Source organism: Plectrocnemia conspersa, unplaced genomic scaffold (genome assembly GCF_051122295.1).
Source record: "Plectrocnemia conspersa isolate PC_06_02 unplaced genomic scaffold, ASM5112229v1 ptg000012l, whole genome shotgun sequence".
Classification (NCBI taxonomy): Eukaryota; Metazoa; Arthropoda; class Insecta; order Trichoptera; family Polycentropodidae; genus Plectrocnemia; species Plectrocnemia conspersa.
The window spans coordinates 13,934,914-14,059,014 of NW_028277176.1; the positions used below are offsets into that span (position 1 = coordinate 13,934,914).

General features: G+C 32.1%; 8 protein-coding genes and 2 long non-coding RNA genes across 10 annotated transcripts; 4 read left to right on the forward strand and 6 right to left on the reverse strand.

The window, feature by feature from the left end:
* Positions 1 to 602: 602 nt before the first annotated feature.
* LOC148228303 (uncharacterized) lies at positions 603 to 2,283 on the reverse strand. The gene is made up of 6 exons (XM_088201021.1): positions 2,069 to 2,283; positions 1,810 to 1,995; positions 1,591 to 1,729; positions 1,357 to 1,521; positions 1,155 to 1,280; positions 603 to 1,085 (listed from the first exon to the last, which is right to left on the reverse strand). Exons 1-6 carry the CDS (start codon positions 2,229 to 2,231, stop codon positions 845 to 847), a joined length of 1,020 nt encoding a protein of 339 aa, XP_088057147.1. The 5' UTR covers positions 2,232 to 2,283; the 3' UTR covers positions 603 to 844.
* A 1,817-nt stretch (positions 2,284 to 4,100) lies between these two features.
* Positions 4,101 to 7,423, forward strand: Strip (striatin interacting protein). The gene has a single exon (XM_088201020.1). The coding sequence runs from the start codon at positions 4,189 to 4,191 to the stop codon at positions 6,652 to 6,654; it is 2,466 nt and encodes an 821-aa protein (XP_088057146.1). The 5' UTR covers positions 4,101 to 4,188; the 3' UTR covers positions 6,655 to 7,423.
* Positions 7,424 to 9,709: 2,286 nt separating this feature from the next.
* twr (signal peptidase complex catalytic subunit SEC11 homolog C twr) lies at positions 9,710 to 11,406 on the forward strand. The gene is made up of 4 exons (XM_088199813.1): positions 9,710 to 9,803; positions 10,014 to 10,273; positions 10,585 to 10,759; positions 10,835 to 11,406. The coding sequence occupies exons 1-4, from the start codon at positions 9,759 to 9,761 to the stop codon at positions 10,883 to 10,885; spliced, it is 531 nt and encodes a 176-aa protein (XP_088055939.1). The 5' UTR covers positions 9,710 to 9,758; the 3' UTR covers positions 10,886 to 11,406.
* A 2,315-nt stretch (positions 11,407 to 13,721) lies between these two features.
* On the reverse strand, positions 13,722 to 15,074 carry LOC148228306 (J domain-containing protein CG6693). Its single transcript, XM_088199477.1, has 5 exons — positions 14,863 to 15,074; positions 14,505 to 14,771; positions 14,314 to 14,441; positions 14,097 to 14,253; positions 13,722 to 14,030 (listed from the first exon to the last, which is right to left on the reverse strand). Exons 1-5 carry the CDS (start codon positions 14,954 to 14,956, stop codon positions 13,849 to 13,851), a joined length of 828 nt encoding a protein of 275 aa, XP_088055603.1. The 5' UTR covers positions 14,957 to 15,074; the 3' UTR covers positions 13,722 to 13,848.
* A 13,924-nt stretch (positions 15,075 to 28,998) lies between these two features.
* LOC148228307 (uncharacterized) lies at positions 28,999 to 34,042 on the reverse strand. The gene is made up of 3 exons (XR_015811660.1): positions 33,918 to 34,042; positions 29,758 to 29,840; positions 28,999 to 29,685 (listed from the first exon to the last, which is right to left on the reverse strand). It is a non-coding gene; the product is annotated as an uncharacterized LOC148228307 (long non-coding RNA).
* On the forward strand, positions 34,032 to 89,826 carry hh (hedgehog signaling protein). Its single transcript, XM_088199996.1, has 3 exons — positions 34,032 to 34,461; positions 76,457 to 76,721; positions 88,927 to 89,826. The coding sequence occupies exons 1-3, from the start codon at positions 34,171 to 34,173 to the stop codon at positions 89,544 to 89,546; spliced, it is 1,176 nt and encodes a 391-aa protein (XP_088056122.1). The 5' UTR covers positions 34,032 to 34,170; the 3' UTR covers positions 89,547 to 89,826.
* Positions 89,827 to 94,524: 4,698 nt separating this feature from the next.
* Positions 94,525 to 98,230, forward strand: LOC148228309 (uncharacterized). Its single transcript, XR_015811597.1, has 2 exons — positions 94,525 to 94,685; positions 97,913 to 98,230. It is a non-coding gene; the product is annotated as an uncharacterized LOC148228309 (long non-coding RNA).
* Positions 98,220 to 99,579, reverse strand: bigmax (helix-loop-helix-leucine zipper transcription factor bigmax). Its single transcript, XM_088199582.1, has 6 exons — positions 99,470 to 99,579; positions 99,258 to 99,383; positions 99,118 to 99,194; positions 98,949 to 99,059; positions 98,677 to 98,871; positions 98,220 to 98,580 (listed from the first exon to the last, which is right to left on the reverse strand). The coding sequence occupies exons 1-6, from the start codon at positions 99,504 to 99,506 to the stop codon at positions 98,419 to 98,421; spliced, it is 708 nt and encodes a 235-aa protein (XP_088055708.1). The 5' UTR covers positions 99,507 to 99,579; the 3' UTR covers positions 98,220 to 98,418.
* Positions 99,580 to 101,744: 2,165 nt separating this feature from the next.
* Positions 101,745 to 111,296, reverse strand: dmpd (F-box protein dampened). Its single transcript, XM_088199963.1, has 6 exons — positions 111,031 to 111,296; positions 107,353 to 107,601; positions 107,086 to 107,281; positions 105,548 to 105,743; positions 105,162 to 105,483; positions 101,745 to 104,825 (listed from the first exon to the last, which is right to left on the reverse strand). The coding sequence occupies exons 1-6, from the start codon at positions 111,244 to 111,246 to the stop codon at positions 104,481 to 104,483; spliced, it is 1,524 nt and encodes a 507-aa protein (XP_088056089.1). The 5' UTR covers positions 111,247 to 111,296; the 3' UTR covers positions 101,745 to 104,480.
* A 4,561-nt stretch (positions 111,297 to 115,857) lies between these two features.
* On the reverse strand, positions 115,858 to 119,884 carry LOC148228312 (putative pyridoxal-dependent decarboxylase domain-containing protein 2). Its single transcript, XM_088199537.1, has 13 exons — positions 119,746 to 119,884; positions 119,307 to 119,665; positions 119,128 to 119,234; positions 118,928 to 119,062; positions 118,576 to 118,802; positions 118,432 to 118,503; positions 118,111 to 118,344; positions 117,945 to 118,016; positions 117,731 to 117,874; positions 117,418 to 117,664; positions 117,175 to 117,337; positions 116,797 to 117,108; positions 115,858 to 116,734 (listed from the first exon to the last, which is right to left on the reverse strand). Exons 1-13 carry the CDS (start codon positions 119,821 to 119,823, stop codon positions 116,476 to 116,478), a joined length of 2,409 nt encoding a protein of 802 aa, XP_088055663.1. The 5' UTR covers positions 119,824 to 119,884; the 3' UTR covers positions 115,858 to 116,475.
* Positions 119,885 to 124,101: the final 4,217 nt, after the last annotated feature.

A 124,101-nucleotide genomic window follows, 5' to 3' on the forward strand; every position in this document is an offset into this window, starting at 1 on the left:
TGTTGCAAACTAACATTTGATACTTTAAACATGAGTGATTATTAACAGCTGTCTGATTTACAGTGCTGGCAACCATAGGAAATCCGAATTAGATAAGCCTGTTAATTATTATGTGTAATATAATTTTATATTCAATAGATGTTACTGCAGCTAGGGCTGGTTTTTAATAATAGCGCATCTTTTATAAATGAAAATTTGAGTGGCACTGCGAGCTCGAACCCACATCAGAGTTACTAGTCTCGTTCTTTTATGATAATCACTAATTCCACTCTCTAAGACGCGATAGAAATTGAGTCCTTATGGTTTTGAATTCAGTTCTTTCAGGTATTAAGTGACATACTTATACCACTGGTTTTCCAAAAAACTTGTACGCCTTGGTATTTTATTCACATTTTCGTTGAACGAGACAAAGGATTATAACCAACCCTTTGTAATTGTGAGGAATCAAACCAGGAGCGAAGTTAAAGAATCTTCCTCTCTGCTTAGCGAAAATTCTTGATATTTTCCTTTTAGCATTTATGATAATCTTACAAATTATAATGACTTCTACATTAAAAATATATATAGAAAGTAAAATCTCAAAATACAATAAAACATGAAAAGCGTTTTTTACTGGAATGTATTTAAAAACAATACAATAAAAAATCATCACAAAAATATCAAAATTTACCTTATAGCTTAATGAATTATCAAATATTATTGCAAAAGTTTGAGTATGTGATTTATTAAGTCCATCTTTTTCTTGTTTTAAGAATTTCTATTAAAAAACATACTTTAAATAAATTATTTTAATATGTTAATATTTAACAACCCTGTGCTTTTATTGGATAAAATGCATATACAGTTAAGTCTGTTTATTCTTTTTACTGTGCTTTTTGATTGGCGTAGGTTTCACAGCAGTAGTGCTCGATTCCGCAGTCGGGTTAGATTTTCCTGCTTTGACGACAGCGATTACCGAAGTGACGGCGACCAGCCCGAAACCGACCACGCTTATTTGCCATATCCAAGGATGATCAGTCAATATCGCAAGTGCAAACTCGACCACATCGCGAATCATATACACGCACCAAGCTACCAAATCATCACTGAAAATAAATAAATAAATCAATAAGATTCCAAATAACAATCATCATATCAACACGAAGAATACTAACAATGGTGATTTTGGTAATGGTACTTTTTCACTCTTTGCGTTTCTATACCAATCTTGTGCGAACGATAAGAATGATTTTATATCATACTTGGGCAAATCGTACCAATACATCTTGCCTTTACGGAATCTATAACAAACATCGATGTTAATAATTAGTATTATATTGTATTTAAATTGCATGACATTTAAAGCGTAAGGTTTACAATATGAAAGTGGGGTCTTTAGTGACGCCGAAGCGACGGGCCGTGGCGGCCGCGCCACCTCCGCGATCGGCCCTAGCTATGACGACTCCTCGAGCTCGAGAAGCTGCACTCACGGCTTCTAGCCTAGCACCTAACCGTTGACAATCCAAACATCCTGCGGAATAGCTAGAAAGCGATAAAATATCTATAATGGATAGTCAAATTCAATTCATATATAGCAAATTAAGCACTCACAACATGACGAACCAATCTCCGGTGGTAGCGCCGGAAGATGCTTGCGTCAAATGCTCAAAATTGTCATCGGACAATTCTCTCACGTTTGGTTCTTTGTTGTCGATGAAAGTTTGAGTGATATGTTCTTCGTCAACCGGTCCTGATATAAATTGAAAATATAAAGAATAAAAAATATTTTTACTACAGAGATAAGATAATAAAATTGATATAAAAAATTACCATCATATAACAAAGGAATTCCATGCCTGAAGAACACCAACGCCGGTTCTGTGGACGGACTGTACAACCTCATCAACTGAGACTGCGACGTTCGCACGACCCACGCCCCCAGCGAGTCGACCAGTTCATCGCGAGCGTCCAATAGTGCGTTTTCCAATTCGGAACATTGAGGGCAGTCAGGTTTGGCTGAAAAAATCGCGTAATTTATATATCGCAAAGAACAAACAAGACGATAAATGACATTCAATCGAAATCTCACTAAAAAGAGCGACCACGTATTTTTCGTTCCTGACGAGACCCAGCAGATCGTCGTCCGATATGAGCTCCAAGGAGGCGGAGTGTACCGTCAGAAGTCCCGCGAACAGCAACAGAGTCCTCAGAACGACGCTCGCTCGGCGAAAATTCCACGCCCCCTCGACCATCCTGATTCCCGCTGCCGGCCGGCCGGCAACGGAGGTGCCAACGAGCGATAATGTTGCCCCGTGAAAAAACGCTTCGTGACGTTTCATTTTTTTATTTTTAATTATATATTTTGGATCGAATTACCGAAATCAAAATTTTAATTTTTAAATCAATACTACCGTAATTTTTTTTATCTATTTCTTCAACTTAAGATCATCGTGACCTGACAGATACTACCGATTGCGTCATGATGGCCAAAATAAAGTATAATAAAATTTAAAAATACATACAAATAGATATACGCGCACACACATACATACACAACTAAAAACATGAAAACAAGATAGACATAAATCACCTCAACAGGTGTGCATTGTTCCATACGAACTGAACTAAATTCCCATATATTATATGTACGAGCAAATGTCAATATCTCGATGCACAGTATTGAACAGACGGACGGATTTTACCAGAGAAGAATCCTAGACTTCGCAAGCGAGAATAGTGAACGTGCCCGAGAACTATAACCACTTTCCGGAGCCCAAATTAAGAGTAGCTCGAGCACCGAAAGGCTGTCTACTATACCTTTGAGCAGTTTTCAAAAGTGTTTGATTATATAAACACTTTTGCGAGTTGCCAACGAAACTTATCCCAGCGCTTCCAAAATGAAAGCACTCAGAAACAGAAACTGATAGTACCCGTATTCCTTCAAGTATAAATATCGAAGGAATTTACGCTGTACTTTTTCTAGCCTCAATTTATTACATTGACTTATTACGCCTGGAGTCCATATAATAGAGCCAGCTTCTAATACGGTGTGGACTAGAAAATCAAAAAGAGTGCACAATAATACAAAACGCATTTCTAAAGATAAAATCGAGCATTTTTAACGTTCTGCTGTGAGTCTCTGCAATGTGCAGGCTGAATTTCCAGTGTTTTTCGAAAGTCACACGTAGACCCTTAATAAAAGAAGACATGTTAGAATATATCCACCGAGATGGTAGGAATATTCCACCGGCATTAACGACCTTGAAAATAAAATTGTGTGACATTTCTTTACACTGAAAACCAATCGGTAATAGCAAGCCGACTACCATAAATAATTGAGATCCTGCTGCAGGTTGAGAAAATTCGAAATGGACTGCACTCTCTTGAAAATTTTCAAGTCATCCACATATAATAAAAAAAACGAACGATTTATTGCTGTTTCCATGTCATTAATGAACAATGGAAACAGCAATGGACGCAAATTGGATCCTTGAGGTACTCTAGTAGAGGTTTTATATCGTTCTGAAAATGAGTTTTCATACTTGACGAACTGATCTATTGGTCATGTAATTTGAGAATAGATAATTTTTAACGAGTAAATCATGATTAATTAAATTGAACGCCTTTTTAAAATTCATGTATATAACATCCACTTGTAAACTCTTAGAGAAAATAATAAAATTTAATTGTCGGCGCTGCGCGAAAACAGGCTTTTTAATAAAATAAAATATGAACTCTAATTATTTACCTGTTACAGGGTAATTATTTGTTTGCGTGTTAAATCATAAAAAATATCAGTTTAAAAATTTCGAAGCAAGAAACAAAATTTTAACAAATCAATTTATTTTTCATCTAATATGTATACGATTCCAAATTGGTAATAATTTCGTCGATATGATTGGAATTCATTTTCGAATTTAATTAATCGAGTGGACGTCATAAACAATGCCACAAAAGCATAGCATGGTCTCGTTCTAAGCTCGATTAAAAATATTTCGGTCTCTCGACACTTAATTAAAAAATTGTATATTTAAAGCTTTTGAATCTAAATTATTTGAAATAATTCATTTGATTTATAGGGGGTTAATTTGTGCAAGAACGGTATAGATAATTTTTGCCGCAGGCAACACTGCGGCGGGTGACAGATCGGTTCGTCGGGCGGTCGGTGGCCCGGAGCCGACAGCCGACAGCCGACAGCCTTCCGGCGTCATGCAGAAGCGCCAGCAAGATGAGCCGGGCGGGGGCGAGGACGAGCCCGACAGCCCCGTGCTCAACTTCGCGTACGGCGATTGCGACGCGCACGCCAACGAGGTGGCCGAGCTATACACGTACACCGAGGTGGGGGAGTTTCCTCTGAACGAGCGCGCCTGGACGACGGCGATGCGCGAAGCCGACATGCCTTCGTCTTGGCTGCGCCAGAGTCCGCGCCAGCATCGAGCCGCCGTCGCGCTTCTGCTCGACCGCCTCGAGTGCGCCTCCGCCGAGCGCCGGTTGCCCGCGGCGCGCGCCCTGCTCTACCTGGCGCAGGGCTGCTGGGCGGAGGCGCAGTCCGACCGCGAGCAGCAGCGCTGGGCCCGCGAGAACGTCATGCTGCTGTATGAGCTAGGTGCCTTCTCGGCCTTCGTGCAGCTGCTAGACTTGCAGATGCACGCCGAGGCGGCCGCCCCCGCCAGGGCCGAGCCTTCCGTCGCCGACTCGGCCGACCTGCGCGTCGTGCTCTCCGTACTGTACATCGTCACCGAGGTGATGCGCAACGAGCGCGACGTGGCGGAGTCGGAGGGCGACGGCGAAGGTGAGGGTGAGGGTGAGGGCGAGAGCGGTAGCGGTAGCGGTAGCGGAAGCGAGTGCGACCCGCTCGCCGCCTCCTTCAGGGAGGACCTGTGCGCGCCCTTCGGCGACGAGCTGCTCGCCGTCAAGCTGCTCGACATGGTGATGCTGTTTTGCGCCGGCGGCCACCCCTACATTCCCATGAAGAAGGTGCTGCTGCTTCTGTGGAAGGTGCTACTTGTGCAGTTGGGAGGCGCCGCTGAGCTCAAACGGCGCAAGGCCGAGCTGCGCGCGCGTCGAGGCCTCGCCCCCATGACGGAGGACACGGTCGAGATCGCGCGCGCCATGCGACCGAGCACTCCGCCGCCGAGCGCCAACGACCTGATCGACGCTCAGAACCAGAAACGCCGCCCCCTGCGCCGCCAACCCGTCGTCAAACAGGCCTCGCTGGACGAGACCGAGAGGGAGCAGGCGGCGGACCGCGACCAGGGCCAGGCGGACCGGGGCGACTACGACCGGGTCTGCGGCGCCGACGAAGACTACGAATACGACGACAACGGTTCTTACGAGACGAGCTCCGGCGACTTGAGCTCGGGCCAGGACTGCTCGTCCCGCGCGCTCGTCGCCGCCAAGTCCTGCCGCGCCCCCAGGATCCTCCCCTGGGCGCCTAAAGTCAGACAGGTGGATCTGGACGCTTTCCTGAACAACGCTCGCCTCAAGTTTTTAGGCTACTCGTTGCCCGGCGACGGCGTCACGCTGGCGGGCCTGCCGCCTCCTATAGCCGAGGCAGTTTCCGTGCTGCGCGAGAACGTCTACGTCAGCCTCGCCGAGCTGCAGGTGGACAGGGAGGCCGAGATAGCTCGCAGCCCCCTCACGAGGGGGGAGAGAGACGTCGAGGAGACCGAAGCCGAGGTCCTCTACCGGGCCATCCTGCACAACCTGCCCCAGCATATGATCGCGCTGCTCAAGATTCTCCTGGCGGCAGCCCCCGCATCCACCGGCAAGACCGACACGATAAACATTATGGGCGACGTCCAGGAGCCGACTACGCCCGCCACCAACCTCCAGACCATGAAGCAGACCATCGACTCTTACCGACACAAGGAGATAATAATAAAGGCGGTCTCAGCCATCCTGCTGCTGCTCCTCAAGCACTTCAAACTGAACCACGTGTACCAGTTCGAGTACATGTCGCAGCACTTGGTCTTCGCCAATTGCATCCCGCTGGTGCTCAAGTTTTTCAACCAGTACATCATCTCGTTCATCAGAGGCAAAAACGTGATTCCGATAATCGAGTTCCCCGCCTGCGTCATCGGCGAGCAGCCCGAGCTGACGCTCGAGAGCCTCTGCATAGGCGACCTGTCCTTCGTCTACTCGTGGAGAAACCTCTTCTCGTGCATCAACCTCCTCAGAATCCTCAACAAGCTGACCAAGTGGAAGCAGTCTCGCATCATGCTGCTCGTCGTGTTCAAGAGCGCGCCCATACTGAAGAGGACCCTCAAAGTCAGACAGGCCATGATGCAAGTGTACGTCTTGAAGCTGCTCAAGATGCAGACCAAGTACCTCGGCCGGCAATGGAGGAAGTCCAACATGAAGACGATCAGCGCCATCTACGCCAAGGTGAGACACCGTCTCAACGACGACTGGGCGTTCGCCAACGACGTCGAGGCGCGGCCGTGGAACTTCCAAGCGGAAGAGTGCACTCTGAGAAATCACGTCGACCGATTCAACAAGCGCAGATATTTGGATCCGCCGACGGACGCGACCTCCGATCCGTGCTTGGCGACCGCACTCGCCGTCTGCGTCCATCTGGGAGACGACTTCAAAAACAACTACGAGCTCTGGTTGGAGCAAGAGGTCTTCAGATCTAGCATAAATTGGGACATTTTATTGCAGAATTGTTATTGAGTGTGAAAATTTTCAGAGGATATATTCGCGTTATCCGAGAATCGAGACGTCGGCGAGCGGTCAAATCTTATTTATTTACTATAATAATTATCGGCGCGCTTTCTCGAGATTACAATTAATTTAAAACGAATATTACACTCGATCGTTTTTCATTTCTATCTACAGAATCTTGCAGAAATATATAAAGCGTATTTATCTGTATATATCAAATATTACTATAGCGATGTACATATATTGAATATTCTATTTTTTGCGTATTTCTCGATCGAGTTTATTGTTTTTCGATTACTATTATGCGTTTCGTTGGTAATAAGAAATATTGTATTTTTAGAATATTGTTAAGGTTTTTTTAATTTGTCCCATAGAGTTTATCGAAATTTCAGGCGCGCCTGCGACGTTTCGCACTCGACGCGTACGTTCTGAGATGCGGTAACGACAAAAGCTGTGTTCATATTTCATAACGGGAGTAATAAACGCTCGACTAGCGAAAAGAACGTTATACTCGTAATAAGCGTATCGATAAGCTTTAAAATTTTTTAGTTCATCGTTCGATTCGAAACTGTCTTATGAGTTGAACGCGAAGCAATAATTGCAGCAGATAATTATCATATGCAATTTTCGAGTATGATAAAACATGTGTTTATATATTATAAATGATGATGTTTTGTTTTTGTGCATCGATGGACTCTGATTCTTAAAAAGTTTATAGTTTTACTTTTATTTATAATAAATTTCTACTGAATAAAAAAATATTCATTGCGAAACAAAAGCAGTTTTTATTTTCTATAAAAAGTATTATTTTTATAAAATTTAAAATTTTTTAAATTTAAGATATATGAAGTGCAGTTTTATTTGAGAAATCTTTCTGAGCATTTTTAATACTGTGAACAATTTTACTCTATTTAGGGATGTCAAACTTTTAAATATAAAGATATTTTTAAGGTTTCCAACCCTAGGCGGTGTGACTTCGCAGCCGGAAAGACGCCCATGGAAACTGGTAATAATTTATTGTATAATATCACATATATTGCGACAAACTATGGTGGCGATTATTGTTATTTTCTAAGCAGTGATGAAGAAGCTGGCGTAGGGATGACGTCCAGTGGATAGTCCTCAAAGATATCGTAGTTGTGATGTTCCTATTGCTGACTGCCGACGTTGGTTCTTCTCTCGCTTCTCACTGTTCGTCTTCTCCTCATTGGAGACCAGCCTTGACTATCAAGGGTTGCAAAGCTCGCTGACGAATCACAACCATGCAGCGACCATCCAACCAATTCTTGCACTCGTTTCTTCGACCAACTAAATATGTCTTCACCTCTAGAAAGTGAAATTTGCTTGATGGACATCTTTCAGAGGTCGAATGGTGCAACGAGAATATTGTAGGTTTACGGTGCTTTTTTTGTCTGGTGATATATTGTTTCCGTGCCAGTTACGCAACAAAGAAACATTCTTTCTATGCATTGGAGAGTAATTACGTGTTATTTATGTGTTAACCCTTTTTTCTGGATGTGACGAATGCTTTTATGTGGTCCGTTCCTTTACACTTTTGTCACGTTCGTCCTTATTATATTGTGGTTACGGTTATATGTTAATTTTTTGTTTATTTTTAAATAAATACTTTGTTCTATAAAACAAATTGTTTGTGGATTTATGTAAAGTTAGTTATTCATAAGCTGTTCTGACCGGAACCAGTACGAGGGTGAGACGAACGAGGCACTTGCCTCAGGTAAACGATGGGAAGGACGCCGAATTGGTAGTTAGTGATTTGAAAAAGTCAAAATCGAAAAACTTGATGTAAAAAAAGACTACATTGATCTCTAATCAAGTATATGACAATAGGGCAAACATGTCTGGACGTACAAGCCATATTTAATCAGAAAAAATAATAAGCTACGTGTGTTTCCTGTGTGGCTCACAGTCTTAATTTGTTTTGTAAAAATGCCGTTTCTTCAAATCCCAGCAAGATTAAATTTTTTCAGAATATTTCAGAGAATCTATACGTTTCTTGTGAATTCGACAACTTTGGGATAAACTAATGTCTGTAAAACAAATTTGAAAGGTCATGTAGACATATAATGGGCCTCAATAGAAAATACCATCAAGAAATTGAATCTGCAAATTCCATTAATATATAACGTGTTAATGGATTTTTAAAATAAACAATCCTTGTGTCGAAATTCAAACTATTCCTATTGAAAAATAAATTGTGTCCACTATCTGCATGGAATTTAATATAATGATTAGTTAATAGAATAAACTTTGCTTTGCAGTCAAAAACTATGACTATAATTAAAGCTTTACGTTTAATACGAGGATTATCTAATTCCTTGCAGCAAATGAGAAATAATATATGGAAAAATATTTTTTCTAAAAGTGAGAAATTGGCTTCAGAAATAGAAAACAAAGGATGTAAAACTTTCAAATTACACGATCGATCTCAATAATTTGTTCCTTACGTTAATACAATTTTATTTACAGTAGAAATGAACTGAGTGATAGTAGATATTTTGATATATATTAAGAATAATGCATGAATTTAATCTAATACTTTAATGTACGAATTTGGATATTGCGTTAAGGATAATTTTTACATTACCTATCATTGTAGCCTGTGTTGAAAGAGGCTTCAGTAAATTAAAAATTATAAAAAATGGAATATGGCAATTTTATCTATATAATTTAAAAATTTGCTTTAAAAAAAAGTACGAAAAATAAAACTAATGGTAAAGGATAAGAGATAATATTTTGTATATATTGTAATATTTGATGTTATTTTTGAGCAAGTAAGTTTGTTTGATATGTTTTTATAATTTATTTGAAAAAAATATACTTTATTAACTATTATATATAAAATAAGTTAAAAAATACTATTTATTTAATTTTGTTGTTAATACTATTTATTTAATTAATTTGTTTGTAAATTTAAAAGATTTTCTTTTAAAAGTAGAGCCTAGAGTGAGTGTCCACTAAGAAGCGCTGTAAGAATATATTTTGCTAATACGCTCGTTATTACCCCAAACGAATACGGTTGACGTACAAGCGTTCATCTGGCAACATTTACTAATACACTGTCATCACCGGCTCCAACGTGTGTTTTCGCCGCAATGGATTCAGCTATAGATGGACTCAAACGGATGAATAAGCGACAGGTAAACGATCGACACGTTCGAATCTATAAGACGGCTCTGTTGAAACCCGTCGGCGTCGATTCAAACGTGCCGCCATTTAACGTTTATGTCGGTATGTTATGGGACACGTATCACTTATTCAAAGCAACATATATGAGATAAAAATGCACTTTGCCGCACATTAATCGGTTTGTATGAGTGTACAATTTGACATCGTGATGCGTTTTTCAGCTTATTTATCAGATATTGAGCGTGGGCATGATAGTGTCTTCGGCTCTGATGATATGGAAAGGTCTGATGGTAGTCACCGGCAGCGAGAGCCCGATTGTCGTCGTGCTGTCGGGCAGTATGGAGCCCGCTTTCCATCGCGGCGATTTGCTCTTCCTCACCAACTATCCCGAAGAACCTGTGCGCGTTGGCGAGATTGTCGTGTTCAAAGTGGAAGGCAGAGATATTCCCATCGTTCACAGAGTATTGAAGCTGCATGAAAAGTAAGCGTAAGCGCAACACAAACATATAATATGTGCAATTGTAACATTACTTGATTGCTATTTAATGACTAATTCACAAAAAATATTAATTAAATCATTAATTAAACTACTTGAGAATATTTTCTGGCTCAAAAAACTCATTGTTGCTGTCTAATCAACCTTGATATATTTTTAATTTGGCCTTTTTCAATTTCTTTCAACTTTTTCAATTAATAGTTTTGTGTTTGTTATATAAAAGTCAAATCCATTGCACATTATTGTATATAAGAATGTTGAAATTATTTATAAATAATGTTCTCGTGTGTTTTTAGCAATGGAACTGTTAAATTTTTAACCAAAGGCGATAACAACAGTGTAGACGATCGGGGATTATATGCACAAGGACAGTTATGGTTACACGCTAAAGACGTAGTGGGGCGAGCGAGAGGTTTTCTGCCATTTGTGGGAATGGTCACAATATTTATGAACGAATATCCTAAATTAAAAGTATATGCTCAATTTTTTAACATAATAAATTTACAACATCAAACAATTTTCTAATATTAATCTCACTTGTTTCAGTACATCGTCTTAGCATGTTTAGCAGTCTACGTACTCGTGCATCGTGAATGATAATTTTTTATCAACAAGCTCATATTTATTAGGAACAAAACACTAAACGAACATTATGTAAATTGATTTAAAACAAACTATTTCGAAATATATCGAGTGTATAAAGTGCAGTAATTCCAATACATTTTGAATTATCTATAAATTTACTTGACCACGCTAGGATTATATTCGATCGTAAACATAATTCAATAGAACGTCTCAAAAGTCACGTTGTTAATATAAATGATAAATTAATATATTTAGGCGATCTTTTGGAAGGTTGCATTAGCGCAAAATAGCACTTGTGATATTTTATTTCTTCACGGTAATGTTTTATTTTAATGTGACAGTCTTCCAAAATTTTATAACTATTGCTGTGGATATACATATTTTTTGGTTGATTGTTGCTTTTGTACTTCATTTGAATTTTTTAATTTGGTAAATGAATGTTAAAACATTGTTAATTAAATCTACTGTCTAAGAGCATAATAAATTATATACATGAAACTTTGATAAATTAAAAAATAAAATGCAAAAACAAATATTTTTTTTAAAACATTCTTATATTTAATTACCACCCAGTTACAGATAACAAAACAAAAAAATAATATTACCACTCAGTTACAGATTCCACTAAGAACTGATTATTAGTTGACTCCACACAGAGCAGGGAACTACCAGACCCATCCTGTGGTTGTCTAGTCTATAATAGGCTGGGCGAGATCCTTGACATCTATGATGCTCCTCGCAAGCATCGTAGGCTATGGCAGGATGCAGATTCCTCAACGTCCCTCTGTGGAACAGACAAGCACAGCCTTGTCTAGCTCTTTCAAGCTGAATATCCGGCTTTGGCAGACTTGTAAATTATGACACTTATATTTGTTTCTTCTTTGACTCAATTTTGAGCTGGCGAATCCGTTTGACACTGATTTTATATTTGGAGCTCAACGTAGCAATTATCATTATCGCGGCTTTAATTTTCTTTATTTTCAAATCTGACAAAAAGAATTTTTTCACATTAAAGTTTCCCTCTTCTGAGCACCGGATTTTGTAATTTGATTCAGACATAGTAATCGAAATTTAATTTTTAATCTGAAAGAAAAAACGATAATTCACAACAATAGTTAACAAAAAATACTAACGGAAAAATTTCGTTTCCACTGCATTTTAAATAGATTTTATTTGACAAATCATATCTTGATCGATATATTGCATTTGCATTTCATGCAAATGCAATATATCGATCGTGTGAAATTATTAATTATTTAATCAACTCATAATATAAGCGACCCGTGATTATGGACTGTTAAGCGCCCGCTGATTGCATCTTTAGTTTAATCCGCTATTGTGAATATAATAAACTTCAGTGAGGGAATCAACCTGCATAAATATGATTATATTCTTAATGTATGTTTTAATTGTTTAAAAATATATAAGAGAATAATGAGAAGAAACAATAAAAATATTGATTTAAATAAAATTTACTTACCGTGAATAAAATTTGTTGTGATGTAGACTTAAATTTTGAAATTTGAACAAATAGCATTGCTTTTATTCCAAATTTTAATTTTCCTTTATTACCTACTTATTAATTCATGATAATGTGGAAAAATACGTTTATTTTTTAAATAAAATAAACTTGGTCTAGCATAATAAAATCAGCTTAAGTATACAATTTAATAAAAACTCGCTACTCAAAACAATAAAAAAGATCTTCATAGAAATGGGATTGCATATCTGTTATTAATAACAAAGATCTTTCTGAGATTGCGACAAACGAATTCTACGAACTTCGGTCATAGCAGGTACCCTGACAAGTACGAAGACAAACGAATAAAGCTAATCAATCTCGTAATAAATAAATAAATTTAAGATAATAACCTCGACAACAGTACACTGAGAACAACAAGTCAATACCGCCCTGTATACTTTCACATACTGGAACATCCCATAAGGTGACCGACCAATTTATTTTTTAGTTAATAAATGTGTTATTTTATTATATACATAATACAATATATATGATATATTTCGGACAAGAAAAAATTAAGGTAAATATTTGGATTGTGTCAATTTTTAACTACCGAGTTTAATATAACAATAAACTTGAATTAAATTTAATGAATCAATATTTTTACTTTTTTTTTTAATACATTAAAAATATTTTTTTGTGTTGAATAATCTGAGCATCGATATTGTCTATGAGATAATTTTATAATATATACCTAATATGTATAGCCTAGCTCGATTTAAATTAATATTATTAATATCATCCATGACAAAGAAAACCAAATCTGCGGTGTTCGATGGGAATTATAATTATATATCGAATTGGATGGTTGAAGTGAAACCTGCTGCTTTTCCTGGCTTTGAAGTTTGTTGTTGAATGTTTGTGTTGACTCCGTGAAAGCTCCACTTGGGTGAGTTCGGGCTAAAAGTAGTAGTCCAAGTGAAAGTTCAAACAGAATTTCTGTGACAGCGTCACGACTTATATATGATCGGGAAAAGAGAAAAAGATCAATGTCCCTCATTTCCTTGACCAATCTAAATGGTTTGAGGCAGAATTGAAAGCTTTGTTTTTATTTAATAAATATCTTATTCAACTATTTTAAGTTTGGCAAAAATGAAATTTTTACACGCTCTAATCGAAGACAGTTTTTGGCTGATTATTATTTTGTCAACTTGATATATAAAAGATGCATGCTGTTCTATTGTCTTTCCATAGTCTATAAAAATCCATTAAAACTGCATTTCTTTGCATATTCAAGAGACAAAAATCCATTAGTTTGAGTTCTTTAGCAGACTATTGACTATAGACTAATTTTAATGAATATTTTTTCATATTAAATAATAAATGTATAGAAATATTTTTTTATTTTTTTTTAAATATGGTAAAGTTTAAATAAAAATACACAAATTACAATATCATAAATAAAAGTACTTAGTAACGTTGATTTATCACAAAGAACGCTTAGAGAATAAGTTCATTTATTGCTTTTCCTTCTGCTTGATGATCGAGTGCCGATGCTGCTTGTGCTTTTCCTTCCTTTCGGAGACTTAGTGTTGGGCATGCCTCCATACTTTTCAGCGAGTTTATCAAAAAAAGATTCCATTTGTACGCCTCTCCCCTCTTGACGTTTTCGAATCGCCAACATTAGATCGTTTTCTAAAACAAATGGAAATAAAATTAGCATATCAACTTAAACACCCCAAGCGAACAATATAAACATACCTTTTTCTTTATCCCCCTTCTCAATATCTATCATTTTGTTCAGATTCTCGACTTCCTTTGCTTCTCTAGCTGCCTTCTTATGTCTTAGATTTTTCTTCTTAATGGGTTCATTTAGGAAAATTTCATATTCAGGTACTTCACCGCTTTTAATCATTTCCTACAAATAAAATGTCAATAAGTATAATATAATATATTTGCACAAATATAAATAACGTACTTTAATTATCTCAATAAGTCTAGGTTCATCTTCGACGTGAGCGAACGGCGTAGAATCCATCAAATGGTCCATGTTGCCTTTACCTTCCAAATACGCTTTCTTCACATCTCTTATCTCTAAATCGGATCCTAAAACACGATAATATAATATTTAAATTAAATAAAGGAACATTATGATCGATTTAGTTATACCTTTATAGTTCTTTTCATATTCTACGATATCTTCTTCGGTAATCGGTTTGAAAAGCATCCTCCAATAGTCGTTCCAGTTGCGCTCTGAGAGTTCGTCCTCTTCGTCAAAAGTTCCGGTCTCATCGTACGTTGCTTTTTTCGCTCTGTCGCTCAATATCGAATGTATTTTACCGAGCACTTTGAACTTCTCGGTGGCTTCCAATTTCTCGCTCTCTTCCACTCGATCGGGGTGGACCTTCAGCGATAGTCGGTGATACGCTTTTTTGACTGTAAATTATAAATATAAAGTTACATGTAAATTTATTTATATACATTTATAAAGAAACAATAACCAAGATTAAGTATGAAAATATCTTACTCTCTTTCTCGGACGCATCTTTCTTAACCTCCAAAACTTCGTATAAATCCTTTGTATCGAAGTATTTGATACACATACTCAACAAGCCCGGCATGATCGAGCTTTTAATGTGAGCTATTGACCGACAGAGATGAAACCAGAATATAATGGCGGGGAATCTGGCAGGCAGGTTGGGCAACTATAACGACTCAATAGTGATGCATTTAGTAACTGCTAGAAAAAATTGTTACTATTTACAAATGAAATCATGTTACTACGTAAAAATACACATAATAAACAGTAAATATTTTATTCGTTCATCAAAAAATATACTAACCCTTACCGCTTATTTTGTTTATTTCTAGAGCTACAAAAAACAAAGAAATTATAAGTCAATGGGGGAAAGGGTCAGCTCCCCCACTGACTTATAAATATAAAGTCTGTATATAGGAGGTGGCGTATGGGCGATGGGGGATCTTACATAATGTGAATGTGTACTTTTTTAGAAAAATTCGTTTCGGTATTTTTCATAAATTCAATAAAATTATTTTATATATAAAAAGAAACATTTTATTTTTTGAAACTGGAAGAAGAATTATTACAATCTTTTTAAAAATATATTTGATTTATATAATAAAAATATTGTTTTTTCTTCAAAAATATCGCATATTACAATAATAAAAAGCAAATATTGCACCAGAAAAATTCTGTAATATAATACTGAAATGTTAAAAAAAACACCCTTATATTGTCTAATACATATACGTTTTTTTGATTCTCACTAAAACATTGCAAAAATAAAATTGTCTTGAAATATCAATATTGCCTAACTTTAAAAAATACACGAAAAACATTGTGGTGGTAGAGGTGTAAGTTCAGTGCTCCGGAACTTGTTTTTAACACTACACCACTGATTGTGGGATTTCACAGAAAACCTGTAGCAACAATATATGTATTTATAGCTTTGAATTACAAAAACGACGATTCCCATATTGCTTGAAATCAGAAGCGTAGAATAAAATAACGCTCATTGTATGGGTTCAACCTAATTAGTGTTATCGGTGTAGGATAGTAATATATAATAATATTATGCACTATTTAGGTATTCTATATTATTCACACAAACATTTATAGCTTAAATTTATTTATGTTACTTTTAATGTGAGCAGAAATATATAAGTATACGAGACATATCTTTCAAAAATAAAAATTACTGAGATATCTAAAATAAATATTAAACGTGCAATAATTAAAATAAGATTTTTAAATAAATCACACCTCAATCACATAAATCTGTTTTTGTCGCATTTAATAAGTCGCATTTTATACAAACAGATTTACAATTTTCTACGTACTCCTTTCTCATAAAGTTTTGTCAGAAAATCGTAACAGGCAAAAATAATGAGTAGTATAAAATATATATTTTTTTAGAATAAATTGGCGAGTGGTGCTTTGGTACATGGTATAAAAATTTTGGAGGCAACCAGAAGCGATCAATCGACTTATTTTTTCAAAAGAATGATTTAACGGTCGTATTTTCAAAAATATGTTTTCTGACAATATAGTAAATGGACGAAAGTAAAGAAATAAATGGGATAAAAGGGTTTTTATACACAGTCGTCTTATTGATTTTTATTAATACTCGTAAACAACACAATAAAGGTTAAGCGTATATTTTTAGAAGTACCTGAATGTAGGGAAGATTGTTTACAGGATTCTTATTGTTTAAAACACGAAATATACATAAACAGGCAGACGGATAATTAGTTATAAATGTCGGCAGATAACGTCAAAATTTGACCTGCTTGCTTATTATATTCCAAAAATAAAAAATAAAAATAAAGACGTCATAGTTACTACATCTTCATTTAATATCTTAAAAGAAAATGTTCCGACTCTTGAATCCTTGATTTTTTTCGCAAAATTCGCAAGCATGTATCAACATTCAACAATATATTACAGCAATAAAGCATTCAGTTAAACTTTGAATAAATAGACATTATTTTTCGGTCTTTTTTATTACCAATTAATAAAAGAAATAATAACAATGTTAATACCGGTATTGCCTATTTCTTATCTCTTGATAAATAAACTTACAATAATAATGATTTAACTAAGTCGGCAGCATCTGACGATATGTAATGTATAGTCATCGATAATTAAACGCACCTCATTTGAATCTTCTTAAGTTAATTCGTATTTAATTTTTTAAATAAAATTGGTTTCCTTATATTATTTTTTTAAAGTTGATATATATTCTTTCGGATGTCACTGAATATAGAACAGTAATAAAAAAATACTTTTGTTAACGCATATAACGGTCGATATTAATCCTGTCTACTGCGTGAGAATATTTAGAGTATCTTGAATTACTATACACATTTTGTATAAAACCTTTATACTGATTTATTTGGGATATGCTCAGCAAAGCGATGCTTGGACCAACTCAATAGGGAGTTTTTGATATTTACTATACCGCTGGTTTTAGTGCAGAAGCAGGGGTAAGCACACGCAATGTAATTTGCAATTTACTTAAGGAACAAACCAAATGAACGAATAAAATAGCAGGGAACGTGTTTCGCTGGTCCTTCGACACGCAATTAGACGGCCTATTGCCGACGGTCAAGATCGCATGCGAAAGAAGAAAACCCTTGACATTGAGGGGGTCTTTTAAAATACCTTAAAATATTATTAACATACTTAAATATGCTTTCGTCGATAATACTATTCCATAAAAGTATTGAAAGTTTTAGCGCAAATGCCTTTACTCCTATTTTTTTTTATATATTGCATAAAAAATCATAGTGATTTACAAGCAAGTTAATGATATTAATAACGGCATTAACTTCATTATGTCTTCTAATAATAAATTAAATGCATATTCTGCGGAACTGATTGCATTACAATATACACATATAAAACAAATACACAATTCAATGATTCCATGTTATAATCACTTGTTTTTTTTTAATTTTTCGTTAATTCTTTTATTTAAACATATTAAAGTGCATTTATTTATCACAATAAAATACACGCTTTATAATAATATGTACAAAACACAGACTTTTCATATGTACTCACAGTACGAGTAAATGTTCTATTTCCAGTATTGATTTACTTGCCATTCGAGTGATAGAGGACATTCATATAAAAATCTATTTACAAATCGTCGATATGTGAATATATGGAGTGCAGGTTTACAACCGCTGGCCACAGAGACCACCCAAGTGTGGCACGCGCGGGATCGCCACCTTCTCGGAGCGCAGGTAAACTCGCCGCGCGGCCCCTCGCTTTTTATATCTTTCTAATAAGATTCCAATTTGTCAATTAGCGGGCAACACTGAACGGGTGGTCCTTCGGCTTCCACTTTTGTTCTTTACGATCGCTCTCTTTTGTTGCTGCGAGGCGTTCTTTAATTACGCGGGCGTTTATTGGCAAACGTAAATTATTTTGTAATCAATATTACAATAACTTTTTTAATACCTATATTAAAAATAAAACTATACATATAATAGGTTGTTATTTGGATCAGTTCATAATATTTGGAAATTATTTAGCATGCACCGTTTTATTGTGATTAGCATTGGTATATAATCGTTTTTTTTTTTAAATTTTACATAATTTATTAGTTCTAATTGAGTTGCAAAAAAATTCCCACAATTATCATTTTACATATGCGTCATCGTATCATCATTATCTATGTACGCTGATGACACGATGACGCCCCAGGGAAGGTGTAAAGAAATTCTGAAACGCAATTATAAACTAACATTGCTGCACAACTTGAGAATAATCGATTGTTCTCAACTTATGCAGCAATGTTAGTTTAAAGTGTTTCAAAACAGAATAAATACGAAAACTTGTCATAATTTTCACAAAAATTAAATGTAAATACACCTGTTTTGATATAAGCAGTGGAAATATAAAAAATATTCCAAATGCCGTATTTTTTAGTTCTTGCAGGGTCGCTAAATGAATAAAAATTTCGGAGATGACCTTATTTTTTTAGCGTTCTCCTTTGAAATTTAAAAAATCTGGTCACCTGAAAAATACGTTGAAGTTAAATTATATTGAATTATATTATATTGAAAAATCTATTTTCGATGTGTTTAATTAAAATATATTTTGGTTTTAGATGGGGGTTGTGACCCAAAATACGCTGAGAACTAGTGCTTTAAGTTGATAGGGAGCGTAAAATCCCCAGTGATCACATGGACTCCAAACCTTAATTTACTAAGTAACTGAACTTTGCTCTAAATGGCTTGCCGCTATTGCGATCATAAAAACGATTGTTTTTTAAACGCATTAGCTATGACTCAGTATTTTTCAAACTAACTACAGAGACACATTTACGGATATTAATGACATTATGAAAAAAATACAAGGAAAAAATTCCAAGAAACACTAAAAGCCCTGATTCACGTAATTTAAAATAATTACAAATGAAATTAAATAAAAAATATTATTAACACTATATTGAAAATTTGGCAAAATTTATTTAACAGCAAAGTCTACCTTTAGAATATCTTGAAACAGGAAAAATAACAATTAATGCTTCCAAATAAGCAAAATAAAATATGTAAATATTAAAAGTCACTTCGCACTTTTAAAATTTACATATTTTCACTAAAAATAATTACTTTTTTTCTTTTGATTAACACAGTTAAGGGAAATGCATTAAATGGTGTGATTTTTTTGTTTCATGTTTCATGTTAGTCTAAATATTCCCTTCTGGGAAACATTAATTTAAGGATGTGGCTATTTGCACCTACTATAGGTATGAAATATTGGCTATTTCACTTTATTTTAAGTGTTAGTACGAATTGCTGGCTTTTTGAATATTAGATGTTTAACTTCAAGGGTTAAAAAACTGAATAAGTTATTAAACTTACAAATGAAAAAGAAAAAGTTTAGTCTCAAATTTAGAAAAAAGTCTACGCATATTAACGTAATAAATACACATCCGGTTAAAGCGCATGAAGTTATCCGCGAGTAAAATAATTTGGTTATAATGGTTTTAAACTTTGGGTAGACTAAATTTATTTATTAACTACAGTAATATTTATTTTTAATCATAGATGTCTTAACATATATAAAAATAATAGATTAATTAAATTTTATATGAATACTAAAACTGCATAAATAATAAAATACTATCTGATTTTATTTAATATTATTCTTATTTGTTATCTATAGGGTGTTTAAAAAATATATAATAATATACATCTACACATATCGTTGCAAATAGTTGTTTTTAAATTCTTATTTTTAAAATTGAAATATGTTTTATTAAAAAATAGATATACAAACTTTATATTATTATACTTTAATGTATATTATACTCTCTATTATTTTTAAACGGGTATCATACTAGCGTTGAAATATAATTAACTTATACATATGTATTTATTCATAGCAATGGACTTATATATTATTTTATGTATTAAATTATTATTATAATTTTTTCCACGAGTTTGGAAACATTTTGAGAATTCGTCCTTTTAGACACCTTCGGTATGGAGGGATTTTGGGTCCGTTTTTTTCGAAAGGACCTTAGAATATTTGCGAAGTTGTTTATTTTTCATCTTGGAATGCCTTTCGTCGGCAACATTTGACAACGTATAATCGGTTAACAATATTTTAGAACTGACGTTTAGTTTTCTTTTGCGTTCTTGTATCTATTGTTGCTAAAGCCGTCGATTTTTTTCTCTATTACAGAATAAAATACGGCGCATAAGCACGCGTTTAGTATATTGTTTATATTATACGTTAATCGGTTCGTTAAATGACATGAAACATTGTTAAGGAGAAGAGCTCGTTTATTTCTGAGAAGAAAAAATATAACTCTTCACCCACGCGAAATTTCCAAGCAATCGCAAGAAAAATATACAAATCCAATTTTGCCAGACATTATAAATAAAGCTAAATATATAAACTGTGAAGAGATAGGAATTGTGCAATGAATCACACAATTTTCCGGCATTGGTGTTATATCAACGTAATATAAGTGAATTGATTATGTGTAATTCCAAGTAAAACTGTTTTTCAGAAAATGCGTCACGCTTAGAGCTTAGTCTATTTTTTGAACATTGGTTTGAAATTGCTTATCAAATTTCTAGAAAATATATTATATCTTAAATCTTGATTTTTCAACCTAGTTAGTATCAAGAAAAAATAATTAAACGATCCCATCGCGAATATGCCGCCCCCAATCAAGTGCCGCCCGGGGCGGCCCGCCTCTCTCGCCCCCTCCCCATAGCTACGCCACTGGACTGAGGCAATTTGGAATTTCATTGCCTCTTAACGCTTTATCTTTTTGCTTTGAGTGACTTAAATTCGCAATTCGCATTGTGTTTGCCATGATAATAAATAATCTAAGACGAATTTGTATATGCAATCAAAAAAAAGCAAGGCATCAAAAATGTTTACATATGCTAGTAAACAATTTATAAACTATTTATTTTTTATTTTTTAGCTGCAGCCGTATTTTTCGAACGCCAACGGTGTAAAAGCGAGTGAGAAAGTCGTGCTTAGATTGGTCCAAGTATCTTGGCCATAACAAAAGTTTTGGTGAGCATGTCACAAATTAATTTAAACAGTAGTTTTAATTATATCCCAGACCGAATATTTATACAAAATTGCGTTTTTTTTTAATTTATTACATATTTGGAATAACCATTAAGGTTATAATTTTTTTCTCTTGAGAGAAAAATCTTTAGAAGCTCAATATCAAATTAATCACGAAATCAGTCATATTTTTAAGCATATCATTTCCTCTTCTAATTTATAAGATTCAAAAACAAATTTATCAATTTAACTAAATTAATTTATATACATATAACACTTTATCATGCCATGTATATGTTTCACAACTCAAAATTGTTCATCTGAAAAAAAAAATATTATTTAGGTTTTCAAATATTTTACCAAGCACCTTACATGTTTTGATAAATTTACAAGACACGAACAGCCAATGCCAACAAAATCTGGTGGTAGTGTGAGATTCTTACCCACTAAAAACCCCACCTCAGTATCCGTTTTAACGCATTTATTCAAGTTGCAGCTGTACTTGCTCGTGTCTTTGTCTTCTGCGCCGCTCTTTCGCTTCATTCGTTATTACGAACGACATATTTTCAGCATCGACGGGATCATGCTTACCGACAACACTTCTTCATTGACTGATGTTTGTTAAAGCATGGTTATATTTTCTGTACATGTTGTACGCCTGAAGATGTGTGGTCAGTTTTTCCAGAAAAGTGATTTTTGGGGGCCGCTTCTTTACCTATCCTTTTGAGATAAGATCCGTAGTCATGTTCCGTGAGTACCTGTGTTAGGTGGTAGTTTAGCTCACCATGTTTTTCTATTCATTGGACTTCATCATATTTCGCCTGCCTCTCAAAAACGATTAGATCAATGGGTCAAATAGAGCCTCGTTATTTCCACCCAGAGTCTACACAGGAGTAAATTTTCAGAGTGATAACTAGAAGGAGCGTAGGGTCTGTATCCGGTTGACGAAGAACTATTACGCTAGTTTGCTTCTATGCATATATAAAATAAAAAAACATGTAACAAGCTAATAATGCTTAAATTAAAATCAGGAAAATGTAAAATAAAAGGGAAATAAGGACCAAATAATATAATTAGTAAAGCATATGCTCTAGCAATTCTTTAGAGCTGTTCTTCATTTCGACATGCCATCACTGAGTGCAATGATATTTTATTTCGTCTCTCGGTCAGATTGTTCTGAAGGATGTTTCCTAGTCGTCACAGTTGTCAGCCGGTAAGCCGGTAAATATATTATAGAGCAGTTGATGTATTGTGTTTTATGGATGGTCCTCGAGTGTGGAGCTGCGCATTTGGGAATTTCACATTATTTATTTGTTTTCCCGAGTCATTGTTTGGACAGTGTCCGAGAGCCGTGGGCCGAGCAAACCCATTCAGAGCTTTATGGAAAGGTAAACAGTTTAAAACACTATCGGCGTTGAGGTGTTGAGTTAACACTTATCGGCATGGGGGCCATTAGCCGACCCTGGTGGCGCAGAGGATCGATTTTGGTGGCGGAGGGAATTGATTTCGATCGATTTTGGAGAGAGCTGTGTCGCAAAATTATACAATAGGTGATGTGTTTACTGTGATCGTTTTGGTGTGAGAATATTTGAGATGGTGAAATTTGAGATGCTTCGGTGGACATCGATTAAAAGTATTCGCGTTGATCAAAGCGAATTTTGACGTCTTGTAAGTTGATATTGCGAATGAAAGTGAGATTAGGAAATTGGGAAAAAAGTGTATATAATATAAATAATTATAATTTAATAAATACAGCCTTATATCAATATGTATATACTGAGAAACGTATACGATTAGAATATGCCGTACGACCTTGGTAGATGGCTTATTTTACAGACTGGTTGTTTTTTTTCTGGGAATGAAAATAATTCATTACGATATTAAAACGGTGTATGTTCCTATATTACATATTATATTAAATTGCTTTTAAAAGAATTACGTAAAATTATATAAATATATATACCTGTATTACATAATAAACACAACCAACACAAAAAATTAAGTAATGAGACACTAGAGTGCAAAAATGTAAATCAGTGACATCTATAACATATTATTAATTATAAAACTATTATTTTAGCTTAAAATCAATAGATGTCATTAGTTCAATTTTAATTATTAAACAGAGAGATTATGAAAATCTAGGAAAACCATATCTGTCACGATTGATCGAAATTAAAGATACGATTTCACAAAGTTTTTATTAAACCACGCAATCTATACACTTTCTAAGAAAAAAATCACTGTATAATAATCATCTCAAATGTTTATGCTTCGTAGATTGTGTTAATTAATTGCATCAACATATATTCTTTACAAAAAACGTTAATGTTAAATATCCAAAAATATCTTGCTGCGAAACAAAATGGCGCTTTTTCTTTCATTGTTTTTCATTTAAATACTTCATTTTCTTATTTATTTTAAGTATATCATTTATATGAAATAAAACTATATTATCTCTACAGATGATTACCTACAACACATATAATTACAATAGAAACATTTTCACAGTAACCAAACTAGAGAATGGATTAAATAATCTGATTTCCATTTGCCTTATACAAAGATAATAGTGCATAAAGGATTTTACAGAACATTAAAATATGAATAATCAAAAGTTAGATAGTAAGAAATATTCATTTTATTTTACTGTAAGCAATATATTAGTTTGACAGAAAAATTTTCAACGTTCAAGTTCAGATATCAGTTAATAATTAGTCTACTAATCGAAATAAGCATAATTTTGTCCCAAGAATTGCAAGATTATTTATTATAATTGCAGGTTCTGGTATAAAATCTCGAAATGGTTATTTAAAATGTGCTCTGTACGTTCAGGGGGATGGCTTGACCCCAGATCTGTTACTCGTTTTTGGCTACGGTCTTTTATCTTCCATTCAGGATTTCTGAAAGACAAAAAATAAAAACATTTAAAATGCCATATTTTTTGACCCTACATCTTTGGATAATTTTATTGCCTTTGTTCGATGGTAATATAAAACTACTATTGTCCTTTTCCTTTAGTCTTCTTCTCACATTATAGCTATGAAATTGTTTTAAAGACAACTTTATATGTATTTGTTAGGACATATTATACAAAATAAGATTTTCTGTTTCTTCTTTAATAGCAAAAGATTCGACTAAAATCAGCTACAACATATTTATAATATTTTAATAAAAAATAGCATGTAATATTATTATTACAAAGACAAAATCAATCATTATTTTTCCAGGGCCCGGATTCGCTCTCGACGGCCCTGTTTATAAGTATTTACATTTGTCATAAGTCATACTTATTATTATCATGGATAATAAAACACGATAAAATAGGTTTATGATCTCTTTGTTGAGCTTAATGAAATGTATTTTATTTACTAAGAATCTTACCATTTCAAAACAACATTACTAACAATTAAAAATATTACTTCTCAGAAGTTTTATGACATAATACGTAAAATCTGCTGTTTACATAGGAAAATAAATCAAATAATCTTCGCAATAAACTTGTATTTGCGTCGATTTTCACATAAATAATGTTTCATAAGCCGCACAAAAGAGGAAGAGCAAATATTATAGCTGGCGGCGTGGAACGCAAACAATTCTTACTATTTAGCGCCACAGCGATATATTTGCTGAATTCATTCTAAAAACCAATGTTTTTCAGCACCGGATGTTTGCCTAGTATCCGCCATGGTTTCATATGTGTCAGTTTACCTGTCTTTTTTGCCGAAGGGAAGCGTTCTTCGTCGGTGGTTGCAAGATTTTACCTGTTAAATGGTGATGCGTTTGACATTTTGTTAAATGGTGTTATTTTTACTCTTGAGAAATTGGCTTAAGATAAACGAATTATATCGATATACGTCCATTACAAATCGTGATGATGCGGATTGATTCTGAACAGTATTAAAAGCGTTACGAATAGTTTATGTACGATGGAATCGGTGATTGATACATGCAATGCATTTCAAATTTAAGACATTTATGCATTATACAAGGTGGTTTATAGTACGCTTCACCATTGTAAAATTAAATAACTCTTTGCTTGGTAATATTTGAAAGGCTTAGAAAAATTATGTAAATATATAGTTTTTTTTAAATTAAATATTAAAAAAAAACGATTCCATTAAAATACTTATTTTATGACTTCGTTTCTCTTGTTTAAGTGATTATATTTATTTATTCGTCAGTTGAAGCCAAAGAAAATAAATAGTGCTTTAAAATTTGTATCATCTTACTGCAGCTATGTTTCAATATTGTTCTACTATAATTTTTCTAGTATTTAAGATTCGAAGTTATTGTTTTTTTAAATGAGTTTTTTCCCAGCAGATGTTTTGCTTATTTCTGTACAATTCTGCTTCTTGCAAATAATATTTTTATAAATGCATAAAAAATAACTAACAAATGTATTCAATTAAAACAATTGTTACGCTGGTTTCTGCAAATAAAATTTTATGATTTTTATGCATTACTTCTATGTGAATTTTTCCATAAAATTTCAGAAAAAAACTCAATTTGATAGTTGCGAAACGTCCATTTGCTGTTCAAACCCAAACCTTACCCAATGAAAGTTCTAAAACTAATTTTAGTTTTAGCACTTTCATTAGGTCAAGTCCAAAATACTCATCTCTTAGGGGAAAATAAGCGGATGAATAAATATAGATAGACATCGCATCTTACATATTGCTCCACAGTTTATCTACATTTCGATATTACACTATGTTTTAGAAATATTATAGCTATCCTTATGGACTTCTAATATAAGAGGGCTGATCAAAGTATTTTCAAACCGAATTTTGGTCAATAGGAGAGCGCAAAAAACAATTATCACTTCTCAGAAGCCAAAAATTTACGTCAAAAGCAATAAAATCGTGTCGGCGTCGCCGCAGTGGGAACGCTCGGTAACGAGCGTTCCCAGTGCGACGACGGCGGCACGATTTTATTGCTTTTGACGTGAATTTTTGACTTCTGAGAAGTGATAATTGTTTTTTGCGCTCTCCTATTGACCAAAATTCGGTTTAGATGTGTTTTAATATTGATATAAAAAAATTAAATATAAACACTTGATAATCGAGCATTTTTAACGCGATGGCACGATTTTATTGCTTTTGACTTGGACTAGAAATTCACGATATGGCAACACTGAGCAGCAAATAAAACACGACTAATTATCAAGTAAATATTATTGGTAGATATTTTTAATATTTTTTACTGCCTAATTAAAATTTTTCGCATAAAATATGATTTCAAAAAATATGTTGCAGCCGTGTCTAATTTAAGTAGTTATATTATGATGTTAAAAAATATAAAAAATGTTATGAGGCCCGGAATCATTGTTTTCCTAGGGCCCGTGTTCACTCTCAACGGCCCTACGTATAACATGACTATTTAAAAAGCAATAACATTAAACCAGCACGATATACCGGTGGTATAAGTCGATGGCTAATTCTTGAAAGACCTGGGTTTCAATCCCATATGAACACTAGAACATTTTAATTTCTATTGTGTTTGGAAAATCGGAATTAGTGATTATTATAAAATTTTAATATTGATCCATTATCATAGATTAGGTTTTTAATTACATTAAAGATAGTAATATAGTATATATCATCATTGTGGACTTTCCTTTTCCTTATTATATATTATGATAACGATATTTAAAGTATTAGAAATAAATATTTATTTACGTTACTATTCAATATTTTCCAGATCAAAAATATGTGATAGCTATCTGTCTAAGGTAATGATTTCAATGATTCCGAAATACACAATCTTATACCTACGATATGAAACGAATGTGAGAAAAGCCCTCTGTCCTTGGCGTTCATTGATTAAGTGTCAGATAATTTATTGTGCCTACCCCATCGTTCATTCTCAAAAAAGAGAAGGCACTCGACGGCGCCTCGTCTTCTGGCGTCTCTCTCGAGTGCGATATTTTACTCAATGAAACTGTTACCCAACACCGAAAGACTCATTGACGCGCCTTACAAATTGACACCATTACGCGGATAGTAAAAGTCATCTCGAGCCAGTCAGTCTCGAAGGGTTGCCATAAAAGCCAGACGGCGTCATGCTTTATGGCCCGGTGAAATGGCACCTTTGCTTTGTCGAGTTCTCACCTCACGTCGGCCGTGAAAATCTTCATAATTATTTTATTGCACTTTGTAGTGCGACTAACAGGTGATAAGGACTTAGCAGCTTTTAGCGCCGGCGTTTCCGCTCTTAATTTTTTTCCGCCCAGAACGGATCTCTTTATGTTGCGCACGCGCGTCTTTGTTCTTCCACGGAAAACTGATAATCAAACACAATGTTTGCTTTACCGAAATAAAAATGAGCCTTTACTGCGAACGTATTGCTCAAGACACGTCACTTTGGTTTATCCAGGTCTTTGTTGTACCTGAGATATCTAGGTATTTGTAGATCGCGGTGATAAATCGCGGTGAAACTTCGTGACGTCACACGCTTCCGAGAAGCCATCGATAATATAGGTTTTATTAGACCACAAAAGCTAAAAATACAGAGCATATATTGTTATTTAATTTTATTAAGAATTTTATTATTAATTTGTAATTCAGTTATAAATTTATTTTTTATAAATCATGGAGTGATATTTATTTTATACTTATACATATAAAAGTACAAGATAATAAAATACTGTTTAAACACAGGTATTTCATTGGCTGTTGGCTAAGGATACAAACAAAATCATTGGAGCAGTTTTCTTGGATTTTAAGAGAGCCTTCGAAACAATAGACAGAGTATAGGTATAAGTGATATAGTTTTAAGATGTTTTAATAATTACTTATATAAAAGAAAACAAAAAGTTAAAATAAATAATGTATATTCTGAAGAGAAATTAGTGTCTTATGGAGTACCACAAGGGTCTAAATTGGGACCATTGTTATTTGTTTTGTATATTAATGATATAGTTAATAACGTGAAAAAATGTAAAATTCATCTATTTGCGGATGACACATTAATGTATTGCATAGGTGATAATATTAAAGAAATTGTAAATAATTTAAATAATGAATTAAGTATATTAGAAATATGGTTAAAGAATAATGTACTTAAATTAAATGAGAATAAAACTAAATGTATGCTTATTAATTATAAAAAGGTGTTAGATAATAGTACCAAAATAGTAATAAATAACTCTAGTATAGAAATAGTGGATAATATAAAATATTTAGGAGTAATTATTGATACAAAATTAAATTTTAAAGAACATTGTAATTACATATTAAAAAAAATTAGTAGAAAAATAGGTTTATTATCTAGATTAAGAAATACATTAAGTATAAATACAAAAAAAAAAATTTACAATAGTATAATATTGCCCCATTTTAATTATTGTGCAACACTATTAAATATGTTAAATAAATTAGATGAACAAATGTTGCAAAAATTACAAAATAGGGCAATGAGAGTAATATTAAATAAAAATAGATTAACTAATTGTAAAAGTATGATTGATAGATTAGAATGGTTGAATGTTAAAGAAATATTGAGTATGAAAGTTTTAGTATTTATATATAAGTTAGAAAATAATATGTTACCAGAATATTTTAATAAGTATTTAATAAGAAATAAAGATGTACATAAATATAATACTAGAAATAGAGAAAATTTAAAGATAATTAAGTATAAGAAAACGAGTACGGCTAGGGGAATTATGTACGGAGGTTTTGATTTATATAATAGTCTTCCAAGAGAAATCCGAAACAGCAAAAATATAACGGGTTTCATAAATGGAATAAAAAAACACCTTCGTACATATAGAAATAAATTATAATATTAAGTCTTTATTATTGTATATTTTTATTTTTTCTTTCTGTTATGTATTTTTTATATATTTTTATATATGTTTACTAAATTTGTTAGATGTAAAGATTAGCTATTAAGCTAAATAAATTAATAAAATAAAAGAAAATAATAATAAATAAATGTCATAGCACCTTTATAATGGGAAAGACAGCTGATTTAAACATATACAAGATGACTCTTTAACTGATGATGTTACAAGAGAACGATACACATTAAAATAATGCTAATTTCAATAATCGATATGCTTTTTAATGTTATGCTTAATTAGACAAAGTAGTCAATATGCATCAAAATGTTAAATATCCTTATTTATTAACAATCTTTCATTATCTTATTAGGTAAACAAGTTTTAAAACAACATTATCTTTAAAAAAACATATTTTTTGATTAATCTGTCTTCGCATTATTAAACATATTTTTAACACCATTCCGTCTTTCAAAAATCGATGATAGATTCTGCGAAGTGAAATAAAAAAATAATGGGTCTTAGCAGATGAAATCTGATTTCAAATTACAATTTTCTCTTACCGAAGTTTCGATTTCCGATGTTGGGTGAAATCTTAATCTTGATAGTTCTAGACTTTTTCAACTTAATATTGTCATAGTACAGGCTGAAAACAACATAATTAATAAATATGCGTCAGCAGATGTTAGATCATGTGCATGACATGATTCAACATCAGAGGCTGAAACGTCAGTAAAAGAGATGATAGAAAGATAAGGCGCAATACGCAACCGATTGCGACTTAATTGTACTCTATATTTCGGCAGCGATGTTCTTGCCATGTTCATAACTTTCAACTACTGCCTTCGTCCTTGATCTAGTAGCATTATGATTCACTTGCGGTATGGTAATACTGAACCCACTCACCACACACAAATTGATCGATTAATTAATATTTATTTTAATAAAAAAAATAATTGCTAAAAAAAACGAATTTATTTTTTAATCGTTCAACAGCCATTTTTCGTTTTTTGATAAGCAATATAGTTTTTTTTAGTAAAAATTTAGTTCTAAAATTAAACAGATGTAACTATAGAATCAATAACAATGAAAATAAAGTTATTAAACAAAAAAAAATATTAATTAAAATGTCTAGAAAAATTTAATAGTAAAAAATATTTTTCATTATATATACTTATATAAGCTGAAATATATTTTTCATAAAACGTTTTAGCATCTTTAATTTGTTTACAATGCTGTTGGCGCACACCATGATTTTCAAAGAAAGTTATTAAAACCGTTGATTCACTTATATAAACGAGATAAGAAGTTTTACGTTCCAGTAAAGATATATGTTCGCAGCGAAGATGACACATTATTTACATTGAAATATACAATTTGCTTAGCTAAAAAAATCTGTAATTTTGTAATCTGTTACCAAGTAATGTAAGCTAAATAGAAAAACTACTCATACTATTATTTATTGCTTTGTGAAGTCTTAAGTCTTAAACTAGAAGTGTCATTGACTCATTTGTACACAAATTCAAATACACACATTCTTAAAAATTATTTTAGTATGTCTAGCTTTTAGTCTAGTCTTTACGGTCTATGACCTCTAAATTACGTCACTACAACAATACTCAAAAAATGACGTAATTTTAAATTATGTATAAACATACTCTTCTCAATGTCAATATTTATGTCAGTTTAAGATTCGGATCAATTAGGTAAAACGCGATGTTTATTTACTTTACTGTATTAGAGCATAGACTTCAACGATTTTTTTCAATCAATTAATATTAACAATATTTTGGATATAGACAGTAGTTTTAGGCGTTTTAACTGAGACAATCAGCCGGCTGTATTAATCCGTCAGGTAAGTGATTCCTTAGAATTGTATGAAAGGACAGGAATGTAAATGTTCAACCTGTCATTTAAGTAAACATAATTTTACCAACGCACCTTGAAGATTTGTTTATCAAAATTTATTTTTAAACATCATTTCAAATGTGTATATCTAACGGGAGATGTTCTTTAAGATCAATCGTGATACTGTTAAATAACAAGTGGGCGATGAAAAGATTGTGTCTAGATCTTCTTAATCTTAAACACATACACATGCTAATAATAACTTTAATTGAAAAGTTAATACTATAAAATAACAATTATTCACACAATGGCATTATGCAACACAACACAGGCTAACAATAGCACAATATCGCCAAACAATTACACCTGAACAGTGTCGATATAATGGCGATTTCTTAAATGGCATGAATGGTGGTGGCCCTTTGTGTCGTTCCTATCGTTGGATTACTGTTAAAAACCAAAGCGTTTAAGTGTGCGTTGTTCTTTTTTTCATGTTGTCGTTCTATGCACACCTTACCTTTGCTTTGCAGTCTTCGAATTGTTACTTAACGGTTGCCGAGCAAATACCTGTAAAAGTTGCGGATTATCGTCCATGAGAGGGCGTTTATCCATTTTGCAGAAACACGATCAACCCGTTCCCACACTTTTCGAATCTTAATCTCAAAAATTATAAACAAAAAGCACCTTTGTCTAGGGCTATGTGTCCATTGTGAGGGATCGCCCACTTATCCGCTTACTGAAAGTAGGATGAGTAATTTTGCAAAATTGCATTACGAAAAAAACCTGTCACTCCTCAGCTTGATTGACTGGCGACAGTTGATATGAAACTGATTTAATTCACGGTTATAAATTGTATGAATTGAGAGTAGATTGTAGTTTGATTTATTATTTAAAAAAAACATATAAAGGAACTGAAGTGCAATTTGTCATTGAGGTTCGAAACAGAAATAAACAAAAACACACTACTGGAACGGCTTTCAGATTCGTTCCAGTTCGTTTTTCTGACACGAACGTATCCTTCATGGTCTGCAAAGGTAAATTCTCATATAGCAAAAATATCTTTAAACTACCTGAGCCATTTATTGACGCTCATTGTTGACTGATGAGTTTACGGAAATTTGTGGCACAATGAGAGTGAGAAAGTTTGTCTTGCAATATTTATGTCCAAGCACCACGTGAGACTTTACAATGCTTTTTATAGGCAAGAACTCTAGCGTATTGTTTGTATTTAAAATATGTATGCACATTAAAACAGATTCTTGGTTAGCTAAAATATAATAATGATTTTGGTAGAATCTAATAGAGCAACCGGAGATTTATCCCTAACCCAAATAAACAATTGCTCAATTGTGGGTTTAACATATGTTAAGAAATCCTCATAAATAAGAAAGTTATATAATCGAAATAAACCGCTAATTACCTCACAAAAGACAAACATACATCTCAAAACATGCAGAATATATACATTAACCAGAAACATAGATTTAAATGAATAAAAATTTAGTTAAAGTAAACTGAGTAGGAATAGAGAACAGGGGAGTCGTAGTTATTTGGATTATATAGCTGTGAAACTGCAATAATGCCTTAACGATCTTTAGATGCAAGAAGGACTTTTTATATGATATTTTTAGTGTAGTTTTTTTTCTATTTAGGCTAATCTGGTTTAAGAAATGTTAACTATTTTATTTAAAAAAATCAAAACTAGGTAGATATTGAGAATAAATAAGACCTTTAATTAGGTATAACTAATTTCCAAAAACTTCTTAGACTCATAGCTTTCATTAAATTAATAAATATTTTTTTATTGAAATCCTTCATTTCTGATATTTTATAACACTAACATTTTTTGTAAAGTTTGTCTTAAAGTATATTTTTTTATTATTAAATTGATATTCTGATTTTTTGTTGACATACGTCAAATCTGATGAACGGAGAAACTAAGTGAAATCAAAACTTCTTGAAGTGATTCACAGCGAAAGATTATAATTGATTGTCGGACGCAAAAAAATCTATATAGAACCCTGGAAGACACTACTCATTTTTAATAAATATAGACCAATGCATTGATGCTGATTCTCAGCCAATTACTAAATTAAAAAGAGCTTAAACGTTCAGTTAAACCACACATGCTTGATGCAACTTGTCTGGAATGTTATAGTGCATCCATCAAATAGTCAAGACTTTACCAATTTAATCTTATGCTTAAACCACTTGGTTCAAGTTCAAAAATTTTTTTTACAGAGAAATCTATTAGATATAATTTTTAGATCTCATGTTGGTTTGCTCACCATGATCTAGAACATTATATAATAACTTTAATTTGTCTTTTCCACTTTATGTCCCAGAATGAAATATTTTCAAAAAATGGGAAAATAAGCAGAAGAAGTACAGACAGACGTCGCATCTCGAATATTGCTCCATAGTTAGTCTGCATTTCGATATTACACTATGTTTTTAAAATATGATAGCTATCCTTACCGATATTACTATGAACTTCTATATAAGAGGGGTGATCAAAGTAAATTCAAACCTAATTTTGGTCAATAGCAGAGTGCAAAAACAATTATTATTTTTCAGAAGGTAAAAATTCACGTCAAAAGCAATAAATCGTGTCGACGCCGATGCAGTGGGAACGCTCGGTAACGAGCTTCATTCGATTCTCACTTACTGTAAGTCACGATATTGTTATAAAAAGTCTTTATATTAATGTTTCCACTGCTATGGCGACGGCACGAATTTATTACTTTTGACGTGGATTCTAAACAGGGTATTTTTATAAATGCATGTCATTTATTGAAATACTATAAATCTTAATGAAATGTAAATATTAAAAAAATGACCATTGATTGGTCAAAAAATTGAGCTGAAAACTTACCCCCACTTCGCGTAGCGACCGAATACCCAACCCCGCCTTTTCGAATCGTAGGCGCTTCAGCCACTCCCTCATGAAGATCTACCCCCACTGGTCGGAAAAGCCGTACCTTTCAGCCTCAGGTGCCCCCACCCCGTAGATTCGGGCTCTCGCTGTCGGCACTCGATCGCCTGTATCGCCAGTGTACCGTCGGTCGCGGAGCGGATCGCAGCGAGCGGCCGATGCCGACCGCTGCGAGCTGCGCGTGCGCGTGCGGATGCGTGCGGCCGTGTGGCTGGTGTGGCTGGCGGCGTGGGGCTGGCCGGCGGCGCAGGGCTGCGGGCCCGGCCGGGGTGCAGGCCGAAGGCGCGACCCCCGCAAGCTGACGCCGCTCGTCTTCTCTCAGCACGAGCCCAACGTCTACGAGCAGCACGACTCGGCTGCGGGCAAATCCGAGGGCCGCGTCGCCAGGAACGACTCCAGATTCCAGGATCTCCAGCCCAACTACAACCCGGACATACTCTTCAGAGACGAGGAAGGCACAGGCGCCGACAGGTTCATGACTCAGGTGACAATAACCATCAGCATCCATCCGCCATTTTGATCTCGGCGAAAGATCTTTCCGGGATTTTCCATCGTTCTGAAACATTGCATCGAGAAAAGCTAGAAAATTAATAAACACTTATACCGACCCATTAGAAGCAGCATTTTAACGTTTTATACAGAATCAATCAATTTTCAGCTGAATTCACGGTCACTATGAATCAGTTTATCGGCGCAAATAGTACATGTTTGATTTATCAATCAATGTAAAATATTTATTTAGTGTTCATAATTGTGGAAACATAAGCAATGACCCTATAAATAGTGCAAAGTGTTAATTTCAATAACAACACATATTATTTCGGTTATATTTTGAATCTTAGTATTCATTTATTTTATGTAAATGTTATTTAAAAAAATTAATTTTTTTGTTCATATTTGAAACATTTTAATACTTTTTTATCGCAAGCTTTCATAGTAAATACAAATTGTAAAAAAATTCAGTAAATACAACTTCATTGCGTTTAATAAAAAATATATTTTTATTAGGCTCCGTTAATCAAAATAGCTCAAAAATATACACATTTATTAGAGCCTACTTGATACTTGCGACTTTTGCCGATAGGGATTATTTTATTAGGACGATCTGTTTTTTCTAAAATTAACTATACAATTTACGTTGCAAATTCTGAAAAATTAAAATTTCAGTTTCTTTGCATATTATGCGGAACCGTGACAATAGCTATCTATGTATGGAGTATAACTATAACTGTCGTAATTTTTATCGAATTTCCATCAAACTTTTATAGAGAATTATATTAAATTATTGAAAAATCGTTACTTCGTTAATAAAATTCCTAGAGTTCTATAACATATTTATTAACTGTATATGTTTTAACACACATATATCTACGTGTTTCTGTGATACAACGGTAGCTTTGGCAGCTGTGCAAAAATTGAAAAAAAAATCTAACAAACACTATTAAAATTTCAAGAGTTTAAAGATGTTCTAAAACATATTTGTTAACTAAGAAAATATATTGCTTTTATTCGCCTCTTTCGTTTTTGCACAGATGATCCGTATTATATATTTTTTTTTTTTAGTTAATATTTGATGAAAATCTAACTTAAAAAACTGTATTGATCTTTATGTCACCTACAAATATAGATAGTATATATGTACATGCACATGTAGGTCGCAAATTAAAAAAAAAACAATGTAGTTTCTCAAGTCAGATTTTCATCAAACTTTTCTCAAAAATTAACTGTATAAATTTCTAGACTATACTCAGCTTGATCCGCCAACATGTATAAAAATGGCGGCTGATAATTTGTTTGAAAAATCGTAGCATCGTAAAAAAAATTCTAGATGACAAAAATGTTCTAAATCATATTTATTCACTAAAAAAAATATCTGTTTTTGTGCTTTGCCAGTATGAATTTGTTTATGTACAGATAATCCGCAACCATTATTAAATCCTATTTTTATGAAACTTTTATAGAAAATTATTAATTAATTACATATTGTTTTATAAATCAGTTCTTAAAAAAAACTCCAACATTTCAAAAATGTTTTATAACACATTTATTATCTAAAAAATCTTGCGACCTTGCTGTTAAAAAAATATTTTATTTTGCCAATTTAATAATGCACAAATAATCCACAACCATATTATGAAACATTATTGAATTTACAATATTTAGATCTAAAATTCCAAAAAATCAATGCATTTTTAAAATCCTATTTTCATGAAACTTTTCTAGGAAATTACCCTTATTATAGGCCTGATCATCTTGTCTTAAAATGTTTTAAAACTGTTACTCTGTCAATAAAACTCATAGAATTCAAACAAGTTTTACAACACATTTTTTTTATTCTCGCGACCTTTGCTGATAGAAATTTTATTTAATTTCACAGATAATCCATTACTGGATAAATTAAACTGTAATCTATTATCTAAATTTAAGTTTTAAAATCGGAAACATTAATGCAGTTTCTAAAATCCATTTTCCATCGAGCTTTTATTGAAAATTTACCATTTTAAAGTACTTTACTAAGCTTAATCTGATCTGCAATTTTGTTTCATAATGAAATATTTAATAACTAAAAGATTAAATACACACTATATATTTTTACACACAGAAATCTATATTATTCTTGCGATCTTTTTCGCTTAAATATCAAATTGTTTATTAACAGATCCTCAGCAAACGGATAATATAAAGTTTAGAGTATAAATTCTATATATATATCAAACTTTTCTAGAAAATGAACCTTGTAAATCTCTTGAATATACTCAGCCTGATCTGCTATTTTGATTCAAAATGGCAGCTGTTCTAAAAAAAATCTTTGACATATTGCATAACTAAAAGAATAAAATTCTTGCGACATTTTTATTAGATCAATCTGTTCATGCACAAGTAATTCTCAATTAGTTAATCAAGAGTTTACTGAATTAATTTTTAAATTGATTATTCTTAAAAAATCAATGCAGTTTCATAGACTATCAACTGAAGATCACTAAACTACCCTTTGTCGAAATATGTATATATAAATTTTACTCGACGGAACTCGAAGCCAGAAAATTAATGTTTTTACTACAAAAATATTGCTTGTTTTCTAAAACATTTTAATGTATAGTGTAGTTTATTTTTTTATTCAAAATTAATGCTTAATACTGTTTACATATTTGTGTTCAATATTTGTCATTCGAATAGTTACAGTAATAAATCCCAAAATCACGCTTTATCAAAACAATAATGTATATGGGCCATATCAATAATTGTCGTGAACTTAATCTGATTTTTAAGTACTTGATCTGATCCGCCATCTTGTTTCAAAATGGCAGCTTTTAAAAAAATAAACAATTTGTAAGTCCGCTAAAAAATTTATAGAGCAATATGTAAAAAGTGAAAAAAAATCCAACAATATATTTATTAACTAAATAAATACATAAAAAATATCATATTTATATTTATGAAACGCATATTGCAGATTTAAGTTATTGTACTATATTTTATGCGTAACAAAATAATGTTTTTCCAATAATGAAGTCGGACCAATTTTATATTTTTTTTTTTGGGGAGTATGTTCTGTTTTATCACATATATTGTATAACCGTTGCTGAAAATAATTCTGTAAAGACACTTACCGGTCGTTTTGAGAGACCATTTTCTAATGCGATTATCCTCCGTAACGATAAATCCGCATATTTATGCGCGCTACTCAGGAATTTCATCATGCGGTCGGCGGATCCCGTCCGGGAATTGAATCCCCGCTCGCACACGCACACTTATTCACCGGGATTCGAACGACCGTCGCAACCTCTCGTTGAAAAGGCGTTTTCCGCGGAGGGTTAAGCCCGACGATAACCGGTTTGCCCGACTCGGGCTTCCTTCCACTTTCCCACGGATAGATGGCGTCCGGAGGATCTCACGAGCGGCCATTATCGTGTGGGCATGCGCGTTCGCGCGCGAGAGCGCGCATGTGCGCGTGCGCCTGCGCACCTGATTAATTCGAGCGGATTATGCAAATGGCGGGCGATCGTGATGATGCGCCCGGTCGTGTCGAATTGAGAAAATCGCCGCGACGCCATCTTGGAGGAAAGCCGTCAGATTTTTATGTTAATGCGTGTATTGTGAGAAGAGAAACACAGGTACCGCTCGTTGTTTGTTGGCACAGGTGGTTGCGCGCGCACCTGTCTGATCAAATTAAATTTATTTCATTTCTCGACTGGTCGAGACTCGCTTTAATAATTTATTTGTACGTTATTTCAATTATATATGTGCAATTTTGCTCGATTTTTCTTTTGTCTTTCTTCCATGGACATTTACAACCCTCTCTTGGACTATTCTTTGGACTAGCTGAACCAAGCAGTTTTGTTATAAATGAAAATATAGTACATTTACACCAAAGCTCTAAACAAGCGATAGTCTTAAGGGACACTGTACAGATTATGTGGTAGATCGTATCTTTCAGCTTAAATTGTGTGCAGCACTTAGTGGAATTGATAGTTAGGTTTGGCGGCAGTAACTCGTAGTACTGTACATTCTTATCACGCTAGTAATCTATGGTGAATCTGTTTTAACTAACAAGAAAGTGATCGTTTACATTACATTAAAGTGAATTAAAAATAAAACGAAAATCAACATATTATATACGACTAATATCTAAAAGACCTGGTCTTTTTTTAGAATCAATCATCACAGATTAGTTTTTTAGATTTTCTTATGAATAATCTTACGGATAAATAAATAAAATGTATTCAAGCTAGGTCATGATATATATTAATTTTAAGCTGTAATAATATTATTAATTGATGAAATAATCGCTAATTTACTGAGTGATTTCAGTCTGCTGTTTTACAATAAATAAAATATATCTATATCAAGAACTTTTCAGTAGTAAAAAAATAATAATTTAACAAAACTAACTGATCATAACACAGTTTAAACAATCCTTACACCGTATTCAAATTTATTTTAGACTATTTGGACATTTATTGATCTATGTATAAACCAGGTGTCGGTGTAGCAGATATTTATAACTTGTCAGACACTAAAATTTTGGTAAACAATAATTGCATTTTAATATTACAGAACAGGTTCATATTTGACATATTTATTCTTATCAAAAATAAACAAACCTAACCTCGCTTGTGTTTATACACGTGATAGCTAAGTATTTTAATATAATTGCGAATTTCACAATATTGTTTGCCACGTGTTTTAATAATGATTTACCAAAGTCTTTAGAACAAAGAGTAGGTGAAAAAACTGATAACATAATGCTTACGCAAAGAGACAACGAATGCACTGTTTCTCGGTTAAATATGACAATAACTCGTCACGTTTAACCTGCTGGCGGTCTCTTGAACTAGATCTGGGAGGAATAATAACGTCCTTTCTTGTATCTCGATTTGCATATCACTCGAGCAATCGATTGACAATAATATAAGTCAACAAGCTGAATTAAATTGTCATTAATAGGTTAATATTGCTAAAGATAATTATCGTAATATATTATATTTATTTTATAAATGTTTATATTACGTTATAAAAATGTAACTGTGATGTTAGTTAGTAATTAATCATATATAATATATGATTTATTGTTCCGTTATATTTTCGATACAGATAGTGTTCATGCGACAATACTAATGAATAAATAAGATAATGAATTTGATTGAAAATTAATTTCTGCATCTTCCTGCGTTATCGTCGTATTTGCTTTTTGATACTGACAGATAAGACTCGTTACTTTAATATAAACAGACTGTCACTATCGTTCACCATTAAAAACACCTTACAACGTGTTTACTTTTTGCATAAACACTTCTCGCGTAATAAAATGTAATTTTAACGCGCTTCCATCATACAATGTAATGAAAACGTTACTTCTGCAGCGAAGCATGTGGAAAATTGTCTTCGAGTATGCGATCGAACGACGATAACGTAAATAGTAAATTATCCCATTTGGACACATGTTTATAATGTAAACTCGTCGAGAGAGTGTACAAGCGTACAAAAATACAATATAACATGCACATACGAATGCATTTGCGAATAATGTCCTAGAGAGCACGAGTTCATGCGAGACAATGGTCAACGTTGCGCCGTAAATGGCAACAATTCGAGTTATGATTTTTCATTGTCGGAATATTTTAATATTAATCGTTATGTAAGACGCGCATTCTGTATGTCAGAACTTCCCAAAGGTCGAGGCCCGATCTCGCAGATAGCGCTGGGTCGCATTGGCGAAAGCCAAGACAAATTTTCGTTTTGTTTATATGCTCTTTATCGTAAATTTGTTATTTAAATTGATCGGTGGCTTATGTATGGTAAACGCGCAGCATCCCTGACCTCATTCGAGAGCTATAAAAAATGCAAAATAATATTTATCGTGAGAAGTAGGTATCCCTCGAAACGTACGGTAAATGCTTACCTTAAGAAATATTGCACTCACTGTATAAATAAATAATTTGCGATTAACTAAATATATCATTACGCATATATTGTTTCTAACGGCGTTTTAACTTATCTATTAAATACTCTCCTATCTGGCAATTAATATCATCTTTGCGCAATTTCATTCATCTCGCCGAATTTTTACGATGTTTGCACAGCGCGGCATTTTAATGACTGCAATCAAACGAAACCGCATCATATCGGCGGGGTGGTAGAAGAGTAGAGTAAAAAAATCAAAGCTTCGGTCCTAATTGACCATGATTAAAATGTGTTTTTTATGCCCTTTTCGTCATATTTATCCGTGAGCTCCGCAGTCCCGGCAGGTTGTAAAATTAGAGTAAAGTGTCATAAACCACGATTGCCTTTATATAAAAAGGTTCCGAGACGCCGACCAGTTATTGTTTTGTTATTATGTATACGCTCGCATTAGCTGACATTGTTTCGATCAATAAAATTAACAAGATCCGTGAGGAGAAATCTGAAATTCCTATTTCCTGATATATATGTATGTATGTATGATATAAGTAAATCAGTTAAGGATGTGAAACGTTTTTAATCTCACCCTCGATCGTGTGATCGCGCCATTAAAATCGGACGAATTCCGTCGATTCGCTCATCGTCTGCTTAGCGACCGTCTGAGATTTATCTGTCCGCTGCCGAAGGTCCTTCACTATCCTCCGCCGTTTCCTTATCTGTGGCTCGCGTCGGCATTTTGTGGTCCGAAAACAAACACGGCGGCCAATAAATATAAACGTGGTCGCGCACACATACTCCCGGGTCGGTTCCCTTTGACTCCTCAATAAAACCATATAAATATTAGTGGCCGCGACCTGATAATCAGATGGCCGTAAAACAATTAGCCGAGCATCGTCTATCTACAGATAGAACAAACAAATCGTTATAAGGCAAGCTTTACGATATTACGAAACGCATAATGACGCTTAATAAATTATTTAATACATATATTTTATGTAATATTAAATAAAAATTTTACTACATAAATCTATGTTTATAACAAAGATCCGCATGAATCATTTCCTAATTTAAATTATATTATAAATTTAATAAACGATACACGCAGTTTATACATGTATATAAAAAATACGCTGTAATCTTTGTCATATTTGCTCTCAGTTTTAAAGATGTATAAGTTATAAAATCAAACGAGATTTTCTTCAAATTTGTTTAACTTATAGTTCAATTTGATAAAATCGTTTCATTAAAACATTGATGCAACAACAGCTGTGAATAAACTGTGTGAGATTTATGGTTCAGATTCTATAAGTGTGGTCCAATAAATAACACAGATGATTTCAGCGTTTTCGTTTGCGTAGTACAGAAAAAGCCGATCCATACAATTGTCCATCTGCAAAATATTTGTAAGGTGTCTAAACTGGGTCAATGTGTGACATCTGCACTTTTCAGATCTGTAGATTTAAAAAATACACAATCAATCAAATAATTAAAAACTATTAATACAGATTACAATCAATATAGACGTCACTATCTACTACCTAGTTAAATTTTATTTAAAATATTCATCATGATATTAGGCAGTAGCGTAGCTAGGGTATGTGCCGCCCAGGGCGATCCTTAAAATTGCCGCCCCCCCCCCCCTATACATTTTTTTCAGGGTCATAATGTATTGCATAGGTGATAACATTAAAGAAATTGTAAATAATTTAAATAATGAATTAAGTATATTAGAAATATGGTTAAAGAATAATGTACTTAAATTAAATGAGAATAAAACTAAATGTATGTTTATTAATTATAAAAATGTGTTAGATGATAGTACCAAAATAGTAATAAATAACTCTAGTATAGAAATAGTGGATAATATAAAATATTTAGGAGTAATTGTTGATACAAAATTAAATTTTAAAGAACATTGTAATTACATATTAAAAAAAATTAGTAGAAAAATAGGTTTATTATCTAGATTAAGAAATATATTAAGTATAAATACAAAAAAAATAATTTACAATATTATAATATTGCCCCATTTTAATTATTGTGCAACACTATTAAATATGCTAAATAAATTAGACAAACAAATGTTGCAAAAATTACAAAATAGGGCAATGAGAGTAATCTTAAATAAAAATAGATTAACTAATTGTAAAAGTATGATTGATTGATTAGAATGGTTGAATGTTCAAGAAATATTGAGTATGAATGTTTTAGTATTTATATATAAGTTAGAAAATAATATGTTACCAGAATATTTTAATAAGTATTTAATAAGAAATAAAGATGTACATAAATATAATACTAGAAATAGAGAAAATTTAAAGATAATTAAGTATAAGAAAACGAGTACGGCTAGGGGAGTTATGTACGGAGGTTTTGATTTATATAATAGTCTTCCAAGAGAAATCCGAAACAGCAAAAATATAACGGGTTTCCTAAATGGAATAAAAAAACACCTTCGTACATATAGAAATAAATTATAATATTAAGTCTTTATTATTGTATATTTTTATTTTTTCTTTCTGTTATTTTTTTTATATATTTTTTATATATGTTTACTAAATTTGTTAGATGTAAAGATTAGCTATTAAGCTAAATAAATTAATAAAATAAATAATAAATAAAATCAGCATTTCTTAAAATAATAAATTAGTTATTATTAAGCTCTTGTTATTCGTGGATTTATCATCGTGGCGCATTGGGGTAACCAGTTAGGCCACGATGGTCTTAATTTAATCTAAAATAAATATGTTTTAGTGCATTCAGGGTTAAGAACCACACCGCGAAAATGCCGCCCCCAAGCAAGTGCCGCCTGGGGCGGCCCGCCTCCTCCGCCCTCCCATAGCTACGCCACTGATATATACTTGATGTATATCGGAATTATACTTATATAATAATTCATATGTTTTAATAAACACTGGGTTACATCATATAACATTTGATGTAACCCAGTTTGGTGGGATATAGAGAGAGCTTTATGAGCTGTTACTAAAAAACTAACCAATCATTAATGAACTGTATTTTCAATCAATTGAAGAAAGAATGCCAGCATTGATTTTAAGCAGACATTTAAATGGGTCACGTCGCCATATTCTCACAGTCAGATTATCATCTTTTCCGCAGTCTCCAAAACTACATAATGGGAAACGGTTTAATAAATGATGGCTGAAGGGAGCTTGATTTATTCTTCAGCTCAAAACCGATCGCCAGGGAATTTTAAATTTTTATATATACAAAAAAAATTATTTCTCAAGATTGTAACAATAAGAAACTAAGCTTTAAATATTTCATTATTGACGAGATGGGTCTTAAACGGCGAATTAAATTTAGTTGATTGTCTATTGAAACCGGTCTCGTACTCATGCTAAATATTGTCATGCGAAAATGACGAAAAAAAGCGAAAATTCCGCAGACCACCGCCCTTGAAATATATGTATGTATATATACATAAATGCATATACAAAAAAAATCATAGCGGCCCCGTCGCAAAACCGCAACAAAGGTCGATTTATTAAATAGAAGATGATTTTTGACTTGCGTTTCATAATATTTGTAATGGATAGGTGAATGAGGGGCGGCTTGTTTTCTGCTATGTTATATATAGGATGCGAGAGAAGAAAAGGAGGAATTGAAAAAACATGACAAACGAGTGAGGTGTGACGTAAATATTTGTGGCGGCAGGGCCGCCCGCTGAGAGACAGGGACCCATTGGTGTGTCGGAGGCCCAACAATGGGCACATTTCACCCCACGGGCACCGGCTCTTAACACGGATCTATCCCCGTGGTGATAAAATCGAACCACTAAATGGAAGCCTCCTTCCTGTTCGGTGCGGTGACAAAAGACCTCTCGTGTAATAGCGAGCGTTTAATACTCGTTATCTATACGGAGACCCTGCGGGAGATTTATCTTGTTTCTATATATATATATATATATATATATATATATATATATATATATATATATATATATATATATATATATATATATATATATATATATATATATATATATATATATATATATATATATATATATATATATATATATATATATAAAAATATTTATCAAAATCAAATTAGATTCCACGTACATTCCGATAAGAACGATTTTCACAATAAGAATGAGTTTATGTATATGGTTTTGTAAAAAGGAATGGAAAGTCTTTAATAAGCGTCCGACGGTGGAGCTTTGTCTTCGTTATATCCGATTGTTGCGAGCTTTTTTCACAATCGGCGACTCCGATACACAGTCGGCACCGCGAGCTTTTGCACATTTTTGTGCAGCGCGCGACGCTTCACAAACTGTGTGACGCGCGCAGATTTTTTATCATTAAATATCTATGCCAGTAAACCTTTTATAGAAATAATTTTTTTATTATTTTTTAAATGTAATAAAAAATTGTTATAATAAAATTTTATGCAACAAATAATAAACTATTTTGGATTTTGTGTTTCTTTATATTCCTATATATATATAATATATGGAAATAAAGTAACACAATAAATATATGCTTTTTTTAGTATCAAAACTATGTATGCTTCTAGTTTTTAATTAATTGTGTTAATTAATTCCATAACATCCAGTCTTATCAATCGTTTATGAATTGAAAAGTTATTTTTATTAAATACTATTTTTTTCAATTGGTGTTGAAAAAGCTTATATTTAAAGAATTTTTAATGTCTAATATATATGGGAAAGCTTTTAATTATTATGCAACATAATGTAGCACAACAATTAAAATTCTGTTTTATTATTAATTTTTTTTTGTATTAACACATATTTTTCTTCTAGACAATATACCTTTTTTCTACCATTTTTTCTTATTTTATAGTGTATTTTAATTTTAATATTCATAATATATGTATAACAGGGAAGAAAGTGAAAGAATATGTATTTGAGGAAACGTTATTATATAATTCATTTTACTTACCGAAAATTAAGTCTTTTAAAAAGATTTATTAAATAAATTGACAAAATTGTCAAAAAAATGTTTAATAACGATAATTTTTTTTTGGAAAACAACGAATTAAAAACGTTACATTTTTTATATTAAATAAAATTGCCAACTCTAGTTTTTTTATATTTTGAGTAAGTTGGTTGAAATCGCAGAATCACTCATATAACGTTATTAAATCAAAATCTTAACTTACAACGTTATTCGTGTCTCATATTCAATTGATCGAACGTCTTCACGCATGCACCACCTCGCGTTTCAAAACTTGGTCATGAGTCATGAATTAAAAATGTTTGTTTTAAGATAAGTGTAGAACTGAAGTAAACAAACGATCGTTTCGTTTATAAATATTTTACAAATACTTTAAAATTGTCAAATACAGATAGTAATAGACCGTTCCATTCATAACATTTGCACCATTTATTAGGAAAAAAAAGTGATTTTTGTATCGCATAGAAATGACGCTATTTTATTTATTAAACATGTTTAAAATCTAATGATGCTATAAACTAGAATGGCATCCAGAAAGTTCTTACTTTCTTTTATGCCTGATTATAATCAATAGTTGAAGTAGATTAGGAAGTCAACGGTTGAATTTTTAATAAAAAAGGTGCCGCAACCAATTTCTTGTCAAGCATTTTGCTAAAGAAAATTATATTCAAATATCATTTAAATTAAATTTAGAGAAGCTCATAAAAAAATAAATAAAATTTATTGATATGAGAGTATTGGTCAAAGTGTATTCAAACCAAATTTTGAGCAATTGGAGGGCGCAAAAACAATTATTACTTCTCAGAAGGCAAAAATTCACGTCAAAAGCAATAAAATCGTGTCGGCGCCGTTGCAGTGGGAACGCTTTTTAATGAAATATTAAATAAAACGATTCCACTAAAATATTTATATTATGAATTCGTTTTTCTTGTTTAAGTGATTATATTTATTTATTCGTCAGTTGAAGCCAAAGAAAATAAATAGTGCTTTAAAATTTGTTTCATCTTACTGCCGCTATGTTTCAATATTGTTCTACTATAATTTTTCTAGTATTTAAGATTCATAGTTATTGTTTTTTTAAATGAGTTTTTTCCCAGCAGATGTTTTGCTTATTTCTGTACAATTCTGCTTCCTGCAAATAATATTTTTATAAATGCATAAAAAATAACTAACAAATGTATTAAATTAAAACAATTGTTACGCTGGTTTCTGCAAATAAAATTTCATGATTTTTAGGCATTACTTCTATGTGAATTTTTCCATAAAATTTCAGAAAAAAACTCAATTTGCTAGTTGCGAAACGTCCATTTGCTGTTCAAACCCAAATCTTACCCAATGAAAGTTCTAAAACTAATTATAGTTTTAGCACTTTCATTAGGTCAAGTCCAAAATACTCATCTCTTAGGGGAAAATAAGCGGAAGAATAAGTACAGATAGACATCGCATCTTACATATTGCTCCACAGTTTATCTACATTTCGATATTACACCATGTTTTAGAAATATGATAGCTATCCTTATGAACTTCTAATATAAGGGGGCTGATCAAAGTATTTTCAAACCAAATTTTGGTCAATAGGAGAGCGCAAAAACAATTATCACTTCTCAGAAGGCAAAAATTCACGGCAAAAGCAATATTATCGTGTCGGCGCCGTCGCAGTGGGAACGCTCGGTAACGAGCGTTCCCACTGCGACGGCGACGGCACGATTTTATTGCTTTTGACGTGGATTTTTGACTTCTGAGAAGAGATAATTGTTTTTTGCGCTCTCCTATTGGGCAAAATTTGGTTTAGATGTGCTTTATTCGATACTCAATTGTAATATTACAATTGAGTACTTAATTGTAATATATATAGGCAAAAATTCACATCAAAAGCAATAAAATCGTGTCGGTGCCGTAACAGTGGGAAAGCTCGGTAACTAGCGTCCATATCTTTCCATATTTTGCATCCATACTTTACACAGCTTCTTATAATACCAATATTTCCATATGTTCTGTCGTCGTTTCTGTTATTGTTTTTGTCCTTTTTTAGTGGGACCGGTGATTGAGAAGGTACCGATTTTTTTTTTCATTTTAAAAATTTTACACTTAAATATTAATAAAATAAAAATAATGAAATAATATTTACGTAAAAATCAAGAAATAAAATGTTACGCTGATCGATCGTTACAGATTAGGTTTTCTTAGATTTTCCTAATCCAACGGATAAATAATTACAATGAAATCGACCTAGATCATGCAAAGTGACATCAATGAAACTGTACTAGTTTTAATTATTTTATTCAATGCCTAATTCGAGCGTATCACTTAACCGCATCTTAAAAGTCGAAAATGCATTTTTTTTAATTCTCAACTTTTTATTGCAAAGTATGCGCGAAAAATGTGGAGAAGCTAAGGACGAAGGGTCCATATATCAGCGAAGCGGCTGGACCACACGCGGGTAAGCGCCAAACCCGAGAGATTTACAGTCCCGCCGAACTATTAGCAGTGTTTAGTCTTTGTGCCTTCTTGGACACAAACCCCTTTCGTGTCCAGCGACAAACATGTCGCGAATTTCACAACTATTTAAATGTTTTTTATTGTGCTTATTCATCGTTCGATAAAAAACGTCGTCCATCATCCAGATACGTCCTGCTGATTTCGATAGCGATTTATCACAAGATCGAATCGAGCGTCAAAGCTATTAATAAACGTCGGCTTGTGATTAACGTGGAATTTTATTTTCACCTTAATGTGTATACGGGTGTCGACGGTTGGGTGTTGAGGACGTGTCGCATTAATGGTCAGGCCACACTACAAATTGTGGAGAGAAAGAGATAGAGAGGGACAGGCCCAGAATCAATTACACACGTCGCTCTCTTAAAGACACCACCGGCGCTTGTTATCCACCTACCTACCTACCACACGCCGCAAACGAGGGCTGCCACATCAGAAAATTTTATCATCTTTTTTTTATTAAATTTGGTCAAAATATTAAATTTTTTAAGAAACTATATATATTTTGAGCCACAGTATTTTCATAAAAAAAATGTACATTTAAGAAATTATATCCGATGAATTCGATTAATATTTTTTATAAGCTTCAAGGTTTCTACTTATGATCGAACTCATAACATTTGCATACTAAGCGATACATTCACATATCTTCTACTGCATATACTGCGAAATCAAAAGCGAAGAAATATTTTTTTGCTTTACAATATTTTCATATAAGTTAATGCATATATACAAACTTTATTTGCATTCCAACTTTATTCTTCATATATGATTTATGTAAAAGTGAATTGGTAAAGTTTACCTATATATGAATATAATTTAATTTAATTGTTACATATATTACGCAATATCGCATCTTGTCTTTGAAGAGTTACATGTAGGGATTCTGAAGTCTCGAGTTTTTCGATTCCCGGGACTCGAGACTTTGATTATTTTTCGTATAATCATGAAAAAAAATTATGTTAAAAAATTAACTTATTATTATTAACTTTAATTAACTTATTATAATTAACTTTAATTAAAAAATTATTAACTTATATTATTTGTGTTATAGGTACGATAGGTGAAAATCTATTGAAATAATTCAAAAACACTTTATTCGATATTTATTTAAATTTAATTTATTACAATTTTTTTAATCGAAATATTTATATCAATATTAAGTTAAAACCTTTACTTTTGTAAGGAAAAATATGTTTTTAAAAACACCAAGGCGTTTAATGATGAATCACATAGCCTGTTCCTGGTTTTTGTGGCAAATATTCCAGATGTAGAAAAAACTCTCTCGCTTTCTGTAGATGTTGGCTTAATTGTAAGCAATGATTTGAATAAAAGCTCTAGATTCGGAGTTCGCTTGATAGTTGAATCTAATATCTGAAACTCCTTTTTAAAGTTGAATTTTTTATTTCTAGTCGTTGAAATATTTTGGTGGTTCGTGCGACAGAGTTGTGTTGATTTCAAATATATTTTTTAAAAGGAAATTAACAATAATTTCGGAAGTTAATAAGTGGCATCTCGACGACTTCAACTGCCAGTTTTATAGGAGTGAGTCCTTCACAAATATTTTCCAATACGTGAATGTTCGATTCATTCCAAATTTGGCCGATGCCAAGATCAATTAATGATTTTCTAATGCAATTTCGTAACTTTCAAAATCTCGAGATCATGGGTAATAAGGAATTCCACCTTGTCTTCATATCGAGACATAAATTAAGCTCGACATCAAATTCGCTCTTTACATATTTTTGTAAAATTGCACTTCGGAAAGTCTCGAGTCCCGGGCTATTAATTTTTAAATTCCCGGGACTCGAGACAGAAAAAAATCTTTGAATTCTCGGGAATAAATTCCCGGGTTGTCTAGACACAGAATCCCTAGTTACATGTAAGATAGAAATCTCGTTGAGACGTAAAATAAATAGTTGCTCTATTAATTCCCGATAAAATAAACTGTAAATTTCATGATGCCAGAGAGATTTTGTTGTTGCAGCAAACAGCTTATCAGTTTTAAAATTCAGTTGTATGCAGCTTTAAATTTAGATGCATATATTACATTTTTTTTAATGGTTAAATACAGAAAGAAAAGTTTAGGTTTATAGTTCACAAAAATAAAATACAAACATAAGCTTAAGAATATATAATTATTATTTAATTAGTTCTTAATAATAACGTATATTTGTTGCAGCGATAATAATATATGTTTTTTTAAATTGTAATTTTTACATAATTTTCCTAAATTTTGTGTGATCAGTTAATTAAATTAATATATTTTTCATTATAGTATATATATCATGCTCGAATAATAATATCAATAATCAAAGAACAATACCAGAATATGAGAATTTAAATGGCGATCAAATTCGAGCACCGTGTACCGTATCATGCCTTTTAATGGGCCATAATGAGCGAATAAAAGTCGGCACTGTTATTGGCTGCCCTGTTTGTCAGTCTACCTGTGGTAGGACAAGGCCTACTCTTAAACACTTTTATCGCAGACGTTCGAGATGATACGTATCTCCGATGCTCAGATCTTTTCTCGCATCGGCTTCGATTCAGGTGTTTTTATGACCGTGAAAAATATTATTAAATTAAAAACACGCACAGCAAACAACGCGCCGATTCTAAACCGCAATAAAACATGGCCGTTCTCTATATATTGTAGAATGATATTTTTTATCAAATTGGCGATACGGCACAAAAGTGGGCCACGTATATGGGTTTGATACCCCTCATTAAAAAGGCTCTATAACTGGATTGCTCCGTCTCTTTCTCGCGCTCTGTCTCGGTTTTCCTTGTTCGACGTGGCCGGGTCATGCTTGAAGTTTTTTGGAAGACGATGCGCTATAATGGACGGTATCTGTTTACAAACTCGGGGTACACTTGGATGTCAAAACTCATCGAGAGGCAGCTCTGTATCTGAGAGATATGTATCTAAAAAAACGACCGTCGATTCGCAGATGTTCAACGTGAGCACCGAAATTAAACGAAGTGAGTTAAAACATTTTGTGTGAGTCTATTTGTTCCGCAAACAGGCGTTAAAGTTGCCCAATTTGCAGTCTCGATTGTCGAACGCCGAATGTTTTACGTCGCTAAGTGTTTTTGTAAACATTTCGGTTTGTCCATTTTAAAGGTTTATGGACTCAGAGACACTCTGCGACCTCGTCTCCATTCATAAAGATGCACACTGGGATTGTGAGCGAGCGCCATAAAACGACGGTCACAATATCAATTTGAGTACAGATTGGCAATACTGGTTAAAAATCACGATCACAATGATTCCAGCGTGGAATCAATGCAATACTCGGTCAGAGTCACTAATATGTATTGTCAACAAAACGCCGAGTACAAAAGAATGCAGCATGAAAAGAAGTGGTTTGGACAAGGTAAATACGAGTAAACACGTTCTGTTGAATCGCTTTTCAAATGTGGAAAAAGTGAACGCTATCAGAAAAATTCGACGTGTATGTACACGTAAAACTTTTCCTTGTTGAGGCTCAAATATCTAGACATAGGAATTTTTATTTAGAGTTATATCTCTTGTTTTTGTATGTATGTGCAGTACTTTATTTGCTACTTAATTGTATTAGTAAGTTTAACTTGTAATCACTATCTATCTGCAATCATATTTATGCTATACATTCCATATCGATACGCATATGATGAAAAATCAAAATTAATAAGACACAATCACCAAAGAGCGATGTGCACCATAATGACCTATAAAGCTCGAACAAAACCGGCGATAAAACACGAAAATGTGACATGACAGCAAAATAATAAAAAAAAACATACACACTCATATGGAAGGCACTCGGACAAAGAAGCGTGGGAGAGGTGCGCGAGCCGGGATTTATTGTCTCCGAAGAACCTTATCATATCTAAAGTGTTTAGCAGTGTTTCGGTTGTCGTGACCCTGCCTTTTGTGTCGTTCTTACCATATCTTGCCCATATAATGTTTTTTTTCCTTTACCTACCACCAAATTTGTTAGTTTTTTTTCTCGCTTTTAAATCGATTAATAAGCACACGATTTTCGAGTGTGATAAGTCGTAAGGAAAGCGCGACCCACCCGTGTGATTTCACCTTTAACGGTAATAATGAGCACACCTGTTTCGCATTACCTGCAAGCTCACTTAGCACCGAGTTTCAAATTTCATTCATCAGTGTGTGCACACGACTAGTACTACTATTAGGACGGCACATATGCGAGCCCACGTGTCGTACTACGATATAATAAACATAGGTTTTTGAATGTATATTAGCAATCTTATTTGCTTATTTAGATCTGTGATAATCTGCTTATAAAATTCATATTATTTATTTATTATTTATTTTATTAATTTATTTAGCTGAATAGCTAATCTTTACATCTAACAAATTTAGTAAACATATATTAAAATATATAAAAAATACATAACAGAAAGAAAAAATAAAAATATACAATAATAAAGACTTAATATTATAATTTATTTCTATATGTACAAAGGTGTTTTTTTATTCCATTTATGAAACCCGTTATATTTTTGCTGTTTCGGATTTCTCTTGGAAGACTATTATATAAATCAAAACCTCCGTACATAATTCCCCTAGCCGTACTCGTTTTCTTATACTTAATTATCTTTAAATTTTCTCTATTTCTAGTATTATATTTATGTACATCTTCATTTCTTATTAAATACTTATTAACATATTTTGGTAACATATTATTTTCTAACTTATATATAAATACTAAAACATTCATACTCAATATTTCTTGAACATTCAACCATTCTAATCTATCAATCATACTTTTACAATTAGTTAATCTATTTTTATTTAAGATTACTCTCATTGCCCTATTTTGTAATTTTTGCAACATTTGTTTATCTAGTTTATTTAACATATTTAATAGTGTTGCACAATAATTAAAATGGGGCAGTATTATACTATTGTAAATTTTTTTTTTTTATTTATACTTAATATATTTCTTAATCTAGATAATAAACCTATTTTTCTACTATTTTTTTTTAATATGTAATTACAATGTTCTTTAAAATTTAATTTTGTATCAACAATTACTCCTAAATATTTTATATTATCTACTATTTCTATACTAGAGTTATTTATTACTATTTTGGTACTATTATCTAACACATTTTTAAAATTAATAAACTATACATTTAGTTTTATTCTCATTTAATTTAAGTACATTATTCTTTAACCATATTTCTAATATACTTAATTCATTATTTAAATTATTTACAATTTCTTTAATGTTATCACCTATGCAATACATTAATGTGTCATCCGCAAATAGATGAATTTTACATTTTTTCACGTTATTAACTATATCATTAATATACAAAACAAATAACAATGGTCCCAATTTAGACCCTTGTGGTACTCCATAAGACACTAATTTCTCTTCAGAATATACATTATTTATTTTAACTTTTTGTTTTCTTTTATATAAGTAATTATTAAACCATCTTAAAACTATATCACTTATACCTATACTCTCCAATTTCTTTAACATTATTTTTCTGTCTATTGTTTCGAAGGCTCTCTTGAAATCCAAGAAAACTGCTCCAATGATTTTGTTTGTATCCTTAGCCAACAGCCAATCATTTATCACTACTTGTAATGCAGTTTCAGTGGAATGCTTTTCTCTGAATCCCGATTGTTGTTCACATATTATGTTTTGAGAAGTAATAAATTCCTTTAATTGTTTGATTACTACTTCTTCTATTATTTTTTCTATACACGGTAGCATGTTGATTGGTCTCATTTCTTCAACTTTTTTACTATTTTTTATTTTAGGTATAGGTACAATAGTAGCAATCTTTAAATTTTCAGGCATTTCTCCTAAGGAGAGTGCTTTATTTATTAAATAATTTAATTTAGTTATTATTATTTCCCATGTTTCTTTAATTATATTTATATCTAGTCCATCAGTACTAGTTCCTTTTTTAAATTTACATATTATGTTATGAATTTCATCTAATGATACTGATTTAAATTTACTAAATTTATCATCATTATTAAATTAAAACATTAGAATAAAAGGAAATTATATGACAAATTCCTGGGGCTCGTTCTTATTAAATGGCCCAACTCTTAAAAAATCATAGCAAGGATATATTTATATAAAAAAAAGTAATGTGAACTAAACTACAGATGTATTTCAGATATAAGTTCCTTTAGCCCCTTTTTATACATTGTACAGAACATTGCCTTCAAAAGCACCCACTTCACATTATCATTCAAAGAGACAGATTGTAGTTTTTTGACACGTAAAAAAAAATCTAAAAAACAGTCTCTTAATTTATTACAAATGTATTTTTTTTAAATAAGTAATTTCAGTAAAATCATATCGGAATAGATTTTCATCAGTAGATACATATTTTTGCCAGTGAAAATATGAATTATCTGATAGGTACTAGTAAAATTATATGATCTCAACTTTTCTATATGTAATAATACATATATTTACATATTTATCATTATTAATTTACATCTGATGTATAAATGCTATAGCGAATGTGTATTTTTTAGTAAAATTATATTTTCATTAATTAAGTCCAAATACATTCCCACCAGTAGATATATATTTCTACAATAATTTAACTAATAGAAGCTAATATTCTGCTCTAAAATGTCTATAAAGCTCAATTCAACAGTTGCGAAACGTCCATTCGCTGTTCAAACCCAAACCTAACCTAATGAAAGCTCTTAATACAAACTAAGCCAATTCATCTCTCAGTGTAAAATAAGTTAAAGAATATCTATTACATATTGCTCCACAGTTTATCTGCATTTCGATATTACACTACATTTAAAAATATGATAGCTATCTTTAACGATATTACTATGGACTTATATTATAAGAAGGCTGATCAAAGTATATTCAAACCAAATTTTGATCAATAGAAGAGCGCAAAAACAATTATCACTTCTCAGAAGGCAAAAATTCACGTCAAAAGCAATAAAATCGTGTCGGCGCCGTCGCAGTGGGAACGCTCGGTAACGAGCGTTCCCACTGCGACTTCAATACTCAATTGTAATATGATAATAAAAATTCTTAATCTAAACGCTTGATTTTCGAGTATTTACACCGCGATGATACGATTTTTTTGCCTTTGACCTGGACTGGAAATTCACTATATGGCAACACTGAGCAGTAAAAAATTTTTAATGACACTTATTTTTTTCTGATATTAAGTTATTTTCTTTTCAACTTTCCATTTCACAGTTTGCGTCAATACTATTTTCAATAGCAAATGTTAAAATATCTGTATTCGTTCTCTGAAAGAAAAGAGTAGCATCGTTGAATTATTCTCGTAATTAAATAATCTGACAAATACTTTTCTATGTGATAGATCAAGTTCATCTAAAATGTATTTTAAATTTAAAGGAACGTATCGAAAAAGCGAAAAAATGTTTTAACAACATTTTCAGTTCATGTTTAGTAATTAGTAGTTTTCGGTAACTATAATAATACCTGGGTGCAAATGACATATGAAGCAGATCGGAATTAGTAATTATTATATAATTATAATTCCGACCGATAATCACAGATAAGGTTTTCCTAGATTTATCTAATCTCACAACAGCATATCTTAATGAATAATTAAAATAAAATGAAACATATTTATTGTAAATCGTAATAATAGTGCAAATTGGTGTATCTCTACTCAGTAGTTTTTGACTATGTTTATCTTATTGTAATGCATTGGGTTAAATACATATCATATTACAACGAAAGATTGAAAATAAATACAAAAAATGTAACGTTTTTATCAGAATCAATCATTGACTTTGCAACATATTCTTTTCAACTCTTTATAAAATGTGTTTATCTTATTTTTATTCTTATCTTTAATATAAAATAACACGTTCTTCTTCTTTGTCTCAGCTAATCGTAAATAATAGTTATGACTTAAATAACTTAATATAAGTATCTATTTACGAATTTGTATTAAATATGGTTCGAGAGCTTCTTTATTTATTTCCAAGATTTTTATTAAACATGAAATGAAAAACATTGTGATATATGGTCTAAAATATATTCTACATATAAAATATGTATTACTGGGCTTCATATGGTACCCCAAAATTCCTGAGGTTCTGCTGAGCATCATTTCTTATAATTCGCAAAATGTTTTATAACAATATTTATTATTTTTAAATTTTAGGGTCTAGTTATTTATTAGATATTAATATAAAATTCGAATTCGGCTCTGCGCGTTATCATTGTACATATTTAAAATATCAGTGTTTTGACACTGGCTGTCTTCGGAATTAATCCCGAACGAAGCGAGGAATAATCCCTGGCAGCGCGTGACCACCAGATCGGAATTTATTAATAAGACGATGGCATTTAGCCACTGGAATTCTTTCAAAATACACACAATCCCTTTTAAAGGCATTGTCTTCTTTTTTTACCCTGAGACGATATTAATATTCTATTTATTTTTTGTGTCGTGGTTCGGTTTTGCACAACGATGACTAACAACTTTGATTTTTCCCAGCGCAATAAAACGATAAAATTTATCATGACCATTTCACGACTTTGATTACTATTTATTATATAACCGTTAATGCAAAAATCGTGTTTTATTGCTTAATAAATTAATAAAATTAAAATATTTGTTTATGCTCATTTTTTTATTAATTGATCGTTCGTAGAACGGACGTCTTTATAATATATCGAGATGTGTCATATGAGCCATATATCAAAATTACTTGGACACGACAGTTTTACTGCGGCTGAAAAGGGTTAATTAACACCGTCATTCTAGGCATCAAAAGCGTTAAAAGTAGTCAACATCAACTTGTTAATTTTATTTACATTGTGATACAGTGTGATAGTTTGTTAAATTTTAAGTATCTGTATTTTTTAAATAAAACTGGTTTAGATTCAATGTTGATGAGATATTCTTGTTATGCAAAATAATTTAAATACATTTTAGTAACTATTTTTTTTACAATATATATTTTATTATAGTAGCGTCCGACTTCAATTAGGTCTGAGCATAGACTCGTGTGTCGTAAAACTACAAGGTATCCTTCGATTAAATTGAAAGCTCGCATGAATGATGATGTAGTGTGATGGCACAAGCGAACAATGTCTTTGCTGGTGAGTTTTGATTTTAATTTAAATACAGCTATGGTCAAAGTTTATGTCTGCATTATGCCAAGAGAGAGGCACAGAGATTGAATGGTCTACCTCGTAATTGACTGTAGTGATTCTCAAACGTTTCTTTCTGCTCTAAAAAAAACTATTTAATAATGGCAAATTATTAATATGCCAGCCTTCTGTAAAGTAATTGCAATGTTTTCAATTTGCATGGCGTAAAATTCATTCAGATTTTTATTGGTTTGCCGGTGGTCAGGGTCGCGTCCTCATAAATCACGAGTGACATGTTCGAAAATGAAAATCGTTCGAGTGTATCAGTCATAATATGCTAATATTGATTTTATTATATCAGATACATACGCGTGTTATGTATAATAGATATTACATTATACATGAACATGTGACATGTACGTGAAATGTATCACAGGCGTTCCATGCATAAACTGAGATAAATCTGCGATATGTGTGATTCATTGACATAAGTTTGTTTAAATATGATCGGTATTTATTGAGATAGTGTCTGATCTGATCCGTTTCCGGGTACTGCTTCTCAAACATCGGCTCGCAGCTATTCAGTTATTTGCACAGGGTGTTAAAGAAGGTTATAAAACCGAGTCACAATGCGTCGTAACTCACGAGACCACGATGCGTGCACGAATCGTTTTGTTTTTACGTCTGAGACGAACGAATTGGAAAGTTGTGTACCTTATTTAAAGATATATACTGGGTGTTGAAGAAAAGTTTAATATACATTTATTAATAAACAATATTGCAGTATTCCCAGTCTGTCTATGAATTTATAAAGCGTTGGCGTCAAATGGCCAATTTGCTACCAAACATTAGATCAGACGACGCCCACGACACAAATAATACAAGATTTATTATGATCGCCCGTTTAAAGTTCATCACGTATTCATATTTGATTGTATCTATTACGTTAAACTTATATGCAAGTATTTTTTCAACCTTATATCATATCATTCAATAATTGAACATATATAAAGTTTTAACACTAAATTAATTTCATAAATGTGTTTTGGCTAATCTCTTAAAAAAATTATATCACATTAGAATTGACTATTATATCGATATATAAACATATTCTCGTGAAATTTGTATTATCATAGTAAAGGCAGCGCAAATTGGGCATTAAAGTTGCTGAAAGCGAAAGGTAAAATCGCTAGAAACGTGATTCAAGATTAAACAAACTCTCGTTTTTATTTGTACTAGATAGTAAGGACTTATACATTTAAGTTTTATTTTGCTGTTTTAATCTATTTATATTCATGTAATTAAATAACTCAAATAACAGGTTAATTGTTAGCTCATTCTTCGTCCATTATCTTCTTAATTATGTAAAATTTAAGTGCTGCGTCAAGCATCATCTCTTGAATCGAATCTCTAATGCGCAATGATTTGTGATTTAAATATCAAAGTAAATAAAGAATAGTATAAAAAAATCACTAAGCACATTGCACTTACAAAAGTCAATCTTAAACCATCGATTTAGATAGTGAAAATATATGTTTGAATAGCTCAAAACATGTAGTTTCAGCAGCAATAACGTATTACATGTAACGAATTAAATGGTTATCTAAATTTTTTTCTGAAAGCAAATTTATCAGATATTGTAAGTTGGTGACTAATATTTACGAATACCATATGCGTTTTTAATTTTTTATCGTTTCTGGGAGATCAGAAGTAGTGACTATTATATAATTTTATTCAGAAAAACCATCATATATTTCGTGATGACTAGTTAAAAATAGAGCTGGAGTTTCTTTAGTTCATATAAGCATAATATTTTTTTTATTGCAATCAATCGTGGTGATTGATCGTGCACAGTGACATCTATTAACTGTAAGCTATATAAATAGTTTATTGAGCTCAGTCTCGTGTTTTACTTCAAGAATAATTGTGTTTAAACCGCTGTAAGGCATTGGGCTAACGCCTTTTAAGTTGAAACTTAAGTAAATAAATGAAATTAAACCCTCTTTGTTAATTATCTGAGCAGTAGTGTAAGATTAAAGTGTTGCATCTAGCATTGATTAATAATACAGTCTTAGTCATTCGTTCTAGGTACTCCAAAATAAATATTAAAATTATATCTTATAATTTAATGTGTAACTGTATCTATAAAACATGATGTCATTTAAATAATTATCTATCTACAAACACAGATCATATTGACATTTTTATAGTGACAAATAAACAGAAGGCACACTAAAAATAAATTGTATGTATTTGGAGGCATCGTCAAAATTTATTGCCATAAAGAATTAACATCAGTATGACAATTTTTTTATTATTTATTTACAGTCTCTTTATATGTGTAACAACACCTATTTTTATTACGATATTGGCATGTAATGAAAACATCTCAATATATGCTTCTCCATATTTATTTATACAAAAACTAATTTAAATTACATAAATTATATATAAAGAATCGCAGTGTTGTCAACTCCTGCTAAATTATTTGAAATAATTATTCATAAATATCTCTATAATATTTAATACATAAAAAACGGTGACAACTTCTCTCGTGACGTCGTGTATACAGATTTTGAGAAAGCCTTTGACAAAGTTTGTCATAGGTTATTATTAAAAAAATTGTCGAACCTCGGTTGCTCGGATAATTTAACTCGGTTATTCTCGAGTTATTTAAGCAATCGTAGACAGTTTATAACCTATGGTGGCCGATTGTCGAAAGAATATTTTACCCCTTCGGGGGTTCCTCAAGGATCCAATCTGGGCCCTCTGCTTTTTGTGTTATTTATTAATGACATAAATACAGCAATTACAAATTCAAGTTTTCTTCTGTACGCAGATGATTTAAAATTATATAAATGTGGACTCCTCTCTACAAAGTGATTTAGACTCTCTATGGAGATGGGCTTCCGTTAATCGTCTGCCCTTTAGTGTCGGAAAGTGCCATACTTTGTCTTTTTCTCGATCTCATTCGCCATCAGCTTATTTCTACCATCTCGGTGGTAACATTTTGACTAGAGAAACTTCCACTAAAGATCTCGGAATCACTTTTGAGAGCAAATGGAGGTTCTCTCTACACACACACGACGTCTGTGATAAATCTTCCAAGATGCTCGGCTTTGTTATGAGGAATGCCTTTCACTTTGACGATCCGTCAGTTATTCGCATCCTCTATGACACCTTAATTCGTAGCATTCTTTATTCATTAGGGATCTATAATTTGGAATCGCCGAATAGCCAAATATTCCCTTTTAGTGGAAAAAATTCAAAAAAGGTATTTAAGATACCTTTACAGAAGGACATTTGGTTATTATCCGTACATATATCCCAGCGCCTTTTTTTAGGAGCGTTGGGATACGATTCGCTGAGCTCTCGCAGAAAGTTGTATGTCGCTAAGCATTTTTTTAAATTACTAAAAGGTGCTGTCGATAATCCAGCTATTCTCGAGGGTTCCGGAACATTTTCGAGAATCACGATCGCGTCCTCTTTTGATGGCCGTTAGGGCTAGGACGTCCGCACCTGCCGACTCGCCTATAGCTGTGGTGATCCGGCTCCTTAATACGCTGGCATTACATATTGACCTGTTTAATGTTAGCTACAATCAGCTGATCCAGTTTGTATCATTTAATTTTGATATTTTGTAATTTTTTGTTATGGTTATTGTTTTTAAGTATTTTTCTATTTATGTATATATAGGTTTTTTTTATTTTGTAAATTTAAAAATTGTTTTCGACCATCGTGGCGCATTAGGGTAACCTGTTAGGCCACGATGGTCTTAATTTAATCTAAAAATAAATAAATAAAATTTATTTTTTTATTAATGCTAATGTCTTATATTAATATGTTTGATAGGTATGTCAAATTGTTAAATCATTTAAATCGTCTGGTGTCGTAAGCAGTGGCGTAGCTAGGGTATGTACTGCCCAGGGCAATCCTTAATATTGCCGTCCCCCCCCCATACATTTTTTGCAGAGTCATAAAATCAGCATTTCTTAAAATAATAAATTATTTATTATTAAGCTCTTGTTATTCGTGGATATAAATCCAAATAAATGTTTTAGTGCATTCAGGGTTAAGAACCATACTATATGATCCCATCGCGAATATGCCGCCTCCAAGCAAGTGCCGCCCGGGGCGGCCCGCCCCCCCATAGCTACGCCACTGGTCGTAAGATCTATATTCGGTTGCCATTTTGTTTGGGTGGATTGTATGTCGTGTATTTATTATGAATTCTATTTTAAGGTCAATATATATAACATTATTAGGAACATACAATGGAGCATCGACTATCATTTGCAAAATCTTGTTTGATGATGGCGATGGTGGAAGCACAGGTCCATATGTCCATACTGTTTTGATTATTGATTTGTACATTAGTATCATAATCCAGTGCATTTTCTGAAAATGTTTTTCCATCATGTAGGTCGTTTATTTAATTACCAAGTATTTGACCTCTTTTCTTTGTTGTTGTAATATTTGGCCATTTATCAACGCATTTTGATAGGTCTGTAATGAGAACGTTACATATGTGAACTTTTATTCCCCAATTTATCAACCATTGTTCAATTCCATATAGGTTTCTCTGAAGGTTTTCTGATGATTTCAACGTATCCTGGTGGAAAATTATCATAGCTGTATCGTCCGCAAATATCGCCATTGTTGCTGAACCTATCTTTGTGAGATCAGCTGTGTGTATTAGGTAGTGTACCGGTCTTAATACACTTACCTGTGGAACTCCAAAATAGATCTCTTTCAGCTCCGTATTGACTAACTCGAAATTATCTATCTTCTATATCAGTGCTGATTTTTTTACCTGCACTTTTTTATTTATATTAATTTTATTAGCAATCAATGTATTGGTATTAAATTAAATTAAATTAAAAATCATTAATCAATGTACTAAAATGATAATGATATCCAATTTTATAAAATGAGAAATTATTTTGTATTATTTATTACTGTAAATTAATGAGCCTGATGATGAATTAAATAAAACGTATAATTAAGCTTTTACATACATTTTTACATTAAAAGACATGGAAATTATTCTAGTTTTATTTTCACAACAAAATTTTTAACTACATTTAATTATTTACCCAATATATATATTAGTAAATTATTTACAAAATCAGAAAGTAAATATTCCAATCAATTAACTATTAGGTACATATTTTAAGCAATAACGGGTGTTAGAAGTATTAATACTTAATTAAAATTTATAATATATACTATTTTTGCGCTCATACAGGTGAAAACGTATCACTCTTAACAAACACCGCAAATAGTGTATGGAAATTCAATGACTTTACCGCATTATAAAACTTACGACCACACTACAATACGCGTGTAAAGTCGACACTTTACGGCGCTAACGCGTACTTTATTTCTGCGCTTTGAACGACGTGCGTTCACTATTCACTATAACATGCAGATTTAAATGCTATTGTAGTCTGGGTTGTCGTTTCTCTCTGCCAATGCAATCGCGAAAAAGATTCTGGTTGTTTCCCTGCTGCAAGGTGCCCAAAGATGAGGTGTAGTACCCACTACATACCACGTCTGTCACGGCGGTGATAAAACGTTTTTTACGCGAGAAAACTGTGGGCGGACGCAGAGCCTTCTTTATTAAGATGATAAACGAGGAGACTCGTCTGATTTATCGCCGGTTTCGCGTTATTACGACGGTAGATTTGTCAAATTTGTGAATAATTGAAAACATTTGGAATTTGCCGCTTGTAGATAAAATGTTTATATTGTAACATAAAATATATGTTCGATAAATATAAATAAGTTAGAGCTTTCATGGGAAAGCTCGAGCTCATTCACAATTCGGCGCCCAAGAGACTTCAACGCCGAGTCATATTCGAAACCCGTCGCCGAACGCAGCCGTTTTAGAAATCGATATTCGTGCGAATGGTTCTTTGTAGCTTATGTTCTTTTCCGTTTTTATTTAGGTTTATAAAAAAATATACTATTTTCTGATACAACAAAACGTTTTTAAGCATTCGACATTCAAATGGTGGACCATGGCAATTTTTTGCGATGCTCTTTGACGCGTCATGTCCAAACAACTTAGTTTTTTGACGATATCGTTTTTTTTTTGTACTAAACCCCACAATGAAAATGGGTGTTGACATATGCAGCGTTGAACTAATTATGTTTATCCACAGATGAATATTCACACAGCTGAGTGAACAGTGTGACGGTCCGTAAACGACGCGGTGTGACGCGTGGATTATGATATTAACCCTTTGTTTGAAAGCACAGATCACACCTTTATAATATACTGGAATGCATGTATAAATTTTAAGCGTTGTATACATTAAGTTATCACATATCTAATTATACAATAAGGTATGTGATCATTTATTTAAGCATGTAAATATTAATATTTAGATTTGGAAAGTGAATTGGTATATTTTTTTATATTATAATATTTATTTATATCTATCTATTATTTTTTTCTATATGAAAAAAAATAATATTGTTTTGAGTTTCTTAACTTATTTAAAAAAATTATAAATTACTCTACTCACGATCACATTTTCTATTTAATTACAACAATTAAAATGATTATATTATCTGCAAATGCATTGCAATATCTATTAAAAGGTTTTTTTAATTGTGATTACTGCAGTATTGCTTGTAAATATTTTTTTAGTTGTGAGTAGCATTTTTCGTATATTTGATCATTAAAAAAAGTTTCGTTATTGTCAAAAGTCAAAGGGAAAAAATTGTATATGTAGCGCATCTCAATTGAACATAAAATCTAATACAATATATTTTCTATTTTATTAGAAAGAAAATTTGATTAATTTTATTGAAAAATCACACAAAATATAACATTAATTTATACCTAAGTATACGTTAAGGGCACACAAGGATCAAGTGGAGCATTGTCCGCGGAATGCCAGCCGCAGGAATGTCTGCTATGCCACGCCAACTGACCGCTCCGGTAATTCGATACTAGTCCATATTGACCCAAAATATCAAACTTCCAATCGACACATCGGGGTTTTCGATTTCAAAAGTCAAAGGCAAAACGAGAAAATGGCCCCATAGACATTTGCCTAATGTTAATAATAAATAATCGATCCATCGTCGCTTCCGTCGACTCCTTGACGTCAAGCCTGGCATGACAGATTGACTCGGACACGCCGCTTTTTGCTGCCCGTGCTCGTAAGATAAAAATCGTGTTTGACACACACACACACCGGAGGCTGGTTGACTTCTTTTCCGTCATGGGAATCGGTTGTGATGGGGCCCGATCGTATGGCCAGTCAGGCGGAAGGCCTTGCTGTATCGGGATTATAAGTCCATTAACGTATCTGTATCCTATTACCGGGTCGGGAAAAAATCTTGTAAATATGTGTCGTGGTTATTATAAGAATATTTTTAAATCTGTATGAATACGCAATGTAAATAAGCGAACAAATCTCACCTGTTGCATATCAACGGTCAAATGTAATATTAATAGTCTCTCACTCGAATATTCCACCTACACTATTCCACCTTGGTCTCGAGCAGTCGGCGTCTCTCAGACGTTCATGAAATCTCAGCGTTTTCCAAAATGTTTCATTAAATTATTTCACCTTTTTATAAGCCAATTTAAGCTTATCTTCAAGGTTAAGATTGCTCGCCGATGAAACGGTGCAATAATTTGCGTGCTTCGACCGACTTCCTTGAATTATCTTATTGAAGATTCGCTCTGGGCTATCAGAAAACGGGAAAACCTGATTGAAACACAATCATCCATAAATATTATTTGCTAACAGTATGTGAATGGGTTAGGTTATACAAACAATTTATGCTTTTATTATTTTCCAGCATAAAAATGTTAATTATATTCAGTAGCTCTAAACATGTTTTGTTCTACAAATGGTCCACCATAGTTGGGTTATGAATGAGCCACGTATAAAAGGGAAAAAACGTAGTGCATCACGGTCGTATAAAATTGTATCGAATCGAAAGTCGTGATGGAAGAATCTGGTGTCGAGGGGCGGCGCTTCGCTGGATCTGCCCTCGACGGACCTCCGACAATTTTGGACCAGCAGCCCCACGGCCCCGTCACGTTTCGTAAAAACTAAACCGTCGATTCAAGAGCCGCTTATTGTTTTTACTGAACTATTTAATATTTTAAACATATAAACCATGACTTTAGAACTTTATTAATAAATTATACATGGTTGAAATTTTATGTTTATACTTATAAGTGAATAAGAACAAATAAGGGAAAAGCACTCTTTATGATCAAAAAATCTAATAAAAAATAGTATTTTGATTATGAATTCCACGTAGTTAGTCCAGTTCTTCCGGTAGCTTTAAGTTTTTGTAAGGAGTAATTTATGCGGGTAGTTAAAAAATAATCTAAGCGTTACACTTATGGTTTTTTTTCTAATTTAGTATGTGAAGATAGATTTTATGTTAAAAATTACTTAAGGTTAATGCATAAAATCAATATTGTCATGAAAATAATTTATTTATTAACTTAAATTATCAGAGCTTTTTTAATAATTGAAAATTTTTCTTTAATATCATTATTATTTAACTAGAATATTTAAAATATATGTGTGATACATTTTATATGGATTGTAATTTTAGTGTTCAATTAACGTACTTTACTATATATTTTTATGCTTATAAATTAGCTTTGGATTCTAAATTTTTACATATAGAGCAATTAGCACGATTTAAAATATGAGAATTTTCTGTTTTTTGCTGATTTCACTGCATTTTTATCGGATCAATTATTAAAATATACAAACTTTGTCGCTTTATATTCAGTGTTCTTTTCGTTTCATTATGAATCACATTATATAAATATTTATAGCTGTTAGAATTTTTTGCTAAAAAGGTAACTCTAAAGTCTAGACTCTAAATCACCACTTCATACATGATTCGAATATCAAATACTATAACCAAATAGTCTCTAAAAAATTAAATAAGTATGAAAAAATTATTTTCAATAAATAAATTAAATCACAGGTATATAAAAAACTATGCAAATGAGATAATTTATTAAATATAACTAATTTATTGCAATAACAACAAATTTAAGGTTCTTAATTTTAAATTGGTTCTTATCTTTGACTTGATTGCTTTCGCTGTTTTTTTTAAACAATGAGTTTGCGAATTAATTAAAATAGTAATTAAGTCATAAGAAAAATTAAGGAAAATTTTTATAGATCTGGTGTTCGAAATATGATTGTAGATGTTGATGTTGGCTTAATAGTTATGAGTGTTTAAAACAATGCGTGCAACGTTTATGTTATTTTTTAAATTATGATAATATCTATTTTCTCAAATTATATGGATACACAGTTAGTTACTCTTTAAATTAAGAAGCATCTTTCAAATAAGTATTATAATACTATATTTAAAATTTCACCCTTAGGTTTGATTTATACGCACAAAATATTTTAAATTAAATTATTAATAAAACCTTTATATAAATGTATAAAATATTATTGAATTTAAAATATTTTTATAATTTCCGTCATAGAAAATTACGATTTGCAGTAAAAAAAATGATTCGCCTGGCAATTTATTTTTCAGTAGTATTTTTTAAATAAATATGAGATATTTTACCATATAAAATTTTGGCTTAATTTTATAATTGCAATACTAAAATAACACAATAGCATAAATTTTAGTATTAGTAGAGCAATATTTTGCAAATATTTAGAAAACTAAAAATATATGTGCCTTTGCTTTTTTTAATTAGATACTATTTTTTATAATTAGGTAAGCTAAATTTCTTATTAAGAATATTTTGTAGATAATATTTATATAAAAAAATGATTGGGAACAAATTTAATATTTATTAAGCTGACTAAACTGTTAATAGTTTAAACACCAATCGTAACATAGAACCTTCTTTAATACCAGCAACAACTAAGCGAGAATAGTCATAGTAATAGTAAAATAAAAAATAGGAGAAAAATAACATATGTCTGGGACTTAGTAATTTAAAAATTCCCGCCTGTGCTAAGATTGCTATGTAATTTAATTAGCCTGTGTTTTTTTAGTATACATTAGGGATTCTGTGTCGAGACAACCCGGGAATTTATTCCCGAGAATTCAAAGATTTTTTGCTGTCTCGAGTCCCGGGAATTTAAAAATTAATAGCCCGGGACTCGAGACTTTCCGAAGTGCAATTTTACAAAAATATGTAAAGAGCGAATTTGATGTCGAGCTTAATTTATGTCTCGATATGAAGACAAGGTGGAATTCCTTATTACCCATGATCTCGAGATTTTGAAAGTTACGAAATTGCATTAGAAAATCATTAATTGATCTTGGCATCGGCCAAATTTGTAATTAATCGAACATTCACGTATTGGAAAATATTTGTGAAGGACTCACTCATATAAAACTGGCAGTTGAAGCTCTAAGTCGTCGAGATGCCACTTTATTAACTTCCGAAATTATTGTTAATTTCCTTTTAAAAAATATATTTGAAATCAACACAACTCTGTCGCACGAACCACCAAAATATTTCAACGACTAGAAATAAAAAATTCAACTTAAAAAAGGAGTTTCAGATATTAGATTCAACTATCAAGCGAACTCCGAATCTAGAGCTTTTATTCAAATCATTGCTTACAATTAAGCCAACATCTACAGAAAGCGAGAGAGTTTTTTCTACATCTGGAATATTTGCCACAAAAACAAGGAACAGGCTATGTGATTCATCATTAAACGCCTTGGTGTTTTTAAAAACATATTTTTCCTTACAAAAGTAAAGGTTTTAACTTAATATTGATATAAATATTTCGATTAAAAAAATTGTAATAAATTAAATTTAAATAAATATCGAATAAAATGTTTTTAAATTGCTTAAATAAATTTTCACCTATCGTACCTATAACACAAATAATTAAAGTTAATAATAATAAATTAATTAAAGTTAATAATAATAAGTTAATTAAAGTTAATAATATTAAGTTAATTTTTTAACATATTTTTTTCGTGATTATACGAAAAATAATCAAAGTCTCGAGTCCCGGGAATTCCCGGGACTTAAAAAATTTGGGTCTCGAGTCCCGGGAATCGAAAAAACTCGAGACTTCAGAATCCCTAGTATACATATATATATAGTAAAATGCTATTTATGCGATATAATGTATTCTAAGTGGCAATGAAAATTCGTTTGTGCATATTTTAAAAATCACCACTATTTATTTTTGTACTTTCAAAAATTATATTAGTTTAATATTTGAATTGAATATTATAGTTTACTTTCGAAATTTATTTGCTATATTGTATATATTATTATTGCACATAGGTTGTCCTAAAAATTGGTCAGAATATATTTACATTTTTATCTTTCGATATTAATATTTATGATTGGTAAACCAACTGTTGGCAACCGGCGCCACCTCAACGAACAACGTCTAGTCTTTCTGCGACCGCAGACTACTTTTTTTCTCTGCGATGAATAATAATCAATTTGAACCCGTATTAAACATATAACGAGGTACTCAATGATACATCGCATTATTATGTAAATTATTTTGACACTTTTATTATGAGTCAATTTTCCGACAGAAGCCCCTCCTTGCGCTGCTGCGTTTAGCTTAACGATCGCAAATCTCGCTGTTGTATCGTTAAGTACAAGCCGATCATTAACGATTAACGACGGGAACAAAGCGATTAATCGACTTGAGAGTGATGAATATATTATGATAAATTATTATCAAATTATAATAATTTGTGTTAGGGAAACTGTATTTGTAGTTTTAAATTAAAATTCGATGAACAGGCACTGTATTTTTAATGCATAAAATATTTGCATATTCGCATCAATATGATAATTTTTGTCGTGTCATGTGATAATGCGGTGATGATGATGACGATAATAATAATAATAATAAGTAATAAGGTTAACCCGTAAACGAGCGTGTATGCGGTGCTTTGGGGAGGCCATTGATGAGTCGGCTCGGATGAAAGAGGCTGCGACGGTGGGCGGGGCGCGGGGGCGGCGCACCAATGGGCGTCCGCGCGCCGACAAAAGGTGCCATTTTTCGTGTCTAAACTACAAACACCTAAACGCAGCGGCTCTCAAAGTGTACGATATAGTGGGTAAATCGACACAAACTAGAGATGAATTAATCGATACTAAATGACTATGTCGTTGAACAGTTGAATCGCTTTTTTTTAAATTTAATTAACGAAACATATCACAAATAATATGAACCTCTAATGTAAAAAATACGTGTATTTAAATAATATGTTTATATGAAATTCAGATGATCTGAATATTTTTTTGGAAATGCTTTTGAATAAATTGGATCAAGTCACAGTTTTATAGACAGTGCGAAAATTCATTCAGCGGTTTTTAAGATATTTGTTTTTATTTTAAGATATTGATAATGCCCTTCAAGTAAAAACATGTCATCTAAAAATGCTAAATATAATTCAAAAAACAATATTAGTTCTTAGTGTTACTATAATAATATGTCTTATAATATATTTCTAAATTAATGTAGGTTCTAATGAATTTAGTTCATATGGAATATATATAAAAATATATGTATGTATAATACTTACAGTAATTTTTCCAAATAAAATTATTGATTCATTCAGTATATATTTATAAAAACGATATTTTTACGCGTTGCTTTAAGATATGAAGCATTTAAATTTCTAGTTCAACTGTATTTTTAATAGAGTATTTAAATGATAGTTATGTAAATATTGATTGATTCATTATTTGTTTTAGTTTTAAGAATTCTAATATAACAAAAAAAAATCTCTAGAAATACTTAAAAGAATAAAAAATAAGCTTAGTTCTTAGGTTATCAGCGTTAGAGTCTTATACTATATTTTATAAATAAGCGTAGGTTCTAATGAGTTCAGCTTATGTTTGATCGATTACTAATTTTTTTTTTTTTAAATGATGTTCTCTTAAAAATATATATATATATATATATATATATATATATATATATATATATATATATATATATATATATATATATATATATATATATATATATATATATATATATAAATAAAATAAAGAAAAAAAAAACATATCTATAGAAAGCATATTATGTTTATTAAACATACAGCACAACTATTTTTTAATCCTCTGAGTAACTTTCTGATTATATTACACAAATGCACATGGTACACATATAAAATCATTATTGTTTAAGTCATGTCAGATTAAATTTTAATGATCAAATCAAATAACTGTTGATTCAATGTGCGTTTTTTAAATATTATACATTTTAGAACAGTTTATACGCATTTTAATATAAATACTCTGATATGCTACTTTAATAGAAAAATCCTAACTAGCAACTCTATTTATTTATGTTTTTAAACTTATTTTCAAGAGTTTCTTTTTATTGTATCAAAATATATACTGATGCTACTACATAATCATTTTCCGTCACGGGAATTCTGTAATAAAATAAAATTGATAATCACACGTCTATAAATAAAATACACAGCGATAGATTTTAGATACTATTATTAAAAATGATTTAATTTTGCACGAAATTATATATACTTTAAATGTGTATCTTAGAGAGTCGGGTTTATGTTTAATTTTTTTATACTAGTATTGTTATATCTGAATGGGCGTAATCAATGAAATCGGTATGAATAATATTAAGTAGCTAGATTGAAAAATTACTCTCGGGGGCGATAACGAGAATGTGATTGATTTTCAAATAGATCAAACGTCAGAACGCCTTCTTATCTTCTCATATTGGCCTCTTTTATAGGCATTAACTATTCAAGATATATTGGTATGTTTATAGGCAATAAGAGGCGCGTCCGACAATAGCGCCGGACCCCCGGTCGTGGAACACACACGTGTGTCCTTTTGGGCATACGCCGCCGCCGGAATAGAAAAAAGAAGTGAAATATTGCGGTTTATTTGAACTAACTAGGCCGTGGGTCTATTGTACCCGGCGTGAGACTGTTTGACGCTCGCTGAAAGGAAACACAGCCGAAAAGTCAAATATACCATCAATAACGTCCATCGGCATGTGTGTGTGTTTGCTTGCGATATAGAATATTCCTGGTCGGCGCCGCTGGAAAAAGGGTCTTCTTTGAACATACAAAAGCAAAAAAATATTTGGGGAATTGTTGGAAATCAATCGAATGTCGCCCAGACAAAACTGGTTCTATAGATTCGAATGGAATCATGTGAAGATGCGCGTATAGTTGTCTTTAATAGATCGATATGGATTATTTTTTTAATTTAATTATACTAGTTTTTATCGAAATGCATTGCCTAATCAGATATATTTTTAAATGTCAAACCGTCACATTTTAATTATTTATTTATCGTATTACGTCTGTGAATTTATTAAGCTGCATTAATCTCTCACTCTATCACCATTTATCAATTGTCAATTTATTTTATATGTTGAATTTAATAATCTATCAACGTCTGTTTGATCTAATTAGTATAAATAACTAATTAACATATTTTTTATATGATCAATTAGCATATAAATCACTGAATATTATTAAATACATGTTTTACGGCACAAATCAAGGCGAAATGTTGAAAATGTCATATGCAGAGTGGAGAGATATCGACGAGCGGGGAAGCGGCAAACCCGTACAATGTAGATAGCACTTTGATTTTGCATATTTATAGTATAAACCGCATCTTTACTGATTCGTACGTGTTGCACGAATGTGAAAATGTAAAGCATTAAACTACATTGCTACCTAAAGTGATTTTCCGGTCGATCGGTGATTTTCAATGCTGCGGTAAATCTGACCGCGTGTAAAGACAAATTAAATTGTTTTCTTTTTTTGCCGTGAATATAGATGGGGGTTGTAATCCTCATTGGCTTTTACACAGCTCGTTGATTTTTCGAATGAAAACTATTTTCGTGCTCAATAGACTTTTCACGCTCAGGCGCACCTTCACGGCGGCATCCGATTACTCTCGGTCACCGAAAAAGGGAAAAGCTTCCAAAAACGCCATTGTCATAACAATAACGTGAAATAATTGGATATTTTTATCTGGCTTGCGATCGACGAGTGTGCACCTTGTTTGGAAATACTTCACTTTCATAATTGATGATTTTTAACTATAATATAACGGTAACGCACACTACTACTTATCCTACAACAGTAGGAATAAACGTTGTAAGAATAGTGGCAAAATATATTTAATTAAATTTCAACGGGAATTCAAAATCTGTACGATATATTAATCTTCCTATAAATACAAATATTTTACCTGTATCTATTTTAATAGAAAGAAATATTTTACTGTACTACCGATTTTTTACTGTAACTTTTTTAAATGTGTTTTTAATATAATATAAAATTAATGACGATTATTTAACTTCTTATCTCTTCATAAGAACAATGAAAAATATAAGTTCTTTTATGCGATTCATACATTTTTACACTCTAAATTTATAAAATATATAATAATGATACACACCTATAAGATTTTTTTATTTCTTTTATCAAATTATTTGTTGCTTTTAATTACAATTATTTTTATAAAAATATATTTTTTTTAAATCATGCGATTCAATTCTAGCGTTATTATCCTACATTCCAGAAAGAGAAACTGCTTTTTACGCCCTCAATGACGTTTTCAAGAGCGTGTGAACAAGTCTCAAAGTCGCCCACCCCCGAAGTTCATCCTATTGTCCACTATCAATAAGAACAATGAGTCCCCTTTTGCAAACATTAAGCACCGGTCGTTGTCCATACACGTCGTCATTGTCTTGCATTGAAAAACGTCGTATATATTTTCTTGCGCGATTCTCACGAAAATAAAAATATAGAACACACGAGCGACAAGGTCGGCGGTGTAATTTACGCTTTTATGGACCGTGTTTATACTTTGTCATTTATTAGCGGCAATATTCACAGTAAATTCATGCACACATAATAAAATATTGGCGGAGATAATTTCGAAATTCCGAGAATGCGATGCGGCCAATGAATACAAAAAAAAAACACAAACACGCCCCTCCTCCGATCCATTAGCCATAAATTAAGCAGGCAACTCTCTGAAGAAGTCGAGCTCCACGTTCATTTGTGGATGCTGCATTACCTGAGAGGATGCGCGTGTGGCGTGATTTATAAAAAAGTCTAATTCGAGAAATCCGATGCTTATAACACGTTTTACCATCGCCCTTTATTTTAATATAACGGATAATGTCTACTGAATATGATTAAGTGATTCATATTTATATTATAAATATTAAAAAATATAGAAAATTAATCAATAAAGATGATTTTTGGGGGAACAATACGATTATGTATTGCTCTACTCTATTGTGGATTATTATTATTATAGAAACAGGTTTTTTTTGTGTACATCAATTTATATCAAATAAATAATTCTCAGTTATAATTACTGATAAAACTTAAAGCTTAAGATGTTTTTATATGAAATGTTTTAATAAAAATAATGAAAGATAAAAAAACATGTTTTTTATACTTACAATTCCACAGCTAAACCAAAATAAAAATATATTTTTGGCAAGAAATAAATTTTCGTTCTTTACGTTCCATTAAAAATATTGACCAGTTTTATTGCTGCAAAAAAAATTAACTAAAAGTACATATATATTATATATTTAATCACTATCTAGAAACTCTTAATTTATATATTTGTCATATTTTAACTAACATGTGCTATCGATATTAAATTCAACTCAATTGTCAATAATTACGTTAATTTCTCATACATTCTATATTATTTGTATTTTAGTGAAGTAAAATTTGACAAAAATTTCATATTGATTATTTTAAACCTTATAAACTAAGTAGAAAATTAATAGAAACTATATTTCAAGTCGAACTATCAATAGAGAAATAAACGACTTCTCTACTCTTATACTTATTTTTACAACACATAGCTTTCTATGGCAGCAAACAAATTAAGAAGTAAATAAAAAAAATATATTTATACGAATATAATATAATTGATTTTAACCCTTTGAGTAGCGAATTAATTTATACACATTTGTTTATTTGATACGCACATGGGAGTGAGTTAGTCTTATGAATTTCTGTTGCTTTTTATTTATTATTATTTTATTATATATTGCATTTATGGTCAATTGTAAAAAAACAGTAGTTCTCAACGTTTTATTGCTTTCATTTATTTTATTACATTTTTGTATTAATATGTTTTAATAATTTATTTTTACACTTTTCTATTATTAAATTTTATTCGTTTATTTTATAATTTTTTTATATATTATTCAGTTTTTGTGGATTTTTTATTCAATTGTCAATTTTGTTATATTTTTTTGTTTCTTTTTCAAAATTTAATAATATTTTTTGTTTCTTTTTTGCTACCTTTTTTAAAAATAAAAATAGTCACACTCAAGTCGTCACCATTAGCGTCATTGAAAAAACATATCTACTAGTGACACAACTAAAAGTTCACGCTCTTGATTTTTTAATTTTTCAATTGTGTTCGCAGAAGTGAGACGGTCTGGTACGCAATTCGTCACATCAGTTTTATGCATCTACAATAACTATAAAATATGCATAAAGTGCGCGAGGAATTTACGGTCATTCATGTCGCGAGGGCGAAACCTTTTCGCGCAAATTTACTATTGTAAAAGTCCACCTTTTATATTAGGCACAATAATATTACACGGGCACAAGGGGCGCTACACGACAATTGAACGATCCGGAGAGGCGCATTCACACTTTCTTTTCAATCTGTAAACAAGCAATATTTGTTGCTATTGTGTTGCGGTTATTTGTTTGCATGTTTTTGACTTCAATAATTTTACCTTTTATACGCGTCGCTGCTTCCCAAACGGATCTGACGCACAATGAATGTATTATATATTGTTGGTTTTGGGTTTTTTGCACACATGCAATTTTAATAGAGTGGACCACTTGGCTTAAGCCGAGTTCCTGGTTAATTCACTCGAGCGACTTTCAATGTCATTGTGATTCATACTTTCAATATTAAATAAGCAAGATAAACTAGAAACAGACAGATATATAATTCAGAAAAGTCTGTAGCACTCTGCGTATGTACAAGTCTATCAGGAAGATTGAAATTTATAACAAAACAATCATATTTTCTCTCGGATTAGGGTAAGTAAAATTTCCAGTATTTTAAAGCGTCTATTAAATTTCTTATAAATAAGTATATAATGTATAGATCTGACTTCATATTGATCAGCATTTTCTGCTGTTAGCAAAACGCCCAAATAAAGGTCGATATTGACACGGATTGAAACGTGAACGATAAATTATTCAAATCGGATTCTGTCTTGGAAACAGTACATGTTGCGCCCGGTGCGTGTGACAATGGAAATCGAGCGTGACGATACGCTCTTTGACAGTTGCATTTAGGCGTTTTGGCCCTTACGTGTTTATACGTTTTACCTCCATCAATATTTACACAGCTTTGACAATTACATTATGTGCGTATGGAAACATTTTTCGTTATGGAATGCCATGATGATTCGTTACGCGGCCCATTGTTCATGCGTCGTTTCCGTTATGGCCTTCTCTCGTCTATCCCCTCTATCTAATACCTGGTGCTCCACGGCCGCTTCTTATTATCCACGCAACACCTCTCGAATTGTGGCTCGCGGACCCCTCGGTTGCCGCCCCCGCTGCGTGCCAAATCGGTTTACCTGTAACATGTCCAACGGGCTCACCTTTTGGAACAAACGCGAAAAAATCTCTAATGCGCAATGAGTTATGATTTAAATATCAAAGCTATCAAACTATAGTGAAAAGTTGTCTAAAACATCAATACAGTTGTCAAAGCTCATCTCAATTTAGTATAATTTATCAAACACAAAAAGCTATTTTGTCTATTATTTTGAGCGTCGGATCTATTGTATAAGTTTACTTTAACTTCGTGTTTTTTATCGTGTCTGCAAGATTCGAATTAACGATTATTATATAATTATAATCAACACTGATTAGGTTTCCCAAGATTTTCCTAATCTCACGGATGAGTGTCTTGATGAATAATTCAAATAAAATCGAGTGACATCTATCGAGTGTTGTCATTGATTCACAGACTTTGATTTTAGTCTGGCGTAATAACCCATTGTAATGCATTGGGCTAACGCCTGAGACGTTGCAACAGAAAATGTATAATAAAAAATGTTAAATGTTGATCAATTTTAGAAATGTTTTTTGTTTCCAATAAGTTCAAATAAGTATTCAGGGTTAAGAACCACACTAGACGATCCCATCGCGAATATGCCGCCCCCAAGCAAGTGCCGCCCGGGGCGGCCCGCCCCCTCCGCCCCACCATAGCTACGCCACTGTATCTATATTGAAGTGAATAAATACTCAATGGTGCATTATAATTCAAATAGCCATAACTTCATGCTTCGTAGACTATGTTTTATATTTAATCAATATTCATAATATTTATGCATTTTTCTGGGCAAATTCAATGGGAGGCAAATGCTTCCACCTGCCTTACCACCAAAATGACATCACTGGTTACTTATTAACAACTTTAAATCGGTAATGAAGCAGTTCATATGCGAATTGGAAAGATGTGTACTGATTTGTTTAATTTTCTATTTTTCAGAGATGTAAAGAGAAGCTGAATACGTTGGCTATTTCGGTTATGAACCAGTGGCCGGGTGTTCGGTTGAGGGTTACGGAAGGCTGGGAGGAAGAGAGGCATATGCAGAGGGAGTCCGAGCTGCACTACGAGGGCAGAGCCGTCGACGTGACAACTTCGGACAGGGACAAATCCAAATACGGCATGCTCGCCAGGTTGGCCGTCGAGGCGGGCTTCGACTGGGTGTACTACGAGACTAGAGCGCATATACACTGCAGCGTCAAGTCAGGTGAGAGATGCGAATTTTAGATAAAAGGTGTAGTGTGGAATCTCCCATAATCTCCTGATAATTTGTGTAACCATTTTTGCATATCACACATGCTTGAAGATCTATCATAAAAATAAATTTGATTCAGCTTTTATTTCATATGAGAGATTTGATTTGCATTAATAATTTATTTAAAGTCGCAAGATCTACTTGCACAGAAACACCCCGATCCGGATTACATGTGTAAAGCGTCTCCCATTAACGAAATCGGCTTACACCTTTCATTGTTAGCGTATACCTACACGCACGCGATATTATGATACTAGCGTATCTGAATATCGATCGTGGCGTCGGACGTACCTGGCAACGATATCGGATTGCTCTTCGTCGGTATGTGTGTGTATATATACGAGAGATCGCCGCGACGGGATACGAATCTACTAAAAATCTCTCTCGGGCAGACAGAGAGGGGTAGAGTAAAAAATCGGCGAGGCAGTTCGTTCTGGTACACCCTGTGGGCCCGGGAGCGCCGTACCGGTCCGTTTGATGGAATGCTGTCTGTATAACGTCGGACGGACGCAATAAGGCCAACGAGACCCGTTGCGGCCGTGTCGTGTAAATTAATATTTGAACAGCGGGCCTTCTTGTGTGAGCATGTACTGCCTATATGGTGTGTGTGTCTCACGGAGAAAGGGACTCCTTCCGGGATGTGGTCTGCCGCATCGGCGACTCCACTTTCGCACGGTCTCGGCGGTCGAGAGAGCTCGGCGTGACCGTGGAACGAGATGGAACCGATTTGTGTGCTAGTGTCAAATTTTGAGATTAAACAGTATCTGACTTAAGGAATAAGTTTCAAAAATGATAAAGTTCGTTATTTATTTTATTATAAATTTTTAAATTTAAAAAAAAATATGTATCACCAGTAAAGTTATATTTTCACTGGAGTATCAGTGAAATCATATTCAAATACATTTTCACCGGTAGATATATGTATTTCTAATAGCCAAAATATTTTAACTAATAAGCGAGACAAATCTTATGTTGCTCTAAACTATCGTTGTAACTTAATTTGCCAGTTCCAAAACAATCATTTGCTGTTCAAACACAAATTTAATTCAAACGAATCAAACCTAACTTGACCTAATCAAAGTTCTAAAACTAACTATAGTTTTAGATCTGTTAAAATCTATCATTATTTTATATTGTTTATAATCAAAATATAATTTATATACTTCTTTAACGCCTTCTAGAATTAGTCTATAAATTATATGTTACGAGTTATTAAAAGTATTTCATGACAAGGCGGATCTGTCATTTTTTATATTTATATAAATATATATATATGAGCTGAAGTAGCTAATTATTGGTGATTTTTACTGCACGTCTTAGCTCGATTTTATTTTAATCATTCATCGCCATATTCATCCGCGAGATTAGGAAAATCTAAGAAAACCTAATTTGTGCTGATCGATTCCGATCTCCAAATACCATAGAAATTTAAAAATAAGGTGCACCATGACTTGTACAACTCGTCTATTGTTCTGTTGCAAATTCAATCGAGTATTTCGAGATCCAAGCATTTATTTTTCAATAAATTCAGTCTCGAGATACGAGCATAAAAAGACTCGGCTAAACATTAATGAAAGTGACATCAAAGAGCTCATCGAGAAGCATTCTGATGAATTGACAACGGAAGAGCTAAATAAGCTACAGTCACAGCAGCACACGGAAGTTTTACAGGAAATATGTGACAAACTCATTTCAGAAACACTGAAAAAGCAGATGAAACACTGACATGACTTCGTTGTACAGGACTTTATCGAAAACTCCTGTGGTTTTGCAGTTTTTTTGGGGGCCCAGAACAAATTTACTCTTGAAGTGCTGAATTAATTTTCATGAAAAGTCACGTAAACAGTAAAAATAAATTAAAGATTTTTTTATATGTTTATATTCATTCTATACTGCATCTATATTCACCTTCAGAAATATTTTATTTTATTTTTTTACTGTGTAATTGACTAATTACGTGACCTTTTATTAAAATTTATTTAGCACTTATTTTTTTTTATTGAGCGTGGATTAAAAGCGATTTGTTAATTTATCTGCACCTAGCACATAAAGGGTTAAGACATTTCAATGGGGAAAATTGATTTGAACGGAACAAATGCTATTTGGAACAACCTATCTAACAAAAAATATTAATTATCATGAACTTGAATATTAAATACAAAAAACAGTTGTGCTACAGTAATTCTGTTGTATACAACAACAAAAAAAAACATTATTTCCACAAAAAGTAAAAATATTTCAAATGAAAAAAATTATTTCTTTAACTAGTATTTAGTGTTTTATTATTTCATACAGCTGCTTTTATTTTCATTATTACGCTATTTTATTTTAAAGTTTATTAAATGACTAGTGTCAATTAAACGACTGATTTATTTGGGACATGTCCAACAAAACTTGTGCTTAGACCAACCCAAGTGGGAATTTTTCGCTTTTTTTTATACCGCTGAAGTCCGTGATTTACGGACGTGTGGATAAGCCTTTTTGTTATTAAGCATTTAATAATACGAAACAGCAATCAAAACGTTTTTCTGGTCAATAAATATTTATTTATTAAACTCCTTCATTGCAACATGACAGCCGTTAGCCCAATACGCTACAACGGGGTAAACACAATAAAAAATACTATAGTAAGTTTTGAGACATTAGACTGAAGTCTGTATATTAATGACATATTGTATTATTTTTAACTAGATTTTATTTTAAAAATTCATCATGATTTTCATAAATCTAAAAAAACATAAAATATGATTATTGGTTGTAATTATATTTATATAGTAATCAATAATTCCAATCTCCAAGACATGATTAAAATTGTAAAACTAGGGTTCATATGGAATTCGAACTCAGGTCTTTCAGATATTAGTCACCGGCTATAATAGTGCTCTATCATGCTGGTATTGAAATGTATGAATCAACAATATAATTTCTTTAAGTATTACACTTTCATTTGATTAGGAAAAATTTTTTTAATTTGAATTTTCTGCCAGGAATTCTGCCAATTTTTAGATTAAATTTATTACATGCATATTCTTCATATTCATTTTCATATTTTTCAACTCCAACCAGATTCTAGTTTGAACAATTTTCATCAGATTTTTAAAAAATCTGATTATTTTCCAATTTTTTAAAATCATCATTACTTCAATCTACCGCAGATCTATAACATTTTCTTCAAATTGGCATAGTGAGATCGGTATAAGAGTAGGAGTGCGGTTTCTTCGCGCTGCTACGCCATTGGGCGGGTGGGGCCGCAGCGCCGCCTTCTTCCCCGGGACCACCGGGAGAGCTGGGAGGGCCGAGCCCCGCCGCACCGGCCACTAGCCGATTTCGCGTTCGTCCGATTCGGCGACTGGTTTCTTTGTTTTGCCGACTGCGCGTTTTCCGACCGACGCATGAAGAACAACGCCGAGAATAATAAGAACAAAACAGAACAAAAAAACTTGTCGGCTGGCCGTTCGTAGCCAGCGAAAGTAAACCGTCGGCTATTAACATTTTCAATATATTTTTACGAGCTCGTAACGCGGCGCGGTTTGCCCCGCGTGGGCCACGGCGGACGCCTACTTCTTCTTCGTCGTATCGTCTTCTTGTTCTTCTTGGCGGTGACCGAGACGGCGTGATGCGCCCGAGGTGATCGCGATAATAACCTTTGAATTTGACCGTTTGCAATTTCGACCGCGCCGCTATAAACGCCTGTGTGCCAATTTTTAGTTTGTTTTTCTGTAGCATATAAGCATTCTTAATTTTGCATCGATAACTGACTATATGGGTACAGTAGATTAGAATCTAATAGCAGATCTAAGTCGTAGATATTTTTCTAATCTAGATATGTATTATACAAATGATAAATTACATTTATTGCACTTCGTTCAGAGAAAATAAAAAATAATATCTTCATAAAAACTGTAAAGTAATCTGATAACTAAGCTTACAGTAGTTAAGTTCTATCTTAATCACTGGACTTGATCATTTTAATGTTACAAAAATACTGTTATTAGTGATACGTCATTATGTAGTTCTTTCTTTAAAATAGCATACATCGACTTTGGCCCGTAATGGCGGCTAACTATTTAAATCAAAGTTTAATTACATATTTAATAAATGTATTAGTTAATTTAGGAAAATATAGGCAGTTGATATAGTATTACTTTAGTTTCGAGTTGGCTGATTTTAATTTTTTTTCTGTAAAATAAAACCATCACGATAGTGACTAATGCCTATAAGGCACGAGTTCGAATCTCATATGGACTTTCCTGTGTGTTTGGGAGATTTGAATTAGTGATTAATATATAATTGATTGAGTCTTTCTAGATTTCCCCAATCTCATGGATAAATATTGTAATGAATAAATTGAGTGACATTTATTAAGTGTATGCTGTACTTATATTTTATAATTAATAAAATAAATGTCATTGCTTTCAATCTGATGTCACACTACTTAGTAGTTGTTGATTGTGCTTATTTATTTAGCTAACGGCTGTCATGTCACATCAGAAGATTAGGAGGTTAATTGGAGGTTTTAAATTTAAATAGTTCATATATTAATTCGTTGTGCCAGATCGTATTAAAAGCTTTCCACAATATTGAAATTGCCTGAAATATTTTCTTTAATTATGAAAACTAAAATATTAATTTATTATTTTATCTCAAAGATAATCTTCTTTACGTATTGATTTTGACCCTATAGAACACACCAGGGAAAATATTTAGGCTGACAAGGTTGAAAAGAAATTCGAATATAAAAAATACTAATAATATGTAAAGCTTTATGTTATCCATAGAAAATTTAGATTTTATTTTAGATTGTGTCAAAATTTATTACCGAATTTCTTAAGGATTTCTAAGATTGTAACTTATAATCATAACTTAGATTTTAGATTACTTTACACCGAGTAGCTAATTTCTACTCTTTAGAAAACGAAATGTGATTGGAATTTTATGTTAATTTCCCGAGAAGTGCTGTGTTTTTTATTTATTTTTCTTTTTTGCATCATGGTGTTGACGAAAAAAAATTGTACTAGTTCAAATTGAAACACATTATGCGGCACAGGCTACGAGAATTATCAATTTGGGATATCGTGAGGGTATTGTTAGTCAAAAAACTATAAAAAAAAATAAAATGTAATGGCTATATTAACATTGAAATTGAATTTGCTGTAGAAAAAAAATATTGAAAAACACTGTTAGAGCTAATCAAAAAAAACTGTTCGGAACAGTTTCATGATATCTGTATTCCTGGTTAAAGTGAAAAAATAAGCAATTGAGTACCAAAACAGCAAGTTCTTTATTAGTTCTGAAAATCATTATTTAAGCGAATTATTTGGAATGGATTCTCTACTATAACCAGAAGGCAATGGTTAGACAGCAAAGAAGCTACAAAACATACTCCAAAAATAAGTGATATTCTGGTGAAATTATTTATCGATCGTTTTAATAACCAAATGGAAATATTACAGCAGAATAATACTGTAGGAAAATTGTAATCATCCATAGAAAATTAAGCATTAAACATCCGATGACGAGACCTCATACTTCACTAATTACTGTTGTAAAACTAATCTAATTAGGATTTGAAATTTTGCCTCATTCCTTATATTAGGGCCTGACAAGAGGGGGGACAAATTTTTGGGGGCTCAAATCTGGAAAACATCATATCAACGATATATTTAAAAAAAAATTAAAAACTGACATCAAATAACGAATCCGAACTAAACTAGTTGTTTGCGATGTATGCATTTCAGGTATAAGATTCTTTTACCTTTTTTATTCATACTTAAATAAATAATAGGAGTGGAACATTGCCTGCAAAAGCACCCACTTTCTATGAAATACTTTACAATAATCATTATTAAACAAAGGAACAGAGTGTATTTTTTTGATGTGGCTCCGTTTGTGTTAAAATTATTTTAACTGATAGACGCTGGTGAAATTATATGCTGCTCTAAAATGTCTATGAAACGCAATTTGACAGTTGCGAAACGTCCATTTGCTTTTCAAACCTAAATCTATTTCAATGAAAGTGCAAAAAATAATAAAACTTGGACGTCTTTACAGCCACTAAAAATATAGTTTTTTAATAAGCAATGGATTCATTTATTGGTAAATTGTTGGCAAATGATGATTTATTTAAATAAAGCATATTTTGATTAATATAATTGTTATTAAAAAATCTGTGAAATATTAATTGCTCTTTTGAAGCAAAGTAGCACTAATAAGTAATTCGTACAAAATGTATCTCTAATTAAAAAATCATCTTTTTTTAAATAGCACTTAAATTGCATCATATTTATTTATGTTGATTAGAAATGAACTTTAAAAATTACGTGAGATAATAAATATTCTATACAGCGACTTATGAATTATTTATTTACAATTCAATAAATCGGCGTATTAAATATTAAATCGCTACGTTCTCCATGATGCATATTATATGAATTTTAATTATGTAATATAGAGACATTTTTATTTTTATTTTTTTAGCAGTATTGCTTCAATTCTATTGTATGATTTCATTTCAATAAAGATCAATAATAATAATAGCAATAGAGACTCTTCATCGAAGAGAAAGTCCAACCGGACGCATCGTTCAGTATTTCACGTAATCCACTATAGATATATCTATAATACATACGTGCATAGATATACCCATACAAACATATCGCCGCTGTATATCGTATATAAAAATTCCGAATAGCATTTTTATAGTTGCCCCCACTATAATACCGATATGTATTTTTTTATTCGTTTCGTCGTCCGTTTCCTTCCAAAAGGCGCTGCCATTACCGCAGCACGAAAATGGTGGAGGCTCTGCCGACAGTCACATTGGTCATATCCATTCCCACCACGGCCATCTTCCTCTTGGACGGGCATTCTTTCGGTGGTACAACGATACAACGAAAGAAACCGAAGCACGCGTGTGTTTACCTGGCGGTCAGTGCTGACCAACCGAGAACGTCGTAAAAAAATCTATAACCTCTCCCCCATGCAACGCCGAACCCCAACGAAATTAACCTCGATAACCTTTTTTGGTATAAGTATACTTGGTTCTAAACAAAATTTTTTGAAAATTAATATATGTATTACAATATTTCAATATTAAAAAGCAAAAGTGGTCGAGTAGCGAGAATTTCTTTTAAAATGCAGAAAGGGACTTTTAATTTAATCATGTAAAAAAATCATAATCATTAATAAATAAAATATGTGAATTAACATATTTTATTCGCTTGTGAATAGTATTTTTAATTATCTTTATAAAACATATTTCACGTAAAATATAATGAGAAATCCTTACACATAATTAATTTTTCAAGCCTTCCACTATTCTTGAAAATTGTTCATATATCCTTGACATGTATTTGAGACGTAGATTATCTTTGTGATTAGAATTCACACTTTTTATTTAAATTAAATATTACTATCATGGATTTACATGTAACTCCAATGCGTCAAGATGATAAAAAAACAATAAATAATATTATTAATGCACAAAAATATTTTTCGTAGAACTTGATCAGTTCATAAAAATGATTATTAAGCTTGTTTATTATCAAAGGTTTACAATAATTTAGGTGTAATGTATTAGATACAACAAAATTATATAAAAACAAATGTAATTACAGTGAAATCTCTTTGTAACGAATACCGAAATAACGAAATTCCCAGTATAACGAATCCCAGTATAACGTCCCCAAAAAACTTTCATACAAAATGTTTTCCTTTCTCAGTATAACGAAATATTTTGATCTGAATTTAAGAATTCCGTTACAACTTGATACAATATTTCTCTGAATTCAGTTGTGTTCACAAGTGACATTCAAGGTGTTTCTCCGACCCACAAACTTTTTTTATAAAACATTTTTTTAGCAAATTTTATTGTGTTCATTACAGTAAAAAATAATCTTTCAATATTTTAAGAGATTATTTTGATGCTGTTGTGATATGGTATTTAAAAATAAAAATAAATATATCATCTTCCTTACGTTCAATATAACGAATTTTTTCTTCAATTCTGTGAGCTTCGCTATACTGAGATTTCACTGTATTAAACTAATATACAGATTACATAAAATAGCATAAAAATGTATTATTAAATTTGCTATACTTTGAAAATTATAAATTTATCGATATTGAGCGTTTTATTCGATAAATTGGAAGATCAATCCTTTTTTATGTTCGTCTTGCTTATAAAACGTTGTTGGTATTATTTTCATGATTTATTTTTCAGTATACTATTTAAAATATATTTAACTATGAATATTCTTCATTGTGATGATCTTTTTCTATTGAAATGAGAGAATATTACATTTGTTGTTAAAAATATTTTTTTTAAACTAAAGAATGTAAATAAACAATTGTAGTTAAAGATAAATTAATTCGAGACAATTTGTTGAAAAATACTGACATATTTATTAAGGTCACTATGAATTTTTACAAATACAAACATATTTTTTTATTTAATAATTAATTTGCTTAATCAAAATTATTAGAATGACAAAATCTCTAAATGAAAATCTTATCATTTATTAAACATGTTTTCTGCTAGGGAGTTGTCTTGAAAAAAAAGTGTGGATAAATCAATATTTCATAGCTAAACTCGTTTCATTTTTGGAGGGTCTATCCTGCGATATGGGGTCCCGAATTTTCGTGCAAGAGAATGAGACCTTTTCGATTGATCAATGAAAGAACCAGACGTGGGTTCTTCAGTTTCACGATATACTTTAAGGCTTGATTTTTATCCAACCATTATGAATACCGCTTTTATTGACGTAAAAACAATACTTTTCATGCCACATACGATCGTTTTTATATCGTAACAGAAGCGCTGATTTTTTTAGCTCGTGCGTCACCCATTTGTTTTTTTTATATATTAATATATTTTGATTGATCCGCAACTTTTGGATTTCTAACGCATAAATTTTGTGCAAGCTTTTGAATTGATGTACCTGATTATGATTCAAAAGCCTTCAATTGGTAAATATTGAAGGCTCTCTAGCACGATTTTTTAGAACCATCATTTCACAGTGCGATCTTAAAAAAACTCACACACAAATCATTATTTAGTTAATGCGAGGTTTCTACTGTTTTACTACCCGTTTTTAACTCATACAAAAAAATATTTTATTTTCCTTAATTCCATCTTAAATTCAAATTACTAATATAAGCAAAGATGATACCAAAATACAGACCGAAAAATGTACTTTAACACACACATTAACACAAACAAACTAATATATAATATTATGATATCTTATAGTGCATAAAATACAGATTCGCCACCTGACGGTTGTCCATCGCTGGCCTTCGCCGCCCGGCCGGAATGAATTAATTTTCCTTTCGGTTCTCGTCTCTCTCGCGCGCAGCTTCCCGGTGGTTCCCATGGCCGTCGCTATCTCGGCGTAAATAAATGAACGACAAATATAAAACGTCTTTCGTAGAGGACATGCCATAAATACGTTAAGATAAAAGGCTTCGTTTTATTACGATACCTACCGTAAACGACACACCTTCGCATTATTTATCTTCGGACCCCGAGATATCGTCTCTTTCTCTCGCGTGTAAGGGCAATATTTGGAAATGTATGCGTGTGTGAATATAAATGCCGTTTTGTGGTGCGTTTCGGAGGTCAAACGCATGCTATGTTCGCGCCTTTTGCCATGTCGGCGGGTTGAGAAACCGCTCGGAGGTATAACTCGCCAAACGATCATGTGGTGGTCATTCCAGTGCCTCCCGTGACTTTCCATAATGCATGATCGTAAAAAAAGAGCTTTGAAAGCTTCGCGAGGAATGCGGCGATAATTAATTTTGCTGCACTCGAGTATTTACTATGAGAAATTTTCACATTTTTAAACTTACTTCACTATAATATTCTTTCCATGCGACTATTTTATAAATTGTTTAATATTGATTCAGGTAATTCAATAAATATTTTAATCCACAACTGTGTGTATCAAATATTTATTTTTATTATCGTATTTAAATACAAATAAATATATAATATGAACATCTCTCACACTAAATCATTTTGTATACAAAATATAAATAATACAAATAATTAGTAAGCAAATATACTTTTATTAATTTGCATAATTTTCTGGAACAATATTTGATTATTTGTGGTATATCTACAATTGCAACATTACATATTTATTAACTACTAAGTAAGTAGTGAGGCACTTGACGGAAATCTAATTCTGTGAATTATTGCAATCTATTTTATTAATTATTAACTATTATTACGGCTCACAATCAATAGACATAGTTATGTTTTATTTTACTTTTTCATTACGATATTCATCCGTGAGATTAGGAGAATCTATAAAAACCTAATCTGCAATTTTAGTTATAAAATAATTACTAATTTCAATCTCCCAGACATTAAGCAAAAATTAAAAAAAAACACTGGAGTCCGTATGGGGATACGAACACAAATCTTTGAGCTTTAATCAGCCATGTACATACATATACGTCTGGTCTATCGTACTGTTGATAGAGATAGGAGATAAATAATGATGTACAAGTAAAATGCAAAAAAATGTGTCTCTTCATTATTTATACAAATGATATTCGGACCTCATGACAAAAGTGGCATTTTATATATATTTTTTAACAAAAATTTGTCCCCTCTCTCCACCCCCTCCCCCTTGGAAGAGTCGGAAAAATAGTTTCCAAATAGTTTGATTGTCGACGGTACCTCACTTTCCTAAAATGAAAGCGCTGGGACACAAGAACGGATAATAACCAAATATACTCTTATAAAGGCATCTTAAGAACCTTTTTATTTGAATATTCGGGGATTTTAAAATATAGATACAGATTCAAGAATGCTCTAAACCAAAGTGTCATAGAGGACACGAGTAACTGACTGATTTTCAAAGTGAAATGCATTCCTCATAACAAAGCCAAGCACCTTGGAAAATAACATCAACATCGAATTGAATTACTGTTGAAATACTAGTACCTATAATTCGCTACACAAATAGGCATGATATTTATTGATATTAATGTAGTTTATTGCTCAGCGTAATGAATAGAAGGATTTTATCGCTTTAATTGTAAATGTCTAAGCTTTATGGCGATTTAAATTTAAATCGCATGACTTTTCATAAATTATATATTATATATTACAATCCTATACTATAAAAAGATAATTGGCCAATCGATCTATTTTTTTTTTTAGCAAATATGTATAAAAGCTCTCTGAAAAGCTCGCGCATACAACTGACTTCCGATCCAAGCTCATTGCGGAATCACATCCCACTCGAGGTCCATAAACGACTATCGGGAGAGCGTTAGCAGCCAATAAAAGGCGCAATCGATCAGCCGTAACCTTCGGGCGTCTCGCCTCCTTCCGAACGCGATTTATTGCCTACAACCTCTTTAATACTGCCTCCACGCACACGTTTATTGAATTTTTAACTCTTTTCCGACTTGTTTTATTTTATATTTTTATATACCTGAAAAAAAATATATATATATTTATATGATGTAATAACATATACCTCTTCAGAAGCGCATGCAGTCACGCCCCTTTCGAAAGCTTTCTGTGGACCAATAGCATCCGTGAGATTTATCAGAAGATCTATAAATTCATCGGAATCCCAATGATGCATTTTTGATTCATGTTTTAATATCGATAAGAACCTTTTTATTTTGTCATTCATGCAAGCGAGTCGATGTGCAAAATATGTTTTACGTAATGGTACAATTTAGGCAACATAATTCTTTCATGAAATTATATTGGAACATTCATGAATACCATTTTTTTATACGTCTGCGTATTTTAATTGTCCTTTGTAACACAATACCGCAAAGCGAAAATAATGAGCTTTTTTTCTGCGTCTGACTGAAACTCTAGAACGACGCAAAAATCAACAATCGCAAACGTATCAGTGTCTTTCCGAAGCAAGAAGCGGTGTATAATGTGTCGTTCAATTTGATGGGGAAAAATATGGACAGTCATAAAAGGCGTGAACATTATAAACGATAGACTCCGTCGAGATTCGGAGGCGATAAGTATTTTATGGTTATATGGGGGCTTATACAAAAATATGGCGAATTAACGCAATCGTGACATGAAAAAAAAATGAAAGTCGGTCTCTACCAAAAATGGACGGACAACTTTTTATGATATGTTTCTAATGATGTTTTTATCTCGTTTCAGAATCGTCACAAGCTGCAAGGACCGGAGGCTGCTTTCCAGCTTCGTCTGTGGTGCGGCTCGAAGACGGTAGAACTTTGAGTTTGGCGGAGGTCCGTCCCGGGCACATGGTGCTCGCTCAGGACTCCTCCGGGAAATTGGTGTATTCGGAAGTGCTGACGTTCTTGGATCGAGACGAGAACGCCAAAAGACTTTTTGTGAGAGTCAAGATGGAAAATAACGCGACGGTGACTGCTACCGAGGCGCACTTGCTGCTGTTGGCCTCCGGCCAAGTTACCTTCGCGGGTACAGTCAGGATAGGAGACGAACTGATGGTGCCGGGGTCTCAAGGAGCTACTGCGGCCAGGAGAGTCGTCTCCATCGACAGGGTGAGACTCGAAGGCGTCTACGCACCACTGACGAGAGCTGGCACCCTGGTGGTGGACGGAGCAGTAGCATCCTGCTATGCGGCCGTCGACAGCGACAGGCTCGCTCACGCGGCCCTCATGCCTCTCAGGGCTTGGCTAGGAGTCGCATCCTTGATGAGGAGCAATCCCTCCCTCACGGTCGGCGTGCATCCCTACGTCAAGGCTTTATACTCCATCGGACGGTACCTGCTGCCCTCCGACATGTTTTACGATTGACCAGTCACTAATGTTAACGCTCTCCCCTCCTCCTGTAAATACGCTCCTCGCTTCCCTTAATTTATAATTTATTCGCGACGCCCCCTATGCATTTATGTAAATATCGTATTTTTAAAACGTTGTATATATTTTTCGTTAAGTTTTTCGCGTTACACGGCGCTTGTCGACTATACGGGCGACGGTGAGTGAGTTTCATTTCAATCAATGCAACATTGACTACTTTATTCCGATACTTGATACCACTCTTAATTTAAATAATTTATTTAAAATAAAAAATAAATTTCATTTCAAATAAAAAGTAAAACCTCATGAAGATTATGATTACATATTTAAATAGAGAGGGTATCAAGAGTATTGAAACTCCCTACTTAATTATATTTATGTGATAGATTTTAATTTATTTTTATAACAATTTTAAAACCACAACCGTCGCCAATATACTCGCCGAATGCTGAAACAATCATCATCCGCGTCGCTCATGCATCTCAGACTAATTCAATCGTGTACATATTAATTTATCACTATCCAAATATTTATATTATAATTGTGATTGTGAATAATTTTATTATTATATAATTTTATAATATTATAGAACCGTACGTCGAATATATTATTTATACAATATAATATATCCTAATTAATTTATATATAAAATATATAAACACGTTAACTATGTACATATTCGTCAATGGGCGAAACTCGTACGACTTTATTGCCATTTTTAATGCCATATTTATATACATGTATTAAAAAATCATCATTTAACTTTAAACATGCATTTATTACTATAAATATACATATATGTATGTATAGATACTGTAAATATACACTCGTATACAATCGACGATACGTGTGAATATGTTTTACTTATACATACATCAAATTAATTTTTATTTATTATGTATACATACAAGCATGCGCAATTTTTCATATGAAGTATTACTTTATTTATGATTATAAGATATTATTTATGGGCTATGCCGCTATAGTAAAAAAACTTATTTTGTATTTTAATATATATTTTTATTTAATTGAATAAAGTATTATGTTCGTGCCAATTAAACCGAGTTTCGATTTTATAACCCACATAACGTATTAACAATATCCAAGATAATAAAATATACACAAAAGGGATTGTATATCTTGACTATAATGGAATTATTTTAGGACTTCGATTATTACGCTAGGTAATTAATTATTGAAATACAGAATATTGTATATTATTATTTGATGAAAATGTATTTATTTCAGGTGATTGACAATGAAAAGTCCTTCTACATATCCCAAAATACGATCAATGAAATATTTATATTAATCTGTAAATAATATATTATGAAGAAAACAAATCAGGTATCTATATATGTATACTTATATTGAGTTTTAATAGCTTATTTTAAATTGGAATAATAGTGAATTACAATTTTTTTATCATATATTTTAACAACTATACCTAATGAATATTCTAAAAATATATTTGTTTTAGGGAATACGTTTAGATTTAGTGCCATCTTACTAAAAATACAACGAAATATTCAAAATTATCAATGAAATAAAATAAACGTTTCACGTAGAACGCCATGAAGTTAGTCGCAAGTCGCAATTTATTATTTTATTTATGATAATTTATTTTTATATATGATTAATTAAGTAAAATCCACATTTTCAGAGTAGCAGTAGTTAAAATTTTAAACAAACACCCTTATGGTTGAGTTATAATATTAGGTATATATTTTCTGATTTACATCAGATCCGACCGAAAAGGCGTTAAAGAACCAAGCGCGTAGGGTGAGATAAAAATATAAAATTGAATACTAACGTCTAGTGGCGTAGCTATGGGGGGGCGGGCCGCCCCGGGCGGCACTTGCTTGGGGGCGGCATATTCGCGATGGGATTGTCTATTGTGGTTCTTAACCCTGAATGCACTAAAACATATATACATCCACGAATAACAAGAGCTTAATAATAACCAATTTATTATTTTAAGAAATTCTGATTTTATGACCCTTCAAAAAATGTATGGGGGCGGCGGCAATTTTAAGGATCGCCCTGAGCGGCACATTCCTAGCTACGGCACTGCTACCGTCCCTCTCTTCTTACAGATTGGGTTAAGAGAGTTCTTTACAAAGTTTGTAACATATGGTGATTATAACTTAAAACAATTTTTGCCGATTTCTTGCCGTGGTGTTTTTTTCATTAATTGGTAATTTGTTTAATCTCATCGATTCACTAATATGGATCAAAGCACTCTGCATGTTTCTTTGCATGCCTTTGTATGTTTTAGAATTATATATAAGCACTGTATCATCAGCATACATTTGAATACTTCCTGCAAGTTAACATATATTTAAATCATTTATGTATAGATTAAATAATAAAGGTCCCAAAATAGAACCATGTGGAATTCCACGCTTTACTACCTCACCTTTGCTTTGTGTAATATTTATTATAACTACTTTTTTTAATAAATTTAGCGTTGGTCCTACTACTTCAATACGTTTTAATTTCTTTGAAATATATTATGGTATACCGTAAGAAAAGTTTTTTTAAATTTATGAATAATCCTGAAATTTTATTTGTATCGTTTTGCTGTATTTTGCTAATTAAGTCAAAATACGAATATTTTGTATTAAAATCGATCTTGAAATCTACCCAAAATTAGACATGTGATTGTTATGGAACGTTTATAGGACCAAAATGCCCAAATGACCCTTCATATTAGATATGTTACTATTAACGAAGCAAACTCAAACATCTATGTACAGTGGCGTAGTTATGGGGGGGCGGGCCGCCCCGAGCGGCACTTGCTTAGAGGCGGCATATTCGCGATGGAATCTTCTAGTGTGGTTCTTAACCCTGAAAATTTATGTAAATATACGAATAGCGAGAGCTTAACAATAATCAATTTATTATTTTAAGAAATGCTGATTTTATGACCCTGAAAAAATGTATGGGGGGCGGCAATTTTAAGGATTGCCCCGGGCGGCACATACCCTAGCTATGCCACTGCCTATGTATATTATAATAAACACGATTTGTTACCAAATAAATGTATTATTATCATCGTACATTAATGCTTTTACTTTTAAAATGTGATTTCAATAAAATGATGTACAATACATTCAGTATATTTTCTATAGGTATAGTTACTATTATTATATTATAGTTACTATTAAACTTGTTAGCAACCGCACTTTGACGCCTCCCTAAGCTTGCACTCGGGGGCATATGCCCCCCACCCCCTACGCTACGGCCCTGAAGATGACCATGTTTTACGCGATCTAATGCTTTCTCAAAATCTATTAAACAAATATGCAATAAAGAAGTTTACGAACTTTATAGCACCTCTGAAGTAGCGTTTGCATGTAAATGTTTTTTTAGAGGTATAGATTTTTTAAATTAAATAAAACATAACAATCGTGGTAATGGCCATGATATTGGCTTTATTGGAAAGATAATTTTATGCCATTAGTGTTTAAATATGATTTTGGGCATATGAGCACCGCGACTGGCTCGAATAAAGCGTAATCTGGGAGTCCAATTTTCGAGCAGCTTTCGTATATCAGCAATAACGCGGCGAATGTTGGCTTCTAAGTCGTCCATCGTCTATGGTTTATCGGCGTAAGCTAGCGACTTCACATATCATGGAGGCCAATTCACATCGATCAATAAATTGATTGTGTCACGCGCTGTGTGGCATGTTGCGCCGTCTTGTTGAAACCAAAACTTTCCACATTATTGACATTCAATTGGGGAACGAAAAAGTCAGTAATCATGAATCTATAGTGCTCTCCATTGACCGTAACGTTCTGGCCGGTATAATTTTTGAAGAAATATGGACCAGTGATTCCATCAGCCCACAAAACAGTGACTTTTTGTGAATATAATGGCATCTCAATAATGGCATGTAGATTTTCTTTACTCCAAATGCGGCAATTTTGCTTGTTGACCTAGCCATTCAATCATCGCTGAACAAAATATTGTGATGAAAATGTTTTCGGCCCATTTACCGAACGTACGACGCACATGATGGTCAAGCGGCTTCAATGCTTACACGAGCTGAATCTTGTAAGCTCGTAAACCAAGATTTTTCCACAAAATCTTTCATGAAGTGGATGGACTCAGCTCCAATTGCTATGCATGATGGTGAATCGACCCATTCGGATCCTCTTCAATACTACGCTCCACAGCAGAAACAACTTCGGTACGTATTGTACGACGTCTCTGCGGACACGTATTATCAATTAGAGTATGCGTGGTGCGGCGAAAACGATCCACTGTTATTCAAATTATTTGCTCGGATGGTGGTTATGTCGACCGTAAAATGGACGTAGCACACGGTAAGTTTCGCGAACTGAACCATGATTTTCAAAATAAATTTGTACAATTTAAAGCGTCGTTTTGGCGTAAGTCTATTTATGGTGAAATGTAAACCAAACTGAGCACAAATCAGCTGTCAGCTGTCAAATTGCCAGCCGCTAGAAAAAGTGTTGCCAATTCAAAAAACAGACCTTTTAAAAAAACATAAATCCAAATTGCTCCCAACTACATATAACATCATTTTCAGCGAGTGACTCGTTAAGTTGATGTCTGAAATCGTTACATACGTTCGAATTTTTATTTTTTTTTGAAAAGAATAAATGTCGATCGCAACAAGTCGTAGTGTATTATTCCAGAGAAGTACATTTTATGTAAATTACAATTTTTAAGTATATTTTTAATGAATTATATTTTCCATAAGTCATAAAGATAGCATATATATATATAGTTATGATAAAATTAATTTTAAAAAGTTATGATTAATCTAGTATTTTATTTACTTATACAAAAACAATCAAGAAATATATATTTTTATATATAACATCTAACGAAAATTATTATTATGAAAAAAACTCGTTAAAATTAGTAATATACATTATTAGTTCGCTATTCAATATTCTATCCATCACTCTGTTTACAATACGCTCCCGTGACTGACACCAGTTAATTGGGAAACGCCGAGCGAATCGGACGTGCGAACAATTTTCCAGCTTTACACCACTTTGGCACTTTTATATCGCCAAATTACACAGATTAACAATGTTAAAGTTGTACGTGAAAAGAAGCAAGGGAGAGTCTCGTGTCTCTTTTTAATAAAATTGTGTAAGTCTAATACAATATTTGTTAAAATAATTGACCTATATAATAAGCGATTGATCATTAGTCTCGAATCGCCTTAAAATAATTATTACATGTTTTATTTGGCTTAATTAACACTAACGATGTCTAAAATTGGCGTTTGCTTACACCATACGTCGTCGCACATAAACTAGCTAACGTCGGGTTTGTTTAATAAACAAGATCGCAATAAATTTCGCATAGGAATTCATCTAAGAAAACAATACGAGCGTAGCGAGCAGTAAAAACACATTTTCTAAAATAAAAATTACGTAAAATATAATTGATACATTAATTAGATCAGACGTGTTTATAATTCATCGTATGCTTACAATTTCCGCGATAATGATGAATCGCGGTGCTTCCGTAAACATTCGAAATTGTCGCTAAATATCCATTATGCATAATTTCGGCTAGTCAGTCGGATACCGGTAACGAAAATAGCTCGTCCTGGCGATAGCGTGTTAAGTTGTTAATTCAGGCGAGAAATCCTTTGAATGAAAGTTTCCAGTCGCTGCTTCCGTCGCCGCTGATCTGATCTGATTCGATTACACAATTAATTATGTACGTATTAATTATGCGCGTAAACATATAATAATAAATTAATAATTCATTAATGTCTTGTTTTTCCAGACTCTATAGTCGAAAATCAGTATCCATTTTATTTTTATTACGAAAGATTGAAATCAATAATTAAATAAATGATTTTGAAAAAGCTATCCCTTTGAAGCTATACCTTTAACTTCATCACCAATGTGCGACCTTTGGAACTCATTTCAAACATGTCACGTTCACTGAAATGCATAACACATCGTATGTTATTGGTCATTAAATATTTATCTATTAATTTTTATAGATATACAGGTATATGCAATTAAAAATTCATTAAATATTGTTATAACGTGATTTGAATTTGAACTTTGATTTTTAAAATAAAGTTCAAATAAAATACAAATCATCTTAACGTACTAATTATATATGATTACTATACATACTACTGGTTTATAACAATGTGTCACTAATCTGGCCCAACTGATTTTCTGTGATTACTTCTTCTTAGCAACTAGAAAATAACTACAGAAATTAGTTTTATTATGTTTTCAACAAGTAATTGTGACAAATTTAGTCTCACGATCAATGAGTGGTAACGAAATACTATATACCTATAAAGGAAATTATCTTTACTGATCTTATTCTGATAAAACTAAAATATAAACAATCGGGAATACAACCAGTAACGTAATAGAATTAGTCTAAGTGCATAAAGTAATGTAGGATTAAATCACACAAAGACAGACTTCTATTTGTCTGAATTTAATATAGTAACTTCTGTATTTTAAGTAATATGCAGTATTTAATATGATTTTTCATAGAATATGTAAAAATTATCCGATAATATTTTTTTTATACTAGCACTAGATTTGAGTATTTTTATATTAAAAGTGAACACATCTGATTCTAGATATATCTAGTCATATTTTAAAATTAGATTATATCTTTCAATCACTATCTTTGATACAAGATGTTTTCGGCGATAGCTACGAGGAGCTGGAACAATGTATGTGATATGGTGCATAAACTATTAAGTCACAATGGTCAGATTATATAAATAAAAAATAAATTATCAAGTTGTTTAAAAGTGCAAGAAATATGTCTTATATTACTGAATATATAGATTGTGTGTGATTTTGGATGCCACAAAATTATTATATGTTTAAATAAATCAATTGCAATTGTATATATTTATTAAAAAATACTTTATATTTTATTTTAATTTAATTCATTTTATTTAATAAATAATTAAAATTTATATTGGTAGATAAATATGAGTTTTGCGTATTTCAATCTATTTTTGAAATACGCAAAAGGCACTTGCAAAATAGAAATGGTACACTATCAATCGCTAATCCGTTAGCAGGTGATATGTTATCGATTTTTCTACGTGCTTGCCTAAAGCACTTTAGATTACAGTACAAATATAGAAAAGTCCTTATAAATAATTAATGTAATTAGTAATTTAATCCTAAATGATTTCTTTGAACATGGAAATATTATCAACCTTAACAATCAACATAGTATATATCCATCATTGCTATGATATTTAGTCAGAAATTCGCCATGTGCTTGGACGGTTTTATAAGCTAGTATTAATTTTTTTACAATTTGTCTTTTCATCCTAACGATTTAATAAGATACTTACTAATTTAATTTAACTTAATATTTTAATAACAATTTAATAAGATACTTAATAACTTAAGCAAAACTTCAGTGATTCATCAGGACAACTATGAATCAATCATTTTTCTCTTTAATCCTCTAGTCGATCTCTCCGTAATCAATTTATTGTGATGATTTTCTAGTCTTTCCTTGTATTTCCGTCTTGCAATTTTCACTTATTTTTTGACAATTTTTATTTTCAAGTCTTTGTAACTAAGAAAGTTTGGGACATGTTTAAAACGGAGTTGCTTGATGATCCCCAGAATTGAATACTGTAGATCCACATTGGCTTAACCCTTCGTTACTCGCTCTTTTTTACATTTAGTTTATTACGTTTTTTAGTCTCACAGACGCCATGCGAATAACGAGAATAAAGAAACAAGCAACTTATTCTCCACTGTCAGTTGGGAGCTTTTGCCCATCAAATTGTGGAATTATTGCATTATTTAATTGGACAGATGTTTTTTTTCTCATGATAAAATTAAAATACATTATCTGATTGTTCACTTTAAACATACTTACAAGTCGAATAAGTGTAGCTTATTTCAAGAAAACTGAACATATATTTTTGTAAATCAATATCTCAATAACTTGGATTTTTTTGATTTTAAAGGCAACCGCGGATAATAGACATAGCCTTGCAATTTAGCCATTACCGTCTAAAATATTTATATGAAAACATACAATATTTTTTTTAACGTAAATAGCGAAATGAGCCAAGAAACGCGTTTCGAATGAACTGATTTTTATGTGCTATTCTTAGAATGAATGTTAGCAAAGTGAAGATAAATACATCAATTAAATTTTAAAGTTTACCCTTACCTATAAATTTATATACTAATAAAAGTTACATTATACATTATATACACAGAAAAATTAAAGCATTTGGTTAAACAGTTGGTAATGTAATCTCTGTTGGATCTAAGCCACTAAATTACTTCCAGCTCACAAATACCATAAAATGTCAAATACAAATTAATACTTATTTTTTTCAGATTTATACAATGAGCAGAAAACCAGAAGAGAACGAAGAAGAGCTGACGGCCCTTTTGATAGTGACAGTGGTCATTGGCACAGTGTTGATGGCTTCTCTACTCGTGTGCTACGTTTGTGTATTCAGACAATTATGTTGTGAGGGAATCGAAGAGAACAAGCGACGGAGACAAGCGAACGTTCAAAACCCAAGAGACTCTGAAGGTTTTCCGCTGACGGACATGACGCAAGTGTCCAACAATCAACTAGCAGATACTTAATTTATTTTGGAAACATTTATATGATCTATGAAATCAAATAAAACTATAATTTATTGACAATACTTGTATTTTACTTTACCGTTTTATTGACAATATAAATTGATTATTTACCCACAATATCAAAAATATGATCATCATTTGTACAAAAGAATGTTCATTAATCTATTATATACAATTCAACAATATATATATATATATATATATGTATATAAAAAAAATCATTTAAAATATAAAACAATATTTAAGTCTTAATAATCTTGTTCATCCAAAGCTGCGGAGACTAGTGTCCTCAAAGCTTGCGGTTTGCAGTGTTCTTCAAGCCAACCGAAGACGCCTGCGGAAAGCTCAGCAAAATCACCGGTAGAGATGCTTTCAAATGATTCAAATAGTCCTTCCATTATAGATTGGAACTGTAGTAGATACAAATATTATTAGGCCATGAATATGGGAGCTGTGTTTAATGAAATTGTAGAAAATTGTTGGCAATCAATGTATTAACCACTTACGACTTTAAACTTTTCAATATCGGAAAGTGCAGCGCCAGAACCGCGAGGTGGAGGCCTCTGTTGCAACAATTGGGCGTAAGCAGATCGCATTATATTCAAAGCGGCCGCTTCTTTTAATAAACCAGCTCGTTCATTACACGCTCGACGTTGGGCTTGTTGGAGATATTGTATATACTCTATTGATTTTTGTAAAACCTAAAATAATATTACAAAACATATACATCAGTGATATAATATAAAAACAATTATTTACAATATTACATGATACTAACAGTCGCTTTACTCAATTTGTATCCGGAGGCGTCAGTCTGTTGACATGTAGGAACAAGTTCTTGCAACAAATCGTACCCTTTTTTTATAGCATCTCTTCTCTTTTGCTCTGCCTGATTATATCAAAAACGTTAAACAAATACTCCATCAATTGACAAATTAAGTAAATACCTGCGTGTGAGCTTCGCGGCGCCTCTCTTTATAACTCAAAACTGATGATTTGTTATCTCCGCTATCATCTTCATCGTCTAAAATTTACCATTATTTATTTTTCATATTCTCATTTGCGAGTAGTTATATATTTTTCTTACCCGAGTTATGTGGCGAAGAAGTAGGCGTATGTAGCGAACCAGTACTGCTACATCTTGATATAATATGCTCGCGATCCGTGGGACTCGAAGACTCTAATTTCAATTCTACCTGTTCATACTTGAACTCTGCGCGAAAAAAGTAATTTTATTTAAGAATATATATAAAAAAAACAATTGTTTAGGTTTAAAAAACATTTTAAAACGAGCTAAACCTTTGACACCATCGCCGTATGAAGGAGCTTCGGCCATATCTATTAGATTGACATGACAGCTCAAAGTTGACAACTAGTGATGTTCTTAGTGCTCGTTGCCATATGCGTATTTACCGCTGTTACAAAATAAAATACGATAAAATTGTTATTGTTTATTGTTAAAGCGATTGTATTTTCTAAGAAAACAAATCGTAAATTTTACTCTTTATATTAAAATTTTAGAGGGGTAATATTGGATATTATTTTATAAATGTACGTAAATGTTTTATTAAATTATTTATAAAATTTAAATTGAAACAAAACGCAGCGGCAGTAAGAAAAAATATTAAATTATAGGGTCTGCTCTATTCGATTATTGTTTAAACATACTGTGCTGATAATATGATCTCAGCAATGAGTCTCTAGAAAATTCACAAACCACAATAAACAAAGAACAATTACAAACAACTGAATAAATAGAACAAAATTATTTCAATGAAAAGTGTATTCTGTGTGGTTAAATGGCTAAATGCATATAAAGTTTAAACTAACATGGCACAAAAATATGAATATGCATACTGTACGTTAGAAAGATAGAATTAGCTTACTTTACCGCTGTCCTAAAACATATAAATTAATGAAAAATGTAAAAAAACAGCTAACATTAGTAGACATACATATATTAGCATTCGCATCTTGCCTTATGACCGAAAAAAAAGGACAAGAGAAGCCAAAGGGCTATCCCGAACCCTGAATCAGGGTTCCTAGGGAGCACAGGCAGAAGAAGGAACGCCCCCTTCTACGTCACGGACAAAGGAGTATTAGCTCTAGGACAGGTGTCTTCCCTGAAGCAACGTGTAAACGCAATTACCGAAAAAGCGGCAGAAGAAAAGGGAGGTTTTAGTGAGTAAAAATCCTACAAAACCATCAGTCGCTAATTACACGGCCGGTGGCGTCCTTGGAAGGCTTCTCCTCACAAGAGAAAAAAAAGACAGAAATATATTCATATTGCAAAATAATTTTCGACCACATACATCTCCAACTACAATTTACAAATTAAATTTAATTAATTATTCTATTTTACTGCATTTCTCGCCTATTTTAACTATGTTTAATGGATATTTCTTTCCAGGTCATTGAAGAATTTCATGAATATGTATAAGTTAAAATTTTTACTAAAAATAATATAACCAATTCAATTCGTTGTATTGCGTTTAACACCTCGTGTTTTAGTCTACGATTAGAAAGTATTTCAATCATAATCTATCTAAAAAATAAATGATATAAAAGTTATTATCTTTTACGATAATTCAGTTATATTAATTTAGGGTCCAATACTTATATACACCATCCCCTGACACCCTTATTTAGTATCTAGCTGAGCTTTTAAATTTAAGGTTGATCCAATTTCAGTTTCCAAATTAAAACAAAACACAAACTCAAGAATATCATCGGATTTTTTTTATTTATCAAACATTTTATGTATTACATAAATTATGAAAAGTAATATCAATTAAATGGTCCCCTATGGATCTTTTGTAGCAACTGATCTTATTGATGTAATTTTCGATGACTTTTTTATACATTTATATACTTGGCGAATGTTGGTTTTTAGATGCTCCAACGTTTCGAGTTTGACGGCGTAGATACGAATCTTAGCATAACCTCACATAAAAAATCTCACGGCGTTAAATCGCATGATCTGGGCGGCCAGTTGACGTCATCAAAACGCGAAATAATGCGACCCAAGAAATGCGTGCGACACTTTAAATCCGTGTGTTTATTGACAGTTGCAGTTAAAATCCAAATGCAGCTTATCCTAACTTTAAAGTTACTTCTGGATTTATTGTAATCACGCCGAGTTTTACTAAAACTAAATTTGAGTTTCTGATGACGATTTTCTTAACTCGAACCAACAACACAACCTATTTAAAAAAACTATTTTAATTTTTTTCTAATTTTCGTAAATGCCAATTGGAAACCTACTGCGCTGTAAACCATTTCATAATAAATTACATATAACTGCCAGTAATAAAAGTCGTCTTCAAATCTTGTGACGAATGTCTTTACGCGTAGTTTTTTATGAACTAGCAACACCAAAGGAGTTTGACAGTTTAAACGTCAGTTTCTCACTTGACAGTTGGACTTTTTTCCGAATTAAATGAACAATCTTTATACAAGTATAGAACGAAAAACTACTTTTCAGCTATTTAATAATATTATATTGCATTAATTTGCAAACATAATTGCGTAAAATCTATTGTATCATGGAACACGACAATACAAAATAATAAAATGCAATAATGTTATGTTTATTTAATAATCATTAATACAGATTTCGACATCAATCATTTCAATACACAGCATCATCGATGAGTTATATAAACATAATACAATATGTAAATAAATTTACACGTAAAACACAAACAAACTCAAGTATTATAATAACAAATACATTAAATATTGTGTGATGTACGTTTTAATCGACGGCGACACGGATTTCACGCACTGATTGCGGCATAAATCGCCCGTTGACAAACTTGCACATTGCATAACTGGTCGAAAAGCGATTATCTTATTAAATAATTTATTTTAATAAAAAAATCTTTCCTAAACACTGTAAATACCCTCGGAACGTTATGTGCTTAATTACTCCTTTTAAATAATTTATATATAATGGACTGCGAGTCCGTTACAAAAAAACATACATATCTAAAATCAGAACTAAGCGATACATACTAACGAGTGAGCCACGTGTGCCGCTAAAATTTAATCAATAATAACTTCAGGAACATTAAAACGAAAAAACTGTGAATTTTATAAAACTACATTTTTCTTATAATTAATAATTTATGTAAACGATTGTGTTGTGCCAAAATACAAAAGCGATATGTTAATTGTACCCAACATTTGCCAATGAATTTTTTTATAAATATAATCCTTTCGATTATGGTTAAGCAAGGGAGACGGAGGGGGCGACACCTTGTGGTTTTCGAATCCGATAACTCTACGTTAACATATCGTTTTAATTTTTAAAGCTGAACATATTAATTGTACTATTATTCTGCCCCTATAATGACAGTGGACTTAAAAGAACTTTTAAGTACAATTTATAAAAAAATATATATGGCAAGATGACATGTCATAACCAGAGTAAACATTTTTCATATTCATTTTGTTTTAGAATGTAGATGTATGTATACATATAAAAAGTAATTTTAAACAACTTCACACATCAACATACATACGCACGTGTAAGTAAATATATAAATATATACGTACACATATGTATATATACATTCATATTGCAACTATTGAAGCGTGTTATCGATAAAATTTATACACAAAAATATTTGTTTTTATCGTGTATTTTCTTTTATGTTTATAAATCTACAATGATTTTAATGGTAATCGATTGGACACTGCCATTTTTATTATTTTTTACAATCAGTGCAACTTCACTTCTAATAATTGTGAGTGAAATTCTATTGTCTTCAAGTGGCCACACCCAACCTGTTTCATATAATATATGCATACAATACATATTGCAATTGTAAGTAATTATCGTATAAGGCCCTAAAAAGTATTTACAAGACACTCAGTTCTCTACGCGCGTTCACGCGCACAATTCTGCAAATAAAATGAACACATTTATTCCTTTTTTCATTTAAAAAATAATGAACATCTACCAATAAGATTAATAAAAACATTATTTTTTTGTATTCACGTTTATCATTTAGAACTAAACTATCTTGACAAAAAAATGTATATATTTATATATACTTAAGCTAAAATTATATTTAAAAAAAACTTTACTATTGTTTAAACTTAAATCCTATATTCCAAGATTCCCGCTTTATCTTTACACAATCGAAACATACACTGTGCGAATAGGCTGTGTCGGAGAACGAAAACTTAAACTTCTATTACACACACTTTTCGATCTGCTCTGTTATTGATAAACATAAAGAACGCCCCAAAAAGATTATTACACCCTGAAAACCGAAATATTTGAAAGTGAACACGCCAATTGTGCAAATTAAAGTAGACATTCGTTTGAAAATATTTATCTTTGATTTTAATATTAATTATACTTTGTACTGAACGTTCATAAGAAAATCTACATACTTATGCAGAGCATCTAAAAATGAAATAATGGCACCAATCAATATTACAAATGAAGTAAAGCTACGATAAATATGAATGAAATGCCTTATCGGAAATTTAAAAGTAACAAAGGATAATTTAATACACGCATTGATTTTCAGGAGTGTAAAACTTATCAATATGCCAAAAGTATAATTTAAAATTTTATTTAAAAACATATAAATTTTTAGAAACACATTATATAATTATTCATATTAACATAAAAAATTAGAAACGTGTAATATACATAAAATGCCAAAAATTATAACATTTTTATGATACATTATCCAAAATCTAGCACGACATGCATTATGTATATTTTATTTTTAAGATATTTATTCCCCAATTATAAAAACATACACGCTTCAATCATTTTCTTACATAAATTGATGAACATGTATAATTTTTAATTAATAATCATCTCTTCATAATCGATTCTCTGATCCGTTTTTAATCACACACATCAAGATATCTTTTTCAAACGATAAAAAGTCATAATCACAACAATCAAAACCATATATCATAATATAATTTAAGAAAAATAAACACATCGAGTCACAACCCGAAAATCAAACATATAAAGCGTTGAGAGCGCCCGTTTGAAAATTACACATCAGACCGTCAATATTGACCGAATATTTTAAACATTTGTAAAAATATTTTTCATTTTGAAATTATAACGGTAAAAAAAATATTCTCATTCCAACTCTACAGCGGATTATAATAATATTTACATAAATATAATAAATATGGTAGTTTTTAATAAATACCAAATTCGTTTTTCTATATTGATTAATTCTTATAGTCCATTCGCACCGATTCACACGGAAGCAAAAATTAAAACGCGCTGAGGTAACAAGATTCCACCCCAATCTCACGACGTTTCTCACTGTTTCCGGTGTTTACTTAAGCGGTGAAAACGTCTCTTTTTGTGGTCGGGAGGTGACAACGGCGGTTCCGCTGCGCTTCGCTTCGAACAGCCTTCGTCAGACGAGTTCGATTTGCTCTCAGCATTGGTCGATTTGCGAGCCTTCGGAGAGCTGGGAATTTTTCCGGTGGACGTTGAGGCGCCTCTCGTTGAGGAAGATGGAGTTTCTACAACTTGGATCTCTTCGACGATAGGCAGCGGGGGTGGGGCTATAGTGGGCAGAATCACAACTTGAGGGGATGGTGGCCTACCGTTGTTCAACACTGTTGGTAACCGTCCTACGACCATTTCCTCTGGCATGTACTGAAAAATCAATTTATAGTTAAAACACGTAAAATGTGGTTTTAGTAAATTAATGCAGAGAAATAAGCTACTTAGATAAAAATAATTATTAGACAAAAATGTATGTAATGTACTGCATAAACCGAGGCTTCAAAAATGACAATGATTAAATAACCGGATTGTATTCATAAGTAACTAGCAAAAGGTCCTAAGCAGAGTTGAAAACAAAAGATTCTTAAGCTTAAAACATTTTGCAAAGGCCGTGCTTATTATAGATACTAAGTTGCATATGTTTGCTTTTGTTTTACCAAAATAATATTAGACATTAACACATAAAACATATATTAGACTTATAACCTGTTCCAGGTTGAATTGCTGCATGATACTCGGAACGCCGCATTCTGAACAAAGAGTTGCAGGAGTAGCAGCTGGCGATTTTGAGCGCCAATATTGCAACTCGGTACGGCATTTATTCAACTCTTGTAGTATCGTCTGAAATTTGCGTAGGGTCTCCTCGTTTTTCTTATCGTGTTCGTCCAACCGAGATGCATATTCGATCGTCTGCTTCTGCTGATCGGCCAGAAGCCTTTGATGTTCGGCTATTTGCTTTTGTTGCCAAGCCGCTTTCCGTTTGCAGCTTCGTAAATCGCTGCGCAAAGCGGACAGCTGATTGTTATACCTGAAGCGATTAAAAATTGTTATATATTTTATTCCACGATCTGAGCGCGAACATCGAGCATTACCTCTTCATGCCTTGCTTGATTCTATGAATCCTCTTACGCAGTACCATATTGCTCTGAGGCGGCGGCGGAGAAGGAGGAAAGTAATCCTCTTCGTACCTCATTAAAGCACCCGTTTCCTCAGAATTTACATTAGCCTCGTTGGATCCGGATGGCGGTGGAGAATCCATACAAAGATACGATTTATTTCCATCGGCCGCTAGAATTTTTAGATTTAGCTTATTAACGATAATGTATTTTATGATATGATAAGATAATATAAATCATCATCGATTCTTAATCATTAATGATGTTTTCATTTTCCGAATGAAGCCCATAATGAAAAAGAAAAAAAACAAAATACAATGATGCCATTATGAATAGATTTTAATATAATTTTATAAATCTGAAGTATTGATATACAGGATAAAATTAGAAACAGCAATTATATTATTAACCCTTTCCGGTCCACAAAAAAAAATTTAATTTTCTACCAGGTCCACAAAGGATTTACAGAATTACAAAGTAAAACAATACATCTAGTTTTTTTTTAATAAAACTATATTTATGTTTACAATTTTTTTTTTTTTGAAGGTATAGGATAATGCTCTAATTATTACATTTTATACACATCCAAAGTATGATATCGGTGAAAACATTCACCGATGCAAAGGCCGGGCTTTCTCTTACAAGTTACACAAATATATCGCGTTTCTTTCCTACTCCCAGGAATTTTTCTGTTGGAGCATACCAGGCAATCTTTATGCTTCCCTTGAGGGTTGAGGTATAAGAAATGACCCTTTTTATCCAGTCTTTGCTCCCTATCGCCTAACTATAAAAACAGGAAGTAATAATCTTGATCGAAATTCGGAATCGTTATCACTGCTGCTCAAGACTCTGTAGACTCGTGGTATTGTACGACTATTTATTTCTTTATTAGAATTAGAACTCCAAGCACTCGGGGGAACAGATGGTCCAGGATCAGTTATAGATAATCTTCTTCATCAGTTTTGTTTGTTTTATTACACCAGAAACGTCTTAATTTTCACTTTCAACAAATAGTTCAGTCACTTCACTTCATTCATATATTCTTCATCATTTCTTTCAAACTCGTTGTTATCGCGGTTTTTTTTTTGTAATTCTAGGCATTTTTGAGGGGTTCGAATTATTAGAATAATAGTACAATTATAAGTATCGGTAATAATAATTATTAAACTGTTTTCACGTGCATGGGTCGAGCGTAACTGATCCGAGTGAGTGACGCGTACCAATCTAGCCACTAAAACAAACCTTTTGTATCTTCAGGTAGAAAGTTATACATTCAAATGCTCATAAAAACCATTGAATCCTCATCCCAGTATACCGTTACACTAAATACATACAGTATTTTGACAATAAACTGATGAAGAAAAAAATGTCGAATGACATTCGACATAGGACTCATTGGAATAAAGTCGATGTCGAATGACATTCGACATAGGACCGGAAAGGGTTAAATATAGCTTTAATTACACATAGTCAACAAATTCAGATAAGCAATTATAATGAAAGCAAAAACTTACGCGAAAATGTTCCAGTAAGATCGAAAAATTCTGTTCCAAAATAAGTTATCTCGGGTAAATTGGGCTCCATGTGCTCCTTGAAGAATTCCATGGCCATTGTACTCAAATCGAAGAGCTCGTCCGTTAACTTGAAAGGTCTCGCTAATTTCGTCGTCACCTTTAGATAATCCAGAATGCTGTTGACTTCATCCAAGATCTTAAAAATAATAAAAACATATCAATCGATCGGTCTCTAATTGTTAAAATACATAAAGTCAAACTGCGCACTTCTCCTGGGAAAAAGCAGCAATATTTTCTTTCAATATGCTTGCCGAAGGTCATCTGAAGAAGAGACAGCCGCATGTGCACGGTTTCGATGACGTCGAACTCGCAAGCGAGAGAGTGATTGCGGCGCGCCGACTCCCGCCGCGGCATCTTCGACTTGATCGCTTGAAACTCGTTGAACGTTTGCGATACTAACCGCTGGAAGGACGAATTCAAATACGACCCGCAAATGTTGTTCATCTGTCGACAAACCTGAAAGATTGGAGTCGATTAACAGCACATCAATAGATCGTTAGCAATCACTTGCTTTTTTAATTGATAATTTATTAGCAGTCAATTACACCATTTAAAACATACACGAAATTTCCATTAATAGTACATTAATAATTATTTTTATTTATTAACGAATTTGGCATCATGAAATATTTTATCCATTCTTGATCACCATTGTGATTGTTAAAATGACTCGAAAATAGTACTAGTATGCCTGCATAATAATTGAATAATTACTGTTGCGAAATGCAGAATTTATCCTTCAGTATGCTTGTATTTATACACATAATATAACGTTATCTTTATTTAACCCATTTTTTTGTTTGAGCAATCCAATCGAAACAATAATGTTAAATACTGCAACGATGCAATAAAATATATTTACTCAATAAATAATACCGTACAAAAATATATTAATGGTTTGTTTGTTAAGTAACACTAGATTTTATTTTTTTAAATTTACGACAAAATAAGTCTTTAACTTAACACTTCCGCTTCGTAAAATTCTAAAAATCATGATTAATTTTATTTTAATGATCGACTATAACCAATTATGATAAGCTATAAACATATATTAAATTCATTAACGGTTGAGTTTTAAATTATAATTATGAATTTTTAAGTAGAAAAATCAATTTACGTATGCTAGTAAATGAACCATTTGATTATGGTCTGAAAAATTTCATGCTGGCAAAAATATCATTGAATCATGTTTATGTTAATATAATTTTAACTTTCACTTATCAAAATCTCTAAAATGAGATACAAAGAAACCCCATTCAAATTTGAGTATTAACATGTTTTGTGTCATGCCAGTTACATGTCCCTGGCAAAAAACTTTATTATGTTACTGAGCACCGAGATGCATAAGAGAACATTGTCAAAATAGGTTTTAATTTGAAAAAAATTGAAATCAAATAGGAAAGTAAGACTTCATAAAATCAAGGGTTTTCAATGTTGTAAATGGGAGAGGTAGTTGAAAAATAAAATAAAACAATAGTTCATAAAAGAATAAAACGGCAATGCCAATAAATGATTCACTATCTCCGCTTTCAGAAAAATCTTCCATAGACATATTCTAAATTGATGTAACTGCTTGCCATATTTATTTGGGATAGAACTAAATAAAAAAAAGGGAGCTACTGATCAATATAAGTTTTGTCACAACACGAACCTGCACTTGAGCTCTAAATAAAGAAATATCTCCAAACAGTATGTGTCAATCGAAATAACAATAGGATATAATAGATTTTTAAATCATTATATATTTAATTGTGATCCACTGAAAATATTTATGGAAGGGATTTTCTATGACCTATCCAATTTGAGAATGAATTTTATTGGTTAATAAAAATTGGACGCCGTTTAGTTTTTGAGAGTAAAAATACAGATTTATGACTACAACCAGGATAATAAAAAAATAAGTCAAGTGTCATATAAACAATATGTCCAACTTAGTCATTTTATGAATGTTAAAAAAATAAGAGTTGATCTATTTATATATTGTGTAACAACGGTTGATTTATATTTATTGATTTATTACTATACGCTTCTAGCAACTGGATTAGTTCTAGATGCTTGTTCTTACAAAACTAATTAGTCAGGGATGATAAACTATCGAAAACTGCGGGGGTGCAGGATATACTACATGGAACATTACATTTCTTTGTCTCAGGAAATGTTTTTATTGTTTATTTAGTATTGCTGTTTGTTTTTTGATGTTAAGTTTGTGAGTGACAATTGACTTATTCATTGCAATAATTTAAAAGAAAGAATCAGACAACTTAAAATAAAAAAAAGTAAGAAATACTACACGCCTTTGTTTCTGCTGTTTCGACGAATTGAAATATCTACGGATATTAGCAAACATTCAGTCATTTTTTGTGGTTCTTTGTTTATTATCCGATTGTAAATGTATACATTGTTATATATTACTTTATTAAATTTAAAATTAATTGTTTTTTTGTGTTATCATATTTTATCGTAGTATATTATATGTTTTATTGTTGTGTATTTCAATTTATGCATATTACAGTTTTTTTATTACAATTGTTGAATACACATATAAGGTGTTTGGAATTTTCGTGTACACAGTTTTCGTTTCAGTATTTACATATTCGTAAAATGTTGCATTTGAAATTATTTTGTTATTATTTATTACACGATTGGGTATTGAAACTCTTCGCGATTCACGTATAAGATAAAGCATCTGGTATATGATATTGCAAGTTAATCTGAAAGCGCAGTATTACCTTATTTAGTGATGCACTAAATAAGGTTCTATATTAGTATAAAAAAAATAAACCATTATTTATCCATCCTATATACATAATTTACTATTAAATTTGTTTAATGCCGCAATGGATATTTTAATAAAACTTGGGAAATTTTTGGGAAAAATATATTGGTTTATTTCAGTTAGCTACATGTTCAAACATGTGCGTTAATTTGGAACAAATTACAATTTTTAGAGAAATCAATTTCTACAAATGTGGACATTGAATAACTTTAACCAACCATTAGAATTTTAGGAGTAAAATAAATATATTATACATATAGTTTTAGGAGCTCCAGCAACAAAAGTTAGTGTTGAAAGTTTATTCTACGAGACAATAGAATTAGTTTAAATGAACTGTGAATATACAAAATTTTTGAAAATGTAGTATGTTTATTAGAAAAGAAGGAATAAAATTTTAATACAAATAAAAACATTTAAAAATGAATCACTCGGAGTTGAACCAAAAACGAAATTGTAAAATATTGAATTTAAAGCGGTTTTACGAGAGTTCAAAATATGACATCTTCATAAAAGTGGTATAGTGTTAACCGCTGTAAGTAATATACCTAATCAGCCTCTGTGTGTGGAAAACTTCTGAAAACAATACAATTACAAAAACTCGACCAAGATGTTGCCATATCTGAACAATACTTGTATATCCGTTGAGAATAGAACGATGGTTTCAAAAATTTTGCTCTGGGATTGAGAGATCGACGACGGAGTAAATCTTAGGCTTCTTCAGTTGACAATGAACAACTGAAAGCAATAGTTGAATAAAATTGAGAAGCTCTGGACCGCTTAGAAAAGCTTAACAAAGTGTGAGAAAATGGCTCCTTTGTCAGACAAACTTGTTAATGGCAAAAAATTGATGAGGGTAAAAGAAAAAGTAAAAGCATGCTGAGATATCTTAATATATATATATATATATATATATATATATATATATATATATATATATATATATATATATATATATATATATATATATATATATATATATAAATTAAGATCTGTGTTTACAAATAAATAAATTGTAATTAGCGAAGGTCAAATCGAAGGGGTAAGAGTCGCCAACGCCCAAACACTGCACCCTACGATCTGGACATTCAGAATACTATGCTTATATTCACCATCCGCATGTGGGCGACGGTCTTGTGCTTGAGATACCCGAAGATCTTCTCGAAAATCTCCGCGGGCAGGTCGAGCAGCACGGTGGCGAAGGCGGGGGGCGGGGGCGGCGGGGAAGCGCCGTGACGGGAGACGCGGCCCTCCGAGTGCTCGGCCGACGTCGACGGGGGCGCCGTGGAGCCCCCGCCGACTATGCTCATCTGCCGAGTGGACACCATGGACACCGCGGAAGCGACGCCCGTCTCTGCCCGCGCCCGCCGTGCGAATCGCCGTCCGCCGCTCGCGTCTGCCGTTTACGCGGACGAGTCCAGCCAGCGAGCGCCAGTCGACCAGTACTGGAGACGCGAGCGACTTTCACCGATCTACCGCTCGAACCCCGACGCCATTTCGAATTAATCAAAAACACCACATAATCCCCCCCCCTCCACCCCAAATCAAATTCAGAATAAAATAAATAATCGAATATATATTTTTTATTTTAATAATCGTCATATAAATTACGGCTCTAAATATTGACTATGGCCGATTTTTTCGCGATTTATTTCTTTTTATTCCTCGCCGCTTTGCAATGGTGATGATGGCACCACTGCAATATTTATATATTGTGGGGATGGATACGATTGCCACTCCTGGAGCAACTACCACCCAACTACCCTTGAATTTTATTTAAATCAAAATACCCTCCCTCCTGGAAAAAGCTCAAATAACGTCCCTGTTTTCCCTAAAAGAAAATCTAAGAAAAGAGTTAAAATATTTTTTAAATATATCATTTCAGTGAAATCATATTGAAATACATTTTCACCGGTGAATATATATTTTTGCTAGTTAAAATAAATTTATCAAAATAGGCTATGAAACGCAATTTGACAGTTGCGAAACGTTCATTTTTTGTTCAAACCCAAATCTAACCCAATGAAGGTTCTAAAACTAATTATAATATTCCATTCGTCCATTCAAGTATCGTAATTCCAAATAATATTTCAAGTAATTTCAATATTAGCAGTTCGACATTTTGATTCTTAAAATTCACAAGTAAATTAATTTTAAAAAACTACACAAATAGTAAAAAAATGTTTGTAATTTACGATATCAAAGTCATACATTTACGAACTATATATTACATAACGACTAAGGAATTATTTACATTTATAAATATGAATCAATTTAATTTTCGGTAAAAATATTGCTAATTTTAAAAAGGGACTCGACATAAAAAGTTTCCGAATCGCTGCTAACAGTCAACGTATGTTGAAATTTTAAACGCCTATTATTTCCAAAACATGGACTGTCAGAGTAAAACACATAATAGAACATGTGGATCTTAATGGTTCGTATCTTTTTTGTATATTTTCTTGATTTATTGGGACGAAGACAAACGTAAGGAAGGATTTATAGAAACACATTCAAGTTGTTCTGCCCCTTGTTTATTTTACACAAAGGGTTCCAAGGGTCCTGAAAAATTGACGACGGAGTTTTGGTGTAGCGCGAGGCCGACTCTGTTTAGATATATGAATTTTTAAAAATACACGAAGTTTAAGACCTTAACTTTATTTAAATTACATTAACGTCTGTATGTATTAAATTTTGCGTTCCCATTACGACGGCGACGACACGATTTTATTGCTTCTGAGAAATGATAATTGTTTTTGCGCCTTCTATTGATCAAAATTCAGTTTAGATATGCTTTATTCTCATTTATTGTTATGCATAACATTGTTATAAAAAATCTTAATATGAACGCTACGTAACCGAGCGTATACTTATTTTTTATAAAAAAATATGAACTATACCAATAAATTCCATCTCACGTAAATTGTTCTAGCTCTTCCTAGCTATCTCCGAAAATGCCCGGTAAGTTTGTTGAGATACTGGATAACTCGAGTAAGAGGAGTCCTGGCCGCGACGATCAATAATAAGGGACACAACTTCAACTCTTTGGCCGCAGCTAAAAATCATCAATTTGATATGGTGTTAAATTCGAATTTTTACACACTCAAAACATTTTAAAAAATCAAATTTATGCAAAAACGTTCAATCGGGTCTATACGTTATACAGAAATCACAGTCAGTGTTTATCTATTTTATCAATATTCATAAATAAGAAAAAGATAGTAATTTTAAGTTGCATAATTTATATTGCAAGCTATTAAAATAAAATAATTGCTATAATTTATTGTTATTATAGTGAAAGTTATTTAATATTATTATCTTATAAATATATAATTGTTTTTCTTTATAATGAAATATAAAGAAAAACAATTATAATAATAGAAAATATTTAATTCTTATCATTGTGAAAATATACAGATTAATATTTTTTTATAAGAGGCATACATAAAAAAAAGCATAAATAAAGACATGGAGTATAAAATCGAAATATAAAATACATAAATGCACAACTACTGCTTTCCTTAATATGCATTTTTTTAGAAGCAATATTTCCAGTTTTCAATGGTGAAAAATTCAATAGTCATTTCTAATTTTATACAAAGTACAATAGGGGCATATTGAATCACTAGTGCTAAATGAAATATAGCCGCTTATTATTTTAAATGATATTAACCCCTCTCCATACATAAACTTCTGAACTATACCAGAACAACAATAAATCAAAATGTAAAAACATTTTAATTTCGAAAAATATTATAGTTTTATTCAAGAGTTTTGACATTGTATGTTGTGAAAAGACAGTGCATCAATAGCGATCGACCAGTCGACCGCGAAGCTTTTTATAGTTGCCCTCGTTTTAGTAGAAGATAAGTCGTATCTCGTGCTAAAACGTTTGTCTAATCAAAATTACGGTATAAATCGAAAAATAATAATGAAGAAGCGTAAAATTTAACCGTTACATAATCTAGAATATAATTTATTGCACATTTATATAAATCAGCATTAAATATGTATGGTGATTCCACTACTAGAAGATCGCCATCAATAATTTCAGTAGCAACTTTCTCGCAAAAGTACTAACGCGGCGCCCCACACATAACTTTGCTAAAAAATTGCGTTCAGTTCCAAGGAAAATTTATTTTATTAATCTTAGTTTAATGATTTATTGTAACGCCTAAAATATTACGTCTGTGTATTTAATGATTAAATTAAAATTTATAATGAAAGTGTTTCGTAATTTGATAAATAAAACATATATATAATATTATTTTTGATTAAGAAAATTTCACAATAAATATTTTGCTCTTAAATTTACTGTGCCGATTAAATGGCCCAAATAAACAAAATAAATTGCTGTTATTTTCTTTATTTGTTCCCTGTTCTTTAAGATTTGGCAGAATTAAGCGGTTGCTCTGATTAATCGGAATTGAGGGTATTTGCCAACAGTGCTGTTTACTATGCATATTTATGGTATAAGCTAAAACGCAGACTCACTCTAGACAAAAAAAAGATTTCTCAGTACAATCTTTGAGTGTATGGTGAATCTTCCTGCAATATTAGCATCGTTTTACTTTTATCTTGACATGATCTTTTTGCAAAATTTTGGAATAGGCAGTGATAAAGAAGAATTAATTAATCTATCAATGAAAGCTAGACTAAAATCGAACAATGTTATTTTTTGTTGGTATTTGATAATACGCTTAATAATATAGTCTGAAATATACGAATCTATTTATTGTATAAGTGAAGAATTCTTCGTTCATATAAATTTGGTCTCTAAGACTTTTAAGCAGTTGCAAACTTTTTTTGAATATCTGTTTATACACAATGTATTGAAATATACCTTTAAAATTCCACAAGGTACTATCCGCAAGAATCAAGTAGATTTATGTGTATTATTTGTTATATAATGTTTCAAAAGTATTTTTTTTTAATGCTTGTTTAAGAAGTTAACCAAAATTTTGTAAAATACAAGAACAGTATTGTAAACCCAAAAACTTTTATCATTTATAATAAATTTGAATAACACACAAACATATTGACTCAGGGTGATTGTTGGAAACTCCTGATGATAATTGAAAAAGCTGCATTAAAAAATATCTAAGAACAAAACAAAAAAAATCAAGCCGCTCAATGAAATATTTTCATAGCAAACTTTCACAAACCTAAAATAAAGAGACATTGGATTCAAATAAATTTCAGCGAAAGCCTGTCGAGTATCATATTTCGATATTTACAGATAATAAATATTCATCCCACTGAATAAAATAAACCATTTAATTCAAAATTCTGCACTTGCAATTTCGCAAAATTACATACACGATTTTATTTCAAATCAAATGCTGTGATACTTACTACTTCTGGTATATCTTTAAAACACATTTAATAATATACATATTTATATGATTTAACGTTATGCGTTGATTATTAAATTGCGTTGCTTTTCTTTATTTTGTTATAGATTACAAAACAAAAAGAATTAATCAAACAAACGATTTTTTTATCAACAATTGGCAAAATTTCATAAACGAATTATATTTGTTAAAAAGAGATCAAAACATGTGATATTAAAAAGGGTCTGTATTTACCAATCTTTTTATTAAAAAAATGTTTGTCTTACCAAAATAGCAATTTAATGATATAGAAAAATATATTATTAATATTAGGAGTTTATGACTATTTCTGTTAATTTATATCTGTTCATATGTATATATTACATGTATAATATAAATTAACTGAATTAATATAGTAATATTGAATTTATATATAAGGAAATAATAAAAAGTTGTACTCAACTTTTAATCATTAATGTTGTAAACTACTATTCACGAGCTGATTACTGATAATATGGTAGTACATGGTCATGTTATAAAATGACAATAATAAAAAACTTGAAAAGATAATATAATATATAATGTTAATACTAAATTCAAAAACCATTTTCAATTATGAAGTTTTATTTTTTGTATAATACCACTTCAAAATCATCAAAATAAAAATATATCATAAAGCAGCAAATTAAAAATTATTACATTTGGAGGATATTATTCTCAATATATTAAACATTTGTCAAATAAACTATAATTTGAATTATCACACTAAATACATTTTTATATATGTACATATAACGTGAAAATAAATTTAGATTACATACATACAGTACATAAAAAGCTGACATATCATACATTAATAAAATGTACTAAATATTAATAATACTTAAACGTACGCTTGTTTCTGTGCCACGTACTAGTACAATATTGTCTATTATTATCCACTCGTTAAATGATGGGAATGTAAAGCATATTACATTGTGGACAGACTATCGAATATTTTAGAATTGATAAAAAGTAATAAATTGTATTGTGCGAAAGTGGAAGGTATAAAGAGCGAGTGGATAATATTTTATTTACTAACAAAATATTTTCTTATTGCAGTTCGTCCTCGTCGAGATTATTTATCAATATACCTTTAAAAATGTGCACATTTGTAAAATTATCAATAATTGCATCGGTTTGTTTTGTACATTTATCGAAAAATATAAAACAGAAAAATTGCACTTAGGTCTTGTTCGATTCGATTGCTTTTTTGGTTTCTTCGTTCGTAGATTGCTGAGGTATAGACATGATCGTCGGAGTCGGCACGATTACCGAAGTTGGAGAGGCGGCTATCGAACTATGACTAGAATTCCTAGAATGCGAAGAGTCCATGCTCTCCGGCAATTTTACGCCTTCGCCGACTGGGGTCTGCACCATGGCAGGCGGTGGGGCTTTCGACACTCCGTGGGGAATTGTACCACTCGGAATTTGCATGTGATACCTACGATTTTAAACCATTGATTAAATATGTTTAAAATATTAATAAAATAAATAAACACAAACTTGTAGATGTTTTCGGTAGATTCTAAAGTTCCTTGACGAAGATTCAATGTACGTCCTCGAACTCCGGCAGTTGGCGGCGGACTCCACCAATCGACTACTCGGCCAACAACGGGAACGTGTCTCAGTAACCCTTCTTGCCATAACCTCTCAGTTGTCTCGCGCTGCAAATCGGCCGTTGCGGCTTCGATGCCTTTCTTGACGATCTCGGTCATAGATTCTAAGACTTTAGAGTTTTCTTCAAACTCTTTACCGACGCAAACGACTAAATTCAATAGCTCTTCGACGTCAGTATCGGCAGTCACCATTCCAAATCTAAAATAATCAAATAATGTAATATAAAATAATTATTATCTATAAGTTTTGAACATGTATTATTACCTAACGCAAACCAATCCATCTATTCCTTCGCCCAAAGAGAATGCTGCATCTGTGGCTCGTAAGTTTTCGACCAAAGACATGTTCAACGAGTTAAGCTCTTCTTTAGCTTGATCCGTTAACAATTCTTCCCAACCGTCCGGAACATATCGGACTCCACCTAAACCTATATTTAACGTCGTTTAGACATAGTCAAATAATTTTATATCTGCGTAAAAATACTGCTTAGAGGATCCACTATTTTACCTGCCCATCCCGGCATTTCGACAAGCCTCAAAGTGGAACTTTCTTTGACGAGCTTCAAGAAAGTTTCTTTATGCACAACGGTCGCCATCAAAATATCGAGCTGCTGTTCCAAGCAAAGAGAGAATGCTTCCAGTTTTTCCGTCAATGCTGTTTCATCGTCAAGTTGCCACTTTTCATCGGGATTTTCCAAAGGACAATAGCGTAAAACTACGCCATACGTTTCAGACTCGCAAATTTCAATCGTAATCTACGCAATATAAAAACAAATATAACTATTTACATATGATAATCAATTTATTAAAACAAATATTACTTGATCCGTGTCTCTTTGTAATATCTGACCGAGCCATGAGTTTAATCTGTCGTAATAAGGAGGCACTCTTCCCAAAGTTGTGCCTTTGGGAACTTGAGGAATAAATTGAAACACGACACATGATACTGCAACTTCGAATATTAACTGAAACAAAATAATCAATGTATTTGAGTGGAATAGTATTGATAATATATTTGTATACCCGAATACGTACCGCAGTGTGTAACGGTTTAGTTGTGAGGTCTGATAAACTATAAGTGCCTCCCTCTCCACCTGGTTGTTTGCTCTACATCGATTTGAAAAGATATCAGTATTTTTTTATGACTCGAGATAATTTTATTTTATATTATATGGTTTTATAAATATAATATTGTACATACTAGAATACGAAGGCAAGGCATTTTTGCTACTTCTGCCCAAACTAAAGCGCAGCTTTGGAATGCGGCAGTGAGCCTTGCAACGAAAGCCGTACGACCGGAAGCTCTCAAAGCCGTCCATAAGGGCAATGAAGTGAGACGTCTTGCTGAATGATCCGATGTCAAGCCCGCTAATAAAGGCAAGGCGCTTTCACGTCCACGTCCTCCAGCAGCCGATTCTAATAATCTATAAAGAGTCTATTGACAAAAGTTCAGAAAAATATTGTTTTTTTTTATTATATTATATAATCAAAGCTGGAACATTATTATAATATAAAAGGATACAACACTAGGTAGTCCAGGTATTCCTAACCAAGTGCCGATCGGAAGAGTGATTGAATCAGATATTCGCGGAGGCTAGAAATGAAAGCGTTAGCGGTAGCATAAAATATACATATAATTTATGCATATATGATAATAGTTAATTACAATAGTCGTGTTTCCGTGAGTTATCGCCAACGCTGCCAATGTATGCCCTCTTAAATGAAGCCAACAATCGTGAAGGCGGCACAAATCATGCAATCTTGAAATGTTATCAGAATGACCAGCTATTGTAGTGCCCGCATCGGCTAATACCATTAATGGTACTCTGTTTGCCGCTATATCTTCAGCGATCAAACGCTGAATAGCGGAGACATCCATGGTTTGATTTGAACCTTCAAGAATTAAAAATAAACTAATTAACTAGATGTAACCAAAGAAATTGACATCATCACCAAAGTGTAATGCACCACTTGGAATCATTTAATGATTTTCTAAGAAAATAAATGTGTACACTGACCGAAGACAGTGTTGACTGGAACGGGCCTTATGCAAGCGAGCGGTAATCCTAATTGCCTGCATAGATGTTGAACTACACCTAACGGACTGGCTACAGAGCTATAAATACATGGTAATTGATTCAATAATGCACCACCTAAAAACAAAAACAAAAACAAATTTAATATTTACAAAACACATCAATATGCAAACAGTCGTTACCTCCTTCTTCTAAATACCGAGGATATTTATAATGCAGCATTAATCTTGTGACTTTCACTAAGCCTTCTAATTGATCGTGGTGATAACACGCATTACAATCTATGAACCTGAAATTGGTTTGTATACAAAATTATCATATCTACATAATCAGCGATTAACGCTATCCACTTATACGGTACCTGAACAGATGACTGAGCCATCTCGTCGTGTCAGAGTTGATGCAAGCGCTGACTTTTTGCAATTGTGACCTTTCCAAGCTTCCTGCGTATGCCGCAATGCCGTGCGATATGATAGACGCTTTGGCTATGTGATTCAGCGGCGCGAGAGGCCATCCTCCGTCGTCTACGGTGTCGTTTTTATGAATGAGATCTTCGAAGGAATGTATGATATCGTTTAGCTTCGTTTCTTCCGGGGAAAGAAACCCGGCGCTCTGTTTGCGCAGCGCCTCCTCGCTCCGTTCTCCACCGCCGACGCCCGCTTCTAATCTCTCTATGACTTCAGAAACTTGAAACTCGACTTCCGCTAGCGTCCTCGGATCCTATCGATGAAATGTTATTTAGTAGGGCTGCGCCGGGGGGTTAATGCGCAATTAAAAATATATTCAATCGAAAATATCACCTCTTCTACGCCGACGATCGAAGTTTCGTCGATCAGAGCGATGTTTTTGTCGATCGGAACGAGCACCGCTTCGGCCATCGTGGCAAAACTTACCGGCCCACAAACGTCACTGCGTTTGACACATTATCGTTCTTTATTTGATCTTAACAGCTTTATTTACGACTATATGCAAAAAATAGTCATTTAAAATAAACTCATTAAATATATAAGGATTACAATACAATAATTACAAGCTGATTTAATTCAAAATAAGAAGTCTATGGCGAAGTCCACATTTAATTCGGTCACTTTCTTCTATAGCCAAATGATCTTTACCATCACATTTTGCCTCAGTCGTAAGTGAAGATGATCTGCTTGTTCCTGGGTTACTACGAAGCTTATTTGTTTCTAAAATAGCTGTTGCAATTCGCTTTCTTCAAGTCAACAGATTCATCGTCTTATCGTTATCTCTGGAAAGCAACCAAGCATTTTAAACTGGCATATCAATGCATTGTAAAATAAAAGGTATGTAGCGCTTATTCCCACGGACACTAATTCTATACAATCATAGGATCTGGTCTGATAGATTTACCCCTTACATATTTTAATTGTATTGATGCAGTGTCGTAGCTAAAATAGTTGGCGAAAATTCTATTTGCTCCCCCCCCCCACCATAATTTCTTTCCACGAATATATTATTAAGTAAATAAAATATTTATATTAAGGCAAATCATAGATAGAAAAAATAAAAAAAAAACATATTGAATTCTATCAAATATATGTATTGAATTATACCTATTACATACCAAATATTATCCATAATCAATGGGAAGTCTTTAAGCAGATGGAAGAAATGTTGTACATAAATATCCATTCAAAAATTACATCAAAATAAATAACACATAAAATAGCGAAACACCAGTAAGCAAATACACTAACACTGAAACGAACTAATTTAAAATTAATAACATATATTTAAAAAAAATATATTATATAGTTTATTAAATGTTATTTTTCCTGATTTGATGATGTAAACTAGTCAATAACGTTATTTTTTTTTAATGTTTATTTTTTAATGCTAAGATTTTAATTACTAAGACGGTCTTGTCCCTTTGAAGCTCGCAAATATGGCAAAATATACTTTAACTTTTTAAATGGTCGCTCACATATTACAATGAATACTGCAATAGTTTATATAATCTGCAGTGAAACGAAAACATTTTTAAATACATTATCCGCATATGACACAATAAAAGTAAGAAGATTTAATTGATTCATATATTACAGAAGGATTTTTTTTAATATCTAGCAGAAACTCAAACTATTTATTTGAGTCGTTTAATCTTGATAATTCTGTTGATATTTCTCGTGGCAATCGGTCATATACATTTCTAATAACAGGTATGATTTTGTTATCTACTTAACGATTTGCATCAATTAATACTTCTCCGGACATCCTTCTATCTCGCCTAATTCTTTTTTAAATTTATATTTTTCAATATGTGCTTTTTATTTTTGATATTTCAACTGAATTATTGTATAAATCATCGCGAAGTTTAAACAATTCTATTTCCAGATATTCAATATCAGTTACTGCCTCTGTGAAATTCATAGTATGATCTTGAAATCGCCTTTGATTAGATTTTTTTAATAACGATGTAGGATGATGGTTTCTATTTATTGACTTTTAAAATACTACTTTTTTCCAGCGAAACAGTTTGTTTAACTTTCGGAGTGGCTCACTGTGCTCACTTTTACCGACAAACTCTTCAATTACTCGCAAATGTATTTCAGCTTTAGCTTTTAACAAGCTTGGTACTATATATTGGTATCCACATTATCTTCATCTCCTGAGTCTACATCCATCACTATATCGGTTTAATCAGGATTGTCCCGGTTTTACACCATCGGTCCCGGTTTCATAAAATTTCCGAGATTACCTTTTTTTACCCTACCAGCATCCTGCATCCCAACCTAGCACACCTCAGCATCGCAAAATGAATTTTTTTAGCTGTCCCGGTTTCGAGTTTCATAAATACGGTAAGCCCATAGAACAGAGAATATATATAAGTAGCGTTCGCAGTGAAAAACAGACTACACCCAAGTTGTAACTCTGTCCACCGACGTCAGACGGCCTTGTCACTCCGTGTGTGACGAATCCCCACATTTTTTTTTCAAAATTTGGTTGTGAAAACTATCAAAGAATTTATTCTTTGGTAGTTTTAAGTAAGGTAGTTTAAGTAAGTACAAATTAATACGTTTTACCTACTCCAAACAAACGGTTTTTTATTCTCACTCGATAAGTCTCGCGCACAGAACAGAGTCTCGCGCGTGTGTGTTAAACAAGGCCGTATTTAACCGATGTTTAAATTATACAAATTTATTTTTAATATTTATATGTACATACATGTTTATTCGATAAAATCTCCAAATACAAATAAATAAAAGTTTAAAATCAACTATGTACCGGATTTATTGCCAACTTAAAAAATAATTACATTAAAAATATCTTCAGTGAAATATTTAGAAAAATTGAAACACGTCTTTAAGATTTTGTGCGAACTGTGTTTTTTTTAATTTCAGATTTACCAATGATAAATGGAATACTGCAATTGATAGGCTGCTTTAGACTCCTAACGATAAAAGCACAATTTGTTTGAAATATTTTTCATTAGATTTATTTTACACTATTAAAAATGCTTTTAAAAAACATGCAGTACCTTCAATTAATTTGCCATAAAATAATACAAATAGAGATTTTGCGTCCTCGCCAATGGATTTAGATACTGTTTCAGAACCTCGGGAAATAAGCTTACAAAATACCCCAATAAATATTTACACTTTTTTTTAGAAAATCGGCTTAAAAAGCTCAGATGCCTTCAACAAACAAAAATATGGAATGAAAAATATTACTGACCTTAAAAATATTTAAGATATATTACGTGGAAAAAATAATTGTCGATGAAGTTGTAGATTCGCTTAGTGAACTAATTTTAAATGTAAAGATTTGGTAGAACAGCAAATTAACCAAGTTCGCGGTATTAAATATATTAAAAAATATTCGCCTGAGCTAAGAACATTTACATATCTTAAAACTTGTTTGCCTAATAGACGAATATTTGTTAAATGACACCTCTCAATAGACGGGGAACTAGGCTTCACTAGTGAATCACTAAAAATTTAAATTATAGGCCATGTGTTCTAACTATAAATCAATTTGTTCTTTAGTTTTGGATGAAATGGCCACTAGGCAAAAAGTAGGATGGGGTGGTAAAACGTATAACGGTTATCTAGATTTTGGCATGAGAATGGAGGGAGAGACCTTGAAAATTGCTAAAGAATCCCTGACATTTATGATCGTGTGTATTAATGGAAATTGGAAACTTCCGGTAGGGTATGTTTTAATCAATTCTATTAGCTCAGATCAAAAAGTAGAATTAGTAAAATAATGTTTGGAAAACCCCACGACACTGATATAGAAATTACTTCATTAATATTTTATGCCTGTCTCATTAATATTTCAATGAAAAATAAGTTTGGGTGTTCATTAAACTGTTCCAATTTAAAAACAACATTTAGTCATCCTATTTATAAAAAATATGTTTGCGTATTCTTAAATGCTTGACACATGATAAAATTAGTTAGAAGCACTTTTGAATTTAAACAAAAATTTGTTGATAATTGTTCGGAATTAGTAGATTGAAACCATTTAGATCAACTAAATGAATTACAAGTTTAAGAAGTTTTCATTTAGGTAATAAATTGCGTTCGCAACACATAAATTTTAAAAATCAAAAGATGGAAGGAGTCAGAAATTTAATAATAGTATCGCCGATTTGTTAATATTTTGTCGCGATGTTTTAAAATTGCCTCATTTTAACAGTTTTATTTCTTTAGATAAAATATCGATTTTACACTGATAAATAATTAATAATTCAGAAGAAAAACATAGAATAATGAATATAGATGATTCATTTATAAATAGCGTAGAAATTGACTTTGAAGTTTAGCTTCTTTCTAGCTTTAGTCAACATAAATAAATATATAGCAGACTAAATAGTAAAATCAATAGTTAAAATAATATAACGTGAAACTTGCTATCATGTTTTATTTTGTAAAAACAATAGTTTTCTTAGTTGTTCATTAATCGACTTAAAAATAAGGGCGGTTTAATATCAAAATATGTCATCCTTATTTGTTTAAAAACTGAAATTTACATAAAATGTATTGTAAGTTTAACTATAGTTAAGTCAGTGGCAAAATTAAATAAAAACCAAATTGTCAATATGGTATTAAAATCTTTCATAGACATAGGGTATCTTACAAGATCTATATGACCATATTTTTTACCAATCGACAATGGAAAACTATGCAATA

Coding starts and splice junctions, on each gene's coding strand:
- LOC148228303 (XM_088201021.1), bottom strand. CDS start 2,231: ATGGTCGAGGGGGCGTGGAATTTTCGCCGAGCGAGCGTCGTTCTGAGG. Junction 1,996..2,068: donor ATACGTGGTCGCTCTTTTTA/GTGAGATTTCGA, acceptor CGATTTTTTCAG/CCAAACCTGACTGCCCTCAA. Junction 1,281..1,356: donor AAAGACCCCACTTTCATATT/GTAAACCTTACG, acceptor TGTTTGTTATAG/ATTCCGTAAAGGCAAGATGT.
- Strip (XM_088201020.1), top strand. CDS start 4,189: ATGCAGAAGCGCCAGCAAGATGAGCCGGGCGGGGGCGAGGACGAGCCC.
- twr (XM_088199813.1), top strand. CDS start 9,759: ATGGATTCAGCTATAGATGGACTCAAACGGATGAATAAGCGACAG. Junction 10,274..10,584: donor GTATTGAAGCTGCATGAAAA/GTAAGCGTAAGC, acceptor GTGTGTTTTTAG/CAATGGAACTGTTAAATTTT. Junction 10,760..10,834: donor ACGAATATCCTAAATTAAAA/GTATATGCTCAA, acceptor CACTTGTTTCAG/TACATCGTCTTAGCATGTTT.
- LOC148228306 (XM_088199477.1), bottom strand. CDS start 14,956: ATGCCGGGCTTGTTGAGTATGTGTATCAAATACTTCGATACAAAGGAT. Junction 14,442..14,504: donor ATATGAAAAGAACTATAAAG/GTATAACTAAAT, acceptor ATCGTGTTTTAG/GATCCGATTTAGAGATAAGA. Junction 14,254..14,313: donor GACTTATTGAGATAATTAAA/GTACGTTATTTA, acceptor TTTTATTTGTAG/GAAATGATTAAAAGCGGTGA.
- hh (XM_088199996.1), top strand. CDS start 34,171: ATGCGTGCGGCCGTGTGGCTGGTGTGGCTGGCGGCGTGGGGCTGGCCG. Junction 34,462..76,456: donor CCGACAGGTTCATGACTCAG/GTGACAATAACC, acceptor TCTATTTTTCAG/AGATGTAAAGAGAAGCTGAA. Junction 76,722..88,926: donor ACACTGCAGCGTCAAGTCAG/GTGAGAGATGCG, acceptor ATCTCGTTTCAG/AATCGTCACAAGCTGCAAGG.
- bigmax (XM_088199582.1), bottom strand. CDS start 99,506: ATGGCCGAAGCTCCTTCATACGGCGATGGTGTCAAAG. Junction 99,195..99,257: donor TTCTTCGCCACATAACTCGG/GTAAGAAAAATA, acceptor GGTAAATTTTAG/ACGATGAAGATGATAGCGGA. Junction 98,581..98,676: donor ATATTGAAAAGTTTAAAGTC/GTAAGTGGTTAA, acceptor TATCTACTACAG/TTCCAATCTATAATGGAAGG.
- dmpd (XM_088199963.1), bottom strand. CDS start 111,246: ATGGTGTCCACTCGGCAGATGAGCATAGTCGGCGGGGGCTCCACGGCG. Junction 105,484..105,547: donor ATCAAGCAAGGCATGAAGAG/GTAATGCTCGAT, acceptor TAATCGCTTCAG/GTATAACAATCAGCTGTCCG. Junction 104,826..105,161: donor AGCAATTCAACCTGGAACAG/GTTATAAGTCTA, acceptor TTGATTTTTCAG/TACATGCCAGAGGAAATGGT.
- LOC148228312 (XM_088199537.1), bottom strand. CDS start 119,823: ATGGCCGAAGCGGTGCTCGTTCCGATCGACAAAAACATCGCTCTGATC. Junction 119,063..119,127: donor TCGGTATTTAGAAGAAGGAG/GTAACGACTGTT, acceptor TTTTGTTTTTAG/GTGGTGCATTATTGAATCAA. Junction 118,803..118,927: donor TCCAGTCAACACTGTCTTCG/GTCAGTGTACAC, acceptor TAATTCTTGAAG/GTTCAAATCAAACCATGGAT.